The sequence below is a fragment of the Thamnophis elegans genome, chromosome 6, assembly GCF_009769535.1.
Source record: "Thamnophis elegans isolate rThaEle1 chromosome 6, rThaEle1.pri, whole genome shotgun sequence".
Classification (NCBI taxonomy): domain Eukaryota; kingdom Metazoa; phylum Chordata; class Lepidosauria; order Squamata; family Colubridae; genus Thamnophis; species Thamnophis elegans.
The window spans coordinates 63,742,602-63,886,780 of record NC_045546.1 but is presented as its reverse complement, the minus strand read 5'-3'; the positions used below and the strand labels follow the sequence as shown (position 1 = coordinate 63,886,780).

The 144,179-nt window shown below is 41.9% G+C and overlaps 1 protein-coding gene across 1 annotated transcript; it reads right to left on the bottom strand.

Moving 5' to 3' along the window:
* Positions 1-32,226: 32,226 nt before the first annotated feature.
* Positions 32,227-125,710, bottom strand: LOC116510543 (cilia- and flagella-associated protein 47-like). Its single transcript, XM_032220142.1, has 5 exons — positions 125,573-125,710; positions 78,229-78,400; positions 76,607-76,768; positions 36,102-36,270; positions 32,227-32,552 (listed from the first exon to the last, which is right to left on the bottom strand). Exons 1-5 carry the CDS (start codon positions 125,631-125,633, stop codon positions 32,343-32,345), a joined length of 774 nt encoding a protein of 257 aa, XP_032076033.1. The 5' UTR covers positions 125,634-125,710; the 3' UTR covers positions 32,227-32,342.
* Between the last annotated feature and the right edge of the window lie 18,469 nt (positions 125,711-144,179).

Here is a 144,179-nt window from a genome sequence, read left to right as displayed (position 1 = left end):
ACCTTCACAGTGCATACCAATCTTCACTCAAAAGAGGCTGAGAGAAACAAAGCCAATATAATGATTAGTTTCCTACTATAAACACAGGAAACATTTTCCCTGAAGCATACTACTACCATAAAACTTTCTCTTAGTCTGTACATTCTTTGGGGCTAATAGTACTTCTGCACTTAGTATGGCAGGGGAAATAAGCAGTTTCTGATTCTCACACATTCCCATGAAGCTTGGGAGATTATTTAGCACAGTTGTAATATATATATATTACATATACTTCTTATATACTTTTGGACTATCATATAATTTAACTTTTATTGTTAAAGATAGCCAATAAAGCAATGGAAGACTGTGTGTCTCCCACACTACCCACCCTCCTTTCAGTCTCTGTCACATTTTTGGAGGTGTAAGTTTTCATTTTTAACAGTTTTTAATAGGCAGGGCAATTTCTGTAAAGGGGGGATGAATTGATGGTAGAAATTTGTGAACCCCAGAAAAGCTTTGAAGCTTTTTGGGGGTGAATAGGGGCTGCCAATTTAAAAGCTCCCTCTTTTGACACTTGGTAGCCCAGGTAGTCTAAGCTCGATTTGTTGATTTCACATTTTGACAGCTTTTCATACAGTTTAGCTGTAAGGTGTTTCAGTGAAGATGAGAAGTACACAAGAATTCCTTTATACAGATGTTCATGTAGCACTTCATTGATTAACTGCATGAAGATCGCAGGGGCACCTTGTAATTCAAAAGACATCACTTTGAATTGGAAACTTTCTCATGGGCAGTTAAAGGCAGTTTTCCATTTGTCATCTTCCTTTATCCACACTCTATAGTAGGCCTCCCATAGGTCTAATTTGGTAAACACATTCCCCTTTGTTAGGTGGGCCAGCATGTCCTTCATGAGGGGCAGTGAGTAGGCAGTTTCCATGAACACTGCATTAATACCTCTAAAACCCACAAATAATTTCATTTTTCTTCTCTTTGAAGAGAACTAGGGCAACTACTCTTGATTTGGTGGGTTGTATGAGTCCTCTACCTATGTTAGTGTTGATGTATTCTCTCAATTCAGTCATCTCTCTTGGGGTCATGGAGTACATCTTCGTTTGGGCAGTTTAGCCCAAGGCACAAACTCTATGACACAGTCTGTAGGGTGGTGAGGTGAGAGGGCATTTCATTCTTCCTTACAACACACTTCTGCCAGGTACCAGTATTCTCTGGGACCTGGGGTCTTCCTGGCTGCATCTCTGTTGTGGCAGCTGTCTTTTTGCAGCTTGGCTATTTCTCCCCCCCCCCCAGGATCAGGAGTGGGGAGAGGGCCTAGTCCCAGCTTCATTTTTCAGTAGCTGTCTTCCCAAGAGATGGTCAGACCCCATTTGTCCAGCCAGGCCAGTCTCAGGATGATCATGTCAGTCATCTTTGGTGCCACCATGAACTAGATGAGCTCCCAATGGCAGCCCATGTTGTTGAGGTCCTTCTGGTCATTCTTCCACTTGGTGGGAGTGGGTGGCCAGGGGAGCTGCCTCTTGGATTTCTTCTCTGGCATCTCGGGTGTGGGTGCAGCTCAATGTCCATGGCCACTGTCCTCAGATGATGCAGGAATCACTTATCTCCTGATCCTGTCTTCCCTTGAAATAGTGCACAAGGAGGCTCTCAGGCCAGTGCCATAGTTTCCCAGTGAGACTTTGAAACTCTCTGATATATTCTTTAGATGGGCAGCCCTTTGCTTGACTGCTTTAATTTGCTCCTCCACTTTGTGACCCTGAGCCATGTCTTTGAATCTCATTCTTACCTCCTGTGGAAAGTAATCAATGTTGTCAAGTTCTGGGGTGCCCTCGTCATGAAGTTGGATCACCCACTCCACTGCTTCACCTTCTAGGTTGCCTATGATGGCAGAGATCATCTCTTGCTCGGTTAGATAGGCATCCCTGTAGTGATCAATGTGAGCCCAGACTCAGTTTAGGAAAAATGCCAGTTTGTCTGGATTCTCATCAAAGACAGCTCTGAACCAGGGTGGAGCAGCTGGTCATGCTGGTGGTAGAGATGTTCTGATCTAGGCTTCCTGTAAAATACACATGCTTAGTCCCAAAAACCCTCTTTTTATTTCAAAGGCTGTTGTCGCAGCTCCTTCACTTAATAACCAAGAAAGAAACCAATCAACCCCATTTTGCAGAATTAAGTGTACTTTTACTGATTATAAGCAAAGCTGGATCTGAACAAAAGAGCGCAATATCAAATAAGTCAGACCCCAACCTAGCAGCCAGAGGGCAGGAAAAAATTGAAGGGGAGGAAAAAAATCCCAAAAGAATACTAGGACCTGAAAGATGTTTTCAGTGAAAAATTTTCAGATAAGTTGCCCTCCCTCAGACCCATCGATTGCAGCATTGACATTCTACTTGGAGTAAAATTCCCCAAGCCCCAAATTTACTCAATGACTCCTAGGGAAATGGATGAATTGAGAAAATTCATTGACAAAAATTTGGAAAGGGGGTTCATTGAACCAGCTAGACCCCAAGTGGCCGCTCCGGTCTTGTTCAGAGAAAAGAAAGATGGTTCCTTTGGGCTCTGTGTGAATTTTAAAAACCTGAACAGGATTTGTGTCCAAAATGTCTACCCGTTACCACTAATGAAGGACATGCTAGCCCAACTAGGTAAAGGGAAGATTTTCACAAAATTAGATATACGAGAGGCATACTACCGGATCAGGATTAAGGAAGGGGATGAATGGAAAACTGTGTTTAATTGCCCTCTTGGTTGTTTCCAATTTTGAGTTATGCCATTTGGACTGCAGGGGGCGCCAGCTGTTTTCATGCAATTAATTAATGAGGTTTTACATGACAACCTTTACAAAGGTGTGATGGTCTATCTGGACGATATTCTTATTTACAAGGAAACACGTGAAGAACACGTGAAGCTTGTTCGCACAGTACTAAAAAAGCTCCGTGCAGCAGAACTCTATGCTAAGTTATCCAAATGCGAATTTCATCAGGAAAAGGTGGACTATCTGGGGTATCGCATCTCCAACAAGGGGATAGAAATGGACCCAGTGAAGGTGAAAGTGGTCACCAAATGGGGGCCTCCCCGTACACATAAGCAATTGCAAAGCTTCTTAGGTTTTGCCAATTTCTATTGTCAATTTATTCCTTCTTTTGTCAAGATTGCTTTGCCAATTACGAACCTCCTGAAATCTAAAGGGGGGGGGCAAAACCCAAACAGAGTAAGCCCTTGAACTGGACTATGGAATGTCAGTCTGTGTTCAAGAAATTAAACCCCTGTTTGCAGCTGAACCAGTCCTGAAACACCCAGACATGGATTCCCCTTTTGTAGTCCAGGTGGATGCTAGTGATGTTGCTGTGGGGGTGGTGCTACTTCAGGCGAATGCACATGGGAAGTTGCAACCCTGGGCTTACACCTCTCGAAAGCTAACAGAGGCTGAGAGACAATGGGCTATTTGGGAAAAAGAAGCTTTTGCTGTCCGGTGGGCCTTGATGACCTGGCATCATTTTCTGGAGGGGGCAAAACACCCTTTTGAAGTATGGACTGATCACAAAAACTTGGAGGCATTAAAAAAAAAACCAGAAACTATCCCCTAAACAAATAGATACAAAGTAACCATTATGTTTATATCTTTACAATTCATACACATGTACTTGTTTGATTGCTGTTGCTACAATAGAAATCCTCAAGAGATTTCTACTGCGTGAAACAAGGTTTCTGAGATACTGAACATTCAGCTGAATGAATAATGTGAAAGATGTATATAGTAGCTTTAAATACCTTGTTTATCCAATCCACCAATAGTTAATAGTGGGTAATCTCAGTGAAAGCCAATGGATATTGGTAGGTCGCATAATAACACATCACACCGAGAGCTAAAGGGACACTCCACTTTTTCCTACAGGAAAGATCTCTGTGAATTAATTCATTAAGGCATTATAGCACTAATGTACTGCAGCTGAGTCATTTAATCACCTGTGCAATATTAAGAACTAGGACCTGATTTTTGTTATTTCCCTTTTTTCACTCCATAGTTTTTTTGTACCATATCATTTTAAATCTGAAGACATAGATGATCTTGTTTTATTGACCTAAAAGTCACTATAGCAGGCTTATCAAATGAAGAAAGACTTATAAACAAACATGGGTGCAAATAATAAGCAATATATTGACCTGAACATGCATAATGCATAGCCAACTTTAGGCTTTTATTTTGAAGCACTTTAAGAATGCTTTCTTTGAATATTTTGAATTTTTCATTTAGCCTTGAAACTGAACAAGCAGCTTGCCTGTCAGCTCTTGACAGAGCTCTTTTATCTTCTTAGATGAGGTTCACAGGTCAGAACAAACAAGCCTGTGACAATCTGTGGTTTACATTGCATAGTTTATTCATGAATATTTCAAAAGAGATCATTAGTGAAGATTTTTTTTATTAAAAAATTTTTTTATGTTTTCATTTTCATAACAAATAATAACATGTATACTATTATATAACCAACATCATATTATATTGTTAAATGCACCGTATTTATATCCTATCCATCTCTTTCTTCTCCCTCTCTCCTCCTCCTCCCTACCTCCTTTCTTCCCTCTGTCATCCTTCTCTTCTCTACTTCCCCTTCTTCTCCTCTCTCCCCTTTCCACTCCTTCTTTCTCTCCTCCTCTTCCCCCTCCCTGCCCTCTCTCCTATCCCTCTCTTCTTCCCTTACCTATCTCCTCTACACCACACTCTTCATCTCATTTACTTCATGTATTTCAGCCTCTGAGCAAGCTCCTTTTTATGTTGATGGTATTTATATTTCTATTTCAATATACATCTTTAATTTTAACATATATCCTCCTCCTTCTTTTTGGAAAGAAAAAAGAAAAGTATACATATATAGTAATTATATTTTTAAACCACCACCCTCCAGCCTATTTTTGGATGGGATGTAGACTTGGTTATGATGCCCAGCTACTCTCATCATTATATTTATATAGTTATACATCATTACACGTCCCAAATTTGTAATTCTAGCTCTATAATCTCAATAATTTTCCATTATATTATATGTTCCACCTCCATTTTTTCATATCTTGACTTAGCTTACCCTTTATTGTCTTTAAATAACAATTCTTACTGTACAATGTTCATTACAATTCCATTAATCTACTATGTAGAATAACAAACAGTCCACACCTCACTTTGTTTATGTATGTGTCCATATTTCATATATTTTAACTTATACGTAATTGTCCTTCCTGTTCTGCCCCAGCGATCCAGATGGCTCGGGGCATGCAGTTAACTCCACGCGTAGGAATCTCTTTTCAGAACAAGTTTATTATCAGGCATCTTTAATAGCAAAAACGTACAGTTCAGTGTTAAGATTCTTCTGACTTTCCATGATCTGTTCCATCATGTAGTGTAAAAAGACATTAATATCCTCTAACCCATGCTGCTGGTGCAAAGCTGCTTTTCTGGTAGAACAAAAGGCGATTCAACGAGTGACCAGTAATAAATCACTTTTCCCGGGCAGAGTACAGGGAACATAGATGTGGTGACATGTTATGGAACTACATTTCCCACAAGGCAGTTTTGCCTACATTTTGGTCCAGATAGGGCCGCAACTGGTGCACCAGGCGAACCTGGGCAAAGGCCCCCCTGGTCACAGCTGACAGGTGATGTTCTAATGTCAGCTGTGGGTCCAGGAGGACTCCCAAGTTGCGGGCCCTCTCTGAGGGGAGTAGATTTTCACCCCCCAGGCATAAGGATGGACTAATCGAACTGTCCTTGGGAGGCAACATCCATAGCCACTCGGTCTTGTCAGGATTGAGTGCGAGTTTGTTCACCCCCATCCAGACCCTGACAGCTTCCAGGCACTGGCACATCACTTCCACCACTACACTGAGTTGGCACGGGGCGGACAGATACAACTGGGTATCATCCGCATATTGGTGGTATTTGATCCCGTGCCAGCGAATGATCTCGCCCAGTGGCTTCATGTAGATGTTAAATATGAGGGGGATAAGACCGAGCACTGTGGCACCCCATATTTAAGGGGCCTAGGGGTCAACCTTTGTCCCCCAACCAACACCGACTGCGACCTGTCGGAGAGGTAAGAGGAGAACCACCGCAAAACGGTGCCTCCCACTCCCACCTCCTTCAGCCGTCGCAGAAGGATACCATGGTCGATGGTATCAAAGGCCGCTGAGAGGTCGAGGAGCACAAGAATAGAGGAGTGTCCTCCATCCTTGGCCTGCCAGAGATCATTGATCAGCACGACCAAAGCGGTTTCGGTGGAGTATCCAGGCCTGAATCCAGATTGAAAGGGATGTAGATAATCTGCTTCATCCAAGGTCCGTCGGAGTTGCAGGGCCATCACCTTCTCAACAACCTTCCCTAAGAAAGGGAGGTTGGAGACTGGCCGATAGTTGTTAAGAATGGCTGGGTCCAGAGACGGCTTCTTACCACCGCTTCCTTCAAGGAGTGCAGGAAAGATCCCTCCTGCAGAGATGAGTTGGTAATCCTCTGGAGCCAGCCTCGTGTTGCCGCCTTGCTGGTCAAAACCAGCCAGAAGGGGCACGGATCAAGCAAATGGGTGGAGGCACTCATCGCTCCCATGGCCTTGTCCACTTCCTCAGGGGTGACAAGCTGGAACTCATTCCAAGAAATCTGAGCAAGACCTTCCCTTGGTACCTCTATCGGTACTGTCCAACTGGAGTCTAGGTCTGTCCGAATCCTAGTGATTTTGTCTGACAGAAGCTGAACAAACTCCTCAGCCTGTCCCTGTAAAGGTTCCCCCGCATCTTCCCCTTTTAGGAGGGAGCGGGTTATCCTAAACAGGGCGGCTGGGTGAGATTCTGCGGACGCAATAAGAGCAGAAAAATGTACACATTTTGCCGCCCGTATCGCCACTAAATAAGTCCTAATAAAGGCTCTTAGTAGTGTTCGGTCGGATTCAGAGTTGCTAGCCTTCCAACGTTGCTCTAGGTGTCTCTTTTGGTGCTTCATCTCCCGGAGTTCCTCGGTAAGCCAAGATGCCCTCCTGGATCCACTGCCGCGGATAGGCCGCAAAGGCACAATCCGATCCAGAGCCCTAGTTGCCGTTGCATTCCAGCTGGCAACCAAGGCGTCTGTCAGAATGTGGACAAGAGAGTCAGGTATCTCCTCAAGCTCCATCTGAAACCTCAATTGGTCCATCAGGCGCCTGGGGCAGAACCATTTAATCAGCTCCACCTCCCTGTGGAGGGGGAGTAGCTTCCGAAAATCAAGCCTTAAGAGGAAGTGATCTGACCATGACAAGGGTAAGATCTCTCTCCCCCTTAATTCAAGATCACGTCTCCACTGCCCTAAGAGAAACACAAGGTCAAGTGTGTGTCCTGCTCTATGTGTTGGACCCTGAATTACTTGGGTCAAGTCCAAGGTTGCCATGGAAGCCATGAACTCCTGTGCTCCCTCAGAGCATTCGCCCAGTGATGGCAAGTTGAAGTCCCCCAATACTATCAGTCTGGGGAACTCAACTGCCAACTCGGCTACTGACTCTAGGAGGGCAGGCAGGGCTGTTGAGATGCAGCTGGGAGGTAGGTACATCAAAAACAAGCCCATTTGAACCCCTAGGTCCAACTTCAAGAGCAGAGACTCACACCCCACAGTCTCTGGAGCAGGGATCCTGCGAGGAACTAGTGATCTTCGGATGATAACTGCCATTCCCCCACCCCTTTACTGGTGTCGAGGTTGATGGAGCACCTGCAACCCTTCTGGGCACATTTCCGAGAGGGGGACTCCTCCCTCATGTCTCAGCCAGGTTTCAGTAATACATGCCAGGTCCGTCCCCCATCATTAAGTCCTGGATGAGGGGAGCTTTATGGATCACAGACCTGGCATTTAGCAACAGCAACCTGAGGCCAGGGCCTTGGCTTCTCTTGTCACCAGGTCCTGGAGTTGAGCTTAGAGGGCCGGAACAAGGGATCGCTGTAATGTAGTGAGCCCTTCTTCCCCAGTAATGGCTAGCCCTGTAGCCCCCATCATACCTGCCATTCCCAACCATGACCAGGATGCTCTGACCCGCCCCCATCCCCGTAGATCCCCCTCTCCCTCCCATGGCCTCCGTTTTCCTCGGCAGGCCACACCTATCAGTCATTCTAGGGCCAGAGGTAGGCCTGGTCCCACTGCCACTTCTGCTTATGCACTCAGTGGAGGGCGCACCAGGCTGTGTTCCTGGCCCTCTCATATATACTACAACCATTCTCTCATTCAAACCCCACTATAATCATTTTAAAAAAATTACAGAGTTACAAAACATGGTAATATAAAATTAATTAATTTAAATTAAAAGTGGGCTCATTCATCATCATTCACACCATACATACATACTTCATCCCAGTAAAAAATTGTGCAGTTCAAAGTTTCCGCCCAAGCGGATTTGTGCAGGTCGGAGCCAGAGCTGGTGTTGGTATGGGAGGGGGGGAATTCCAGTCTCTCTTCTCCCTCGTGGGTCCGGAAAGTGTAAAATGCAAAAGGGGGGGAGGTCCAAAGTCTGAGAGTGGCCAAAGCTGTTCCGGGGGGGGGGGGGTGTAGACGCCAGTTCAGCCAGTTCAAGAAGGTGGTTAAAGACACGGCTGCGTCCCCCCTGCTTCTCATCATTTCCTCTCGTCATATGCGCACAACACAACAGGCTATAGGGTTCAGCATGCAAGACAGTCTTTATAATCATTGCAATGATGGTGTTTTTCGAGAGGCAAACCAGGAGAGGAGACGGTGAAATAAGTCGGGGCCGAAAATGGTGGCCGCTGAGGGGAAAGTTCCAACCCCCAGGTGCACCGTCCATCCAAATTTTCAATGCTGAGAGAAGGGCGGTCGAAAAGATGGGGCTGTCAAAAAGGGCACCTCTAAGGAAGCTATAGATGATACTGGGCGCGCCGATCGCCACACACCAAACAAAGAAATAGCAATAGCAATAGCAATAGCAGTAGACTTATATACCGCTTCATAGGCCTTTCAGGCCTCTCTAAGCGGTTTACAGAGAGTCAGCATATTGCCCCCAACAATCTGGGTCCTCATTTTACCCACCTCGGAAGGATGGAAGGCTGAGTCAACCCTGAGCCGGTGAGATTTGAACCGCTGACCTGCTGATCTAGCAGTAGCCTGCAGTGCTGCATTTAACCACTGCGCCACCTTGGCTCAGTGGAGAAAAGCCTTGCAGCGGCAACAGGATGGCCAAGAGAAGTCCGAGAGAAGGGAGGGGGGAATCTAAAAGATCTACGATGGCAGCAGAGAGCAAGCCGCCCAGTCCTGATACCCATTATCCGAATGCTCACCACTCCCTTCTTCGGGTGAGGTGTAAAACTTCCTCACCAGTATAGTCCAGGCATCTTCCCTCGGCAGCAAATTGATGAAACAATGGAGATATTGTTCCAGTACAGAAATAGTACTGAAACCCCTCCCAAATACCATGCCCCCATCCCCGTTTCAATGGCAGCCGAAGCAGCAGCAAAGCAGAGGCTGACATCCGGCCGTCCTCTAGAAAAAGGCGGTCAGGCCTGGAAAACGACCAAACACAAACAAACAGACGAATAACAAAAAACAGAAAAAGAAAAAGGGCGGGGAGGAAAAGAAAGTCAGGAAGGAGAGTCAATCAGGGTTTGTCAGGATAAGTAGAATAAAACTGTTGGAGCAGCTGGGGAGCACGGACATGGGACTTGTCCACCCACTTGGCATGAGATGGGGGAAAATGCTTCCAAGCCACTAGGTACTGAATCCGATTCCACCGCCGCTGAGAGTCCAATATTTCCCGGACCTCAAAATGCTGTTCACCATCAATCAATAGGGGGGCAGGCGGTTGGTCCACAGGTGGACGTAAAGATGAGAAACGAACAGGTTTAATGAGGTTAACGTGGAAAACTGGATAGACACGGCTGAGGTGCTTGGGTAGCTACAAGCGAACCGAAACAGGATTGATGACCTTGATTATGGGAAACGGGCCCACGTACTTAGGTCCCAACTTCTTAGACTTTTGCGTAGTTTGAAGGAACTTCGTGGATAAATAAACCTGGTCACCCACCTTGTACTGATAAGGTTGTGCACGTTTCTTATCAGCCTGTTTCTTATGCGCGCGATGCGCAGCATCCAAAGTACTAAGTGCCAAAGGCCAAATATGGCTCAATCGCTCACTCCACTCGGAGATGGACGAAATCTGTGGCTGCTCAAGAGGAACCTCGGGAATAGGAACAAAGTCCTGGCCAGATACAACTCGAAAAGGAGTGAATCCAGTGCTGCTATGTACGGAATTATTATAAGCCACTTCCGCGTGCGGCAACAAGTCCACCCAATCATCCTGCTGGTAATCGATGAAACAACGTAAATATTGTTCTAGAACAGAATTAGTCCTCTCGCAAGCCCCATTAGTCTGAGGGTGGTGGGCGGAGCTTAAACCCTGGGCGGAGCCAATGCGCTTAAGAAATTCCTTCCAAAAAACAGAAGTGAATTGCACACCTCTATCGGAAATGATGCGATCAGGCACACCATGCAAACGGTAAACGTGAGAAATGAAGAGTTTAGCAAGTGTCTTTGCAGAAGGAATCTTGTGGCACGGAATAAAATGAACTTGCTTGGAAAATAAGTCAATAACCACCCATATAACGGTGTGCCCCTGGCTCTCAGGAAGTTTGACAATAAAGTCCATAGAAATCTCCTTCCATGGGGCGACAGGGCGGGCTACAGTCTGGAGTAGACCCTGCGGTTTCCCTGGTGGCTGTTTAGCGGCTGCACAGACCGGACAGCTGGCAACACAAAGTTCAATGTCCTTTTTCAAAGAGGGCCACCAAAACTGCTGTTTCACCAAATGCAGCGTCTTCACAAATCCAAAGTGACCCGCTAACTTGGAATCATGAGCCCGTTGGAGGACAACGAGACGAAGAGAGGCATGGACGTAAAGTTTCGCTCCAATCCATGGCAAATCATCCCTCATCGTGCGTTCACCTTGATGCTGCTGGAACCAGTCATCCTGGGGAAGGGCCTTTTTGAGATCAGAGAGAAAATCTTGAGACACTTCCACCTTTGAGCGTGCCTGCTGCCTAGTAACAACAGGAGCAGCGAGGCTGGACGTGGGAACCACGGGCTGGATAACACTGAGTTTAGAGCAGTTGTATTGAGGAAGTCTGGACAAAGCATCAGCCATAAACTTTTTCCCTCCTGGGATGTACTTGAGTGTGAAATTGAACCGATTGAAATGCTGAGCCCAGCGCATCTGCTTAGGGGAGAGGCGTCTGGGAGTCCTCAAAGCTTCCAAGTTCTTATGGTCAGTCCACACCTCAAACGGGTGCTTAGCGCCCTCCAGAAAGTGGCGCCACGTGGCTAAAGCCCAACGTACAGCAAATGCTTTCTTCTCCCAGATTGCCCAACGCCTTTCCGTGTCTGTGAGCTTATGGGAGGTGTATGCGCACGGTTGTAAATTACCTTGGTCTTTAGTCTGAAGCAAGACAGCCCCAACTGCCACGTCGCTGGCATCAGCTTGAACGACAAAAGGCTTGTCCATCTCCGGATGCTTCAGAACCGGTTCCACCGCAAAGAGTCGTTTCAACTTCTCAAAAGCAGCTTGACACTCCATGGTCCAATTCAACAGCTTGCTAGGCTTAGGTTTAGGCCCACCTTTGGACTTCAACAAATTAGTGATGGGCGGGAAGAAGGCGGGGCTTAGCAGTGAGAAGATGGAGTTTCAGGCTACTCCTGAAATTCCTCTATACCGAAGGATTTTTGGACGGGTTCTTTGAACTCTAGCTGTCCCGTAGACGACAGTGAAGGTGAGGAGAGACCCAGGACCTCAGAGACACCCGCAAGTCTCTGGGGGGGGGTATTAACTCCTCGTGCCAATTCCTTTTTGGATTAGCTGCGTGCTAACTGAAACTGCAGGTTGCCCCTAAGAATGGTAGAAGTGATGTCATCTGGTAAGCTGATTTTATTATCCAAGAGAGACTGTTCGCGTTAAAAACTTAAGATAACTGAAACCAAAGAACAGGAAAATTTAGCGGCAAATTGGCTTTTTTTAATGGATTTATGGCTGGTGGTTACTTTACTTCTTAAATGCTTCAAGAAACTCCTCGACATCCTCCCCCCTCTGAATCTCCCTAAGTGGATCGTAAAATTTATTTTCTACTAATTAGCCCATCACGATTCGACACTTTTATTACTTTATTACTTGGCTTTGTTTATGATCAGATAAGATTGCACAGCCTGTAAGAGACTAAGAAGTCTGTGGGGGGAAAAAAAGAGCTCGCAATTTTTAACTGTGACACATCATGGCGTCCCAAAATACCTCTAAGATTTCATTTCAGATTCTTTTTTCCACATGCAGAGGACTCTTTGATTCTTATCAAAGGCTGGAAAGAAAATTGGATCATCTGATTTTAAAATATGAAGTAAAAACTGAGATCGTTGAATGTTTAAATGCTCCTGAAATACAAACGGAAAATGTGAGAAATGGTGTCTGGTCTATCTCAGAGGAAGAAAGGAGGGGGGGAGCTATAAAGAAGACTCATTTAAAAAGACAGAGTGCAGGAGGAATGGAAAATCCACCCTTGAGAATTAAAGTTAATTTGGAAAATTTTACAAGCCCAGGACAACATTATTATTTCATCACTGACATTCAGAGTCCAAAGGTGCCAAAATATCTTTGTCTGGATTTGCTTATGAAAACATTTGGTAAATTTATCCAATGCGTGGCAATTGGTTGGAGAAGATCTTGCTATTGGAGAGACACTGGCTGATAGATGGAAGAACGTAATTTAAAATCTAGCTAAATCTGATTACCTTAATTTGTAATAGATATAGCTGAATAATGACTGATATGGATAGTAATATATATAATTTGGAACTGGCTGATAGATTGAAGAATACAATTGAAAACTAATTAAACCTAATTGCTTTTTCTTGTAACAGATATAGTTGAATAATAATTGATATTGATAGTAATGTATATAATGTGGAGTTGATATGATAACTAACAATTGGAAGATTATACATAAAGAGTATTAACTACAATAATTATCACTATTAAAAAACTAAATAAAATACATACAATCAAATGTTAATCAATACTGGGAAAATGTTCTGATATATGATATAATTAAATATTATGGATGTCCAGCTAAAATAGGATATGAGGATTTGATGATAATAGAGGATTTTACAAATAAGTAAATGAATTGTCAGCATGTGTTATGGATTAATTATGTAATGCATAGCTAAGGATGAAGGATGTTTAAATAACCATAGGTAATTAAAAATGGAGGTATAATGATGTTGATATGGTAAATATTCGAGTTAAGATATTTGAATTAATATGAGTTAATGGAAGAGAAGCACCAAAGCATGTTGTAACCAGTTGATATACTTCTTTTTTTTTCTCATGATAGACATCTGTGTTTTGTTTTGTTTTCCTGCCTTGTCTCTTGTCGTTTTTGTCTTTTTTTGTATTATTTTTATTTTTTATTTTAATTTTAATTTTTTATCTGTCCTTTCTTTCTTTTCTTTTTTTTTTGATTTTTTCCTCTCCCACCGGTGTGGGCAGGGATTGTTCAAGATTATTACTTTCATCAATATTTATAAATAATAATTACAGTTAAATGAAAATGGATATATAATAATGCTTTAGTTAATATGAGCTATATTGGTTGACTGTGGAGGAGATGTACCAAAACCTATCTGTAATTGATTGATACATTTTCTACAGATGTAAAGAAAGATGTGTACCTGTTTTAAACTAAAATTAAAAAACATTTATTAAAAAAAAAAACAAATTAGTGATGGGAAGCGCAATTTTGGCAAAAGAAGGGATGAACTGACGATAGAAATTGGCAAAACCCCAAAATTTCTGTAATTGCCTACGTGTACGGGGCGCCTCCCACTCAGTGACTGCCTTTACCTTAGCTGGGTCCATCTCAATACCAGCGGGGGAGATATGATACCCAAGGTAGTCTATCTTCTCCTGGTGAAATTCACATTTGGACAACTTGGCATAAAGTTCAGCGGCTCGGAGCTTCTTCAGGACAGTGCGGACCAACTTGACGTGGTCATCATATGTTTCAGTGTAAATAAGGATATCATCTAAATATACGATAACGCCCTTGTAAAGGTGGTCATGCAAAATTTCATTAAATAATTGCATGAAAACTGCAGGTGCCCCCTGCAGGCCAAAGGGCATCACCCGGAACTGGAAACAACCGAGGGGGGAGTTGAAAGCCGTCTTCCACTCATCCCCCTCCTTTATGCGGGCCCTATAGTATGCTTCTCTGAGGTCCAATTTAGTGAAAATACGGCCCTTTCCCAGTTGGGCCAGCATGTCCTTCATCAATGGTAATGGGTATAGGTTCTGAGCTGAGATGCAGTTCAAGTTTTTGAAATTAACACATAATCTCAGGGAGCCATCTTTCTTCTCTCTGAACAACATAGGTGCTGCTACCTTGGGTCTGGCTGGCTCAATGAAACCCCTTTTCAAGTTTTTATCAATGAATTTCCTCATTTCATCCATTTCCCTAGGGGACATTGAATATATTTGGGGCTTTGGAAGCTTTACTCCAGGCAAAATATCGATGGAGCAATCAGTAGGTCTGTGGGGTGGAAGTTTATCTGAAGATTTTTCACTAAAAAAACCCTTCAGGTCCCAATACTCTTTTGGAATCTTTTCTTCCCTCTCAATTTTCTCCTGGCCCCTGGCGGCCAATGTGGGGCTGGAGCCAGCAGGCTCTGGGGCATCGGCCTCCCCGTCTGGGGCTGTGCTGGTCCGAATACGTAGCCATCCCTCCCTCCAATTAATGCGAGGGTTCCATTTACGAAGCCAGGGGAGTCCCAAAATAAGGGGTCTGTCCATTCCAGGAGCCACAATAAAAGAGATCAATTCTACATGGGTGCCCATTTTCATCTCTAGAGGTTCAGTGTAGAAATGGGCTGGGCCACCCCCTGCAATGGATCCATCGATTTGGCAAAAAACAATAGGGGTTTTCAAAGTCCTCAATTTCAAGCCCAGTTTTTCAACCATTGCAGGATTAATCATGCATCTAGAACAGCCCGAATCAAGGAGGGCGGGAAGCTGTTCTGTCTCCCCATCGGGTGGCACCCTTAACTCTATTGGGATCAACATGGGGCCTTTATTTGAACTCACCCAACGAGGCGAGGCGTCATCATCGGAGTCATCATTGGAGCTGGTGGTGACATCCGCTTCTTCTTCCGCCTCCTGCCGGAAACGCTGGGGGGTGTTTTCAGCAGCGAAAGCAGCCTCTTTCTTCCTCCCCGGGGTCTTGCTCGTCTTCCCTTCCCTCTTGGCAGGGGGTGGGGCGGTTGCAGGAAGTTTAACGCGGCAATCCCTGGCGCGATGGCCCCCTTTGTCAGCCTCTGCTTTGCTATCGCTTCAGCTGCCATGAAACGGGGAGGGAGGGCATGGTATTTGGGAGGGGTTACTCATTGTGCTGGAGGAAGGTTCTGGAGTTCACCGGCTGATCGGACTATGCATGTGTGGGTGTTCCCGCCAGGACTAACGGCACCGACATTCCATCTTCGTGATGCCTTTTGAAGTTATCTCACACCTGACACTTGGAAGAATTATGATTGGACTGGAACTGTGATGCCAAGGGGTGGGGAATGGGCTATTCTATATATCAATCGCTTTCGCGCCTAAATAATCAGACTTCGCTACGCTATGCCTTTAATCATTCTTAATTAGTAAAAGTACACTTGATTTCCACACATGGAGTCTCGTGGTCTTTCTTTCCTAATTAATTAATGGAGAGGTGCTGACACCCTTTCCCACAACGGAAGCACGTGAAAGGCTTGGCTTTGCCGGCAGAGCTTCCCTTCCCTTCACCCCTGATGCGGAATGGGGCCCTTTGAGCTGGGGTGGGGGTGATCTCTCTGCTTTCTCCTCTTTCACATGTTGAAGTCTAATCAAGTCGAGTTCAACGTCTGCTGCATTTTCATACCAAGCTGTAACTCGCTTGGGAAGGTGTCTGTTAACGCATTGTTGGTAAATGTCCTCATTTAATCCCAATGCAAACTGGTCGAGCAGGGCCTCTTCAGACCAGCCTCTCATATAAGAAGAAAGCTGTTGAAACTCCTGAATATATTCAGCCACCGGTCTATCTCCCTGTTTGAGGGCCATAAATTTCACCTTCCCCCGTTTCTCAATCAGCGGATCATCAAATCTCCTTTTTAGTGCAGTCATAAAGACATCAAAATTCCTCAGGAGGGGGGAGTTACATTGGTGTAAGCTGACCATCCAATCGGCCGGTTTTCCTTCCAAGGAAAGTAAAACCATTCACACCTTCATCTCATCTGTTTCTACACCGGGCCCATAAATTTCCATATAATTCCAAATCTGTATAACAAAGAGACCCAGATCCCTGGGATTTCCGTTATATTTTACTGGCAAGGAAGGGACTTTCGCCATTCTGCATCTTCTGGGGGGGGGGGCTACTCTGGCAGCAGCTCTGGCTGGGGGGGGGGGAAGCTGTTTCTGGGTTTGTTTGCTCCCATCCCCCCTCGGCCTCTTCACCCTCCCTAAATGCATAGAGTACCTTTGTTCAAATTCTTCCGTTTGCTCTCTTTCTCGGGACCTCCGCTTGGTCATGGCTTCTTCCCAGTCGGCTGGTTTTTTCTTTTGTTTTCTCCTGGTAACTCCAGCATCCAAATTCTCACTATCCTCCTTTTGCCCCACTCCCAAAGTCCATCGAGGGCAAACTGCAGGCTCCTCTATTCTTAGGCCAGCCAGCCTTTCAGGTAAAGATGGGTCTGCCGTTTCCCTTTCAGTCTCCTCTTCATCGCTCGCTCGCAATGACATTTTCTTCATTCCTTCTTGTGAGTACACCCCCCACGGTAGGTTGAGACCTCCTGGTGGGGTGTGAGTGAGTCTTCGCTTACTGTCAGCACCTCTTCATTGAGTAATTAGGAAAGAAGACCACGAGACTCCATTGATAGAAATCAAGTGTACTGATTAGAAGCGTAGCAAAGTGAAGACTGATTATTTAGGCGCGAAAGTGAGTGATATATAAAATAACCCATTCCCCACCCCTTGGCATCCCAGTAGCAGTCCAATCATAATTCTCCCAAGTGTCAGGTGTGAGATAACTTCGAGATGGAATGTCGGTGCCGTTTGGCCTTGGCGGGAACCTCCTCCACATGCGCAGTCCGACGGGCAGCAGAACTCCAGAATCTTCCTCCAGCACAATTAGTAACCCCTCCCAAATACCATGCCCCCCTCCCCATTTCAATGGCAGCCGAAGCAGCAGCAAAGCAGAGGCTGACAACAAGTCAGTAACAACCCAAATCACTGTATTTCCTTGACTTTCTGTCAATTCAATAATGAAGTCCATGGAGATCTCCTTCCACGGTGCCTCAGGGTGGGCTACCACCTGGAGCAACCCTTGAGGCTTCCCTGGTGGACGCTTTGCCACAGCACAAGTGGGGCAACTAGCCACATAAGATTCAATGTCTTTTTTCAATGAGGGCAACCAAAAATGCCTCTTGATGAGATGTAGGGTTTTCACAAAACTAAAGTGACCGACCATGCAAGAGCCATGAGCACGCTGAAGGACCATGGCTCTAATGGTTGCAGGAACATTCAGTTTAGCCCCACTCCAAGCAAGGCCATCCTTCATGGTGCATTCATCTGTATGTTGGCAGAACCAGTCATCATCTGCAAGAGCTCCTTTGAGCTTTGTAACGAGGTCATGTGCGACTTCCAAATCAGAATTGGCCTGGCTTCTGGTGACAACAGGAAAGGCCAGGCTTCTCGTTGGCATGACAGGTTGGACAACACTCAGCTTTGAACCGTTATATTGAGGAAGTCTGGACAAAGCATCAGCCATAAAGTTCTTCCCCCCTGGGATATATTTCAAAGTGAAATTAAATCTATTGAAGTGTTGTGCCCATCACATTTGTTTAGGAGACAAATATCCTGGGGGTTTTCAATGCCTCCAAGTTTTTGTGATCAGTCCATACCTCAAAAGGGTGTTTTGTCCCTTCCAGAGCTGGGGTTTCGTTTTCTCCTTCCTCCGGGTCGAAACTCCGAGAAGGATCCTCCCCTGTTAAGGCTGGTTCCTTCCTTCTGCTGGGAGGCTTCTCTAGCTTTTTCTATTTCCGAGGAGGTAGGGCGCTTTGGCTGATCTTGACTTGGCAGTTTACGGCACGATGCCCCTCCTTCCCACAGCGGAAGCACACAGGAGCCTTGGGTTTGCCTGTAAATCCACCCTTCCCCCCTTTCGGCATTCTTGGGGGGGGGTTGTGCAGGGGGAGGGGATTCCTCGCTCTCCCCTTCTCCTTTGTAATAAAGTCTGGCTAGGTCAATTTCCACGTCAGCGGCTGCCTCATACCAGGGCTGCAATTTTCGGGGGGTCTCCTGTTCACGCATTGCTGGTAAACCTCTTTGTTTAATCCATCAGCGAAACAGTCTAGCAAGGCTTCTTCAGACCAACCCCTCATATAAGCTGACAGCTCCTGAAATTCTTGCACATAATCAGCCACTGATCTTTTCCCCTGTCTAAGGGTTGTAAATTTAATTCTTGCTCTGAGCTCAGTGAGGGGGTCATCAAAACGCTTCCTCAAAGCTGCCATAAATCTGTTAAAGTCTCTTAAAAGAGGGGAGTCATGATTATGTAGCCCCACCATCCAGTCCGCTGCTTTTTTCTCCAAAGCCATTAATACAATTCTCACTTTAGCTTCATCAGACCCCAGATCTTGGCCATACATCTGCATATAATTCCACACCTGAATTAGAAATAACCTGAGTTCTTTAGGGTCTCCCCCCTATTTCACACTTAAAGGGGGGACTTTAGCCATTCAGCATCTGCGAGCCCCCCCGCTCTTGGAATGTCTCTAGCCGCAGGGATTGGGATCAGCGCTGGGTCATCTTGTGCAATTCCCCCTTCGCCCCCCCCCCAAGCCTCTCTCAAACTAGGCAAAGTATACCTTCTCTCTGTTTCCTCCTCAAGTCCTCTCTCCATACCACTCTCTCGAGTTCGGTGTTTTTCCCACGCTCCTTTGAGAAGTTTCATGGCTTGGGACATCATGAGATTTTCTTCTTCAGGGCCTCGCCAGTCAGCTGCTTGTTTTCTGGGTCTCCTCACCATAATACCATTTAACGGTTCTTCAGATTCCTCTTTCTGTCCCACTCCCCAAGTCCACCTGGGTCGAACAGATTGTTCCTCTACTTGCAGGTCATCCAACATTTCCATCACCGAAGGAACTGCAGCTGCTCCCATGTCTTCCTCTTGATCATTGCCATGGAGGGACATTTTTCAGTGTTGGGTGCACCCCCCTTGGAAGGTGTTCGCTCCGGGATGGGTGCAAAGTGAGATACAGCTTAATGTCACAGCTCCTTCACTTAATAACCAAGAAAGAAACCACTCAACTCCATGTTTCAGAATTAAGTGTATCAGAATTACTGATTATAAACGATGAGAAGCAAAGCAAAGCTGGATCTGAGTAAAAGAGCGCGAAAGCAATAAATATCAATACATGCTTCATTCCCCTCCCCTTGATACCCCAGTCCACAGTCCAATCATATATTACCACAACTATCAGGTGGGAAACATCTTCAAACATCATCATCAGGTTGGAATGCTGGACAGTTGGCCTTGGAGGGAAACTCCTCTCCTTCCACATGCGCAAACGAATGGTGAGAATAACTCCCAATTAACAATCCTCCTGCACAGATCATTTCACCCACCCAAATATCATGCCCTCCCTCCCCGTTTCAATGGCAGCCAAAAAGCAAGCAGCAAAACAGAGGCTGACAGCATCAGCCATAAAATTTTTCCCTCCTGGGATATATTTGATTTGATTTGATTGCACTTATATGCCGCCCTATTCCTGGAGGGACTCAGGGTGGCTAACAAACCAAGGGGAGGGAATACAGACAAGAGGAAAAATAAACAAACAAGCAAACTACAGAAAGAATTTAAAAACAGTCAACAGCCACGCAATTCGAGCGGGGAAGGGAACTCGTCAGCCCCAGGCCTGTTGGAACAACCAGGTTTTAACGGCTTTGCGGAAAGCCTGAAGGGTGGTGACAGCCTGACACATCTCTGGGCACATCTCAGTGAGGGGGACTCCTCCCACCGGGCCCAGCCAGGTTTCAGTAATACATGCCAGGTCTGCCCTCTCGTCTAAAATTAGGTCCCGGACGAGGGGAGCCTTGTGAACCACAGACCTGGCATTTAGCGACAACAGCCTGAGACCAGGGTCCTGACTACTCACGCCATCTGGCCTTGGAGTGGGACTAATAGGGCCAGAAGGAGGGATCTCTGTGACGTAGCGAACCCTCCTTCCTGGTAATGGCTTGCCCTAAAGTCCCCGCCATATCTGCCCCTCCCTGTTATGACCATAATGTTCCGGCCCACTCCCATGTCCATGGTCCCTCCACCCACCCTCATAGCCCCCGTGTTCCACGGCAGGCCCTTCGAATCAGACATCCTGAGGCTGGGAATAGGCCCAGGCCCCCCTAACACTTCTGCGGAGCACTCAGTGTGGGGGGTACCCGGTTACACTCCCAGTCCTCTCATACAAACCCAAACACTCACTCACACAGCCCCCACAGAAGGTTAAAATACAACAATATAATAAAAAAGGGATTACACTAATTTAAAAGAGGTGGGATCATTCGCTCACAAACATCCACATACATACTACATACGAAAGAGAGGGGTTGCACAGATATTAAAGGAGATGTTGGTATTGGGCAAGTAAGTCCGTACGTAAGATTGTAAGTTCATAGATCGAAAACACAATAGTCCAGTCAAAGCCGACGAAGTACAAAGGGGGTAGGGTGTCCTCTTTCTCCAATAGTGTGATGGAATGAAAATAATGGTCCAGGTGGCTAAGATAGGGTTCCTGAGATAGTAGTGGGCGGTGATGGTCATGGTCCGGGAACAAAGGTGTAAAACTGGGAGTCCAATGGACCTGGTCCATAAGCATGAACTGGGGAGTTCATGCTTATGGGAGCCAGCTAGCGTAGATGGTAAAGATGGTAAAGAGGGAAGCCCCCCCCTCAGCCACAGAAAAGGGCAGAATGGGGAGGGGCTTGCCACAGCGGAAAGTCCGGTCAAATGGGGTGGGGGCGCCCGAAGGGGCAGCAGTAATAACAAGCAAAAACAGCTGCCCACCTCTGTCCGGCGCCACACAAACCAATAACCCCCCTCCTTGAAGGCAGAGGACCAGCTGGTCTAGCTCCGCAGGTTCCAAAAGCTCTCACAAACGCAAAAATATATTTCAAAGTGAAATTAAATCTATTGAAATGTTGTGCCCATCGCATTTGTTTAGGGGAAAGTTTCCTGGGGGATTTTAACGCCTCTAGGTTTTTGTGATCAGTCCATACCTCAAAAGGGTGTTTCGCCCCCTCCAGAAAATGATGCCAAGTCATCAAAGCCCACTGGACAGCAAAAGCCTCCTTTTCCCAAATAGCCCATCGCCTCTCCGTCTCCATTAGCTTTCGAGAGGTGTAAGTGCAGGGCTGCAACTTCCTTTGTGCATTTGTCTGAAGTAGCACCGCCCCCACTGTAACATCACTAGTATTCGCCTGGACCACAAAAGGTGAATCCATGTCCGGGTGTTTCAGGACTGGTTCAGCTGCAAACAGACAGTTTAATTTCTCGAACGCAGCTTGACATTCCATAGTCCAGTTCAAGGGCTTACTTGGTTTGGGCTTCGTCCCCCCCCCCCTTAGATTTCAGGTGGTTTGTAATTGGCAAAGCAATCTTGACAAAAGAAGAAATAAATTGACGATAGAAATTAGCAAAACCTAAGAACCTTTGCAGTTGCTTACGCGTGTGGGGGGCCACCCATTCGGTGACTGCTTTGACTTTTGCTGGGTCCACTTCTATCCCCTTGTGGGAGATGCAATACCCCAGATAGTCCACCCTCTCCTGATGAAACTCGCATTTGGATAATTTAGCATACAATTCTGCTGCGTGAAGCTTTTTGAATACTGTGTAAACAAGCTTCATGTGTTCTTCACATGTTTCCATGTAAATAAGGATATCATCCAGATAGACCATCACGCCTTTGTAAAGGTGATCATGTAAAACTTTATTAATTAATTGCATGAAAACAGCTGGCGCCCCCTGCAGTCCAAATGGCATAACTCGAAATTGGAAACAGCCAAGAGGGCAATTAAATGCAGTTTTCCACTCAGCCCCCTCCTTAATCCTGACTCGATAGTATGCCTCTCGTAGATCTAACTTTGTGAAAATTTTTCATTTACCCAGGTGGGCCAACATGTCCTTCATCAGTGGTAAATGGTAGACATTTTGGACACAAACTCCGTTAAGGTTTTTAAAATTAACACAGAGATGGAAGGAGCCATCTTTCTTTTCCCTGAATAAGACTGGAGCAGCCACTCAGGGCCTAGCAGGTTCAATGAAACCCCTTTCCAAATTTTTGTCAATGAAATTTCTTAATTTGTCCATTTCCCTAGGAGTCATTGAATAAATTTGGGGTTTAGGGAGTTTTACTTCAGGTAGAATATCAATGCTGCAATCGGTGGGTCTGTGTGAGGGCAACTTATCTGAAGATTTCTCACTGAAAACATATTTCAGGTATTCTTTTGGGATTTTCTCCTGCCCTTCAATTTTTTCCTGCCCTCTGGCTGCTAGGTTGGGGTCTGACGTATTCGGTTCTGGAACTCCTTCTTCCACTCCAGGGGGCGCAGCAGACCAAATGCGTAACCAACCTTTCCTCTAATTTATGTGTGGGTTCCATTTATGAAGCCAGGGTATTCCCAATATAAGGGGTCGATCCATCCCTGGAGCCACAATAAAACTTATCATTTCTTGGTGGGTTCCCATCCACATCTCAATAGGTTCAGTAACAAAATGAGCAGGGCTTCCTCCCACAATAGAACCATCTAATTGGCAAAATGCAATTGGGATTGTCAAAGTTTTTAGTCTCAATCCCAATTTCTCTTCTATTTCTGGGCTCATAATGCACCGTGAACACCCAGAATCTAAAAGAGCTAGAATTTCCTCTCGTGCGCCAGAAGAGGGCACTCTAAGCTCAACTGGGATAGTCATGGGCCCTGAACGGGAACTTACCCAGCGTTCCACATCATCAGAGTCACTGTCATCCGAAGAGCTGGAGGTTTTGTTTTCTTCTTCCACAGGGTTGAAACGCTGAAAAGGATCCTCCCCTTTCAAGACCGTTTCCTTCCTTTTGCTGGGAGGCTTCTCCAGCTTCTTCTCTTTCTGTGGGGGTGGGGTGCTTTGACTCATCTTGACTCGGCAATTTACGGCACGGTGCCCCTCCTTCCAACAGCGGAAACACACGGAAGGCTTGGGTTTGCTTGTAAATCCACCCTTCCCCCCTTTCGGCATTCTTGGGAGGGGGGTTTTGGCCAGGGGAATTCTTTGCCTTCATCTTCTCCTTTGTAACACAGCCTGGCTAGGTCAATTTCGACATCAGCGGCTGCTTCATACCAGGGTTTCAATCTCGGGGGGGGGGGTCTTCTGTTCACACACTGCTGGTAAATCTCTTTGTTTAATCCATCAGCAAAACGGTCTAGCAAGGCTTCTTCAGACCACCCCCTCATATAAACTGACAGCTACTGATCTTTTTCCCTGGCTAAGAGTTGTAAATTTAATCCTGGCTCTACGCTCTGTGAGGGGGTCATCAAAACACTTCCTCAAAGCAGCCATAAATCCATTAAAGTCTCTTAAAAGTGGGGAGTCCGCATTGTGTAGCCCGACCATCCAGTCTGCTGCTTTTTTCTCCAAAGCCATTAATACAATTCTCACTTTAGCTTCATCAGAAACCAGATCATGGCCATACATCTGCATATAATTCCACACCTGAATAAGGAATAGGCTGAATTCTTTTGGCTCACCCCCGTATTTTACACTTAAAGGAGGAACTTCTGCCATTCGGCGTCTCTAGGAATGTCTCTAGCCGCAGGGATTGGGGTCGGCGCTGGGTCATCTTGTACAATTCCCCCTTCCCCCCCCCAGCCTCTTTCAAGTTAGGCAAGGTATACCTTCTCTCTGTCTCTTCCTCAATTCCTCTCTCCATACCACTCTCCCAAGTCCGGCGTCTTTCCCAGGCTCCTTCGAGAAGTTTCATGGCTTGGGACATCATGAGATTTTCTTCTTCAGGGCCTCGCCAGTCAGTTGCTGGTTTCCTGGGTCTCCTCACAGTAATCCCAGTTAAATGTTTTTCAGGTTCCTCTTTCTGTCCCACTCCCCAAGTCCACCTGGGTCGAACAGATTGTTCCTCTACTTGCAGATCAGCCAACAGCTCCATCCCCGAAGGGACTGCGGCCGCTCCCATGTCTTCCTCTTGATCACTGCCATGGAGGGACATTCTTCAGCATTGGGTGCACCCCCCTCGGAAGGTGTTCGCTCCGGGATGGGTGTGAAGTGAGACCCAGCTTAATGTCACGGCTCCTTCACTTAATAACCAAGAAAGAAACCACTCAACTCCATGTTTCAGAATTAAGTGTACTTTTATTGATTATAAACGATGAGAAGCAAAGCAAAGCTGGATCTGAGCAAAAGAGCGCGAAAGCAATAGATATCAATACATGATTCATTCCCCACCCCTTGGTACCCCAGTCCATAGTCCAATCATAAATCGCCACAATTGTCAGGTGGGAGACATCTTCAAAAATCATCATCAGGTTGGAATGCTAGACAGTTGGCCTTGTCAGGAAACTCCCCTCCTTCCACATGCGCAAACAAATAGTGAAAACAACCCCCAATTAAGAGTCCTCCTGCAAATTATTTCCCTCACCCAAATACCATGCCCTCCCTCCCCATTTCAATGGCAGCCGAAAAGCAAGCAGCAAAACAGAGGCTGACACTTAGCATCCATTCTCCCTTAAATCAATTCTTTGTTAACTCCTCAGATATCTTAATAATCCACTGAATTCAACTTACTTTGTTTTTTTCTGACATATCTAACTCTGATTTCCAAATACATAACAATTGTATAGATTGTTATTATAACATTGTTATAGACAATTGTCACTTCTTTTGACAAACATTCACATGAAACAGACCACATTCTATGTATAATAGCTCTGCCAGCTTCGCACATCTTATAATTTATCTATATATTTTCCAATATTTAGTACTTTCTATCAAAATATATAAATTCATCTGCTTCCTATCATTTTTGACCATTTTAAGTTACAATTGTTCATTTTGTTTTCTGTCAAATATTGTTGATTTGGTTTTTGAAACCATGAATTTTTTAGATCCATGCTTCCTGTTAGCTGTATAATCTATCTAATATGCAAGAAAATCATTCAGATTCTCAGTCAACAAAAACAACATCATCAGCACACTAAAGTGTACACACTCAACATATCAGTCAGCTTATATTCATTCTTTATACATCTCAATCAGTTCACAATGCGAACATTCTTTATACATTAATCCATCAATATATTAAGCAAACAAGAAGATATTACACTTTCTAAACATTCATTCTTCTCATACATTTTTACTTCATTTTTACATTTTACTATACTGCTACTGGTGGTACTTTGCTCCAATACTATGTTTACTAGTTTTTCCATGGCCAACAATTAACCTGTGGTACTGAAATCAAGTCCAAATCCTACACTCTATAACCACCTGTGACTCTCTCTTCCCTGTTGTCTTGCATTTTATCCATTTCTTCAGAATGATCAAAGGGTATCAACCTATACCAGAGGTCTGCAACACTCAAAGAACCATTTGAACCCATTTCCCATAAAAAAGAAAACACCAGAAGCCACAAAACACCTTTTGACACTGCATATATAGTTTTGTTTTTTTTACTTTTATACTTATAGTCTATTTAACTCAATAGTATCTCTTCTGGGCCTTAGGTGGAAAAAGAGCTTTCCTATCACTTGCTGGAGATGTCATGGGTTAGTCTGGGAATTTCTGTGAACAAATCTAATTTACTGGAATTGTGTCTTTGTCTTAATTGTAATGATATATTCAATTAAATTTGAAATCTTTTATATAATTGTTTCTTCCACTTCAGGGATAATTATAAAAATGATGATTTCTCACTCATTTTTTTACTAATAGTAGAAACAAAATAAGCAGTCATAAATGTCACCTAAAGTTGAAACCCTATATTTGGATTCTGATGAATATTTATTGTTTTTGCGAATGTCAGATCCCTAAAAGTGATACTGCCATTCAACTGGGAGGAGGGGAGCCTCAGAGTTAAATTATTAGCTACATCTATAACAACTGAGTTTTACAACTTTACAAGTCTGTCACCGGAAGACTGAAGGTCCCAACATCTCTGGAGGGATGTTTATGATAGCCATGTGGGATATCTTACTTTAATGTCTAACTAGAGATAGCCATGGGAACGTGTGTTTTATTGACTCCCAGGCCAGAAGAGTTAAGGAAGAATCTTCACACTTGTGTATTGGTCAGAATCTGCATTCGGACAAAGGGAAGGCCTCATTATCATCTTAATCCCATTTGCATGGCCTAAAGGTTTTCAGATGCTGCTTTGCCTCTAATGGTTTCCATCCTGCCTGATTATCCGTTTCAAGAGTCTTTATTTTCTCAAGTTAGGAGAGGAGTCATTACATAAAGCAGCATCTCTCTGCAAAGTGTTCAACCAGGAGAGACAACATTTTACTCTACCAAGGGGACCCAGCAAACCATGTCTGAGCATAACAGTGAACAAGGGGGAACTGACTGCTGGAAGGAGATGGAAACTCCCCCACAACCAGAGACCTACTCCTACCCTGGTGGAGAGAATGAGCTGAGTTTTGGGGACCCCAAAAAGCCCCGTTGGTCAGTCGGAATTGGGAAGGGAGAACCAGGGGAGTCACTCTTACCCGAGGTAGCTGAAAACCAGGGTGGAAAATGTAGTTAGAAGCCCCCTCTGACCAGGAGGAGCTAAATGAATCCTCACTGAGAGATGATTCTCTGAAGAGGCATGTAACCCAATTGGTGATGGAAATTTTGGAAAATCTCAACATCCGGGGGGAGCCAGACCAGAGAAGCGGTGAAAGGGGGGCAAACGGGGATGACACCAGGGGAACTAACCCCCCCCCCCCGGTCCCTGCTGATCAAGCTGACAGCACAGCAGCAACAGCTAGGAACCCAGAAAACCCTCCTCCCCAGTTGACGCGTGGGTTGGGGGCCACTCTTAATCAACCCCGAAACCTGCAGTTAAAAAGGAAAATTTCTTCCCTGGGGGTAAAATTTGAAGGGAACCCCAAAAAATTGGGATTCTTTATGGCACATGTGCTCACCTACATGCAAGAATATGGGTGTGATTTTCAAACCCAAAGAGCCCGAGTGCGAGTGGTCACCCTAGCCCTGGAAGGAGCCGCTGCCAGATGGATGGTGACTTTACATGATGCCAGTGCACCAGAACTTTGACACTTTGATCGTTTCATGATGGCCCTGTGACAACAGTTCGAGGACCCTCTCGAAGACCGCAAAGCACATGACCGCATTAAAGTTGTGAAGCTGGGACGCCGGCCAGGGACAGAGTATACCGAAGAATTCTGAGAACTGGCATGTCATGTGAACTGGCCAAATGATATCCTGGTAAACTGGTTGAAGGATGGGCTGAGTGATGACCTCTACAATGCTTGTGTGGCCCGAGATGCCCCAATCCATCTACATGAGTGGTATCTTATTGCTGAAGAGGCAGAGATTGACATGGCCAGAAATCAGTACCGGGCAGGAAAAATGTGGAAGAAATCCCCACCCCAATGGAAACAAGAACCTTTTAAACCGCAAACGACACCTTCTCCGAAATCTTTAGTCTGTTTCAAGTGTGTAAAAGAGGGGCACCGAGCTGCAGAATGCCATTCTCAGGCACTGGCTAAGAAACCAGATCGCCCATTGCGGGAAAACCTACGAAACCTGGCCAGCGCGGAAACGAAATGGCCCTGAGGAGCAGGGAGATGGTAGAATTTCCATCCAATCCCTTCTTTGAGGAGGAAACCCCGGTTTCACAGCAGGAGGAACCATATTCATCCAAAAGCAAACCAGAGGATGAACCACTGGTAAGCAAACCAATTAAACTGCTTACTTGGCTCCTGAGACTGTTTATCCCCAACTGGGAGAGGGGGATGAAAATCTCAGCTTTAGTGGACTCGGGGTGCACCCACTGTTTGATCAGCCCAACCCTGGTAAGGAAGTTGAGGATTAATGTAAGGAAACTGAAAAGCCCCATGGCTTTTTGCCAACTAGATGGGTCAATAGCAGGTGGGAAGCCAGCTTTATTTGCTACTGAGCCTCTACAGATAGGCATCGGAAGCCATGAGGAAATGCTTACATTTATAGTGGCACCTGGCATGGAATGGCCACTAGTTCTGGGTCTTGCATGGCTGAAAAAATGGAACCCCAAAATTAATTGGAAGCAAGGCACCATAAGAGTGCAGATGCACGTCACTTTTGCTGAGAATCCAGACAACGAAACTGAGGGGGCAGAGCACCTAGAAACAGAAATGCCTGCTTACACTATGCCAACCCAGGGCATACCCAAAGAATATAAGGACTTGGCTGAGGTTTTAAGCAAAAAAGCATCCGATGAGCTTCCACCCCACTGCTCCACTGACGGTGTGATAGAAATCCTACCCAGAGCCAAACTCCCTAAACCCAAGATGTATAGCATGTCTCCAAGGGAGCTGGAAGAACTGAGGGCATTCATTGAAAAAAAAAACCTTGCAAGGGGTTTCATTGAACCAGCCCGACCAAAAGTTGCAGCCCCAGTGTTGTTTAGAGAGAGAAAAGATGGCTCCAAATGCTTATGTGTCAATTTTTGAAATTTAAATTCGATCAGTATGGCAAATGTATATCTCCTCCCACTCATGAAGGATATGCTAGCACACCTAGCCAAAGCTGGATTTTTCAAAGCTGGATTTAAGGGAAGCTTACTACTGTATCAGAATTAAGGAGGGAGATGAATGGAAAACAGCATTTAACCTCTTGGATGCTATCAATTCAAAGTGCTACCATTTCAGCTACAAGGCCCCCCTGCAGTATTTATGCAATTAATAAATGAAGTGTTGTAGGAGGATCTACATAAGAGCTGCATAGTCTATATTGTTGACATTTTATTATATTCTGAGACCAAGACAGAACATGTAAAACTTGTCCAGGCAGTTCTGAACAAACTTCGTTCTGCAAAACTTTATGCTAAACTCTCCAAATGCAAATTCCACCAAGAAAAAATTGATTACTTGGGATACCACATTTCACACCAGGGCATAGAATTACAATTAAACAGGAGCACCCAAGTCTGTGTGCTTTCTCCACTTCTCTTCTCTCTATATACAAATGACTGCATCACAAATGATCCATCTGTTAAACTACTGAAGTCTGCAGATGATACAAGAGTGATTGGTCTTGTAAAGATTGCTTCTCCTTCTAACTTAAGAAAGTAAAAACTCTTGAAACAAAATATTTCAACCGGGCTGAACTGGTAGCAACCCACCACTGGTTTACAGACTGCACCATCGAGCTTTTACCATGGGCCAAACTATCTAAGCTGAAATTTTATGCTATGACTCCCCGGGAACTGGATGAACTGCAGCAATTTATAGACAAAAACCTCGAGCATGGGTTCATTGAATCGGCAAGATCCAAAGTAACCGTCCCATTCCTGTTCCAGGAAAAGAAGGATGGCTTATTGTGCTCATGTGTTTTATAATTAAAAATTTGCAAGGAAAATATCTATCCCTCATAAAGGACATGCTGGCCCATTTGGAAAAGAGGAGTATTTTTTTCCAAACTAAACTTAAGGGAAGCTTATTACCTGATCCAGATCTGGGAGGAGGATGAATGGAAAACAGCATTTAATTGTCCATTGGGATGTTTTCAGTTCAAGGTTTTGCCATTCAGGCTCCAAGGAGCTCCTGCCATTTTCATGCTGCTAATTAATGAGGTGCTGCATGAGTACTTGTATAAGGGAGTTTTGGTTTATTTTGATGATATATTAATTTATATTAAAACTAAGACTCAACATGTTAAATTGGTGCAGGAGGTCTTGAATAAACTAAGGGCAGCTAAGATCCAGAGAAACCATTTGTAATTCAGGCCAATGCCAGTGAAGTCGCAGTCTGTGCAGTTTTACTCCAAGAGAATGAAGAAGGCAAATTACAACCATGAATACAACTTGGAAACACTCAAAACTCCATGGAAAATGTCCCCCAAAGAGGTTCGGTGGGCACAGTACTTCCAACACTTTAATTTAACTTTGAGGTATTTACCAGGAGGAAAAAACCTTTTGGCAGTTGTCTTGTCCAGACTACTACAATACAACAGCGTTAAGGTGGAAATAATTAAGCCCATGCTCCCAGCCTCCCAATTAGTGGCTAAAGTTGTCACATGCTCTCAGACAAAAAATGAACCCTCCACCTTAGACAATGCTGCCACCGCAGAATTCAAAAAGGCGTTGGAAACAGATGAGTGGTTTAGTGCCAATTGTTAGGAATATAATCTAAAGGTTGGGTTGGCAATATATAAACCATGTAACAATGCTATACCTGTTTGTTTAAATCATACTGTAAAATGTGATTGGTTGCTGTTTTCCTCAATTGGCCATAAGAGGGAGCCAGAACGATTATTAGTTCTCCGTTCGTTAGATGCTGGGCTGATCTGATCTGAGTGTTTTTGGAAGCTGGCTGTTAGAAAATGCCGTGAGCTATTGTAAGTTTTGCAACTGTTAGCAAACTTCGAGTACCGAACTGATTATATGATACTGGACTATGTTATTTGGATTATCCCTTAACTGAAAGACATTGATGACTGACTGTCTTATCCGTGTATGACTTGGACTGTTTGATGGACTCTGATACCTCTATTTCCATGAAAGTAAAAACCTATTTAAACTGCAGTGTCTCTGTATGCTGGTTTGTGTGTTCTCCAACACAACTCTCACAACGCTTCGTTGAACGTACTCGCTCTCCCAACAGGGAGCTTACCTAACACCCATGGACATACTTGCATATTAAAAAATGGATTAGTTTGGGTGGGAAACAAGCTGAATGTCTCAGCTAGGGTAAGGCTGAAAGCTATGCAAGCTTGTCATGATTCCAAATTAACTGGTCTCTTTGGGTTTGTAAAAATGTTTCATTTACTGAAATAGCAATTCTGGTAGCCCTCATTTAAAAATGACATAGAAAGCTATGTAGCAATCTGCTCGATTTGTTGCTAAATGCAAGCAGGGGAAAACTCCCAGTCTACTGCAGCCAGTAGCCAATCCTTCAGCACCATGGAGAGAGATCTCCATGGATTTCATTCTAGAATTGCCCAAGAGTTCTGGAAATATGGTGACCTGGGTTGTTACAGACCTTTTTTCAAAGCAGGTTCACTTCGTCCCATGCCAAAAAGTACCTATGGCCAAAGCCTTGGGTAAGTTGTTTTTTGGTCCACATATACCTCTTGCATGGGGGCCCACGATGTATTCAAGTCCAATGACAGACTGGTCCAATTCACATCCAAGTTCTGGAAAGCCTTTTTGGGTCTACTTGGAACTGATCAGGGACTTAGTTCTATCCCTCATCCACATCTGCTTCTTTTGTCCTTTGAAAGGAACTGTTTGCCTTCACAAGTTCTACAAAATGTGATAAAGATCTCTGAGAAACTTATGAAAAAAACTCTCTTTAATTTACAAGTTTTATTCAAAAATTTCAATAAAAAACTTGATGGGCCAGCAACAGTTTTGAATCAGTCCCATTTTTACTGGAATGGGCCATAATCTATGTAATTCTAGTTAGTGTAGCCCATATTCATTCCAATAATGCTTACAAATCTTATTATAAATGCCATTTATTCAGCGTTCCTGTACATGTTAGCAGGTGACTGAGATCTCAATTATGTTCATGACTGTGTTTAAAGCACTTTAAACTTAGAGCATCTTTCTTTTTTATTTGTCCAGGCAGAACTCAGCCAAAATCCCAGTTTTGAAGCTATTGATAAAATTTCACTCTATTCCTGCCAACGAAGCTGATGCAGTAGCTACAGTAAATGTGTGATTCTGCCAGTTCATATATTCATTATTACAAATAATTCTAAAATGTGCTGCTAAACATGCTAGTTACTTGAAACTTTTTATAATCTGTATTTTATGGGTATGAAAAAATAAAGGATGCCATAGTAACTTTGATGCTCCTATTGTGTGCATGAATAGCCCAAATCATGCTTTGCAATGCCTTATACTTAGCTAACATTGAATTTTGTTTCTACCCTGAAAATAGATGAAGTACTATATAATTCCAGGCATTGTGAAAATTGCAAGACTCTCCTCTTCATCACAGCCACTAGATCCCAAGAACATAAAAAGAGTTACAATTTTTTTTCAAATTAATGAAACAAAAGTCTGTATATCAATATTTTTCATAAGATAAAACATTATCTTGTATAAAAGTTTATTTTGTTCTTAAAATGAGAGGTGCCCCTTTAATTGGGGAGGACACACTGGTGGACAAGATTTTCATATTTTCCCGTACAAAATTGTGCTGTCGCACTGTTGCTGATCTCATGAACGTATTCTTGCAAATTACTTTTGCTGAAGCAGTGGGTGGGATAGTCTTTGGGAGTAGACCATTAATTTCATACATCCATTGCATTGCTGCAGTCTGAAAACATAGAAGAAAAGATACAATAAAAGTTTTATTTTGTTACTGCGAAGCATATAGAGGTATCTGGCACAATGCCTGTAATTATGTCTTTCATTGTTTTCCATGTGGGGGTGCATGGAGCATGGTACACTGTTGAAACTGCACCATAGTGGAAAGAAAGCATTACTACCCATAATAAGAAAGAGCATTTTGTTTTATGTACTAAGAGCAGCATGTTCAAATATGCACACTGTCTAGCACCCCAGGTAATCTGTGCACTTGTTAAAGTGCCACAGTTTGGATTTATGTTTCAAGGAGATTATTGCACAGTAGGAAGTACACAAAACTAACAAATAAAGTGGTGGCTTTATTTGTATCCCAGTGACTATTGGGGGTAAGCACAAAAAATAGCATAAACTTTTAGCATCTTAGTTTGAGTTAATGGGTTATCTCATAATATGGCATTGAAAAAGCAAACAGCGAGTACCCCCCTTTCCCTGAAAATAAGCCCTACCCCCCAAAATAAGCCCTACTTAAGAGCTTGCACAACTTTATGCAAACAGTTTAGAACAGTGGTGGGTTTCAAAATTTTTTACTACTAAGTCTGTGGGTGTGGCTTATTCTTTGGGCATGGCTTGACAGTCATGTGACTGGGTGGGTGTGGCCAATTTAGCCATCCATTTTGTCAATTTAGCAGTCCATTAAACAATACACAGCAGTCCCCTTTTCTATTCTTTTTAATACTGCATGAAGTTTTTGCTCTAGGTTGTATTTTAACTAAGGTTGGCAATGCCTGGGGATTTCTCCTCTGTGTTAGAGGCATCAAAATAACCAAGATGATATAAGGTCTTCTGCTGGATCACGGGGTTGGACTAGATGACCTCTGAGGTCATTTCCAGCCTTGTATTGCTGTGCTGTTTCAAAGCATCCTCTGAAATTGCATCTAGTGGCAGGTTTGTGGTCTTTCTTTCCTATCCTTTTTCTCCCTTTCTCCCTTCCTGTGAAGAACCCCAGAAGGTCTTTGGTAGGAGGAAAAAAAGCCAGATGTTTTGAAACTGAGAACATGTCCATTGATCATCTGGCATTCTTAGACCTCCACTATTGATTAGCTTAGCCTGAGACTAAGGATAGCAGCTAGCAGAGGTCTTCAAACGTGGCAACTTTAAGATTTGTGGACTTCAACTCCCAGAATTCTCCAGCCAGCAGAGGTGAATTTTGGGAGTTGAAGTCCACAAGTCTTAAATTTGCCAAGTTTGCAGACCTATGCTCCATGCACTTGGGGGTCCCCAAATGGTGACAATTTCTTTCTTTCTCCCCTTTTTTCTCCCAGGGGGCTGCAGGGAGGCTTGCTTGACACCCCCTATGCCCTATTTTGGGCCTAGCAGGCCTGCCTGAGGCCTGCTGGCAGCCAAAATGGGTGTGTCCTCCACCATGCCAGCCACACCCTATTTTGGACCTAGTAGGCCTGCCTGAAACCTGCTGGGAGCCAAAATGGGGCTTGTGGGGATCCTGGAAGAGGTGGGGGAAGGGAAGGTTGCAAGCCTGGTGGGGACGGTAGGGGGTGCACAGCAAACTCCAGGGCAGGGGGGGGGCTAGCGAGACTTACCTGTAGGCAGGAGGAGGCAGTTCAGCTGAGGCACAGGGCAGGGACCACGTGGCAGCTTAGGCAGGGAAGCTGCCTGGGAGGAAAGGAGTGACTGGGTGGGGCTGGTGGGCGGGGCGAGCAACAAGGCAACTGGTTCCAGGGAGTGGCAGGCCTAGGTTGCTGCCGGTTTCAGCGACCCAGGCCGCCAAGTTACACCTATTCGGCTGAACCAGTCTAAACTGGTAGGAACCCACCTCTGGTTTACAACAAATGAATGCAATTTCTTCAATAGTGCTCTCAGAAAAAGAGAGCAGGTCATAATATTAACTATTACTGAAATTTGTATTTTATGTGAACTCTACATAGTGTACAGAGAAAATGGATCATTCTCATCGCTTACTTTTTAAAAGCCAGTAGAAGACTATAGGAAGAAATATCAGCCAGTTGAATTTAATTCTATGATCAACATTACCAAAATTTTACTCAAGTCATATTTGAAAAACAGCTTATGTTGTACTAGTGTAAAGGGTACAGCATGAATAAGCATCTTTAAAATGAGACATATTCAGTTCTAACCATACTTCAGACTTAAAATAAATGATTTACTAAAACAATTTATAGTTTCAGGACTCTCTTCCTCCCAGAATTTATGTACAGTTTTAAAATGTCACTTTAATTATAAGGAAACATTGGTATCCTTTCAGCAGTGGCTCTATTTTAACCTCTTTAGGGGGAAAAAATTTAAATCACCCTTCTGTTCTCCTAATTCAAGGATGATTTGTTTATAGTGTGTGTGTGTGTGTGTGTGTGTGTGTGTGTGTGTGTGTGTGTGTGTAATAACTTCTAAGCAGTTTATGATATTGGTTTCTTCCTAAGGCATGAGTAGAACTGAGTTTCACACAACTGAGGGAATCCTGAGGGAATAAAATCTCACAGCTGGCAAAAGAAGAATCACCTTTTTTTTTAAAAAAAGGCTAAACTAACATTCTCCATGTTTAAGACATATGGAAGAAAAACCGTCACAGAATTTAAAAAAAATAAAAAACCACCATGCATGGAAGCTCTGATTTCAAATATTCCCTTATGAACATACCTACGGTAATTGTTAAAATAAAGTAAAACTCACTTTAATATACCCCATTTAATATAGGGTTTTGGATGAAATGGGCAAATTTCCATATTGACATCTCTTTAAATGTCCATTACATCTCAAATTGTCTGGACAAGGTATTTACATTTACATTAGTCTGCATTGTAATTTGCAATGAGCAATATTATTACAACTAGTTCTTGACTTATAACCACAAAAATTGTCATTAAGTGGTGCTGTCATAAATGAGGTATCATATGACCATGATTTGCAACATGCTTCCTTCTTTACTTTGCTTGTTGGAAACCAGCTGGGAAAGATGCAAATACTGATCACATGGCTGTGGGATGTTAAAATTACTATAAATGTGCAACAGTTGACGAGCATGGAAATCATGATCACATGACTGCTTGGATGCTGCAACAGTTGTAAATGTGAGGACAGGTTATAAGTCATATTTTTCAGTAAAGTTGTAACTTCAAGTGGTTGCTAAACAAATAGTTATAAGTTGACAACTATCTCTACACAAATTATTGAATTTGACCCAAATGTTATTTGTATATTAAAGCCTTAATGCAAATTACATAAGTCACTAAGAATGAATTTAACAAACATGTAGGAGTAACAGTAGCTCATTAAATCAAGGTTTTCTTGTAATACAATGAAAACAATATGTTTATATTTCATAAGCTGATTTATTTTCTTATCAATTTATAATTCTGCAAATACAGCACAAAAATTGAATATAATTACGATATTTTCCTAATTTATTAGGAAATAAAACTTTTCTCAGTTGCTTTTGTATAGAAAAGCATGAAAATTTAGCTATAGAAATATTGTCTTGTGGTAATCAAGAAGTGTGGTAATCAAGAATCTCATTCTTAGGGCTCACCTGTATTACCAGAGTGGCTTTGTGGTTTTTGCTGTACATACTGGGCTTGAATCCAACAGTAATGCAGGTTCCTGCTGTGTCAAGTGGAAGAAGCTCCCCAGCTTGAGGAGATACAGTGAATTCAGAATCACTGCCTGGTAGAAAGTATGCTGTGTAAGGCTCTGGGTATCTAACACAGAAAAATAAATTGGCCAACAGTTAGCATATGCAACAATAATTCAAAGTAATTTGTGTTCTGCTATAGGATATCAGCAATTAAACATTAATACTATCACCTAGCATCCTGTTATTCACCTTTATCATCTCTGATTTTCCTGAAATATTTGCAGAATAGTAAGATAAATGACTGCTTTGGAAAAGGGAGTACAGTATTATGGCAGTATATCATTTGCATGATGAAATCTTTATTTATATATTTATTTAAGAAAATTTATATGGCCATAGTGTCAGCATTCCAAGTATCATGCAGAATTAAATCAGAGTCCAAGGCAAAACGATCCTTAAAGTTCCAATTTAATAAGTCAGACATCTTAGTACATCTGTGGAATCCCAATTCTGGAAGTTACCTAGAATTCCCACCCAGTTGAAAGTTCATGATCTTGTCCCCACACCCACAAATCCATCACATGGTCCAATCTTCTTCTTCCACGCTGGCATCTCCACCCAGATTTCCTGCTTTCTAGCAAATATAAATTGTATGGCACAGCTGATTGTTGCACAGCTGATTGTCAGATTGACAGTAAAAAATGCTTTAAAAAAGTTAAAAAAAAATCCGGTGATCAGCTGTGTGACAATCAGCTGTTGTGTGCGATCATTGGAACTTTTTAAAAACTTTTAAAAAGCATTTTTACTACCTATTCACCCAAACTGGTAGTAATTTTTTTTTAAAGTTCTGACAATCAGTTGTGTGACAATCAGCTGTGCCGTGCGATCATTGGAACTTTTTTAAAAAGCATTTTAACTACCTATTCACCCGAACCAGCAGTAAAAAATGCTTTAAAAAATAAAAAAAAACTTCAGATGATCGTGTGGCACAGCTGATTGTCACACAACTGTTCGTCTGAACCGATAGTGGTATGGCAGCCTGGATCCCTGAAACCAGCAGCAACCCAGGCCTGCCACTCCCCTGATCCGGTTTTCCAGTTCCATCTTCTTTTTTGCTTCTTTGCAGGCACAGAACTATTTTTATTGCACTGTGCATGCACGCATAGCACACATCAAGCATGCACACAAGTGATGCCTGCCGGAACCCACCCATCTTAGACCTGTAGGGGTGGACCTTGAGGATGTTAGGGGCATGCATACCTAGTTTTGGTTGTTGGGAGGGAAGTTAATGGGATGCAAGATGCTGGTCTTGCATTTGATACAGTCAGCATGGTAGTCAATATACAGGTATGTCTCATCTTGGTCCTGGCATCTTTTAAGCTCCGAGCAGAGCTCACAGGCACAGGCACATTGTAATATGGAGAGGTTGGGCCATGAACGAAGTTTCTTATGGTTTGTGCAGCTTTTGGCAAGTGAGTTTATTGTGGAGATGAATTTGTGTTTGCTAGTTTCACTCTTGCAAATGACTCTGCAGAAGTGTGGGGCCACCGAGATGTCACTATTCTTGAACTCAGGGCTGTCGTAGGAAACATTGATTATTTCATTTGGGAATAATGCTTGATTCCTGGAAGCTGTGGATGATGTTGCAAATCTTTGTGATATAGTCAGATTCATTGATGTCATCCAGATTCGTTGGTGTCATCAGATTCATTGTTGTCAATTAAGATTGCATTGGGACACTTCAATTTACATTCAATCTTTGACAAGGATGGAGATGTTATTCACAGGATTAGTGGTTTCCTGCAACTGGGGTAGTTGGGTTGCGATAGGATTTCAGGATATTGGTCCTTTGCTTTTCTGCATTTTTTCTTTTTCTTCAAGGTATGCACTTCTATGGTGTCCACCTATTCAAGTAGGACAATAAATTTGTCCAGACTAGGCTTGCATGATGGGCAAACTGGGATGTTTGTTAACCCAAATACTTGTGGTGAGCATACGTGTCACATAGGGAGCACTCCATGGAACTCTCATCCTCCTCGAATGCTTCTGTACAGATGAAGCATATTCAGGAGTCGTATGGCTCATCAGTAGGATTTTCTTCTTTTTTGGGGGGGGGGGTTGGCAGTAGAGTGTTTGCCTGGCATGGTAGGTTTGTTGTGGAGGAATTGGTGTGGTTGGTGAGGAAGGATTATTTATTTATTTGTTTATTTTATTTTTATTCCTCCTCTTGGTACACTCACAACGGCATTTCTTGCAGGTATAACTTTGTAGAGGAGCACCTCTTGTTTGCTGGATTTCATTGGGTGGTCAGATGGTCAATTTCCCTTCCTCCCAGTTTGTCCTGCATGCTCATGTGCATGTGCAGTGGAGGGAGCTTCGCCCTCCACTAACTCGCCTTGTTTATTTTCAGGAGATTGACCTCCCTTCATGGTAGCTAGCCCAGCTCACACCCTGATCTCCCCGGCTTTGCTGCCTGTCTACGGCCGTTGGTTAGCCTTGCTGCTTACTGCTTATTTTTGTCTGGTGGGAACTCCTGGATCATTCCCTACTCGCCCTGGCTTCACTGCTTGCCCATGGCTGAGGCCTCTCAGCTCTCTTTCTCTACTTTCCTCTCAGGCCCCTTTCTCTACCTCTCCTCTCAGGCCTCTTGGCTTGTAAGAGGCCTCTTGGCCTGTAAAAGCCAAGCCTGTAAAATATAGTTAAAAACAAATTGGTAGCCTCACTATGTGCTATTGTAAAAAGTCAGATATGGATTAAAAAATGGGTCAAAAGTGAATTAAAAATGTAAAAGGAAAAAGGAAAAACTTGTTTACTTTTGGAAGAGCTCTTTTACCGTTGTTGCTGCTGGTCCACCAACTTTGGGGGGTGGGGGGGAGAAGAAGAGAAAGGGGAAAAATTAGCTTTGGGATATACAGATTCATGAATATTGAACTTTTTGAGAAGTAACTTTAGGTTTGAATATATGGTTTTGGGATTATTGGACAAAAGAGGGACAAAATAAAACTAAATGAGTTTCTCCACCAGCAAGAAATGAATGAAATTTGGTTTAAACATAAAATGGGGTTAGTGGAAAAGGAGGAATTTGCACAAAACATTAGCGGTGCTAAACAGAATTACTTTGAAAATGCAAACAAACAAGGCAGATGGTTAGCATACAAATTGAAAAAAAAGAGAGGATCAAGAAAAATAATGCAATTAATAGATGATCAAAGGCAAATTTGTTATGGAAATGAAAAGAAGAAAAAAAATTATACAACATTAATATGGAAAATTATATGAACAAGAGAATATAGAAGAGGAGTCAAACAGTATTTGCAAAAAGTGAATCTACCCCAGATACCTTAAGATACTGAAATGATACTTGAAGGCAACATAACGATAATGGAGTTAACTGAAGCACTTAAAAAACAAAACAATGGAAAGGCTCCAGGCCTGGATGGATTGCCAGTGGAATTTTATAAAACATTGAAGGAATTGTTGTGTCTTCCATTACTAGAAGTTATAAATAAGATTATGTCAAAGTTGAGGATACCAAAATCGTGGTCAGAAGTATATATTACACTTGTACCAAAAGAGGAGGCCGACCCACTTCAAATTAAGAACTATAGACCTATTTCTCTGCTAAATTCAGACTATAAGATATTTGCTTCAATACTGGCCAAATGACTCAAAAAATGCTTAAACAATTTTATTCACCCTGATCAAAATGGGTTTATATCAAAGAAACAAATTAAAGATAATATGAGAATAATTCTGGACACTTTGGAATAATATGAGGCACATCCTGAAAAACAAATGGCTTTGATGTTTTTAGATGCACAGAAAGCTTTTGACAATGTGAACTAGCAATTTATGTTGTTACAGCTGGAACAGATCAGCTTTGGTAAGAAATTTACCCAAGCCATACAAAATATATACCATAAACAAACAGCAAAGATAATGATAAATGGAGAATTGACAGGTTCTATTGAAATAAAGAAAGGGATGAGACAAGGTTGTCCACTATCGCCTCTGTTGTTTGTCTTAACATTAGAAGTCCTAAACAGAAACATCAGAGAAGAAAAAGACATAAAAGGAATGAAAATTAAAAAGGAAGAATATAAATTGCAGGCATTTTCAGTTGACCTGGTCTTCATCTTAAGAGGCCCCATTAGAAACTGCACCTAAATTGATAGAAAAAATAGAGGAATATGGGAAAGTAGCAGGTTTGAAAATATATAAAGACAAAATGAAGATTTTGACAAAGAACATCTTATTAAGACAAAAGGGAGAATTGGCGGGAACTTTGAAGATCCAAGTCATGAATAAGGTCAAGTATTTGGGGATATATTTGACAGCAAGATGTAGTACACTTAAAGAGAACAATTATCATAAACTTAAACAACATATTGTGACAGATTTGGCAAAATGGGGAAATTTACTATCAATAATAGGGAGAATATCAACAATCAAGATGAACATACTACCCAGGATTTTATATTTGTTCCAGATAATTCCAATTAGATTAGGGAAATATTATTTTGATGATTTAAACAAAATAGTGTTGAAGTATATTGGGCAGGGAAAGAAAGTGAGAATAAAACTAAAATTGTTACAAGATGCTAGACTAAGAGGAGGATTTAGTCTACCTAACTGGGAATTATATTATCAGGCAACAAGTTTGATATGAGTTAATGAATGGATAACATGAAGAAATTCTAGATTATTGACTGTAGAAGGACATGATTTGTTGTTGGGACGGCACACTTTCCTATGGTACAAGGGAACTAAAGCATAGGGGTATTTTAGAAGACATTATATATGCGAGGCTTTGCTATTAAATTGGGAAAAGATTAAAAGGCAACAATACTTAAAAATTCCAGTCTGGTTAATATAGCTCCCAGTCAGGTAAGCCCAACCCTCCTCTTGTTTTAGCGTCTTGCAACACTTTAAGTTTTATTCTTGCTTTTTTCCCCTGCCATATAAATTTCAACACTATTTTATTTAGATCTTCAAAATAGTCTTTCCCCAACCTAATTGGGATTGTCTGGAACAAATATAGGATTCTAGGTAGAATGTTCATTTTAATTGTAGAGATTCTTCCAATCATTGATAATTGTAAATTTTCCCATTTCATCAAATCCATTGCAATTTGTTGCTTCAATCTAAAATAGTTATCCTCTTTGAGAGAACTACATCTAGCTGTTAGAGAAATCCCCAAATATTTGACCTTGTTCGTAACTTGCATCTCCAAGATTTCCGCCAATTCTTCTTTTTGTTTTGATGATATGTTCTTTGTCAAGATCTTTGTTTTATATTTATTTATTTTCAAGCCTGCTACTTTTCCATACTCCTCAATTCTTTCTATCAATTTAGGTGCAGATTCAAGTGGCTTCTCGAGAATGAAAACTAAATCATCTGCAAACTCTTGCAACTTATATTCTTCTTTTTTAATAGTCATTCCCTTTATTTCTTCCTCTTCTCTGATCCTTCTATTTAACACTTCTAGTGTTAAGACAAAAAGTAACACTGATAATGGGCAGCCTTGTCTCGTACCTTTCTTTATTTCAATAGGGTCTGTCAATTCTCCATTTATCATTATCTTAGCTGTTTGCTTGTGATATACCATTTCTGTAGCTTGAATAAAATTCTTACCAAAGTTCATTTGTTCCATTTGTTGTATCGTAAATCGCCATTTCGTATTATCAAAAGCCTTCTGCGCATCAAGAAACATCAAGGCCATTTGCTTTTCAGAATGAGCCTCATAGTATTCCAAAGTGTCCAAAATTATTCTTATATTATCCTTGTCTCTTTAGTAAAAAAAAAAATGTTTTGATCTGGGTGGATAAACCCATTTAAATATTTTTTAAGTCTCTCTGCCAGTATAGATGCAAATAACTTATAGTCTGAGTTTAGTAAGGAGATTGGTCTGGAGTAATTAATTTACCTGACTGGGAGCTATATTACCAGGCAACAAATCTGAAATGGATTAAGGAATTGATAATGTTAAGAAATGTTAGGCTTTTGAACTTAGAGGGTCACGACTTGCTACTGGGATGGCATGCATTCTTATGGTATAAGGGAACCAAAGCACATGGTTATTTTAGGAGGCACTATATAAGAGAGGCTTTGTTATTAAACTTGGAGAAGATTAAGAAATTACATTATTTAAAAATTCCAGTCTGGATATCAACCATTGAAGCCTTTTCATGTTCAATAATATATAAAAAGGAACAAACAGTTAAATATGCTGAACTATTAAATACAGAGGGTGAAAAATACATTCTTGAAACAGGAAGGAATCGAAATTAATTGGTATTCATATGTGCAAATACATTCTAGATACAATGATGATCGAAAAATTGAGGGTTTTTATGATAAAATGACTGAATTAGATAAAATCTTAACAGGTACTGATGAAAAAGTAATTTAAAAACTTTATGGCTACCTATTAGAGGTGAAACTACAGGAAGAACAAGTTAAAGAAACTATGTTAGCTTGGGGGGGAAATTTGGGGCATGGGATCGACCTAGAGGAATGGCAAAAACTGTGGTCTCAAAACTATAAAATGACAATGTCAACTGCATATAAAGAGAATTTGTATAAGAAGTTTTACAGGTGGCACTTATCCCCAACGAGAATAGCAAGAATGTCTAAGAACAAATCCGAAAAATGCTAGAAATGTCATCAGACGCCTGGTTCATACTACCACATGTGGTGGACTTGTACTGAAGCTAAAAGATATTGGACTAAAATTCACATGTGGTTGGAAAAAATGATACATAAACACATAGACCTAAAACCAGAACTTTTTTTATTGGGAATCATAACAGAAACATACAATAAAGACTTGAAATATTTGATTGTAAATGTTTTAACAGCTGCTAGAATTGTATTTGCAAAAAAATGGAAAAAGGAGAAAATACCAACACAGGAGGAAACTATTTGGAAAGTAATAGAATGTGCTGAAATGAGTAAACTTACATTTGTAATTAGAGAACAGGAGGATGAGCAATTTTATAAGGTTTGGGATTTGTTTTACCAATGGTTAGATAAAAAAAACCTGGAAATGAAATTGTATATTTATGTACTACCAGAAAGTTATAGTCATTGTTATGAAAGATTTTTGCTATGAAATAAAGTGTTCAATCATATGATATAAAAAGGACAATAATGTATTTAATGTATAAGAGTGGGATGATTTGAACCCTATGCATAATTGTAAGTATTGACCATGTTATACAGGAAAGATTTTGATATGTTAAATGGACTAATGATGATGTAATGAATAATTGATACATATATGAATTGAAATGTTCAATAACTACTTGGATTAACAATGGAGAACTATTTTTGGAGTTGAATATGCCGCACTATAAGTATTGTATACTCTATGGATGATTAATATTAGCAGTAACCTGAACACATAATGCTCAATGATAATGATGTATTTAGTTATGTTTGATGGATAACCAGTGATCTTATTTTTAATTGTAAAAACTGATGCACAAAAGTTTGCAACCAAACGACATGCTTGATGAAATTGAGGAAAGTTTTTTGTATGTGTTGTTTTGTTTTTGTTTGTTTTAAAAATAAATTTTTTTTTAAAAAAAAAATCCAGTCTGGTTATCAACTATTGAAGCTTTTTCATATCCAATAACATACAAAAAGGAACAAACAGTTAGATATGGTGAAATATTGAATGCAAAGGGTGAACTTAAATTTATGCAAGAACTGGAACAGCAGGGTATAAAGATGAACTGGTTTTCATATGTGCAAATACATTCCAGATACGATAGATCTTAAAATGGAAGGTTTCCATGATAAAATGACTGTTAGATAAAATTTTGATAGGTACTGATGAAAAGGTCATTAAAAAACTATATGGATATTTATTAGAAGTTAAGTTAGAAGAAGAACAAGTGAAAGAATCTATGATTTCTTGGGGGAAAAACTTTGGACATGGGATTGACTTAGAGAATTGGCAGAAATTGTGGTCTCAAAATTATAAAATGACAATGTCAACAACATATAAAGAAAATTTGTATAGGATGTTTTATAGGTGGCACCTATCCCCGACGAGAATAGCAAGAATGTTCAAGAATAAATTGGAAAAGTGTTGGAAATGTCATCAGATACCGGATTCACATTACCATATGTGGGGGACTTGCATAGAAGCTAAAAGATATTGGACTAAAATCCACACCTGGTTGGAAAAAATAATACAAACACATATAGACTTTAAACCAGAAATCTTTTTATTGGGAATTATACCGGAAACATACAATAGAGAATTGAAATATTGTAAATGTGTTAACGGCAGCTAGAATTGTATTTGTTAAAAATTGGAAAAGTGAGAAAATACCAACGCAGGAGGAAGTTATTTACAAAATAATGGAACGTGCAGAAATGAGTAAATTGACTTTTGAAATTAGAGAATAAGAAGATAAACAATTTTATAAGACATGGGATTTATTTTATCAATGGTTAGATAAAAAAACATGGAAATGAAAGATACTAGAGAATGTTACCAATACAAAAATAATGGAATGATATGAATATAATATAAAGATATATTATTATTATTGAATAGATTGAAGATGATGAAATGAATTGTTATAATATAAATGATCCCAATATTTAGTATAGTTTGTTGAAAGTGAAGGAATAAATAGTGATAGTCAAACAAATAAGGTACAATGATAATAATGTATATAAATATATTGGATTTGATAATATGTGAATTCATATAAATTGCAAATGATGACTATGGAATGGATGTACAGAAATCTTGTAACCTTTCTTAGGAGGAGCCATGTCGCAATGATACATTGTTTGGATTCGGCTGTCCGAATCCATCGATGACACTTTTGCCCCTGGATGGTCTGGTAGGACCTAAACTGTCCCGAAGAGACGGTGACTGGGAAGACAAGACCTTGCTGGTCGCAGGGATATTGCAAAGTCCCTGATCGACCCAAGGGAAGAGCTTCCAACTGGTGACAAACAGCCAGCCCCTTCCCTGGCTGACATAGTTGGAGACCGCTCCACGGAAGAGAGAATGAAATGAAAGTGTTTCTACTGGTGAGGGTTTTTTTTCTTTTCTTTTAGAAGATTGCCCTAAGGAACTCTTTTCTTAAGCTTAATTAGTCCATTAAGCAAGAACAAAGCGGCGTACTTAATCCCCACTGGACTGCCTTAGAAAGTTTTTTCGCTCTTGCTTGTAATCTTTTGTTGATTGAGTGATCGTAATGCTCCTGTTTTTTCTGCCTGAAGTGAAGGAATCTCTTTTTTCCTTATTTTCCTTTACCACTTTAACTTTTTTGGCTTAAATTAAAACTCTTTTTACTTCAATAAATTTCTTCTTCTACTTGTTGCAATATTATATTGGAGATACCTAAGGGAAGAGATTTTAAAAAAGATCGAATCTGCCACTTGAAAGCCCAAATCTGAAGCTTTTTTTTGCTGTTGTAACAACTGTTTTCTTTGTTCACTCTTATCTGACTATACTGACTGTAACTGCGCAACAAAAGGACTTGGAACGTCTCTTTAAAACCTGATAAAGACCCAAGATTACAAATAGTGGTGTATGGAAAATACTTTGACAAGAATTGGAAAAGGAAAGAACCCTCTTTCTTTGAAAACCATAAAAGAACATTTGTCTAAAATAAAAATAGATATATTCTTCAAAATCTGTGATAGGCTAGGGTGGCAGATTGTACCTAAACCCTCTTCTTCTTGCTCTTTCCCTGTATTATTCCTTATTCTAAAAAATGGAGCAATACTCAGATGAAGAAAACTTGTTAATCCAAAACATTTTGGCTGGACTTCAAAACATCTCAGAAGGATTTGAGGGATTCCACAAGAAATGGGACAGACTATGGGATATCACAGAGAAAGATGATGGGGTTATAGCCCCAGAAATTAAGGAAGTGAATGGAAATACAGAAAACAAAGATTGAACTTATAAATGGAGTAAACATGAGTGAAAGTGGAAAAAAGAGAAGCTGGAAAAGTGACTTTGATAATTTGGTGTTCCACCCCAATCTTCAAGGTGTAGGAGAAAAAGAAAGAGCGAAAAAGATGGAGGTAATAAGACAAATCTATTCAGAAACAAACCTGATAACTAAAGTTAAGCTTACATTAATAACAACTCAAGGGCAACAAAACTACATGAGAGATCATTTAAGCTTCAATGTGCGGAGAGAAGTTTTAAACCCTGGAAAGGTTTTGGACATACAATTGGCACAACAACTGGCAAGAGATGAAAGGCTATTTTGTTACTGGAAAGATACTGGTTAATAATCCCAATTGATGGAAAAAAGCTAGTTATTATTTGACTGATTATTAAGTAGAGATGATAGTATTTTTTAGAATGCTTTAAATTACCACTGAATGTTTATCCATTAACATAAATTTACTATGATACTAATAGAGAAATAATAACTCTAGTTAGGATAAATAACCAGACCATAGAAATACTAACCTACATTCTGGGTGATTGTCAAGTAGAAATGTTAATATTTCTTAGATTGTCTTAGATGTCTAATGTTTTTTTTTCTTAGCCTGTAATTAACTAATGTGGGATTGAGGGAAAAGTCCTATAAATCTTGTTAATAAATCATTGTTTAAAGACGGTTATAAAGTCATAATATTGTGTGGGCTTGGAGAGGAGAGGTGAGATAATTAGTAAATAACTTTTAGTTAACTACAATAATAACAATGAAATGTTAATGGACAATATTTAATGATACATACAGGTGTGTTAGGGGGGGAATGCTCAGATATCCTACTTAACCGAATTAATTTTAGAATATGTCATAAAGGTGTAATGATATTGGAGATATATTGAAATTGCAAATGAACGCCAGTAGATGGTTGTGTCTTCTAATATAAATGATTCTAGATAAAAACATGTTTAAACAACGGTAACCAAATGAGAATTAAGGTACAAGGATAGTAAAATGTATAACTTTTCTTGCTTGATTTAAAATGTACAACATGATTTAAATGAAGTACATATAAGGACTGTGGAAGAAAAGCACGGAATATATTTGTAACCAATCGATACGCTTTCAACAAGATGTAATGAAAGATGATTTTTTTTCTTTTTGTTTAATTAAAACAATAAAAAATTCTAAAAAAAAAGAAATCTTGTAACCAATCGACACACTGTATGTGATGAAAGATTTTTCTATGTTTTATGTCTTGTTTGTTTATGTTTGTCTAAAAATAAAAAAATTCTACAAAAAAAAAAGAAATGAATGGAATTTGGGAAGAAACTGCGTCGATAGCTCAGAGTATTAAGGATACTTTGGCAAGAAGCTACAAGGAGATTATGAATAAAATGCAGAGCATAGATGAAGAGCTGAAAAACATGATATAAAGGATTAGGAGTGACCAAGACGCCCAGGAAGAGGAGGAGCCAATTGAAAGAGTAGATGAAAAAAAGATAAACCAACAAATAAAAGGAGATGAAAAGGAGAAAACAACAATAATAATGACTGATTAAACAAGCCGAAGGGAGAGTATTTTAAGGAAATTAAAAAAGGAACTGGAGTTGGAGGAAGACTTTTTTGGGAGAGAGATAGGGGCAAGAGTAGATATTTTGAAAATTAGGCAATGGAATAGGGCAAGGGAGAAATGTTTAAAATAATTGGTCAATTTGTGGAAGCAGATAGAAATAAAGATCCAAGAGAGGAATATAGGCGGTAAGCTAAGAAATGAACAATTAAAGCTTTAAAAAGGGTGTGAGATGATGGATAGAAAGGGAATATTTTTAAATATAATAGTGGCATAATTAAAAGTTAGAATAGGGAGGAAACTAGAGAGAGGGGGATTAAAGAAATACACATTTTTATAAAATAAGGTGAAATAATAATAAGAGGGGAAATAAGAACTTGAAGGATGGTAGTATTAAGCATGTTTGAATAATATGGTGATTAGCATAAAGATAACATTGAAATATTGAACAACTAATAACTAATCACGAAACTATGTGATTGGGCTTGATAAATCAAGACTTACAGCTTGAAAATTAATGAGTAGTTATGATCGGCTTCTCCTCTCCCTTTCTCTTCCTCAGGCTTGCCCCATAGAAAACTTCCCTATCCTATTCCCCTTCTCTCCCTCAGGGTTGCCCCACATAATCCTTCCCTGTCCTATCCCTGTTCTCTTCCTCAGGCTTGCCCCATAGAAAACTTCCCTATCCTATTCCCCTTCTCTCCCTCAGGCTTGCCACACAGAATTCACCCTATCCTATCCCCTTCTCTCCATCAAGCTTGCCCCAGAAAAGCCTTCTGTATCCTATCCCCCTTCTCTCCCTCAGGCTTGCCCCAAAAGAATCCTCCTCTATCCTATCCCCTTCTCTTCCTCAGGCTGGTCCCACATAATCCTTCCCTATCCTATTCCCTTTCTCTCTCTCAGACTTGCCACACAGAAACCTTTTGTATCCTACCCCCTTCTCTCACTTGAAGGATGGTAGTATTAAGGATGTTTGAATAATATGGTGATTGGCATAAAAATAACATTGAAATATTGAATAACTAGCTGAATACCCATGATCTTTTACAAAACTATGTAATAGGGCTTGATGAATCAACACTTACAGCTTGGAAATTAATTAGTAGTTACGATTGGCTTCTCCTCTCCCTTTCTCTCCCTCAGGCTTGCCACACTGAAACCTCCCCTATCCTATTCCCTTTCTCTCCCTCAGGCTTTCCCCACAGAATCCTTCCCTACCCTATCCCTGTCCTCTCCATCAGGCTTGCCTCACAGAAACCTCCCCAATCTGATCCCATTCTTTTTCTCAGGCTTGCCCCATAGAAACCTCCCCTATCCTATTCTCCTTCTCTCCCTCAGGCTTTCCACACATAATGCCCCCTATCCTATCCCATTCTCTCCTTCAGGCCTGCCCCACAGAAACCTCCTGTATCCTATACCCCTTCTCTCCCTCAGGCTTGCCCCACAGAAACCTTCTGTATCCTATACCCCTTCTCTCCCTCAGGCTTGCCCCACAGAAACCTCCCCAATCCTTGGAAAATGTGGCCAAGATTTTTATTGTTTTTTTTCCCATTCCTCTTTTATTTTCTACTACACTTTCTATATCCTTTTTATCTTAATCTTGACCTATCTGCTTGCTTCTGTACCTAATATTTATTTCTCTCCTCTCTCTTTCCTTTTTCTTCCTTTCCCCCTTCCTCTTTTATAGTTAACTATAATTAGATTGAGTCACAAAAAGAAAAGGAGAGAATAAATCAGGACGATGAGTAGAAAAAATAATGCCAGTGGGCTCCACAACAACAACCCCAGCCTCTTTCTTCAGCAGGAGGGCAAAGATCAATGCAAACAATGATCCAGCAGGAAAAAGAGAAGGTTACATCACTAGAGACAATTATGCAAGCAATACAAAAATTACAAACAAGCACCGATGAAAAACTAGATACGCTAGTGAAAAAGTCTGAAAATATGGAAAAGAGGATGGAGACAATGGATCAGTGAATTGGAAATCTAAATCAAAAAATAGATCAAACAGAGGGAAAGATTGCAACTTTACAAAATTGGATTGTGAAACAAGTAGATAGAAAGCAAAAAATTGCCGAAAGAGAGGAACAAAGAGAGAAGAGGGATGAAGAATTTGACAGTAGATTGAGCGAAATGGAAACAGAAAGCAGTGCAATAATAGGATGGGAGATGAAGCGCTCTGAGTATTTTTTAAGATTTCAAAATATAATAGAGGAAAAGGGAGAGAATCTGCCACAAATAATTTCTGAAATCCTGATAGACGTGTTAGAGATATCTCAAGAGAAGATGTTGGATTGTATGGATGAAATGTTTCGAGTAAATACAAGATATGCAACGAGAAACTCTCTTCCAAGAGAAGTCCATGTAAGATTTATTTTAAAAAGCACTAAAACTACAAATATTGCAAAAAACAAGAGATAGAAAATTGGAATATAAAGGCAAGGAGATTGTAATTTTAAAGCAAATTCCAAAAAGAGTGAGAGAAAAAAGAAGAAAATGCCAATTTTTGACCACAATTTTACTCAAAATAGGAGTTAACTATAGATGGCTGATACCAGAAGGTTTAATATTTTATGGAAAGGACAAAGGTACAGAATTGATACAATTGAGAAAGCAGAAGCTTTTTATACAGAACATCTGAGAGGAAAGGCTGAGAAGTCTGGAAAAGAAGATAGACATACCTATAACTGAAACTGAGAAGGTGGAGGGTGCTGTAGGTGGGATTGACATTGCAGAAGGTGTTGTAGAGGGTGTAGAGATTAGAGAACAACAGGAACCAAGAACAACTAGAGCTATAAACCCTAATTATAAAACATAATGATGGAAGGAACAAAACTGCTTTCAATTAATGTAAATGGACTTAATTCGGTAATCAAAAGAAGGAAAATATTTCATAAATTGGAAAAGTTAAAAATAGACATAATTTGCTTACAAGAAGTACATATTCAACAAAGATATGATTATTTATTAGTACAACCAAAACTTGAAAAACTTTTTACTTCCTTGGCGGACTGTAAGAAAAGAGGTGTGACTTTTTATATTAAAGATAAAATCCCAGCAAAACAAATCTATACAGATGAAGATGGAAGAATCTTGATGGTGGATATTATGGACAATGCAAGGAAAATACTCTTAATTGTAATTCACGCACCTAACGAAAAACAGGGTGAATTTTATAAAAAACTCCACAAGAAAATATTTGACTTAGATTATGCTGATATTTGTATGATGGAAGATTTTAATGGCATTATAAATCAGAACATGGATCATAAAACCCATAAAACAATAAAATCAAATAGAAAAACACTCATGAAATCTTTCTTCAAGATGATGGATGAAATCAATCTAAAAGATATCTGGAGAGAAAGAAATCCTACCAAAAAACAATATACCTTCTATTCAAATAGAGACCTATCATTCTCTAGAATTGATATGATTTGGGTCTCAACGGATCTATTTGGCAGTATACAAGAAGTGGAAATTGAACCAAGTATTTGGGCAGACCACAACCCAATGACAATAAAATGGAGAGTGCAAAGAACAAGATCTAGATGGACTTTAAACAACATGATACTGAAAGAGACTTTAAAGAAAATGGAAAAAGTATTGACTTTCTTTTTCAAAGAAAATAAAAAAGAAGACACATCCTTGCAGAACCTATAGACTATAAAAGAATGAGAAACTCAAAGAAAAGACAAACATCCAAAAATCTAGAAAAAGACTATAGAATTTTGGAAAAAGAACTACAGAAATCTCCACAAAAGAAAGAGAGTAAAATAAAAATGGATATAATTAAACATAAAATGGACTTACTGGAAAAGAAGCAACTGGAACAAAAAAATAGAGGCGCTAAAACAGAATTATTTTGAAAATGCAAATAAACCAGGCAGATGGCTGGCATGTAAACTGAGAAAGGAGAGAGAGGCTAAGAAAATACAACAACTAAAAGACGAACAAGGACAAACCCACTATGGAAATGTGGAAAAGAAGAAAATCATACAAGATTACTACGCCAAGTTGTATGAACAAGAGAATATAAAAGAGGAAGAAGTTAAACAATATTTACAAAATGTTAATCTTCCACTAATACCCAACGATATTAGAACTATGTTAGAAGGTAAAATAACAATGATGGAATTAGCTGAAGCTCTTAAAAGACAAAAGAATGGGAAGGCCCCAGGTCCGGATGCTTACCTGTGGAATTTTACAAAACACTAGAGGAATCCTTGTCTCTTCCCCTGTTAGAAGTTATGAATGAAGTAATGATTGAAAGTAAAATACCTAACTCTTGGCTAGAAGCATACATTACATTGATACCCAAAGAGGAGGCAGACCATACACAAATTAAGAACTATAGACGAATTTCCTTGTTAAACTCAGATTACAAGTTATTTGCTTCTATACTGGCAGAGAGACTGAAAAATATTTAAATGGGTTTATCCATTCGGATCAAAATAGGTTTTTTTACCAAAGAGACAAATTAGAGATAATATAAGAATAATCTTGGACACCTTGGAATACTATGAAGCTCACCCCAAAAAGCAAATGGCCTTGATGTTTCCTGACGCACAGAAGGCTTTTGATAATGTGAACTGGCTATTCATGATACAACAAATGGAACAAATGAACTTTGGTAAGAATTTTATTCAAGCTATACAAACAGTATATCACAAACAAATTGCTAAGATAATGATAAATGGAGAATTGACAGATCCTATTGAAATAAAGAGAGGTACGAGACAAGGCTGCCCATTATCACCGCTACTTTTTGTCTTAACGTTAGAAGTTTTAAACAGAAGAATCAGAGAAGAGGAAGAAATAAAGGGAATGACTATTAAAAAGAATATAAGTTGCAAGCGTTTGCAGATGATTTAGTTTTCATTCTTGAGAAGCCACTTGAATCTGCACCTAAATTGATAGAAAGAATTGAGGAGAATGGAAAAGTAGCAGGCTTGAAAATAAATAAATATAAAACAAAGATCTTGACAAAGAACATATCATCAAAACAAAAAGAAGAATTGGCGGAAATCTTGGAGATGCAAGTTATGAATAAGGTCAAATATTTGGGGATCTTTTTAACAGCTAGATGGAGTACCCTCAAAAAGGATGACTATTTTAGATTGAAGCAACAAATTGTAACGGACTTGGTGAAATGGGAAAATCTTCAACTATCAATGATTGGGAGATTCTCTACAATTAAAATGAACATTCTACCTAGAATCCTATATTTGTTAAAGACAATCCCAATTAGGTCGTGAAAAGATTATTTTGAAGACTTAAATAAATTGGTGTTGAAATTCATATAGCAGGGGGGAAAAGCAAGAATAAAACGCAAAGTGCTGCAAGATGCTAAATCAAGAGGAGGGTTCGGATTACCTGACTGGGAGCTATATCATCAGGCAGCTAGTCTGATGTGGATCAAGGAATGGATAATATTAAGAAATGGTAGGCTCTTGAACCTAGAGGGTCACGACTTGCTGTTGGGATGGCATGCTTTTTTATGGTATAAGGGAACTAAAGCACATGGTTATTTTAGGAGGCACTATATAAGAGAGGCTTTGTTATTAAACTGGGAGAAGAGGTTACACTATTTAAAAATTCCAGTCTGGATATCAACCATTGAAGCTTTTTCATATTCAATAATATACAAAAAGGAACAAACAGTTAGATATGCTGAATTATTAAATACAGAGAGTGAGCTCAAATCCATACAAGATTTGAAACAGGAAGGTATTGAAGTTAATTGGTATTCATATGTGCAAATACATTCTAGATACAATGAAGATCGAAAAAAGGAGGGTTTTTATGATAAAATGACTGAATTAGATAAAATCTTAGCAGGTACCGATGAAAAAGTAATTTAAAAACTCTATGGCTACTTATTAGAGGTGAAACTTCAGGAAGAACAAGTCAAGAAACTATGTTAGCTTGGGGGGAAAACTTTGGGCATGGGACTGAATTAGAGAAATGGCAAAAAGTGTGGACTCAAAACTATAAAATGACAATGTCAACTGCATATAAAGAGAATTTGTATAAGATGTTTTACAGGTGGCACCTATCCCCAACGAGAATTGCAAGAATGTCCAAGAATAAATCCAAAAAATGTTGGAAATGTCATCAGATGCCGGGCACATACTACCACATGTGGTGGACTTGTACTGAAGCTAAAAGATATTGGACTGAAATCCTCATGTGGTAGGAGAAAATGATACATAAACACATAGACTTAAAACCGGAACTCTTTTTATTGGGAATAATACCAGAAACATACAATAAGGACGTGAAATACCTGATCATAAATGTTTTAACAGCTGCTAGAATTGTATTTGCCAAAAATTGGAAAAATGAGAAAGTACCATCACAGCAGAGGTGGGTTCCTACCGGTTCGCACCAGTTTGGTAGAACCGGTTCTTCAAATGTACCGAACCAGTTAGAAGAGGCTCCACCAGTGGACCCAGAAAGCAGGCCACACCTACAGAAGAGGTTCCAAAAAATTTTGAAACCCACAACTGCATCACAGGAGGAAACTATTCGTAAAATAATGGAATGTGCCGAAATAAGTAAGCTTTCATTTGAAATTAGAGAACGAGAGGACGAGCAATTTTATAAAGTATGGGACTTGTTTTACCAATGGTTAGATAAAAAAACCTGGGAATGAAACTGTTTACTTATGTAGTAATAGAAAGTTATAGTTATTGTTATGATTTTTTTTCTTGTTATGATATAGAGCACTATTCACATGATATATAAAGGAAAATAATGATCTCAATATATAAGAGTGGGATGATTTGAACACTTTGGTATAATTGTATGTAATGACCATTTTATATTAGAAAGATATTTGTATATTAAACGGATCAATGATGATGTAATGAACAATTGATATATATATATGAATTGAAATATTTAACCACTATATGGATTAATAATTAATAATGGAAAACTATTCTTGGAACTCTGGATGATTGGTGACATTATGGTCAATTGAAAATATGAATGTATATTATATATTAATGGGAATTCTTTGTTCTAGTCTCCGCTTTTTCTCCTTAGAGATAGGTGATATTATAATACTTTAAAGACTTATTGTTATTTGATAGATAATTATGAATTCAAGGAAATAACGATTGTTACAAATGAAAGAATATTAATGGTAATTTGAACACATAATGCTCAATGACAGTGAAATATTTAGTTATGTTTAATGGAAAACCAGTGATGTTATTCTTAATCTTAAGAATTGATGCACAAAAACTTCTAACCAAACGACATGCTTGATGAAATGGAGGAAAGATTTTTTTCCCCTTGCTATTGTCTTGTATGTGTTGTTTTGATTTTTCTTTAAGAAAAAGAATAAAAATATATATTAAAAAAAAAGAAACCTCCTCAATCCTATCCCCTTCTCTCCCTCAGACTTGCCCCGCAGAAACCTCCGCATCCTATCCATTCTCTTCCTTAGGCTTGCCCCACAGAATCCTCCTCTATCCTATCCCCTTCTCTTCCTCAGGCTGGCCCCACAGAAACCTCCCCAATCCTATCCCCTTCTCTTCCTCAGACTTGCCCCACAGAAACCTCCCCAATCCTATCCCCTTCTCTCAGTCAGGCTTGCCCCACAGAAACCTCCCCAATACTATTCCCTTCTCTTCCTCAGGTTTGCCCCACAGAAACCTCCTGTATCCTATCCCCCTTCTCTCCCTCAGGCTTACCCCACAGAAACCTCCACATCCTATCCTTTCTCTCCCACAGCTTGCCCACAGAATCCCCCTCTATCCTATCCCCTTCTCTCCCTCAGGCTGACCCCACAGAATGTGCCCTATACTATTCCCTTCTCTCCCTCAGGCTAGCCCCACAGACACCTCCTCTATCATATCCCTCTTCTCTCCCTCAGGCTTTCCCCACAGAAAACTCCCCATCCTATTCCCTTCTCCCTTTCAGGCTTGCCCCACAGAATTGTTCCCTATCCTAACCCCTTCTCTTCCTCAGGCTTGTCCCACAGAATCCTCCTCTATCCTAACCCCTTCTCTCCCCCAGGCTTGCCCCACAGAATCCTCCTCTATCCTAACCCCTGCTCTTCCTCAGGCTTGCCCCACAGAAACCTGTATCCTATCCCCCTTCTCACCCTCAGGCTTGTGCCACAGAATCTTGCCCTATCCTATCCCCTTCTCTCCCTCAGCTGTGCCCCACAGAATCATTCCCTATCCTATCCCCTTCTCTCCCTCAGGTTTGCCCCACAGAAACCTCCTCTAGCCTATTGCCTTCTCTCCTCAGGCTTCCCACACAGAAACCTCCTCTAGCCTATCCCCTTCTCTCCTCAGGCTTGCCCCACAGAAACCTACCCTATCCTATTCCCTTCTCTCCCTCAGGCTTGCCCCACAGAATTATTCCCTATCCTATTCCCTTCTCTTCCTCAGGCTTGCGCCACAAAATCCTCCCCTATCATATACCCTTCTCTCCCTCAGGCTTGCCCCACAGAAACCCACCCTATCCTACCCACTTCTCTCCCTCAGACTTGCCCCACAGAAACCTCCACTAGCCTATCCCCTTCTCTCCTCAGGTTTGCCCCACAGAAACCTCTCTTATCTTATCTCCTCTTATTAGGGTCCTCTCCAAATGCCTAGCCATCCGGCCGAATGAGTCACGCGCTGGCCATGCCCAAGTGACAGTTTGAACCGAAAACTTTTCAAGTGGGGAGGGGGAGGAGTAACATCAAAGTGTGTTAATTATAATATAACAAATACTAATGATATGATGGTCATTTCTAAAAATCCTTTCCAAGCGAGCAACTAGAAGCCAAGAGGATCATACTTGCCACATTTCAGGTTTATAGGCTTTACGGTTCTGGAGGTTTCATAATCTGGCATGAGTGGTTTTTGCTTATATATGTTTGTGTCTCTCTCTGTGTGTGTATGTGTGTACGTGCATACATACATACATACATACATACATATATACATACATACATATATACATACATATATATACATATGTATGTATGTATATGTGTGTGTGTGTGTGTGTGTGTGTGTGTGTGTGTGTGTGTATATATATATATATATATATATATATATATATATATATATATATATATATATATATATATATATATATATAAATAAAAATCATGGGTCGTCAACCTGGTCCCTATCGCCCACTAGTGGGCGTTTCAGGATTCCAGGTGAGCGGTAGGGACTTCGGAGGTTAAAACCTCCTTTTGAGCAAGTGCAGTTGCAAAATAGGAGAAGCAATCACATGGGAAGGGGAAGGGGTGAGGGGATAGCAGAGACAGCCAGAATCCGAAAACAGCAGTTGCAAAATGGGAGAAGCAAACACGTGGGAAGGGGAAAGGGGGGAGGGGACAGCCAGAAGCCAAACAGAGCAGTTGCAAAATAGGAGAAGCAAACACGTGGGAAGGGGAGGAGGAGATAGCAGAGACAGGCAGAAGCCCAACAGAGCAGTTGCAAAATAGGAGAAAGAAAAGTTATAGGTAGGAGAGAATTGTTGGCTAATAATAATAATTGGGCTAACTAGCTCAGCCTTACTTTTGTACATTGCCCTAAGGAAAGTTAAAAAAAAAAGGAGATAAAAAAGGAAAAGATTAAAAAAAATAACAAAAAAAGGAAGAAAAATGGAGAAAAGGGGATAAAATAAAGGAGGAGAGAAGCAGTGTTTAGTCTGGTTCATAAATTAAGTTTGTTATCTTATAAAATAAAAGAAAGAAATAAGTAAAGGAAGGAGGAGGAGAAAATAAAAAAGGGAAAAAGAGATCCTTGATATAGTGAAATACTATAAGAAAGGTAAAGAAGAAGAAGACAGGAAAAGAATTTTTTTTTATGGTGACACTTAATAAAAATCTGCACCTAATACAGCATTGTTTCTGGTGTTTGTAACAAAAGGGAAAAGAGGAGAGAAAAAAACACTGTGTGAAGTGCAGATCAAAACGTAAGAGTAAAAGTAGTTGTTAAATTGTGAAACAAATTTAGAACCCATGTCTGAAAATAAGAAATATGCTCATGGCTATTTACCAGAGTATCTGAAGATGGGTTTCATTAAATCTGTTACAAATAAACAGCTTCCAATGTGTTTACTGTGCCAGAAGACATTATCTAATGAAGCAATGAAGCCAAGTCAATTGAGAGAACATCTTGTTACAAAACATTCGCAAGATAAAGATAAGCCCATTGATTATTTTCAAGAAATCTATAAAAGATTTCAAAATGTTTCAACAATAGCTGTATCATTTCAAAAACAACATGCAAAAAATGAGGATGGATTAACTGCAGCTTATCGCATATCACACTTAATTGCAAAAAGTGGTAAAAGTCATAATATTGGAGAAACTTTGATAATACCCTCTATCAAAGAATTTATCTCAACAGTAATGCATCAGGATATACCTGAAGTTTTAAAAACATTGCCCCTTAGTGATAACACAGTAAAGAGACGCATTGACGAAATGGCAGCTAATGTTGAAAAAAATCTTCATTTTCCATACAATTGGATGAGTCTGTCATTGCAGATAATAATGCTCTACTGATGACATATGTACGTTATCTTGATGAAAGCAATACATTGCAAGAAGAAATGCTATTTACTGTCAATCTGATTACAGAAACAAAAGGATTATCAATATTTAATGCTGTGAAATCATACTTTGCAAAAAATAATATACCCTTGAACAATATTGTTGCATGTACTACTGATGGAGCACCATCAATGGTAGGCCGCTATCGTGGGTTTGTTGCTTACTTGAAGGAAGAAGTGCCAAACATTTTGTGTATTCATTGTGTTGTGCACAGACAACATATTGTAGGAAAACATTTAAGTACAAGTCTCCATTCATCATTAAGTATAATAATTAAAGCTGTAAATAAGATCAAATCTAACGCCAAGTGTGATAGAATGCTTCGACAGCTGTGCCAGGACAATAATGAGCAGTTTATTAGGTTACTTTTACACAGAGAAGTTCGGTGGCTCTCAAAGGGTACATGCTTGTCTCGTTTTGTTGCATTATTTGATAGTGTTGTACAGTTTTTTGAAAGTGATAATGAGGCTGGTCCTCTATGAACAGTTAAAAACCATAAAGAATGATGCCTTTTATTTGGCAGACATTTTCAAGAGATTTAATGAAATTAATTTGCAGCTTCAAGGAGCCAATATAACTCTTATAAGTTGCAAAAATATTGTGTCATTATTTATCGAAAAGCTTGATCATCTCCGTCATAATATTTTAAAGAGAGAATTTCATCAGTTTCCTGAATTGTCCTCTATAAACAATGATGTCACTCCGGGGGATATTGAAAGGTTCAGTAGCCACCTCAACGAACTCAAATTGGATATGGAAAAACGATTTCAAGATATTTTAAACTTAAAGGTGCATGACTGGATGATAAATCCTTTTACAGCAAATGTTGCTGAGGTTGATATAACTTGCCAAGAAGAACTATTAGAACTTAAATACGATGAAGAGAGTAAATGTAATTTTGGCAGTGGTGGATACCAAAAACTCTGGCAAAGTTAAAAAATGCCTGTGTTATATCCAAATATGTGGAAAATTATGTTCAATTTATTGATACCTTTCCCTACCACATATCTTGTAGAATCAGGCTTTAGTGCTGTTAATCATATTATGAGCAAACAGAGAAACTGTCTGAATATCACCGAAAGAGGAGACCTTCGTTTGTTCCTTAGGAAAATTGAACCAGATATCAAATATTTAGTCTCGCAGCATCAGCCTCAAAAATCTCATTAATCACTAGTAAAGCTAATTTCAATTTACTTTATTGTTTTCTAATTAAACTTTATAAAGTTAAAAACATTATAAACATGCATAAAGTAGAAATAAAAATATAAATGTATATACATTTCTTTTTTAAAAAAAAAATACCTTCCTTTCTAAAAAATATTCCGCACTTGTGCAAAAACTGGTGGGCGGTAAGGAAATTTTTCCATCAAGAAAGATCCATTAGTGGGCGGCAGGTAGAAAAAGGTTGACTACCACTGGATTAAATAATGGAAGATTATAACTTTACATAAATATGTGTATTATTATTAGAAACATATAAGCCTGCTAAATGTAACAAATATTATTAATAATATTTTATTTGTAGTAAAAGGAATGATACCAGTGGTGGATTCAAATAATTTAACAACTGGTTCCTCTGGTTCCCTTATGACTGGCTGGGGGAGCCTGGACATGATGGCCATGGCCAGGGGTGTGGCCTCCTGCACCCTCCGGGAGCAAAAATGTATTGTGGTGAGATGTGCCACCCCCTGCACCCCATTTTGAGCCCAGGCCTTTCTGCAGCCTCCTGGGAGCAAAAACAGGCCATGGGTGTGCCGTACTGCACCCTCCAACACCCCATTTTGGTCCTAGTAGTCCACCCTGCAGCCTCCTTGGAGGAAAAATGGGCCACATGGGGGGGGAGGGAAGCTGCACCCCCCACATCCCATTTTGGGCCTGGTAGGCCTCCCTGCAGCCTCCTGGGAGCAAAAGCAAGCAGTGGGGGGTACTATACTCCCACACCCCATTTTGGGCCTAATAGGCCTCCCTGCACTTAGCTGGGAGCCAAAGTGAGGTGTGTGGGGAGTCCAGAAAGGGGCAGGGCAGGAATGGGCAGGGCCAGCCAACAATTTAACAACAGGTTTGCCTGAACCAGCTGAATCCCACCACTGAATGATACTTACAATATAGTGATTGGCATAAAAATAACATATTGAAATACTGAATAACTAAATAATGAAAGATTATAAATGAACAAAATTATGTGTACTATTACCAGAACTATATAAGCTTGTCAAATGTAGTAAATATGATAAATATTTTTTTATTTGTACTAAAATTAAGACACCCAGGTGCCACACATTGATATGTTTGTAAAAAAAAAAACCTGGAAAAATTATATATTCTCTAATTCAGAAAGTATCTTTAGCAATGTTTATGAATGTAGAACAAGGCTCCAGGAGAGACAGGCGGCCTTTTAATTTCATTAGTTGCTGTGAAGATTTCAAATCAGTTTTGTGAAACAAAATCAGAAACCATTATTCTATGTAATCCCTGGAATTGACACACTCTACTCATTTTGCAACTTTATACCCTGGTTTTTTTAATTCAGCCCTGCACAGTGTAATTGGGCAGTATAATACTGTATTTCATAGACTGAATTTTTTGAGAAATGTGAAGGCACAGGCAGCTAAAGCCTTACTAGTAATTCTTGAGCCTAAATTCATTTCATTTCAAGTCAGAAAAAAGCCCTTTCTCTGAGACAGTATTTTTGGTCTTTCTTTCCCCCCAGAAAATATCTGGGGGAAAAGAATTATGATAAGGAAGCTGATATTAGGAAAATATCAGTTTCCTTATCATAATTTGATTAAATTGTCAACATCATGATTTTCTGTTTCATATACTTATTTATTATACTGAAGTTCTCACTGCCTTTTGAAAGTTCAAAACATTCTTTAAAACAGTCTTTCTCAAACTTAGCAGCTTTAAGATGTGCTGGGTGGGGAATTCTGGGATAGTCAAATTTGAGGGAAAACTGCTGTAACTGACACTGGACCCCTGTAGTCTTATTATATTGTGAAGTTTTTGGTGGACCTTACCTAATGTGCTAATTTACTTTGAATCTTACTATCGAGCTTCAAAAGGCGTGTTTTGCTGTTGCAACTGTTATTGCTTCTCAGCTTGCAACAAACTATGGGGGGGGAGGGAGGGAAAGGGGAGATAGAACTTAGGTTCCAGACATCAAGATGCCAGCCATGAGGGAAGAGGAGCTTCACATTGCAGTGATAAGACAAACTTTCCGGCTTCTCCAGAATAGCCATCTAATTCGGATCATCTGGACAGTCCTATCTGGATCTAAGCCATCCCGAAGAGACGGTGAAAGGTAGGGGGAGATCCAGTGGTCCCAGAGACACTCGCAAAGTCTCTCGTGACCCAGAAAAAGTCCCCTTTGCCAGCAATCACGAGTCAGCCACCAAGCTGTGAAGCTGCTGACAGCTCCTACACGCAAGCGCAGGAGAGAAGCATGTCATGTTGGTGAGAGTTTTTAAACCCCTTTTTCTATTAGAAAGAGAACACCCTAAATTTGAAAACTTAATTTAAAATAAGGCTGACTAGAGAGAAAAGCGGCAGATATAAGTTGGCCAATTGAAGTCTCTTTTTTTTCCCCTTTTTATTTTCGGAAGCCAGGCTGGACTTTCATTGTAATTCAATGTGGATTGGCTTATTGCACTTTTTTATACTTTTAATTTTGGACCTTGTGGGGACACTGAATATATTTAAATCTTAATTGCCCTGAGATTCTTTTTCTCTTTTGTTTCTTTTTTGGCTACTCTTGTTATATTTCTGATTTTTTTAAAAGAAAAGTTAAAATAAAGATGGAAGAAACAAGCATTGAGAATTGATACAATTAACACTGCCATCTAGTGGACTTGAAACATTGTTACTAGAGAGAAGCAATTCCCTTGAAAGTTATTTGGTTAAGGACTTCTGGTGGGGGGGGGCTGCCTGCAGGAGCTGACTCTTAACAGCTCCTGATTTTTGGTTGCGTTAAACTGTCTGAACAGCAATTCATCAGCCGTTTGACAGCTTGTTTGCCTTTTTCTTCGGGCTTAGAAGATAAGGTGAGATAATTGTGCTGGGGCAGCGTGCCAACTAACTTCCCCAGACCATAAATCTGGGGGGGGGGGAGGACACCTGACAGCAGAATTCTCTCCGTGCCAAAAATCCTGCTGCCTTTATTCGCAGCACAAAGGCATCCACCCACCCTCTGCACAAAATCTGATTTATTGGATCCAGGACGAGCGGAGCCTATACATGTGAACTTTTAATTGCATGTATTAATCCTTAGCTTCATTTTTACAAGAATTCCTTCTGATAATTTACTTGTTAAAGATGTATACAAAATGGCGCCGAGCGGCTTTGTAGCTGTACCGGTCGGACTTTGAATTTCTACGGAACTTAAAACTTCAAAGAAAAGGAAGTGATTTATTACTAAACTAAACAGTAATTGCTGTACAATCGGCCAGCATAGTTTTATTAATTGGATAAAGAAGATTAAACTTGGAATGGCTTCTAGGCAAAAGGTGCCCCCCCTCCTTCTAATGCCTCAAAAAGTGCGGGCAACTCCCCCGCTCCCGGTATGAAATTACAGTCATTACTTCCCCCCACCCCATTGTTGCAGGGAAGCAGTTGACTAAAGAAATTTTTCAGAAAGAACTGGCTGAAGCTTTTAAAAACCACGCAGTTGTGATGGAAACAAAAATTAAGGAGGAGATATCTGTTGCTCATAAAGAACTGTCACAAACTTGAGACTCGGGTTCAGAAGATCAGGGACGACATGTTGGGGGTTGTTAATTTGTTAACAGAATATGTCTCAGGAATTGAAGACAGATTAGAAGATCTTAATAATGCCAATATTAATTTGGTATCGAAAATGGATGTGGTGCAACAAAAAGCTGGAGATGCTGAAAAAGAAATTATTATGTTACAGTATAGACAAATGGAATTTGCATTAAGAATAAGAGGTTTATGGGAAAATAACCAGGAAAATTTGAAACAGATTCTCTCAAAAGCCTTTGATAACCTGATGGGAAGTCCAGGGTGGGAATTTTGAATGGCAAATTGATAAGGCTTATCGTGTTAACTCCTGGCTTGCCAGACAGAAGCAATTACCAAGAGACATTGTGGTTTACTTTGCTACAAGAGACATGAGAAATATGATATTGCAAGAGTCTTATAAAACCAAGCTTCAAATTGGGTGGTCAGGAGGTGATTGTTTTGAAGGTGATACCACCTCAAATGCTAAGATCTAGGAAAGACTATGCTTTTTTAGTTGAAGAGCTTAAAAATCATCAGCTACAGTTCAGATGGGATGCGCCAGTTGGTCTAGTACTCATTTACCAGGGGCAAAGATACCGTCTTAATTCAGTATGGAAGGCTCGTGACTTTTATAATAATATATTGAAGGCTGGACACTCTGCCCCACCTGGACCTAGAGAAAGAGAACAAGAAGGACAAGATAGACAGCAAACTACACAAGTATCAACAAGGTCTGATCAACCTTCTCTCTCAGAAGTACAAGGAGCCAAGAAACAAAGACAAACCCGTGTGATTACCAGATGAATGGACCAAGAACTAAAGAAGCAACAATCACAACTAACATCTGTTACCGGTCAAGATGCTACAGCTACCAGCTCAGAAGCAGTGGGAAGAGCCAGACCAAAGGTTAAATTCCAGGAAGTCCAGATGGCTCTAAAAAAGCTTCAGGGAGCCAAAGATGACAACTAAGTTCCTAACGTGGAACGTTAATGGATTAAATTCCCCACAGAAAAGGAAGAAAATAAATCACCATCTTAAACAGTTCAAGAATGATATAATTTGTTTGCAAGAAACTCATATTAGATCAATTGATCAAAAATACTTGATTAATACAAGACTTGGACAACACTTTATATCTTCTGCTTCAGAGAAGAAAAATGGTATAGTTATCTACTTAAGGAAGGATATGAAAGCTGAATTAATTGAAGCAGACTCGCAAGGAAGATATATTGTAATAGATTTGGTACTAGAAGGGAAAAGGACATTGTTACTGGGAATATATGTTCCCAATCAACAACAAGATGGATTTTATAGAAAACTTCATGCTAAATTAGTACAGTGGGATTATAGGTCCTGCATACTATTGGGTGACTGGAACGGTGTTTTGGATACCAAGAAAGATAAGAAGGCTTCTCGGCCAAATACTCAAATGTGAGTGAAACTACCTAAGTCCTTTTTTGATATGATGGATGATTTTGAACTGAGAGATATTTGGCGAGAAAGAAATGTAGAAGAATACGACTTTACCTTCTTTTCTGATAGACACCAATCTTTTTCAAGAATTGATTTCATACTAACTACCAATGATTTGCTTTCTAGGGTAAAGAGGACAAAGATATGTGCCAGAGTTTTATCAGATCATAACCCTGTTTGGATGAAGTTGGAAGGTGTGATGCATGCAAGAAGGTCTTGGAGACTGAATGAAAATTTATTTAGATATCAGAAATATATTAATGAATCTAAAAAATTGCTAACAGAATACTTTGTTTTTAATATGAATAAGGGTACATCTATGGAAATTGTATGGGATTCAAGTAAAGCGTATATGAGAGGAGCTTTGATAAATCTAAATAGATTACATAGACGCAAACAGGGGGAAAAGCGAACAGAACTGGAAGATGAAATTAGGAAGAAAGAGCAAGAGTTAACTTCAAAACCAGGAGATAAAAAGATTAAAGAAGCAATTACCTTATTAAAAGACCAATTTAATATGCTGATCTCAGACCAGGTAACTACCAGTCTGTTATATGCAAAACATAACACTTTCTGCAATGCAAATAAATCTGGTAGATGGTTAGCATATCTGATTAGGAAAAAACAAAAATCTCGTAACATAACCAAATTACACTACAGAGGGAAAGAAGTATATCAACAGGATGAGATTCAAAAGGTCTTTCGTGAATTCTTTATAGCATTATACCAGGGTGATAAATTAAAGGTCTAGATATAGAAAGATACTTGGATAAAAAAAAATACCCATAGTTAAAGAAGAGCATATTAAAGATTGAATCAACCAATAACTTCAGGGGAAATCCTACAGGTAATCAAGCAGTTAAAGGCAGGGAAGGCACCGGGTACAGATGGCTTGACAGTGGCTTATTATAAAAATCTACAATTAGAAATGGTAGAACCTCTTAAGGAATTATTTAATAAGATTCAAATGGAAGGCAAGGTACCCCCATCTTGGAAGACAGCTTTTATATCCCTGATACCCAAAGAAGACCAAGATATTACTCAACCAAAAAATTATAGACCTATATCACTACTTAATGTAGATTATAAAATCTTTACCAAAATATTAGCAAACAGGTTAATGTTGGTTATTCAACAATTGAGCCATAATGATCAAGCAGGTTTTATTCAAGGGAGACAAATGAGAAGTAATGTAAGATTAATTGTTAATGCACTAGAATATTTGGGAAAGAATAACCAAATTCCTGCCGCGCTTATATTTCTAGATGCTGAGAAAGCCTTTGATCGAGTTAACTGGCAATTCCTGTTGAAAACACTGCAAAAAATGCAAATAGGAGAACATTTTTTACAATCAATCAAAGCAATATATCAACAACAAACAGCTCAAATTATAGTTAATGGAAGTTTAACAGATTCTTTTCAAATTGAAAAAGGTACAAGGCAGGGTTGTCCCTTGTCCCCATTATTGTTTATCATAACTTTGGAAATATTGCTGAATAAAATACGGGGCTTGGAGGGCTTACAGGGAATCAAGATTAGGCAGCAAGAATATAGAGTACGTGCTTTTGCGGGTGATTTGGTTATAATATTAACCCAACTGCAGGAATCTAGTAAGGTCTTAATGAATATGATTAATCAATATGGTCAAGTGTCAGGATTTAAAATAAATTTAGGGAAAACAAAGATATTAGCTACAAATATGAATACTAAACAAAAGGAAGAACTAGAAGGAATGATAGGATGTGAAATAGTTAAAAAGGTCAAATATTTAGGAGTTCATATTTCAAGCTCAAATGGGAAGCTATATAAGTATAATTATGAACCACTTTGGCGTAGTATACAGACAGAGATGAAAAAAATGGGAGAAGTTACAGTTATCCTTGCTGGGGAGAATAGCAGCAGTGAAAATGAACATTTTACCTAAATTTTTATTTCTTTTCCAAATGCTACCAAATACTTAAAAAAGATGTGAACCTGTTAGAATGGCAGAAGGGTATTAATAAATTTGTATGGGGAGGGAAGAAGCCGAGAGTAAAACTAAAAATAATGCAAGATGTGCATGAGAGGGGAGGTTTGAAATTACCCAATTTAAAATTATATTATGACGCAGTAGTTTTATCTGTAATTAGTGATTGGATTAATTTAACAAATGATAGAATACTTAATATCGAGGGGCATGATCTGGTATATGGTTGGCATGCTTAACTGCTATATAACAAAAAAGTGGATAAGAATTTTAAAAGTCATATTTTAAGGAATGCTCTACTGCGGGTCTGGAAAAAATATCAATACAAATTAAATGATAAGATACTCATGTGGGCAATTCCTAGACATGCAATAGAAAATATGAACATAGTACAAAAACAGGATATAATTACTTGCAGACAGCTTCTTACCCAAGAAAGGGGTGTATTACAACTAAAATCCTTGGATGAATTAAAAGAGGAAAAGGTAATCCAAACATGGTTCCAGTATGGGCAGCTACAGGCCAGGTGGAAAACAGATCAAAAAATTGGTTTTATGCAAGTCGAGGATAATTTACTTAAACAAATAAGAGATCAAAGTTTAATGCATATAAAGAGATTATATAATGTATTAATACAGATGGACTCCGAAACAGAATTAGTTAAAGACTGTATGATAAAGTGGGCTCAAAATATTGAAGAACCAATAATGCTGGATACATGGGAAAGGATTTGGGTAAGAAATGTAAAATTTACACAAGCCCAAAACTTGAGAGAAAACTTTTACAAGATGTTTTATAGATGGCATTTAGATCCTAAAAAGTTGTCTTTTATGTATCCGAACTTACAACCCAAATGCTGGAGATTTGATTCTCTGGATGCTACATGTTTTCATAAATGGTGGACTTGCAAAAAAGTTAAGGCATTCTGGATAAAAATATGGTGGATTATGCAAAATGTTCTTAAAAAAAGGATAAAGTTTACCCCTCAGTTATTTCTGTTAGGTATAATTACTGATTGTACAGCGATAGAGATTAATTTTGCACTTAATAACTGCAGCTAGATTGTTAGTGGCGCAATACTGGAAGAAGGAAGACTTGCTTACTATTTAAGAATGGACATTGAAAGTCACAAATTTAACCGAGGGCTAAAATATCTGCATATCTTAAGGACTACTCAAATGAGAGATATAAACGAGACTGGAAAAAATGGATTGATTATACGTAAAATAAATATGGCACTACGAAATTCCAGATAGCTTATGATTAATATCAGGAATGATATAAATTGTTTAAAGTTAGCCTAGCAAGGAGGAGCTAAGTTCAATTTAAAGATGTTATCAATTTCCTACTCTTTTTTCAAATATATTTTAGACTGTTTTTGTTAAAGATTTATACCGTGTATGGGTTCTGGGAAGTCAGGGGAGGGAAGGTTGGGGGGGTTGGGGGGGAGGGGGGAAGGGGGAAGTATATTAGGCTTGACGAGGGGTGTTAGATTTTAAAGTAATATGATTGCACATGTATACTGTCTTCTTTTATTTTTTCTTTAAAACTAAAATATGTTAAGTATATGGATATGGAAGTATAAATACCATCAACACAGAATGGAGTTTGCTCAGAAGCTGAAATACACCAAGTGAATGAGAGGAAGAGTGGGAAGCAGAGGAGAGAAGAAAGATAGGAAGAGAGGGATAGGAGAGAGCGTAAGGGGGGAAGATGAGGAGAATAAGGAGGAGTGGAATGAGGAGAGATGAGAAGGGGAAAGGAAGGGGAAGTAGAGTAGAAAAGGATGATGGAGGGAAGTAAGGAGGTAAGGAGGTAAGGAGGGGGAGGAGAGAGGCAGGAGAAAGTGGTGTATGGAGAGCAGAAGAGCTAATAATTGGTTTTTATCTTTTTTAGTTTTTTTTTCCCCGGGAGTTGATGGCAAGATGAACTGATGTAATTATTAATTAATCCAATATGATATTGGCTATGTAATAGTATACATGTGTTTATATGATATGAAAATGGAAAATAAAAAGTATTTTATATATAAAAAAAGAAAGTTATTTGGTTAAGGACTGAAAGGGGCAGGAATACAATTGTTTTCACAGCTGTTTCCTGTGGAAGTTTCAGTATCTGGAAACTTACTTTGGACTAAACAGAAGTGCTAAGGGAAATCTCAGAGTGACCTTGGAAAGACTTTTATCTTTAAAAAAAAGATAAAAAAGATAAAATTTAATTTTTCTAGCTTTGTGGCAGTTCCTATACTATTCTTATATTATCTTGCTGGGGAGGTGGTGATTTTTTTTCTTGGCTTTTGACTCCCTTTTTTTTTTTTGAGGCTTTGAAGTATTGATTCCTGATTTTTTTTGCTCTCTTTTTCTTTTGAAGATACTGGACACAAATGGATGGCTTGCCTTAAAATTTAGTAAATTGGATTGAAGACTTTTTTTTCTCCTCTCTCTTTCCTTTCTCTTTTTTATTCCTTTACTTTTCTTTTTAAGTGAGAGATTTTCACTTTTTCCTCTTTCCTCCTTTTTTCTCTCCTCTCACTTTATTTATAATCTCTTATCTTCATAAGTTGATGTTTAAATTTTTGTGATATTAATTGGACTAGAATATAAAAGAAAAAAATTAGAAAATGAGTAGAAAAACCACACCTCTGCCTCTTCACCTGCAGGAGGACAAAGATTAATACAGTGGATGCTTCAACAAGAAAAGGAGAAGTGAGTAACTTTAGAGGTAATCATGCAAGTGATACAGAAATTACAAGCAGGAGCTGATAGCAAGGATGAAAAGTTAGACACCATTGTAAAGAAGACTGAGAATATAGAAAAAAGAATTGAAACCATAGAGCAATAAAAACAAAGCATGGAACAAAAAGTTGCTAAAATGGAAGGGAAAATGGAAGATATGCAAAACTGGATGATGAAATACGGAGACAGAGTCCAAAAAATTGAAGAAAAGGTTCAACAAGAAGAGAAGAAGGTTGAGGAGTTTAGGTTTAGGTTTATTGGATTTATATGCCATCCTTCTCCCAAGGACTCAGGGTGGCATACAACATAAAAGAAAACACATATTACAAAAATTAAAAGGGACATTAAATAAAGTATCCAAAAAAACCTCAATTGATATTTACAATAAAATTTTAAAAATTAAATTAAAATTAACAACCAAATTAATCCTATATTTTATTCTATTCAGGCCAGGCCAGCTTGCTGGAAAATCCAACTTTTTAGGGCATGTCGAAAGGACCGGAGGTCGGGGATTATGCAAAGCTCTGGGGGCAGCTCATTCCAGAGGGAAGGCGCTCCACAGAGAAGGCTCTCCCCACCTGGGGGTTGCTAGCTGACATTGTCAGGACAACAGCACCCTGAGGAGGCCAACTCTGTGGGATCGCACTGGATGGTGGGATGCTACACCCATAATTGAGATTGAAAAAGTAGAAGGAGCCGTAGGCAGAATTGATAAAAAAGGTGTGGTTGGTGGTGTAAATCTCAGAGAACAACGAGAACCCAGATCAACTAGAGCTATAAATCCTGTATATAAAGTATAAATATGGAGGGAAAAATGGTCACAATCAATATTTTAAGGACTTAACTCAGCAATTAAAAGAAAGAAAATATTTCACAAATTAGAAAAGCTAAAACTTTACATAATCTGCCTATAAGAAGTACATATTCAAAAGAGACATGAACACCTACTAACACAACCAAAGCTTGGGAAAATGTTTACTACACCGGCGAATTGTAAGAAAAGAGGAGTGATCTTCTATATTAAAGATAATATTCCAGCGAAGAATTTTGATGGTGGAAATTATGGATAATATCAAAAAAATACTCCTAATTGGAATCTATGCTCCTAATGAAAAGCAAGATGAATTTTATAAAAAACTGCACAAAAAAATCTTGGATTTGGACTATGTTGATATGTGTATGATGGGAGATTTTAATGGCATTGTAAATCAGAACATGGACTACAAAACATACAAAACAACAAAGTTAAATAGAAAACTGCTTCCGAAATCCTTCTTCAGGATGATAGATGAAATAAATTTAAAAGATATATGGAGAGAAAGAAATACTACAAAAGAACAATATACTTTTTATTCAAATAGACATTCATCATTTTCATTTTCCAGAATTGATTTGCAATGTACAAGAAATTGAGATTGAAACAAGCACTTGGGCAGACCATAACCCAATTACAATTAAATGGAAAGGCCAAAGGACAAGATCTAGATGGACACTAAATAATATCATATTGAAAGAAAAAGACTTTGTACAGAAAATGGAAAAAGAATTGGCCTTTTTCTTTAAAGAAAACAGAAAAGAAGATACATCAATGCCGAATCTTTGGGATACAATGATGGCTGTTATTAGAGGTCTGATAATAGACTACACAAGGAAGAGATATTCAAAGAAAAGACAAACGTATAAAGCCATAGACAACGATTATAAAATACTTGAAAAAGAGTTACAGAGATTGCCACAAAAAAGATGTTAAAATAAAAATGGATACAATCAAACATAAAATGGATCTACTGGAAAAGGAAGAACTGGCATAAAAAATTAGAGGCACTAAACAGAATTATTTTGAAAATGCAAATAAACCAGGCATATGGTTGGCATATAAACTGCATAAAGAGAGAGAAGCAAAGAAAATATTCCAATTAAGAAATGAGCAAGGATAAATTCAGTATGGAAACGCTAAGAAAAAGATAATTATACAAGACTACTATGTTAAGCTGTACGAACAAGAGAAAATGGAAGAGGGAGGAATTAAAAAGTATCTATAGGATGCTAATCTTCCCCAGATATCAGACAAAACTAGAACAATATTGGAAAGTAAAATAACAATGATGGAGCTAATGGAAGCACTTAAAAAACAAAATAATGGAAAAACCCCAGGTCCGGATGGACTACCAGTGGAATTCTATAAAACATTTGAAGAAATCTTGTCTCTCCCACTCTTAGAATTTATGAATGAAGTGATATCTGAGAGCGGAATAACTAAATCATGGTCAGAAGCATACATTGCATTGCTACCTAAAGAGAAGATTGATTTAACACAAACCAAGAACTATAGACCAATCTCTTTATTAAATTCAGATTACAAGCTATTTGCATCTATATTAGCAGAGAGACTCAAAAAGTACTTAAATAGCTTTATCCACTCTGATCAAAATGTTATTTTTTACCAAAGAGACAAATTAAAGACAATATGAGAATGATTTTGAATACTTTGGAATACTATGAGGCCCATCCCGAAAAACAAATGGCCTTGATGTTTCTTGATGCACAGAAGGCTTTTGACAACGTGAATTGGCAATTTATGTTTTTTACAATTGGAACAGATGGATTTTGGTAAGAAATGTATTCAAACCATACAAATGGTGTATCATAAACAAACAGCAAAGATAATGGTAAATGGAGAATTGACAGATTCTATTGAAATAAAGAGAGGTACAAGACAAGGTTGCCCATTATCACTGCTACTTTTTGTCTCAACATTAGAAGTTTTAAATAGAAAGATTAGAGAAGAAGAAATAAAAGGAATGAAAATTAAAAAAGAAGAATACAAACTACAAGCGTTTGCAGATGATTTGGTTTTTATTCTTGAAGAGCCACTAGAGACAGCACCCAAATTGTTAGAAAGGATAGAGGAGTACGGAAAAGTAGCAGGTTTGAAAATAAATAAAGACAAAACAAAGATTTTGACAAAGAACATACCATTAAGACAAAAGGAAGAGTTGGCAGAAGCTTTGCAGATTCAAATCACAAGCAAGGTTAAATATTTGGGGATATACTTATCAGCTAGATGTAGCACTCTCAAGGAGGACAATTATACTAGACTAAAACAACAAATTGCGACTGACTTGATGAAATGGAAAAACCTACAACTATCAATGATAGGAAGAATTTCTTAACATTTTACCCAGAATCTTATACCTGTTCCAGACAATCCCAATCAGATTGGGCAAGAACTTTTTTGAAGATCTAAATAAAATAGTTTTGAAGTTTACTTGGCAAGGGAAAAAAGCAAGAATAAAACTCAAATTGTTACAAGATGCTAGAACAAGAGGAGGATTGGGCTTACCTGACTGGGAGTTATATTATCAAGCAACAAACCTGATGTGGATTAAGGAGTGGATAACACTAAAAAACTCTAGATTATTGGTCATGATTTACTGTTGGGATGGCATGCTTTTTTATGGAATAAGGGAACTAAAGCACATGGTTATTTTAGAAGAAATTATATAAGGAAGGCTTTGCTATTAAATTGGAAAAAGGTTAAAAGATTACACTACTTAAAAACTCCAGTCTGGATATCAACGATTAAAGCATTTTCATACCCAATAATATATAAAAAGGAACAAACAGTTTGATATGTTGAAATACTGAATGCAGAGGGTGAACTCAAATCTATTCAAGAGTTGAAACAAGAAGGAATAGAAATGAATTGGTACTCATATGTACAGATACAAACTAGATATAATGAAGATAGAAAATCAAAAGGTCTTTACAACAAAATGACTGAGTTAGCTAAAATTTTAAAGGGTACTGATGAAAAAGTAATTAAAAATTATATGGATATTTATTAGAGGTTAAATTACAAGAGGAACAAGTTAAAGAAACCATGATAGCTTGGGGAAAAACGTTGGGCATGGGATTGTTTTAGAGAAATGGCAGAAATTGTGGTCTCAAAATTATAAAATGACAATGTCAACTGCATATAGAGAAAATTTGTATAAGATGTTTTACAGGTGGCATCTACCCCCAACAAGAATTGCAAGAATGTCCTAGAATAAATCAGAAAAGTGCTGGAAATGTCATCAGACACTGGGCTCATATTACCACATGTGGTGGACTTGTTCTGAAGCCAAACGATACTGGACTAAAATTCACACGTGGTTGGAGAAAATGATACATAAACACATAGATCTTAAACCAGAGATTTTTTTTACTGGGAATCATACCAGAAATCTATAACAAAGACTTAAAATATTTGATTGTAAACGTTTTAAGAGCAACTAGAATCATGTTTGCAAAAAACTGGAAAAATGAAACAATACCAAAACAGGAAGAAGTTATTTGAAAAATAATGGAGTGTGCTGAAATGAGCAAATTGACATTTGAAATTAGAGAACAAGAAGACGAGCAATTTTATAGGGATATGGGATTTGTTTTATCGGTGGCTAGAAAAAAAACCTGGAAATGAAAAATGTTTTACTTATGTTTTAATTGAAGGAGATAAGTGATAATACAATTATGTTGTTAAATAGATTAATAACAAACAATGAAAGACTGAATATGTGTGTGTGTGTGTGTGTGTGTGTGTGTATTCATGTATTGAATAATTTAGAATTTTTTGTTTTAAAATGAAGGATAAGGATAATAATGAATCTATGTACATTTGATACAGGATTGGTGATATAATGTATAACTCTAAGTGTATATTATAAAGATATCCTGTTGTTGATAAATAATTTTAATAAGGAAGTAATCAAAATATGGTATATATATAAGGTGACCAGACGTCCCGATTTCAGCAGGACAGTCATGATTTCTAACAATTTGTGCCATGTCCCGGGGCGTTTTTAAAAAGTCCCGATTTTCTGGCTTCATGTTGAAAGCCCAGTGGATTTGCTTAAGAAATCCTAACCGGGGCAAGACAGAAGATACACAGTCTAAACCCTCTCTCTGTCTCAGTACTTTCATTGAAGATATTAAAACATTAAAGCAAGAAAACGGACCCCCCGCCACCCCTTTTACCTCATTTTATAAGAAAAAATGACCAAGTACCATAGAGCTCCAGGAAATACTTGGCTAGAGAGGTAGCGAGTGTTCCTTCCTGGATTCTCCACAGGGGAGGGACACGGAGGTTGGAGGTCGGCTCGTGTGGGAAAAATGGTGACTAATTTCACCATTTTAATTTGCTCAGTTCTTTGTATTAACATCTACATAATTCTGGATTGACTTGGAGTGCTCACTTGTGCCTGCTGGTAAGTAAGCTGGGTTTTTTCTTTTATTTTTTTAATGTATTTTAAAATGATATTTTATTTATTTTGCATAGGACTTTTTAAAATAGTTTTATTCTGTGTGGATTCTTTTTTAAAATTGTCTTAGACTATTTAAAAAAAGATTCTATCCAAAATAAATTGAAGTGAAACCATTTTTAAAAATTCTATGCACAATACTTTGAAATATATTGTGCATAGAAAGAATAGTTTGAAATGTTTTACTTCAATTTATTCTGTGTGGATTCTTTTTTAAAATTGTCTTAGGCTATTTAAAAAAAGATTCTATCCAAAATACAAAATACCAGCTACAGTTATTCACTTAGGAACTGTGGCAAGAAAGGTGGTATAATGGGCTTAGTGACCAAAATTACAATGGCATTGAAAAAAGTGACTGATTACCATTTTTCACACTTAGCGACCATTTTCACACTTAGTGACTGTTGCAGAATCCTCATGGTCATGCGATCAAAATTTTGGCAACAGATTCATATTTATGATGGTTTTAGTGTCCTGGGGTCATATAATCACCTTTCTACAAAGTCAAATGGGGAAACCAGATTCATTTATGTTACTAACTTATCAGCTGCAGTTATTCACTTAAGAACTGTCACAAGAAAGGTGGTATAATGGGCTTAGTGGCAAAAGTTACAATGGCATTGAAAAAAGTGACTGATTACCATTTTTCACACTTAGCGACCATTTTCACACTTAGCGACTGTTGCAGCATCCTCATGGTCACGTGATCAAAATTTTGATGTTTGGCAACAGTTACAATTTATATTTGTAAATTGTAGTTATGTTGAAATAAAAAAATATTACAATACTATTTTTGCGTTATATGAACATTTTTGTTGCTCCGTATAAAATTTTTAATCAGCCCCCCCCCCCCGGTCAAAGGTGTCCCTCTTTACCAATCTGAAAATTTGGTGTGTGTATATTTTTACAACCCCTGGTAAGCCCCAATTATGGGAGGAAGCTAACTGCTTCCATCAATCCCAGTAAGGGTATGGCTAGCTGATGAGAGCGAAATAGCTTGAAATAGATCTATACTAGTCTCCCTTTATTTATTTATCAGCACAAATAAAAAAACATACATATATATATATATATATATATATATATATATATATATATATATATATATATATATATATATATATTTATTTATTTATTTATTTAAAGTCACAACCCCTGGTATGCCCAAATATGGGAGGAAGGTCACACTTCCACTCTCTGTCTTCGGCTCGTCACAAGAGACCATTCAGACAGAAACCCAATATTTTTTACTGTTGCCTTTTTGTTAAATTTTTATGTTGTTTTTTATGTTTTTTTAAAAATAGATACCAGCCATGAAAGCGAAAGACGTTTCAGCAGGAGTTTACCAGAGACAAAAGACTTTCTCACAACAATACCAGGAGACTCCATTGAACAATGTGACCTAGTCTGATTGGGAGAAGGAGATTCTGAACTTTGACTATGTGGATTTGTGCGGAAAATGTTTAAATCTGGTTTTGCTCTCATCTGTGCTGAAATGAAGTACTCAATAAAGTTTTGCATTAAGAGATTGGATCATCTTGACCATGCTTGCTTTGGTTGGGTTCGTCAGTTGGAACATTAACACTTACTGCTCATAACACAATTATAACAGAAATACAATTTTGTCCTATTTTATCTGGAACAGTAGGGCAAGCATTTGCTGTTGGTTCAAACCCCTACTGGGATCTTGGCATTTTCCTTCCCCTCTGGAGTGAAAGAATTATAGCAATTTCCCAATCCCCCTCCCATTCTTGTATAATAATTGGAGAGGAACATTTGCTCATTGAACAATCACCAGGTTTTCCAGGTGGTTGTTTTGAAGATAACACTCTCTTGTGTCCTGGCTTGACCTTCTTAAGGAAAGTAAAACCCAAATCTAATAGTAAGTTAAAAATTAAAAACTACCATGGATTAGATTTTGGAGAGATTCAATAATTTCACAGTTACAGCAATTGTTAATCTGCTTTAGAATTTTATTCTGATACCATATTTTTTTCACCTGTATGCTGATTTGTATATGAACAGTTGAAGAAAATGTTCAGTGAAGCATTGTATTGATTAATTTTGTGGCTTCTACTACTTATATCATGATGAAATGGTAACTAGAGTCTACATATTACCTTAATAAACAAATAGATGAAACATTTTGTCTTGAATACTCATACCTTGTCTGGCTTGTAAGCTTAAAGCTGACTACAGATTCCTTATTTAAACCAATTGCTTCAATATCAATAACATCATCTACTTCTGGATCTGTGGCAACAAACAATATTGGAAATTTCCAAATGCCTCCTGCGCTATGCTGTACCACCAAAGTTGCTGGATTCCTAAAAAAATAAGCATACAATATTAATTATCATTAAAAGTTTCATGAAACACAATTCAAGTCATTATGATGAAGGTGTAATAGAAGCTTATATTCTTTAACACATAATGCATTACACAGCTGTTTCTAAATTGGATTATAGATATTATGTTTAAGCAGGATAATATATTTTTTCTTACTTTGGAACAGCTGACAGCTACATATTGTATTATTTTATGTGCTTCTTTATTCAATGAAAAAACCCAAACTAATTGGTGCAATTTAATTCACCATAAACCACAGTACATTTGGATAGTAGTCTGGTGAAGAGAAAACTATAATATGACAACAGTATAATATCCAATAACTGAGATGTATTTTAAGTTCCAAAAATAATATAACATTCTGTCATGTTCCACATTCCATCAGAATAGAATGGAATGGAATGGAATGGAATAGAATAGAATAGAATAGAATAGAATTCTTTATTGGCCAAGTGTAATTGGACACACAAGGAATTTGGTGCATATGCTCTCAGTGTACATAAAAAGACAAGATACATTCATCACGAATCATAAGGTACAACACTTAATAATAGTCATAGGGTGAGATTTCACTCTTAAGGAAACTATAGTTAGAAAAGATAACTTTTCCCTCCTACTCCCCTTCTGCACAACCAGAGACTGAACTGCCAAAAGTGTTTTTCAGATATAATTTAGCTTGATGACAATTGGAGATACAGTGGAAGGGAGAATGAGAAACAAAGCTTTCTGAGGTCTTTTTTGTCAAAACTTGCTGAAGATGGGTTTGAATTCACCTATTCAAATTCAAGAGCAACCTGAAATATAAATAGTAACTTCTTCTGATCATTGATCAATATATTTCTTGGATATTTAAGTTCTTTGATATCAATGTTCACAGCAAACCCATGTTATTCAGTGGAAATTCCAAGACTTGAAATGACTAAAATTTGTCATTTAAAAAGCAGATAAATTTAAATAAATTCCTAAATTTATAAAGTCCAACATTCAGGACTTTATTGAGGACACAAAGCTTTGATTTAGGTGAATTCCATGACTAGAGACACAGGTGTCTGTTTCTAAACATGACAGTACCAAAATGACATATGTTTTGACCTCATGATACATGCTGTGAAAGTTTATATTTGGATCCTGCATCATGTAAAGAGCAGAATTTGTATCAAAACACTACAACACATGTTGCTTGGGATACCTGCCAATAAAGGGGATAGTTCAGTGCATGAACAAGAATTTTTGTTTTTTAACATAAACATGTGAATTATGTGAAATTTTCCAGAGCTTATTAAATCAGAGTTTACACGACAGTAGTATTTTGCATGTGTCAGACGCCAAATTGTTAATACATTAGAATCAACTCTTTAGTTTTAGCCAAGATAGGAAATAAAGGAAAACTCGTGTTGCAATTCTAGTAAGTAAATTGTGGATACTATCATAACTATACCTTGTTGGTTTGTAGGGTGTAAATATTATGTTAAAGATCAAAGTCACAATTCCAGTTTTCAGATCTCGCTCTTTCTTTATCAAGTTTATTGCTACTGCAGATTTCAGCTGAGAATTCATTCTTTCAGATTCAAATTGAATTTCATACATAACGTCATCTGTTGTGGAGAATCCTGTAAAATCAATATAATTATCCAGGTAATATAAATGCATTTGGCTCTTTAAACAGTTTGAAATGTTAGAGATTTTAATGACCAAAGTAATTAAACAAGAAATACAAGTCAATTCCCCCAAGAATAGCTAAGCACAAACAAATTTTGCATTGCAAACCAATGTAAAGGTTGGTTACAATCATTTATGGATTTCTTCACATAATTTTTGTAGAAAAATGTCAAAACTGAAAAACCCAATACTCATCTATAAAAGTATTATATTTATCAAAAAGAAGAAAGAGGAAAAGATATTTTTCAAACATAATTAATTATTTCTGAATTGGAAAAATATATTTTCAGACAGAGATAATATTTTGTATGCGTATCTTCACATTGCGGTAAATGAATTTTACAAATACATCTTTTGCAGGATATTATAGCTTAGTTTAATGCCTGTGTAAAGCTTCCCAACAATGCCATAACGAACACATAATAAGAGCTAATTTTTCAATACAGAAACTAATGATTTATTAACAGCTTCATTAGTCAAGATTTATTCGCAGTGATTTCTTTTGCTTTGTCTATCTGCTTCTGAACTTTGCCCCTGTTCCTTTCCTCTCCTCACTCTATGTTATAAATCATGTTGCCCAATAAATACGCCCAACTCAACCCAGCTACTGTAATGTGAGATCCAGCTTCACCGACGGTATGCGTGGAACAGTGACATGTGGTGAGGTTTATGGCTGGTGAGACAAGCGGGCAAAAGCCGCCTCTATGTCGGAGACAGCGGCAGGGCATCTGACCGCCCTGCTGCTGTGTCTGAGATAGAGGTGCCCTGCCCCTATGTCGGACACAGCGCCGGGGCATCCGGACACCCTGCCGCTGTGTCTGACATAGAGGCATCCCGCTATGTCCAAAAGCTCTGCTGCTATGCCCAAAAGCCCTGCCGCTATGTCCAAAAGCTCTGACGCTATGTCCGACATAAAAAAGTGCCAGCCCACGAGCCAGCAAAGGCGGGTAAAACACACACACACACACACAAATTACTTACAATAATACAATTACTTACAAATTACATTAAATTTGAATTCCTCCCCCTCCCTCCGACCCACATACCTTTTCCAGCTGTTTCACAGAGGATTTCAACTCTGCTCTTGTCTGCCATGATGAAAATGTAAAAATGTAAAAGGAAAAAGGCAAGAGCTGCTAAGGTCAGGTTGGGTTAGCTGCTGCCAGAGTCTCCAATGGATGACTCTGCTTAACTGTTTAAAAAAGCCTCTAAAAAAAGTGCCCTCTACAGGAGGAGGCGAGAGAACCACATGCCTCATCTACATAAGGAATTTTTCAGCTTTTAACCCTTGCTTAACTCTGCTTGAGTGATCATAAAGATAGTCTAAATGAGGCACGTGGTTCTCCTGCCTCCTCCTGTAGAGGGCACTTTTTAAGAGGCTTTTTTAAACAGTTAAGCACTAAGTAGAGTCATCCACTGTGACTCTGGCAGCAACTACCTCAGCCTTTTTCCTTTTACATTTTTTTTTCTTTTCATGATGACAGTGGTGAGGCCCTGCCTCCCCTGCCTCCCCTGACTGCACGTCCCTGGCATGGAATGTCAACACAGAGAGTTGATATCTGGCTCACCTCACTTTTCAAAAGCAATCTGTGCAAGCAAAAATAATTTGAGTACAAGTATAGGATTCAAGGCTACATCCTCCCCCCCCAGGCTTGTTTGGATTTTTTTCATGGAATATTTCTATAAGGCGATCAGCCTGGATATTTGTACTCTTTACCTAAGATGCCTCTGACAAGCCCTTCCACTTGATTAAGTACTGGAGTGGTCTCCTGTGCCACCTCGAATCAAGGATGAGTTGCACATCATAATGGGTTTGGTCCCCTATGACCAACATGCCTGGGGTCTCCCATGGTAGTGGTCTCAGAGTGGATCTGACCATGGGTTTTAAGAGGCTACTATGGAATACTGGATGTATCCTCCCTAGCAGTCAGGGAAGCTTCAGTTGCACTGAGACTGGGTTGATGATCTTTACTATGGGGAATCATCCCACAAACTTTGGTTTCTTGCTAGGGAGTCTTAATCTCAAATATTTTGTGGCGAGGTAAACCTTCTCTCCCACTAAGAATGGTCATTGTAGAGCTCGGTGCTTGTCTGCTTGTTTCTTATAGGTTTTTGCTGCTTTAGCTAGTGCTCTTTTGACTTTCTCCCAGGTTGCTTTTAGCATTGACATCCAGTCAGTCAAGCTGACTGAGGAAAGAGGATCCCTTGGATACTCAGGCATTAGAACAAAGTCCATGCCTCTCATTACTTCGAATGTTGTTAGTCCTGTGTTGCTGTCAACATTGTACGCGACCTCAGCGAAAGACAGAAGGTCTGCCCAATTGGAATGCTGATAGTTCACGTAGCACCTCAGGTACTGCTCCACCATAGCGTTCAGTCTCTCTGTCCTCCCCACTGGTGCTCGGGTGAAAAGCCGAGCTAAAGCCATGGGATGACCCAATAGACCGCAGGAACTCTCTCTGGAACTTAACCATGAACTGGACCCCTTTGTCTGAGATAATTCTTCGAGGTACTCCATGCAGGCGGTAGATGTCCTTCAGGAACAGTTTGGCCAGCTTGTGAGCTGAGGGTAGTCTGCTGCAGGGAATGAAGTGTGTCTGTTTGGAGAACAAGTCTATTAGACTACAAATTACTGTGTTTCTCCCACTTTTTAGCAACTCTACTATAAAGTCCATTGCAATCTCCTCTCACAGCCTCATTGGCTCTGCTACTATTTGCAGCAGTCCGGGGAGTTTTCCCGGATGCCTCTTCATTGTGATGCAGATGGTACAACTTTTCTAACTGTCCACATCTTTCCTTATTTCAGTCCAGAACTGCCTCCAGGCTAAATGTAATGTCTTTAGGAACCCAAAGTGGCCTGCTGGTTTGGCGCCGTGGCTCCTCTAGAGAATTAGGGTGCGTAGGGATTCCGGGATGTAGAGTTTCATCCCCTTTCATGCAAGGTCATCTCTTTTTGTCACAATGTGTTGGTTATTTCAGAACCAGGGGTCTGCTAGCAGTTCAGTTTTGTGTCTTGTGGTTAGGTCGCTTGCTAGTTGGTCTTGCTGGTCATGGTATTGTCATTTGGTGGTTATTTGGGCAGCTATTTGAATAAGGGGAATGATGACATCCACCATCTGCTCTCATTCGCATTTGTACTGGTGTCAGCACTTCTTCATTGGATAATCAGGAAAGAAAACCACAAGACTCCATTGATAGAAATCAAGTGTTAGGGGAAAGTCTCCTGGGAGTTCTCAAAGCTTCCAAACTTTGATGGTCAGTCCACACCTCGAACGGGTGCTTAGCGCCCTCTAGGAAATGGCACCATGTGGCTAAAGCCCAACGAACAGCAAATGCCTCCTTCTCCCAGATTGCCCAACGCCTTTCAGTGTCAGTGAGTTTGCGAGAGGTGTATGCACAAGGTTGCAATTTACCTTGATCGTTTGTCTGAAGCAATACAGCCCCGACTGCCACGTCGCTGGCATCAGCTTGAACCACAAATGGTTTGTCCATGTCCGGGTGCTTCAGAACGGGTTACTCGGCAAAAAGTCGTTTTAACTTCTCAAAAGCAGCTTGACACTCCATGGTCCAATCCAGCAGCTTGCTAGGTCTGGGTTTCAGGCCACCTTTGGACTTTAACAAGTTAGTGATGGGAAGAGCTATCTTAGCAAAAGAAGAGATGAATTGGCGATAGAAATTGGCAAAACCTAAAATTTTCTGCAACTGCCTGCGGGTACGAGGCGCCTCCCACTCAGTGACCGCTTTGACCTTAGCGGGGTTCATCTCCACACCCATGTGGGAGATACGATAGCCAAGGTAGTCTACCTTTTCCTGATGAAATTCATATTTGGACAATTTGGCATAAAGCTTTGCGGCTCGGAGCTTCTTCAGCACTGTACGAACCAACTTGATATATTCGTCACGTGTTTGCGTGTAAATAAGGATATCGTCCAAATATACAATAACACCTTTGTAAAGGTGGTCATGCAAAACCTCATTAATTAATTGCATGAAGACCGCAGGTGCCCCCTGCAGGCCAAAAGGCATCACACGGAATTGGAAACAACCCAGGGGACAGTTGAAAGCTGTCTTCCACTTGTCTCCCTCCTTAATACGGACTCTATAGTATGCTTCCCATAAGTCCAGTTTAGTAAAAATGTGCCCCTTCCCCAGCTGGGCCAACATATCCTTCATCAGTGGCAATGGATTGAGGTTCTGGGCCAAGACAGAACTCAAATTTTTGAAATTTACACATAATCTGAGAGAGCCATCTTTCTTCTCCCTGATCAGCACAGGAGCAGCCACCTTGGGTCTAGCTGGTTCAATGAATCCTCTTTCCAAGTTCTTGTCAATAAATTTCCTCATCTCCTCCATCTCCCTGGGCGACATAGAATATATCTGGGGTTTTGGAAGCGCCACTCCAGGCAAAATCTTGATGGTGCAATCAGTGGGTCTGTGGGGGGAAAGCTTATTGGAAGATTTCTCACTAAAAACTCCTCTGAGGGCTTCCTGGGAGGAGCCTGCTGGTGGTGGCAGCAAAAAAATCAGCTGCCTCCGAATTCCTGGCTACGTACCTGTTTAGAGGATCTTCCATCTGACGTCTTATCAGGTTTTCTTATCCTTCAGGCAAGAAGGAAAGAAGAAATTGTTTTGCTGGCAAATGCTCTTCGATTTTTGCAGCTTTTGTGCTTGCAGGGAAAGGGGGGCTAGCCCAAGGCAGAACGGCTGTCCGTGCTGGGAATTTCAAACTGCCTTGTGCAGGACAAAGTAGGTCTCCCCCACTCAGTTCAAAGTTTTGTTTGATTTAATCTTATCACGAGCTGAATCCGTTTCCGTGGACAATAATTGTTTATCAACATTTTAGCTTCTTTTCTTTTTCTCTTCCGAAAAATTATTTACTTAGAGGCTTTTAAAATGGCGCCGAGCAGGCTGGTTTCTCCGGTAATAATGAACACTTTTTGTTAATTCTCACAAGAATTCACAAGAATTCAAAACAAAAGAGATTGCTTATCATATGTTTTGGTTTCACAATAGGCCAGCAGAAGCTTTTTAATTAGTTTCATTTCTACAAGAATTTTACTCCTTCATTAACTTTGCTTATCTGGAAGTTAAATGGTGATGAATCTGCTGAACGGTCTTGTTACAATGTTTACTCACTGAAAGTTTTGCCAAGCCTTAAACTTCAAAATAAAAGGGGAACTCAGCCTCTTTACTTAAAGCTGCATATTCAGGCAATAGAGTTTTATTAACTGCAGGCAGATAAATTTTGAAATGGCTTCAAAACCAAATATTAACTTGAAGTTGTAAATTTTTTTCTTATTACTATTCAAAATACCAGCTTCAATTTTGTAAAAGGCTTTCTTATCCAGCTGCGTTACAAGATGGCGATTTTATAGCTTCTGCGTTTGATATATGACACACTCAATCAGCTCTATTCTCCTGAAGACTTCTCCTTATTAACTGTTAAAAGTCTATAAATAGTATCCCATTTAAAACCGAGGGGAGCAGAGACTTTGTTTGTTTGCTTGTTTGTTTGTGCGGTTTTTATAATGGCTCCCAAATCGAAGCAGTCTAAGCGTTTCCTTAATAATACATCTCAAGAAATTGTTACAAAATCGCTGCCCTTGCCTCCCACGCCCTCTACTGGAGATCTCTTAACGCAAGAATTTCTTTTTGAAACCCTTAAAGAGTTCAGACAGGAAATTAAACAACTCTTATCGGACTTATATGATAAACTGGACGCCAAGATTGCTCAAACAAGGGAAGATATGATCAGAGTTATGACTGTTATGACAGACTATGTTTCTGAAATGGAGGACAAATTGGAACTTTTGGAAAAAGCTAATTCTAATTTGACATCTAAAATTCAAACGTTACAACAGGAAGTTGAAAATGCTCAAAAACAACTCGTTATGATAAATTACAATAAGACTGCGTTTGCAATAAGAGTCAGAGGATTGCGTGAAAAGGAACAGGAGAATTTGAAACAGACCTTTTTTGAGGCTTTCAGACGTTCGGTGGGAAGTCCTGGATTTAACTTTGATTGGCAGATTCAAAAAATTTATCGCCAGAACTCGTGTGTAGCAAAACGACGACAGCTTCCGAGGGACATAATTATATATTTCACCACAAGAGAATCCAGAAATGCGATAATACAGAAGTTCTACAATAACAGGCTGCGAATCGATGGACAGGACTTGATTGTTTTTAAAGAAATACCATCTCAAATATTAAGAGCAAGGAGAGACTACACTTTCTTAACTGAAAAACTCAGAGATTCTCAGATACAATATAAATGGGAAGTGCCATCTGGTATCACAGTCACATTTGAGAACCAAAAATATCGTCTCAATTCTGTTTGCGAAGCCCGAGATTTTTACTACAAAACTCTGAAGGCGGGACTTCCTGATTCACCCGGACTTGGAGAAAGACAAGGAGAAGGAGAAGATAAGCAGCGGGACACGTGGCTACAAGGCGGAGGGTGTTGCTTTCCCCTTCCGGAAGGGCAGAAGAGTAAAGAATAAAGATCCAGCTATGCCTTTAAAATACTTCTTAAATTTTTAATTTGAATAAAATTTCAGGACTCCTGTCTGGTATAAAATGACAAAGCTGTATACCGATGAAGAGATATTGAGACTGAAAGAAGCGGTGCTGAATTTGGACATATATTGTATGGGACTTATATAAGACTTGTTTGAATCTTAATTTAAACTGCGCATGATCTATTCTTTGGGGCGAGGAGAGCGGAGATCGTAGTTTTCTTGGATTGTGGTTTGGGATGAATGGAGTCGGGTGGCGTGGGGTAGATGGAAGGGTAGTGAAAGTTCAATTAGATTACCTTGATCCAGAATGTAAGCTGATTTTTGTATAAATTGTTATTTGAATACAAGGTTAAGAAAGATTATCTGGAGAGTCTACACGAGGGTGGAGTAAATATGAGAGGAGCAATGGATGAGGATAAAATATATATGCGGACACGGGTAAAGGCAGGATGGGAGGTATAGAATTTATATGCGGAAGCAGGTAAAGACATTGTTTAAGATTTTAAAAATAATGAGAAGTTGAGTTTAATGTTAGAGAGTATATTGACTTCTCTTTCTTGGGGGGGGGGTTCCCCCTTTTTTTCTTTTTATTATTCTTTTCTTTTTTGTTCTTTATTTTTTTTTTATATTTTTTTATTTTGTAACTTCTAATCTATTTGGTTTCAATATACTCCAGACTTTGCTTGATAAAGAACGATGCCGGGAATAGGACCTGGGAAGTCGGAAGGGGGTCAGGGAGGGGGGTTCAGGGGGTGGGTGGGTGGGAGGGTGGAAATATAGACTCAATTTTCAGAACAATGAATGCACTTGGATACTGTTGCTTTTTTTTTCTTTTTTTTTCTTTTCTTCTTTCTTTTCCTTTTATTTTTCTTTTGTTTTAGTACAAAACAAATAGACCAATGAATACTAGAAATACACCGAAGCGAGGTGTAGAGGGAAAGAAGAGGGGGGAATTAAGAGGGAGTGAGAAGGGAATGTAAGGAGGGTGAGATGGTGGGAAGGGGAGAAAGGAATGGCTGAGGGGGAGGGGAAGTAGAAGAGGGGATTGTTGGAAGGGAGAAATGAAAGTTGGAGGGGTAGAAGGAAGGGTGTATGTAGGATAGAAGTGTTACGAGTTGTTTATTGCTTCTTCTTTTTTTAACTGCACAGTATTTAAGTGATTGTATAAAGGAAAATGAAAATGTAATAAAAGAATCTTTGATATAAAAACTCCTCTGAGGTCCCAATATTCCTTCGGAATTTTCTCTTCCCCTTTGATTCTCTCCTGCCCACTGGCTGCCAAAGTGGGGTTGGAGCCAGCAGGGTCTGGAGTCTCAACCTCCATGTCTGGGGCTGCGCTAGTGCGAATGCGTAGCCACCCCTCCCTCCAGTTAATGCGAGGGTTCCATTTACGAAGCCAGGGGAGTCCTAAAATAAGGGGCCGGTCCATCCCAGGTGCCACAATAAAAGAGATCAATTCTTGATGGGTTCCCATCTTCATTTCTAGTGGCTCAGTATAAAAATGGGCTGGGCCCCCACCCGCAATGGAACCATCAATTTGGCAAAAAACAATAGGGGTTTTCAAAGTTCTCAACTTCAATCCCAGTTTTTCCACCATCGCTGGACTAATCATACATCTGGAACAGCCAGAGTCCAGCAGAGCTGAAAGTTTCTCCATCTCACCAGCAGGTGGCACCCTTAACTCAATAGGGATTAACATGGGGCCTTTATTTGAACTCACCCAACGATGTGAGGTGTCGTCATCAGATTCGTCAGAGGAACTGGTGGTAACGTCCCCTTCCTCCTCCTCGGGCTGGAAACGCTGGGGAACATTCTCAGCAGTGCACACAGCCTCTCTCTTCTTCCCCAGGGCCTTGCCTGCTCTCCCCTCCCTCCTGGTAGGGGGTGGAGCGGTTTGAGCCAGTTTAACGCGGCAATTCATGGCGCGATGGCCTTCCTTCCCGCAACGGAAGTAGGTGAAAGGCTTAGTCTTGCCGGTGAAGCTTCCCTTCCCTTCACTCCTGATGCAAACCAGGGCTTTTTGGGCTGAGGGGGGGAGGCGACCTCTCTGCTTCTCTCTCTTTCATGCGTTGAAGTCTGGCCAAATCTAACTCAACATCTGCTGCATTTTCGTACCAAGCAGCAACTCGTCGGGGAAGGTGTCTGTTAACGCACTGTTGGTAAATGTCCTCATTCAATCCCAAGGCAAACTGATCCAACAAAGCCTCTTCTGACCAACCTCTCATATAGGCTGACAGCTGTTGAAAATCCTGAACATATTCAGCCACTGGTCTATTTTCCTGCTTTAGGGCCATAAATTTCACCTTCCCGCGTTTCTCAATGAGCGGGTCATCAAACCTCCTCTTTAGTGCAGCCATAAAGTTAAAATTCCTCAGGAGAGGGGAATTGCATTGGTGTAAGCTGACCATCCAGTCGCTCGCTTTGTCCGGGCCATAAATTTCCATATAATTCCAAATCTGAATGACAAATAACCCCAACTTCTTGGGATCACCGTTATATTTCACTGTTAAGGGAGGGACTTTTGCCATTCGGCGTCACCTGCCCCCCCTACTCTGGCAGCAGCCCTGGCTGGGGGGGGGGGGAGGCTGGTTCTGGGTTTCCTTGCTCCCAACCTCCCATGGCCTCTTCACCCTCCCTTAATCTATGCATGGAGTACCTTTGTTCAAATTCTTCCGCTTGCTCCCTTTCCATCGCTCTCCACGGGTCTTGCGCTCGGACATAGCTTCCTCAAGGAGCCGTTTTGCCTGGGACAATCTGTAATCTCCGACCCCAGCCTCCTCCCATTCAGCTGGTTTCTTTTTTGGTCTCCTTCTGGTGACTCCTGCATCCAACTCTTCAGATTCCTCTTTTTGCCCAACACCCAAAGTCCATCGGGGGCGAACTGTAGGCTCTTCCACTCGTAGGCCAGCCAGCCTTTCATTTAAAGATGGTTCTGCAGTTGCCCTTTCAGTCTCCTCTTCATCGCTCACATGCAAAGACATTCTTTTTCTTCTTGTGAGTACACCCCCCTCGGTAGGTTTGTAGCTCCTGGTGGGGTGTGTGAGACTTTGCTTAATTGTCAGCACTTCTTCATTGGATAATCAGGAAAGAAAACCACAAGACTCCATTGATAGAAATCAAGTGTACTTTTACTAATTATAAATGAACAGAAGCGTAGCAAAGCGAGGTCTGATTATTCAGGCGCGAAACGAATAATATATTGTATAATTCATTTCCCTCCCCTTGGCATCCCATGTACAGTCCAGTCATAATTCTCCCAAGTGTCAGGTGTGAGATAACTTTGAAAGGCATCACCAGGATGGAATGCTGGTGCCGTTGGCCTTGGCGGGAACCCTCCTCCGCATGCGCAGTAAGGTGGACAGTTCAAACTCCAGAATCTTCCTCCAGCACAACAGTTAGTCCCCTCCCAAATACCATGCCCCCCCTCCCCGTTTCAATGGCAGCTGAAGCAGCAGCAAAGCAGAGGCTGACAACTGGGGCATGCGAAGGAGGGCATCAGCTAGAAAGTTCCTCTCCCCTGGAATCAAACTGGTTGAGTATTGTTTGGGTAATAGTTTCCGCAGGGTCCTGAGAGCCTCCAGATTGTTGTGCTCAGTCCAGACTTTGAACGGTTTCTGGCCCCCTTCCAACAGGTGTCTCCAGGTTAGCAGTGCCCATCTCACTGTGAAAGCCTCCTTTTCTCATGCGGCCCATCATCTCTTTGTGTCTGTGAGTTTGTAGGAGGTGTAGGTGCAGGGTTGTAAGTTTCCTTGGTTGTTTCTTTGGAGTAGCACTGCCCCCACTGTCATGTCGCTGGCATCTGCTTGGATCACAAAGGTTTGCTCGAGGTCAGGATGCTTCAGCACTGATTGCTTTGCAAACATTTCTTTTAGCATCACAAATGCCTCTTGGAAGGTTAGGTCCCACTGTAGAGGTTGTCCCGGATGAGATTTTGTTCCTGGGATCCCTGTCTTTAAGAGGTCTGTCATGGGTTTAACAATCTTCGCAAAGGAGGGGATGAATTGCCTATAGAAGTTTGTGAACCCTAGGAAGCTTTGTACTTGTCTGCGGATGGAAGGAGATTGCCAGCCTAGGACAGCTTGTACTTTGCTGGGTCCATATCTATTCCCTCATTTGACACTCGGTAGCCCAGGTAGTCTAGACATGCATGGTGGAATTCACATTTTGATAGCTTGACGTACTGGTTAGCTGCCAGAAGTTTTTCCAGTACTTGGCGGACCAGGGGTACGTGGTTGTTCATGGTCTCAGTGTAGATGAGGATATCACCAGGTAGATGAGGACCCCCTTGTAAGGTGCTTGTGCAGCACCTTCTTTATTAACTGCATGAATACCGCTGGAGCTCCCTGTAATCCGAATGGCATGACTTTGAATTGAAAGCTCCCTCGGGGGCAGTTGAACGCTGTTATCCACTCATCTCCTTCCCTGATCTGTATTCAGTAGTATGCTTCTCTGAGGTCTAGTTTGGTGAAGACTTTTTCCTTGGCCAGGTGAGGTAGCAGGTCCTTCATGGGGGGGAGGGGTATAGGTTGTGTACACACACCACATTGATTCCTCTAAAGTCCACACACAGCCTCATAGTTCCATCTTTTTTCTCTTTGAAGAGAACTGGCGCCGCGACCCATGGCTTTGCTGGCTCGATGAACCCCCTTGCTAGGTTTTTGTCTATGTATTTGTGCATTTTTTGAATTTCCTGGGGCTTCGTGGCATACAGTTTGGGTTTGGGTAGTTTTGCCCCAGGGATGATTTCGATGGTACAATCTGTCTCATGGTGGGGGGCAGAAAGTTGCACTCAGTCTCGCTGAATACTTCTGTGAAGTTCTGATATTCCCCTAGGATCTGTTCGGTCTCTGGGCTGTCTTTGGATGTGGCTCCCAAATGTTCTGATGTGCTCTTTTGGGAGGTTCCCTGCTTGGGTGGTGTTTCTGCTTGCTGACAGAAAAGGGGTTGGGGCCCCTTTTCTATCCTAAGTCTGTGGTACCCTCTTGCCACCAGATGGTTGGTCCCCACTTGTCTAGCCAGGAAAGTCTCAGTATGACTGCATCTGTCATTTTGGGGGTTATTATGAATCGAATTACTGCCCAGTGATCCACTAGCTCTAGTCTCACTGGTTTGGTCAGTTGGGTGGCATAGGCTCCCCGCATTAGGGACCCGTCAACCTGTTCAAACCAGATTGGGTGGGCCAGTCTTTTTGCTCTGATCCCTAGTTTCAGGACTGTGGTCAAGTTGATTAAGCATCTAGTGCAGCCTGAGTCTATTAGGACTTGAAAATCCCCCTGGCTTCCTGTCCTTGGGGCTGTGAGGCATATTGGAAAAAGGAAAGGGCGAATTGGTCCTCTCACAATTGGGTCGTTTCCCCCCTCGTCGTCACTGTCATAGGATTCTGGTGACTGGTTGTTGTTGCCTGGGGTCCCCCCTTTATCTGGGTGGGGAGGAACTTCTGCAGCCTGGAGGGCCTTCCAGGATGCGTTTGTGGCCTGTTTGTGGCCCCATTCCAGTCATGCCCTGGGTAGTGGCTCTGTCCTTGGCATCAGAGTAAAGGTCATGCACGCAGATGCCATATAGCCCACCCCTGCATCTGTAGCATTTCAGCGGACTTTGAAGGGGGGCTGGTTTCAGGGCCCACTGTGTTGTTGTGGGTCCCCATTGGCCGGGCATTTTCAGGTCGAGTTGACCTCTTTCTTTTGTGTCCAGTGGCGTTCTTATGTTGTTAGAGTGCAATCCGCCATCAACCTTTATTGCTACTCAGAACCACTCAGAAAGTAGGTTCGGGGTGTCGCAGTAGGCAGTTACTTCGGCAATCTGCTGGTCCAGACTTGTTCTGAAAAAATACACTAAAAGATGCTCTGGTAAAGGTGGTAGCCTTCCAATGACTCTCCTAAATTCACGGATATGCTCTTTGATGAGATGGCAGCTCTTCTTTAGGTCACTGAGCTCATCTTCTGCATATGGGTCCTCCTCCATCTGCCCAAATCTGGCCTCTAGCAGTCATAGGAAGTCATCTATGTCTTACAGTTGGGGAACTCTCCTCTTGTGGAGGGCTGCTAGCCATTCCCTAGCTTCTCCCTCTAATCCCTCTGCAACAGTATTCACTATGGCTCTGGGACAGTGGTAGGTTTCAAAAATTTTTAGAACCTCTTCTGCAGGTATGGCCTGTTTTGTGGGACTGGTTGGTGGTCATGTGAACGGGTGGGAGTGACTTGGAGGTCATGTGACTGGGTGGGAGTGACTTGGCAGTCATGTGACTGGGTGGACATGGCCAACTTGCAAAAAGTAGTGAAACTCACTTAACAACACTCTTGCTTAGCAACCAAACTGTTGGCTCAGGAAATCTGGCATGGAAGTGTGCAAGTCTTAAAGCTGTCAAGTTACAAACCCCTAACCCTTTAGAAAAAAAACCAGGGGTATTCAAACTTGACAGCTTTAACACTTGTGGACTTCAACTCCCAGAATTCCTCAACTAGCATGACTGGTTGGGGAATTCTGGGAGTTGAAGTCTGTACATCTTAAAGTTGCCAAGGTTGAGAAACACTGCTCTAGAGGTAGCCACTTTAACTGCGAATGTTTGGAGATGGGATAGATTAGGAGGAATACCTACTCTGCTATCCCCTCTATCTACTCTTACAAAAACCTCCAGGTTAAGATAACCTTTGTTGTCATGTCTTTACAGTGAGCACACTGCCTAGCATCTATTAAAAATGAAATGGTGTTGTTTGCTCTCTAGAGAAAGTATACATCTACTTTGAAAGAGCCAAAGCCAAGGTCATTTCCACGTTGCTTAAGAGTGAATACACTAATTGTGGAGCCTGATGAAAGAAGCCACACACACAGGTAAGCAAGAAGGAGCAGAGTTAATGATGGCAGCGAGAAGGCGCAGCCACCAGAACTGAGAAACGGGGAAGGTGGGGACGGATATAAACAAAAGAAAAGGCTTCTTAGTTGCCGTTCATCTTTTCTTCTCAGCCCTCAAGGGGCTTCCATCAAGCAACGCCAAGGGAGTGTCCTAAGGAAAGGAAATCGACTCTTTCAGCTTGACCCTCGTCATTCACACATCCACGCAGCCCGCAATCACTTCCAGGAGGCTGTGCCAAAGCGAGCCAGAATGAAAAGGCGCACCTATCCACAGGCACCCTCGACTCCCACCCACCCCCATTCCCCCTGAGGTTTTCGTACCTGCCGCCCCAAGGAAAACCTTTCAGCTCTGGCAAAGTGGTGGCGAGACCCTCTCCTGGCCGGGCTCTTCCCTTTCGCTCTTCATCTTGATGATATCGCCGCAGCTGCCAGGCACGGACGGTTGGAGGTAGCCAGAGTGGTGGTGAGGTAGTCTGGGCACGTGAAAAGTGAGCAAGTGATGGAGGATCGGGCAGCCTGATCCTCCCTCGCTCCCTTGCTCAACAGGAACTGCTGAGAAGAGCGTAAAGTCCAATGGAGGCAGGAATTGTCTCGGTGCTCTAGGAACCCTGGGGAGCCCTGAGAACCTTCCTGCCTCGGCTGGACTTTGCACTCTTCTCCATGTGCTCCTCACAACTGCAATAGACATCAAGGAGTGGCTTTGGGGGCTAATGGGGCTTGGCTTCCAGCCTGACAGCCCCCGCCACTTCTGGATGTCTATTGCAGTTGCAAGGAGCATGAGAAAAGTGCAAAGTCCAGGGGAGGCAGGAAGGTTCTCGGCGCTCCTCAGGCTTCCCAGAATGCCGAGAACCTTCCTGCCTCCGCTGGACTTAGCACTCTTCTCCACGTGCTCCTCGTGACTGCAATAGATGTCCAGAAGCGGTGGGAGCTGTCAGGCTTTGACGTCAGAGATGAGGCTACATGCCAGTGGCAATCAGGCTCTGTTCGGACAGCTGGCCTTTTGCCATGGTCTTCTGAGTTCCCTCTCGGCACCCCCGATATTTAAAAGCAAGAAATGTCTGTCTGTAAAGTTTTCCAACAATGCCATAACGAACACATAATAAGAGCTAATGTTTCAATACAGAAACTAGTGTTTTATTAACAGCTTCATTAGGCAAGATTTATTCACAGACATTTCTTTTGCTTTGTCTATCTGCTTCTGAACTTTTCCCTGTTTCTTTCCTCCACTCACTCTGTGTCATTAATCACATTGCCCAATAAATACACCCATCTCAAATCAGCTACTGTAATCTGAGATCCAATACCGCCGACGGTATGCGTGGAATGTCAACACAGGGATTTGACATCCTGTCTATAGTACTCTCTATAAGTGCCAAATTCAGCTACAGACTCTCCATATCCTGGTTGGTGCTTCAGCATAGGGATTAGAAGAAGTGAAGAAGTCCTCAATATATACATATACATGCAAAAGAGGTAATCATGCAAAAGAGACAATTGACAGTAAACAGCCCAACCAAAGAACCTTAAGACCACCACTCCAACACTGAAAGGCAAGCCACTAGAATATAATCTGAGAGCAAACCGCAATTCTTACTAGCATTGATGGTGTTACTGTACCTAGTTTGGGTAATAAAATCTCTGCAAGAAATCAGCCAAGATCAGAGAGCATCAAAGGCCCCTGAGTTACAAATATTCTCCTTTCTTATCTTCTATCTTACGGAATAAAGAAAACAGGGCAAGATGAGGCAGGAAACAATTTCTTTCCATCTCCTGAATGAACTTTCACTGTGCATAGATTAGAAGTAGGTGCCAACCAGTATGAACCAGAGATTGCTCACTAATCACTTAATATATTGTATATATAATATGTATACAACATTTATTTCAGTAGCTGAAAGTTGGACCAGGACTGCAGTAAGGAGTAATGCCAAAGATGGAAGTTCATAAACAAAGATTAAGTTTTGTATGAGAGCTCTTGGTTAAAATATTAGAATGTATTTATTTATGTCATATATAAAATCAGGATCTCCTCTATGCATACATGCACACTCTATCAAGTTATGAATACTATTTCCAGCCTTTGTCAAATTGATCAGTTACTAATTGTGTACTAAAGTAGTGCATTCAGAGTAGGATACTCTGAATGCACTAAAGACTTAATAATTATTCCACCGCATAAAATGTAATCATGCAGATTCTAACATAAAAATAAATTTCATAGGAGAGAGAAAGAATGACATCATTTGAAATCTACCACACAGACAAAATTGATATTCCTTCAACAATCAAATCACTGTATTTTACAAAGACAATGGTTATTGAAGATCATGGTGTTCAAATATGTAGGTCTGAACTATAACTTATAATTGTGTTGTATATTCCATTTCTTTAAAAAATGGTTAGTTTTGTTTCTCCCATATACACTCACTATCTCCTGTCATTTACTATTTATTTTTGTTGAAATCTCTATTTTATAAACTATATTTGCCAAATACATTATTGAATATATTAATCATGAAAAAGCATTTTAAATAATGTACAACATATTAGTATATTAATGTCAGTGGATTAGCATTAGCATCAAACCACATATTATATAATGTCATGGTAGAAAAATAATGCAATTCTCAAGGTTTTGATGAAACAATAAAAAACAAAATACCAATCCCGGTTTAAATGTTTCTTTATCACATGGGTACTAACTGACCACCAAATTCTTGCAAAAGTGGAATAATTGTTGGAGCTGCTGCTCTGTGCTCCCCTCCACCTTATAAGCCAACCCCGTGAGCCCCACCCACCATCCAGTAGCCAATCCCTCCCCCATTTCCACTTTCTCTCCCCCTGAGCCCATCACCAGTGTCTTATTGGCATGCATATAGTCAAAGACTTCCCAAGCAATCCCCTCCCTGCTGGCCTGTTCCTCCATCCATTAAAGATAAGCTTTATTTTGGCAGTTTAACATGCCCCCAAGGAACGTCACTGATAATCACCGCCTCTGTAAGCCTTGAGTCATGTTTCCTGGCTTGCTCATAATAGCAGCCATAGCCTCAGCTGTTTGGCTGAGCTCCAATGCCAAGCCAAACAGAGAGACAGGCAAGGCTCCAGTGAGGCTCAAGCAGTCCAAGGGCTCCAGCAGGGACAATGAAGATTAGCTAAACAATGGTAGGAACCCAGCGTATCTATGTGGCAGCCTCAGACATCACAGATGACAAGTCTGACAGCAGTTTTATGCCATATATTAGAATGAATATGAAAGATGTTGAATGTGTGTCAGATCTGTGCATCTGCCATTCTTCAGGGAAAGGGGGGGTGATATTTGTACTTTATTATACTTTGTATACTTTTATAATTTATTGCTTTCTCTCCTATGTATCCTGTAGTCTCTAGCCTATTGTTTTATAACTTTAACCTGGCACCTATGCAGGCTGGCATTTTCTCACCTTTTGGGGAATGTAAGGGGAGGGAGGGCTGTGTGGGTTGTATCACTCTAAAGCTAGCAGAGGATGACCTTGAGAAAGTTCCCTTTTCACTTTCTCAGAAGGACATGTACAATAACATTATCAGCCTCTGCTTTACTGCTGCTTCGGCTGCCATTTAAACAGGGAGGGGGGGGCATGGTATTTGGGAAGGGAATCATTATGTGCTGGAGAAAGATTCTAGACACTGGTCTGACCATCTCATTGCGCATGCGGGGGAAGGGAGTTTCCCGCCAAGGTTAAATGTCCAGCATTCCATCCTGGTGATGTTTTTTTGCAGATATCTCCCACCTGACAGTTGGGTGAATTATAATTGGACTATGGACTGGGGTGCCAAGGGGAGGGGATTGAATTATACATGATATTCTTTGCTTTTGCGCCTAATTAACCAGATTCAGCTTAGCTTTGCTACTGTTCATTTGTAATTAGTAAAAGTTCATTTAATTTCAATCAAATGGAGTTGAGTGGTTTCTTTCCTGATTATTAAATGAAGTCGCACCTGACAATAAGCTGAATCTCACCTCGTACCCAACCCAGAGCGAACAACTACCAAGGGTGGGGGGTGCCCTCATCGAAAGAAAAGAACATTTCTTTGCATGAAAGCGACCAGGAGGAAGACATGGGTGCAACGGCAGCACCATCTCTAACAGAAATGCTAGCCGACCTGAGAGTGGAAGAACCTGCCGTTCGTCCCAGATGGACTTGGGGTGTGGGACAGAAAGAGGAACCTGAGGAATTACAAACTGGAGTCACGAGAAGGAGGCAAAAGAAAAAGCCAGCTGCTGACTGGAGTGGCTCTGGAGAGGAAGACTACAAAATCTCCCACGCCATGAGGCTCCTCAAAGATGCATGGAGTGAATGCCGAATTCGAGAGAGAGATGTGGAAAGGGAACCAGCAGAAGAACTGGAGAAAAGGTACTCGCTGCATAACTTAAGGGAGAATGGAGGGGCCGAAGGGGGTGTGCACAAGAAAACCCAGCACCAAACCCCCACTGCGACCCTACGACTAGAGACATTCTGAGAGCAGGGGGGCGCAGGCAATGCTGGATGGCTAAGGTCCCACCCTTAAGTGTAAAATATGATGGAGAACCCATCAAGTCTCGGGTTGTTTATTATTCAGGTCTGGAATTATATGGAAATATATGGGCCTGATTTAGTCACGGATGAATCTAAAGTGAGAATGGTGTTAATGGCCTTGGAGAAGAAAGCAGCCGACTGGATGGTCGGATTACATAATAGTAACTCCCCTCTCCTGAGGAACTTTGATGACTTTATGGCAGCCATGAGGAGAAGGTTTGACGACCCTTTGACCGAGTGTCACGCTAGGCTGAAATTTACGGCCCTTAGACAGGGGAAGAAAACTGTGCCTGAATATGTGCAGGAATTACAGGAGTTGTTGGCCTATATGAGGGGGTGGTCAGAAGAGGCCTTGCTGGATCGATTCGCTGATGACTTGGATAAAGATGTTTACCAGCAATGCATAAACAGACACCTTCCCCGTCATTTGGAACCTTGGTATGAGAACGCTGCAGACATTGAGTTAGACTTAATCAGGCTTCATTGCAAGAAAGAGGGAGAAGTTGAGAAATCCCCCACCACCAACTCCTACAGCCCCCCGCCCAAGAAGTGAGGGCAGGGGAGGTTTTGCAGGCAAACCCAAGCCCTCCGCTTGTTTCTGCTGTGGAAAGGAGGGGCATCATGCTGTGAATTGCCAAGTCAAGCTGACCCAGCCCGCCCCCCCCCCGGAGAGAGAGGAAACCTGAGAAGGCCCCAGGCAAGAGGAAGGAGGCTGCCTTCGCTGCAGAAAATGTTTCTCGACGCAGCAAGCCCCAGCTCGTCTGACGACACTGATGATGAGGATTCTCATCGCTGGGTAAGTTCCCGCTCTGGCCCTATGCTTATCCCGATCGAGCTTAGAGTGCCCTCTTCTGGCGCAAAAGAAAAACTTATGGCTCTATTAGATTCTGGGTGCTGCCATTGCATGATAAGCCCTGAAATGGTTGAGAAGCTAGGTTTGAAACTAAAGACTTTAAAAATCCCTATTGCTTTTTGCCAAATAGATGGCTCTATTGCGGGGGGCGGTCCTGCTAATTTTTCCACTGAACCCATCGAGATATGGATGGGTACCCACCAAGAAATAATAACTTTTATTGTGGCGCCTGGCATGGACTGGCCCCTTATTTTGGGACTCCCCTGGCTCCGTAGATGGAACCCACGCATAAACTGGAGGGAGGGGTGGTTGCAGATTCGGACATCCACACCCCCGGAGGGAAGAGTTGAAGCTCCAGCCTCTGATACTACTACCCCCTCACTGGCAGCCAGGGGGCAGGAGAAGATTGAGGGGGAGGAAAGAATACCAAGGGAATATTGGGACCTCAAGGATGTTTTCAGTGAAAAATCTTCTGATAAATTACCCCCTCACAGTCCCACAGATTGCACCATTGATATTTTACCTGGAGTAAAGCTTCCAAAGTCCCAAATGTATTCAATGACCCCTAGAGAGAGGGAGGAAATGAGGAAATTCATTGATAAAAACTTGGAAAGGGGCTTCATTGAACCAACAAGGCCCAAGGAAGCAGCTCCAGTATTGTTCAGGGAAAAGAAAGATGGCTCCTTCAGATTATGTGTGAACTTCAAAAACTTAAACTGCATCTCTGCTCAGAACCTGTACCCCTTACCACTGATGAATGACATGCTGGCCCAACTAGGGAAGGGTCGAATTTTAACTAAATTGGACCTAAGAGAAGTGTACTATAGGGTCAGAATTAAAGAGGGGGACAAATGGAAAACTGCTTTCAACTGCCCCCTTGGTTGTTTCCAATTTTGAGTAATGCCATTTGGCCTCCAGGGGGCGCCAGCAGTTTTCATGCAGTTGATTAATGAGGTTTTACATGACCATCTTTACAAAGGCATAATGATCTATTTAGACGATATCCTTATTTACACGGAAACACGTGAAGAACACGTGAAGCTTTTTCGCACAGTTCTGAAAAAACTCCGGGCAGCGGAACTGTACGCCAAATTGTCCAAGTGCGAATTTTATCAGGAGAAGGTTGATTACCTGGGCTATCAAATCTCCCACAAGGGAATTGAAATGGACCCCACTAAGGTCAGAGCTGTCACCGAGTGGGAGGCCCCCACGTACATGTAGGCAATTACAGAGATTTTTTGGTTTTGCTAACTTCTATCGTCAATTTATTCCCTCCTTTGCTAAGATAGCTCTCCCTATAACTAACCTCCTTAAGTCAAAGGGAGGGGCCAAGCCTAAACCTAGCAAACTGTTGGACTGGACTATGGACTGTCAAGCTGCTTTCGAGAAGTTGAAATGCCTCTTTGCAGAGGAACCAGTCCTCAAACACCCAGACATGGATGCACATTTTGTGGTCCAGGCTGACGCCAGTGATGTAGCAGTAGGAGCTGTACTACTTCAAGCTAATAACCAAGGTAAATTATAACCCTGTGCTTATACCTCTCGCAAATTGACTGACACGGAGAGACATTGGGCCATTTGGGAGAAAGAGGCTTTTGCTGTTCGCTGGGCTTTATCAACATGGCGCCATTTTCTGGAGGGCGCCAAGCACCCTTTCGAGGTGTGGACTGACCATAAAAATTTGGAGGCTTTGAGAACCCCCAGAAAACTTTCTCCTAAGCAGATGCGCTGGGCTCAGCATTTCAATAGATTCAATTTTACCTTGAAATACATTCCAGGAGGGAAAAACTTTATGGCTGATGCTTTGTCCAGACTCCCTCAGTACAGCTGTTCAAAGCTCAGTGTTGTCCAGCCTGTCATTCCCACAAAGAGCCTGGCTGCTCCTATTGTTACAAAAAGTCAAACAACTTCTAAATTAGAAGTCACTGAGGACTTTCTTTCTAACCTAAAAAAGGACCTTACTGAGGATGACTGATTCCAGCAACACATGGATGAATGCACTATGAAAGATGGATTGGCTTGGCTTGGGGCAAAATTATACATCCCTGTGTCCATTAGAACTATTGTACTTCAACGGGCTCATGACTCCCGGATGGCTGGGCACTTTGGATTCGTGAAGACCCTACACCTCGTCAAGAGGCAATTTTGGTGGCCCTCACTGAAAAAGGACATTGAGGCTTATGTTGCTAGTTGTCCCATTTGTGCCGCTGCTAAACGCCCTCTGGGTAAGCCCCAGGGGTTGCTCCAGGCGGTGGCTCGCCCAGTAGCCCCGTGGAAGGAGATCTCCATGGATTTCATTGTTGAACTTCTCGAGAGTCAAGGAAACACAGTAATCTGGGTTGTTACTGACTTATTCTCCAAGCAAGTTCATTTCATCCCTTGCTCCAAGATCCCTTCAGCTAAATCTCTCGCTAAGATGTTCATCTCGCATACATATCGCTTACATGGGGTGCCCGATCGCATCATTTCGGATAGGGGTGTTCAGTTCACCTCCCTGTTCTGGAAAGAGTTTCTGAAGCGGATTGGCTCCGCCCAGGGGTTAAGCTTCTCCCACCACCCTCAAACTAATGGGGCTTGTGAGAGGACTAATTCTGTGCTGGAGCAATATTTACGTTGTTTCATCAACTACCAACAAGATGATTGGGTGGAATTGTTGCCTCACACTGAGGTGGCTTACAACAATTCCATGCACAGCAGTACTGGTTTTACCCCTTTTCGTGTGGTGTACGGCCAAGATTTTGTGCCCATTCCTGAGATTCCTCGCGAGCAGCCGCAAGTGTCTTCGCTGTCCGAGTGGAGTGATCACCTTCGGAACATTTGGCCTTTGGCTCTCCAGACTCTAGATGCTGCGCACCACGCTCATAAGAAACAAGCTGATAGGAAACGGACTAAACCCCATGAATACAAAGTTGGTGATCAAGTTTATTTATCCACTAGATTTCTTCAAACGAAACAGAAGTCGAAAAAGTTGGGCCCCAAGTATGTTGGCCCGTTTCCAATTGTCAAGATCATCAACCCTGTCTCCATCCGTCTCCAGTTACCTAAGCATCTCAACCGAGTTTACCCTGTTTTTCATGTTAATCTCCTGAAGCCTCACCTCACTTCTTCCTTGAGAGCACCTCTTCCTCCTCCACCTGCTCCACCTTTGATAGAGGGAGAGCAGCATTTCGAGATCCGTGAGATTTTGGACTCTCGTAAGCGGCGGAACCGTCTCCAGTACCTGGTGGCTTGGAAGCATTTTCCCCCATCTCACACTGAATGGGTTGATGAGTCCCATGTTCGAGCTCCTCGTCTGCTCTGCAAGTTCTACTCTGCCTATCCTGACAAGCCCTGATTCTTGGACAGTCTGCTAATTTGTGTGTGTGTGTGTGTGTGTGTGTGTGTGTGTGTGTGTTTGTGTGTTTCTCCCTTCCCCTTTCTCTCTTTCCTGTCTTGTTGTCTGTCTGTTTGTTTGTGTTCTTTTTGTTTCTGCAGGTCTGACCGCCCTTTTCTGGAGGAGGGCCAGATGTCAGCCTCTGCTTTGCTGCTGCCATTGAAACGGGTGGGGGGGGCACATGGTATTTGGGAAGGGAATCATTATGTGCTGGAGGAAGATTCTAGACGCTGGTCTGACCATCTCATTGTGCATGCGGAGGAAGGGAGTTTCCCGCCAAGGTTAAGTGTCCAGCATTCCATCCTGGTGATGTTTTTTGAAGCTATCTCCCACTTGGGTGAATTATAATTGGACTATGGACTGGGATGCCAAGAGGAGGGGATTGGATTATACATGATATTCTTTGCTTTCGCGAAGAATCCAATCAAATGGAGTTGAGTGGTTTCTTTCCTGATTATTAAATGAAGTCGCACCTGACAAACATCTTCACACCTGTGGATTGGCTGAATACACACTGGATTGTTGGGAGGGGTTTCTAATTCCTTTTATTCTACTTTTATGGCCTGAGGGAGCTCAGAGCCTGCTTTGATTTCGCCTTGTTTTCACTCCTGTTCAATAAAAAGTTCCTTTCGAGAGTCTTTACTTTCTTGAATAAGGAGGAAAAGCCAGGCCTTACAATGTGAGTCTTTCTTAAAGCAGGCCAAAAACCTCAAGAAGATTTCAGTTCCAGCACCATGCAGAAAAGTATCAGACTAGAAAGTGTGAAGATGTAAAGATGTTTACATAAAATTTTGTGAAATGAAAGGAGCGATGCATTCTAGTGAAACATTATCAGGAGGGTTGCAAAAAAAAACCATCAAGGTGGGTCATGGATTTGTAAGTCTTGAGAACCAACCCTACTATTTGAATTCTACAAATGTAGAAACTAGCCAGATTTTAAGTTGGATATGTATCAGTAGGAATGACTGAGTGAAATTTGTAAGTCTGTATTTATATTTATACATATCTGGATAAAAAAATAAGCAGCACCAAATGAGATTTGTAGTCTTCAGTGGTCTAGTTGGCATAATCCAGGATGGAATACTAAAAGTAATGAAGAAAACTTTTTGTTTGAAAAAGTTTAAAAATTAAGAAATGAGAACATTCAAGGTAACAGCTGAAAAAACTCCACCACAATTGGGTACTATTCTGAAGATGCCAGGCATGTTTGTGGAATAGTACAAATAAATATTTCATCAATAAAGGATACAACATGGATCCCTTATAATGGGAGAAAGTGATACATGTATTGGAAGTCTCTACCTGGGAAAATAATGAGAAATAGTAATAGATAGCATCACCATCACACAAGAATTATATTGAGAACACTGCAAATATAAATTTGCTTTGAAGGAAAAACCAAGTTTGCCAGTTGCGCAGGATGGCTGAAAGTTTTCTGCGGGCCAAGAAGCTAACATGGGCATTTGATGGATAATTTGAAAACTAGTTGGTAATGTGTATGAGTAGTCTGAGGTAGCACTGCAGAGGATGAAAGTTTTGGGAGATGGTTTAATTGCAGACAACAGAATGGTTTGCTGCAAGAATTCTTGATTGAATAAGGGTTCTAGAGATATTATTTCCTTTTAAATCTATCTTAATGGGAACAAAAATATCTGTTACAAGCAATGTAAAATTGGCTCAGTGCTGCCAATTTATTAAAATTAGCTTGTAATTCTGAATTGAAATAATATAGGGAAGCATAAGGGAGAAATAATGGGTTTTTTTACTGATGGGGAATCAGTTACAGAATAAACCACACTGGATACAGAGCATTCCCCTAGGTAGGGAGGTTTTGTAGTCAACAGTATAGAAACATGAGTTACAGTACCTTAAGACAAAGTATTTTATAAGATGCTAATGTATTGCCAGTTACTAAAAACAAACAAAACCAATCCAAAAAGGCATGTTTCACCATCACAATATGTTTCATCCCTAGCTCATAGATACATTTGAAGTAAATCAAAGGACTGTCAGACTTGTAGAAACTTTTGAATAATCTGAATCTGCTGTAAGAGATTTTATGCGTTAGGAAATACAGTACAATGTATCAAAATATTGATATATTTTACATCTGTTTTACAGACATTCACAGAGGGAATGGTAAAAATATTTATAGCTTGTACCATTTAAAAATCCAACAGAAGATCACCATGAAGCAAAATTTCAGCTTAAAAAATGATAGCAAATAGAAATCAAGACGTTTATACTATGGTAAGGTGACCAGATTTTCAGATTGGTAAAGAGGGACACCATTGACAGGGGGGAGGGGGGCTTGATTAAAAATTTTATATTTTGTCAAAAGGTCACAAAAGGCGATTACATGACCCCAGGACACTGAAACCATCATAAATACGAATCTGTTGCCAAACATCAAAATTTTGATCACATGACCATGAGGATACTGCAACGGTCGCTAAGTGTGAAAATGGTCGCTAGGTGTGAAAAATGTTCATCAGTCACTTTTTTCATTGCCATTGTAACTTTGGTCACTAAATGAACTGTTTGAAAGTTAAGGCTAGCTTGAATTATAATAGCAATAGCAATAGCAGTAGACTTATATACCGCTTCATAGGGCTTTCAGCCCTCTCTAAGCGGTTTACAGAGAGTCAGCATATTGCCCCCAACAATCTGGGTCCTCATTTTACCCACCTCGGAAGGATGGAAGTTTACATTTTCAAGAGAGAGAAGCTAAACTCCTTGTTAGAATTGAAATAGAAATGAGTAGAGTAGAGTAGAGTAGAGTAGAGTAGAGTAGAGTAGAGTAGAGTAGAGTAGAGTAGAGTAGAGTACAGTAGAGTAGAGTAGAGTAGAGTAGAGTAGAATAGAATAGTTTATTAGCCAAGTGTGATTGGACACACAAGGAATTTGTCTTTGGTAAATATGCTCTCAGTGTACATAAAGAAAAATAAAATAGGGCTTCCTGGGCGAAGCTTACTGATGGTAGCAGCTTAACACAGCTGCTCCCGAATTCCTGGTCACGTATCTGTTTAGATGATCATCTACCTGACGTCTAACAGGTTTCTTATCCTTCAGGCAAGAAGGGAAGAAGATATAGTTTTGCTGGCAAATGCCCTTCGATTTTTGCAGCTTCTGTGTCTGCAGAGAGAGAGGGGGGCCAGCCCAAGGCAGAACGGCGTCCATGCTGGGAACTTCAAACTGCCTCACGCAGTGCAAAGTAAGATTTCACCCACTCAGTTCACAGTTTGATTTATTTGATTTTAATGCGAGCTGAGCCCGTTACGAGGTCATTAATTGTTTATCCAAATCCTAGCTTCATTTTTTTTACAAGATCTTCTTCTGAAAATCTATTTACTTAGAGGCTTTTAAAATGGCGCCGAGCCGGCTGGATTCTGCTGTAACAATGATTATCTTCCTAATCTCCTTGTTAAACTCTATATAACTTTAAAACTTCAAAGGAGAGAGGAGTGATTTACTACCCTGCCTCACAATTGGCCAGCAGAAACTTATTAATTAGTTTCATTTTTACAAGACTTCCTTTCTCTCATTAATTTTGCTTATCTGGAACTTAAATGGTGATGAATCTGCTGAACTGTCTTTTCACAATGCTTATTTTCTGAAATCCTTGGTAAAGCCTTGCCAAGCCTCAAACTTCAAAACAAAGGGAGAAATTCAGCATCTCTTCCTATAGCTGCACAGTCGGCCAGTAGAGTTTTATTAATTGCTTGAAGATAAAACTTGGAATGGCCTCAAAACCAACTCCTAACTTGAAACCGCCCTCCTCTACCCCCAGAAGCAAATCCCCAATACCTAGTACAAAGTCCGCTCCCTACGCCCCCTGCTGGAGACTTGCTAACGAAAGAATTCTTCTTGAGGGAATTAAGTGAGGCTCTCAACGTTCAGACAAATAAAATGGAAGATAAACTTAGAGACTTTAAAGAGGAGATAAAACAGGAGATAAAGCAGGAGGGAAAAGAAGAAATAAAAGAAATAAAAGAGGAAATAAAAGAACTTAAACAGGAGTTGTATGATAAAATCGATGCCAGGGTTGTTAAAATTAAAGATGAAATGCTGGGACTTGTAACTGTATTGACAGAACATGTTTCCAGAATTGAAGATAGTCTAGAGGATCTTAATGAAGCTAATACCAACTTGACATCGAAAACAGAGGTGGTGCAACAAAAAGTTGAAAATGCTGAAAAAGAAATTATTATGATACAGTATAGACAAATGGAACTCACATTAAGAGTAAGGGGGCTGCGTGAAGAGAAACAGGAGAACCTGAAACAGATTCTATCAGAAGCCTTTGACCGTCTGGTGGGAAGACCGGGGACTAAGCTCGACTGACAAATCGACAAAGTTTATCGCGTTAACTCCTGGGTGGCAAAGCAGAAACAGCTTCCTCGAGACATCGTTATATACTTCACTACAAGAGAGCTCAGAAACATGATACTACAAGAGTCTTATAACACTAAGCTCCAAATTGGCGGTCAAGACCTGACTGTTTTGAAAGAGATACCACCTCAAATGTTAAGAGCCAGGAAAGACTACGCTTTTTTAGTCAAAGAACTCAGAAACCGTCAGATACAGTACAGATGGGACGCACCATTTGGTATTACACTTACATTTGATAGGCAAAGATATCGTTTCAACTCTGTATGGAAAGCCCGAGATTTTTACCATAATATTTTGAAGGTTGGACATCCTGCATCATCTGGACCTGGAGAAAGACCACAAGAAGGACAGGACAGACAGCAAACTACACAACTATCGGATAAGATGAAGCATCTCTCTCTCCTAGAAGCGCAAGGTGTTATGGAACAAAGACCTAGCCGTATGATTACTAGACGAATGGAGAAACAAGCTAAAAGGCAACAACCTCAACAATCACCGGCCATCGATCAAGGAGCTACAGCAACAAGCCCAGAAGCAGTGGGAGGAGCTAGGCCAAAGGTTAAACAGGCCATGCAGGAAGCTCTAAAAAGCTTCAGCTAACCAAAGATGACAACTAAGATCTTAACATGGAATGTCAATGGATTGAATTCTCCACAGAAGAGAAAGAAAATATTTCACTATCTTAAACAGTTTAAGAATGACATAATTTGTTTGCAAGAAACTCATATCAAATCAACTGATCAAAAATATCTGATTAACTCAAAACTTGGTCAACATTTTGTAGCTTCTGCTATGGAAAAGAAAAATGGTATAGTTGTATACTTAAGAAAAGACATGAAAGCTGAATTAATTGAAGCAGATCCCTTTGGAAAATATATTGTGTTAGATCTAATTCTAGAAGGGACAAAGACATTACTTTTGGGAATTTATGCTCCTAATCAACAGCAAGATGGATTCTATAGAAATCTTCATGCCAAATTAGTACAGTGGGACTATAGGTCTTTGATACCCAAAGAAGATCAAGATACTACTCAACCTAAAAATTATAGACCTATTTCATTACTTAATGTAGATTATAAAATTTTTACTAAAATACTAGCAAATAGGTTAATGCTGGTTATTCAACAATTGATACACACCGACCAAACAGGTTTTATACAGGGGAGACAGATGAAAAGTAATGTCAGATTAATTATCAATGCATTAGAATATTTGGGAAAGAACAACCAAATTCCTGCTGCGTTCATATTTTTGGCCACTGAGAAGGCCTTTGATCGAGTTAACTGGCAATTTCTGTTGAAGATATTGCAAAAAATGCAGATAGGAGATAGCTTTTTACAGTCAATTAAAGCAATATACCAACAGCAAACAGCACAAATCATAGTCAATGGAAGTTTAACAGACTCTTTTCAAATTGGAAAAGGTACAAGACAGGGCTGTCCTTTGTCCCCACTATTGTTTATTATAACTTTGGAAGTATTGTTGAATAAAATACAGGGCTTGGATGGTCTAAAAGGGATCAAGATTAGGCAGCAAGAATACAGAGTGCGTGCTTTTGCGGATGATTTGGTCATAATATTGGAACAACCGCAGGAATCCAGTATGGTTTTAATGAATACGATTAATCAATATGGTCAAGTGTCTGGTTTTAAAATAAATTTAGGGAAAACAAAAATATTAGCTGTAAATATGAATACTAAACAAAAGGAAGAACTAGGAGGGATGCTAGGATGTGAGGTAGTCAAAAAAGTCAAATATCTTGGAGTTAATATTTTAACCTCAAACGGGAAATTATATAAGCATAATTATGAATCACTTTGGCATAGTATACAGATAGAGATGAAAAAATGGGAGAAATTGCACTTATCTTTGCTGGGTAGGATAGCGGCAATGAAAATGAACATCTTACCAAATTTTTATTTCTCTTCCAAATGTTACCTATACTTAAAAAAGATGCGAATCTTTTAGAATGGCAGAAGGGTATCAACAAATTTGTATGGGCAGGAAAGAAGCCGAGGGTAAAGATGAAAATAATGCAAGATGTACGCGAGAGAGGAGGCTTGAAATTACCTAACCTAAAACTATACTATGATGCAGTGGCGCTATCTGTAATTAGTGATTGGACTCATTTAACTAATGATAGAATACTGAATATCGAGGGACACGATCTGGTATATGGTTGGCATGCTTACCTGTTATTTAACAAAAAATTGGATAAGAATTTTAAAAGTCATATTTTAAGAAATGCTTTACTGCGGCTCTGGAAAAAATACCAATATAAATTAAATGACAATGTGGGCAATTCCTAGACATGCAATTGAAAATATGAATATAGCACAAAAACAGGATAGAACTACCTACAGACAGCTTCTCGTTTTGGAAAGGGGGGTACTACAACTAAAATCTTTAGAGGTATTAAAAGAGGAGAAGGTAGTTCAAACATGGTTCCAGTGTGGGCAATTACAGGCCAGGTGGAAAATAGATCAAAAAATTGGTTTTATCCAAGTTGAGGATAATTTGTTTAAACAAATAAGAGATCAAAGTTTAATGCATATAAAGAGGATATATAATGTATTAATACAGATGGATTCGGAAACAGAATTAGTTAAAGATTGTATGATAAAGTGGGCTCAAAATATTGAAGAACCAATAATGTTGGATACATGGGAAAGAATATGGGTAAGAAATGTGAAATTTACACAAGCTCAAAACCTGAGAGAAAATTTTTATAAGATGTTCTATAGATGGCATTTAGATCATAAAATGTTGGCTTCTATGTATCCGAATGTACAGCCTAAATGTTGGAGGTGTGGTTCTCTCGATGCTACATATTTTCATATATGATGGACCTGCCAAAAGGTTAAGGCATTTTGGATAAAAATATGGTGGATTATGCAAAATATCTTTAAAAGAAGGATAAAGTTTATTCCTCAGTTATTTTTACTAGGTATATGTACTGACTTTACAGTGGTGGAGACTAACTTGATTTTGCACCTAATAATGGCAGCAAGATTGTTGGTGGCGCAATACTGGAAGAAGGAAGACTTGCCTACAACTCAAGAATGGACATTGAAAGTTACAAATTTAGCCGAGATGGCTAAAATATCGGCATATCTTAAAGATCATTCAAATGAGAGATATAAACGAGACTGGAAAAAATGGATTGACTATATACAAAACAAATACGGGACTAAGAAATTCCAGATAGCCTATGCTTAAGATTAGGAATGATTTAAACTGTGTTTAAATCAGTTAGTGTAGCAGGAAGAAGCTAAGATCAATGTAGAGATGTTATTAACCTCTTTTTTTATTTCTTTTTTCTCAATATATTTTAGACTGTGTTTGTTAAAAATCTATACCGTGTACGGGCTCTAGGAAGTCGGGGGGGAGGGAGGTTGGATGTTGGGAGGGAGGGTGAGGGGAGGGGGAATATATACTATGTATTAGATTTCAATGTAATGCGACTTCACATCTCACCGGCTCAGGGTTGACTCAGCCTTCCATCCTTCCGAGGTGGGTAAAATGAGGACCCGGATTGTTGTTGGGGGCAATATGCTGACTCTGTAAACTGCTTAGAGAGACCTGAAAGGCCTATGAAGCAGTATATAAGTCTACTGTTATTGCTATTGCTATTGCTATACTGTTTCTCTTTAATTTCTCTGTAAAAATAGGATAAGTTGAGTACATTGACATATAGTAGAAATACACCAAGGGGAGGAGGAGTGGGATAGAAGAAAGATGGGTAGAGAGGGCGGGAGAGAGGATGGGAGGGAGGGTGAGAAGGAAGGGAGGGAGTGGATCGGGAGAGAGGAGTGGTAGGGGGGGAGGGGAAGTAGGGTAGAGGGGAATGATGAAGGGAAGATAGAAAGTTGGAGGCGGGTGGAAGAAAGAGGTGTATGGCGAGTGGAAGAGGTATATTGGGTTTCTATTTTGGGGGGTATTGTTGACAAGAGGAATTGCTGTGATTATTGTTTAATGTTGTATGGCCCCGGCTATGCACAGTATATATGTGAGTGTATGAAAATGAAAAATGGAAAATAAAAACATTTTAACAAAAAAATAAAATAAAATAAAATAGTAGGATAGTGGGATCCTTGCTGCACCAAGCTCAGAAAGCAGGAGATCCCACCATCTCCCAAGCTGGGAGGAGGTGTGTGAGGTGTGGGATCCTAGGTGCACCAAGCTCTTTCTGAAAGAGGAGGTATGTGAGGTGGGATCCTAGGTGCACCATGCTCTTTCTGAAAGAGGAGGTGTGTGAGGTGGGATCCTAGGTGCACCAAGCTCTTTCTGAAAGAGGAGGTGTGTGGACTTCCGGGGGAGGGGCCTGCCATTGCCGGTGGCTCAACGGAGCTGCCCTCAGAATTCTGGTCTGTATATCTAAAAGATCTATAGATATCTCTCCTTTCAGGCAAGAAAGGAGCAGGGAGGAACTCAGTCGTTAGAATCCTCTTTGTAGTTCACAGCTTTTTGTTTTTCGCTGTGAACGGAGAAGAGGTTCAACAAAAGCTGAGGTTTTTTTACTCCAGCCAGATCTTCTCAGCTGTTTTTTTTCAGCTCAAGGCAGTTCGCCCCCCCCCCCTCAGGACAAAACTAAGCTATTTAAAATCAATCCGAGCAGCGACCATTCCTGAGAACGCTTTTTTTATTATTATTCAAAATACCAGCTTCAATTTTATAAAAAAAAAACTCCTTTGTCTAACTGCTTTTCAAAATGGCGATTTTATAGCTTCCGCATTTGATATATGATATATTTAATTAGCCCTGTTTTCCTGAAGACTTCTCTTTACTAATTGTCAAAAGTTTATTGAAAGTATTTTATCTTAAATCAAGGTGAGCAGAGACTTTGTTTGTTTCCTTTTTATAATGGCTCCCAAATCAAAGCAGTCTAAATGTTTCTTTAACAATACATCCCAAGCAATTGCTATAAAGCCGCAGCTCTTGACTTCTACGCCCTCTACTGGAGATTTGTTAACGAAAGAATTTCTTTTTGAAACCCTTAAAGAATTTAGAGAGGAAATGAAGCAACTTATTTCGGACTTATGTGACAAACTTGATGCCAAGATTGCTTAAACAAAGGAGGATATGATCGGGGTTATAAATGTAATGACAGATTATATTGCTGGAATGGAGGATAAACTGGAACTTTTGGAAGAAGCTAATTCTAACCTGACATCTAAAATTGAAATGTTACAACAGGAAGTTGAAAACGCACAAAAACAACTTGTCATGACAAATTATAAGAAGACTGCGTTTGCAATAAGAGTTAGGGGATTGCGTGAAAACGAACAGGAGAATTTGAAACAGACCCTTTTTGAGGCTTTTAGTCGTTCGGTGGGAGGTCTGGGACTCAACTTTGATTGGCAGATCCAAAAAATTTACCGCCATAATTTGTGCGTAGCAAAACAGAGACAGCTTCCGAGAGATATAATTATATATTTTGCTACAAGAGAATCCAGAAATGCGATAATACAAGAGTTTTATAATAACAGGCTGCGAATTGATGGACAGGACTTGATTGTTTTCAAAGAAATACCACCCAAATGATAAGAGCCAGGAGAGACTATGCTTTTCTAACTAAAGAACTCAGAAATAGATGGGAAGTGCCATTTGGTATTACAGTTACACTTGATGACCAAAAACATCGCCTCAACTCTGTTTGGGAAGCCCGAGATTTTTATTATGAGATCCTGAAGGCGGGACTTCCTGAATCACCCGGACTTGGAGAAAGACAAGGAGAAGTAGAAGAGAAACAACAAAACACACAACTACAAGGTGGGAGGTATTGCTTTGGAAATGGATTTTTTTCTTTTTTTCTCTTTTCCTTTTATTTTTCTTTTTTTTTCATTTTTTTTTTCATTTTAGTGTAAAATATAAATTGAATAGATTAATGAATAGTAGAAATACACCAAAGTGAGGAGTAGAGGGAAAGAAGAGGGAGAAGTAAAGAGGGAGTGAGAGGGGAATGTAAGGAGGGTGAGATGGAGGGAAGGGGAGAAAGGAATGTCTGAGGGGGAAGGGAAGTAGAAGAGGGGAATGCTGGAGGGGAGAAATGAAAGTTGGAGGGGGAGAAGAAAGGGTGTATGGAGGATTGAAGTGCTATGTTGGTTTTCCATGGTGAAGATGAGTTGTGTTTATTGCTTTTTTTTAAATGCACAGTATATAAGTGCTTGTATAAAATGAAAATGAAAATGAAATAAAACAGTTTTCAACCCTGAAAGAGGAGGTGTGTGAGGTGGGGGATCCTAGGTGCACCAAGCTCTTTCTGAAAGAGGAGGTGTGTGAGGTGGGATCCTAGGTGTACCAAGCTCTTTCTGAAAGAGGAGGTGTGTGAGGTGGGGGATCCTAGGTGCACCAAGCTCTTTCTGAAAGAGGAGGTGTGTGAGGTGGGATCCTAGGTGCACCAAGCTCTTTCTGAAAGAGGAGGTGTGTGAGCTGGGATCCTAGGTGCACCAAGCTCTTTCTGAAAGAGGAGGTGTGTGAGGTGGGATCCTAGGTGCACCAAGCTCTTTCTGAAAGAGGAGGTGTGTGAGGTGGGATCCTAGGTGCACCAAGCTCTTTCTGAAAGAGGTGTGTGAGATGGGATCCTAGACAGATGTCAAACAAGGGCCCTTCAAAGACTAAACGTTTTTTTTTACTGGTGGGGAAATAAAACTCCTCTTTTCCTCAATGGGAAATCATATTCAGACAAAGAAAATTATTAAAAATATCCTTTCCTTTCTGAAGCCTGGCTCTTTCTCTGCACCTATATTGGGAGGGGGGAATAGGGGAAATGCAAGCAGCGAGGCCAGCCTGCCCCTTCTTGTCTCCCACCCACCCCCTTCCCAATGGGACAAGAAGGTGGAGGGCTGGTCTTGCAAACGGGGATCAGCGCACTCGCCGCCTCCCCCTCCCCCAGGAGGAGCTCTGCAGCGGGACAGATGAATGGAGGGGGAAATCGCCCCTTCCTCCTCCGAGCCCCCAAACCCCGTCTTCCCTGGCCTGCACCCCTGCGCCCAGGCTCCTTTGGGTTTGGGGGTAATCCAAATGGGTGGAGCGGGGGATCCCTGGGGCGGAGGCCTCCCGGTGCAGCAACGGTCTTCCGCAGCTCCGGAGCAAACCTTCGCCTTCCCTGCCCAGGATTGCAAGGCTGGAGGCCTCGGCAGCAGCCACCCTCACTCCCAGCCGGCCAACCCTCACCCGTACCATGAGCGGCAGGACCCACGCAGTTCCTCTCCTCCCCGGCGCCATCCTGTGGGCATGCGAGTGCTGGGTGCGAGCGCTGAATGGCAGGCCGGCCCGGAAGGCTGCTGGCAGGGCTCGGCCGCCATTCAGCGACACATGTTTCGCTGAATGGTGGCCGAGGGGCACACTAAACTACCAGCATGACTTTGAAGGGCTGGCTTGCCTTCCGCGTGGGCTGACGTGGAAGGCAAGCCAGCCCTTCAAAGTCATGCCGGCACTTTAGCCTGCCCCTTGGCCGCCATTCAGTGAAACATGTGTCGCTGTTTCGCTGAATGGCGGCTGAGTTCTAAACTGCCGGCATGACTTTGAAGGGCTGGCTTGCCTTCCGCGCGGGCCGACATGGAAAGCAGTCATGCCGGCACTTTAGCGTGCCCCTCGGCCGCCATTCAGCGAAACATGTTTAGCTGAATGGTGGCCAAGTTCTAAACTGCCAGCATGACTTTTAAGGGCTGGCTTGCCTTCCGCGCAGGCTGACGTGGAAGACAAGCCAGCCCTTCAAAGTCATACCGGCACTTTAGCGTGCTGGCAGGCAGGGCTGGAGCGAGCGAGCGAGCGTGCTCCGTCCCGGTGGGTGCATGAGCAGAGCACTTTTCCAGCGCTCCTGTGCCTGGAGAGCTCCGTCTGCATATGAGCCCGGGATCCGCCGCTTGCGCTCCCTTGCTCCGCCCCGCCACCCGCCTTCCCTATCTAGGGGCTCCTCCAGCAGAAGCAGCAGAGTCGTATCGAGCACCGCTCTGCCTTCTTCCGCGCTCTTCCTGCCCGGACGCCCAAAGCCTCCCAGCCCGCCCGGCCCGGGGCGAGTCAGCTGCAGTGCAGCGGGCGGCAATCCCACCACCATCCGCCCACTCACTCGCCCCGCCCATCACTTACTCTGAGTTTGGAGAAGAAGCGGCGGCCCCAGGTGGCTCTTTTCACGGAGGCTGTCCCACGGCTTCTCCGGAAGTGGGGCTGGAAAGGCGAGCTCGCTCCCCCGCCCATCCGCCCGCTCACTCGCTATGCTACCTCGCTCATGCGAGCGGCAGCGGATGGGCGGGGGAGCGAGTCGAAGAAGGTGCCAAAATTAAGCAGGATCTTTTGGGAATGGCCCGGGACGCGGGAAAAGTTATGAGAAGGCGTGCCTGTCCCGCCAAATGCGGGACATCTGGTCACCCTATACTATGGGTGGGTTTCAAATGTTTTTACTACTTGTTCTGTGTGTGTGGCTAGGTGGGGGGCATGTGACTGATTGGGTGTGTCACTCAGGCACATACACTCACATGCCCCCCACCTAGCCACGCCCACAGAACTGCAAAAAAAATTGCGAGCTGGGAGGCTGGCAAAGAAGCCTTGGTTTCCCCTCTGCCACGGCTCTTGGAAGAAGGAGGCAGGGATTTTACCACTTCCCTTACACTTACCGCCACTCGCCCCCTCTCCGCTTTCCCTGCCAGCCACCCAGCTAAGCAGGGCAGGTGGGGCCCAGGCTGCAGCCGGTGGGGAGGGGGCAGGTAATGCTCTGTCCTGCAGGGACAACAGTGGATAGCGGTAAGTGAGTGCCAAGCAGCATCCCTGCCTCCTTCCTCCAAGAGTCGTGGCAGTGGGGAAACTGAGGCCTTGCAAGCCTGCCAGCTGATCTGTCCCATCCTGCCCCCTTACACACACACACCGCACTTGCTGTAACACAAGATGAGTGTGGCCAGGGAGAAATCAAGGGGAGAGGGAGGAGAAGGCCATCCCTAGCAGAAGCTCGGCTTTCTCCTCCCCCTCCCTCTGATTTCTCCCCACAGCAAGCAAGGCAGCTTTCAAAGAGAATGAAAGCATGGGTGCTTCTTCCAACATTCGAGGCCTCCGCTCCTCTTCCTTCTTTGGCTCTTGAAAGAAGCGCCCGCAGCCACTTCATTCTCTTTGAGAGCCGCCTTGCAAAATGTCAGAAAATTCCCCATTTTGCAAGATGATTTTTAAAGAGAATGAATCAGCCGCTTCTTCCAACAGCCAAGGCCTCTGCTCCTCTTCCTTCTTTGTCTGTTGGGAAAAGTCCCTGTGCCTGATTCATTCTCTTTGACAGCCACCTTGCTTGCTGTGGCATGAGGCAAGGGCAGCCAGGGAGAAATCAGGGGGAGAGAGAGGAGAAGGATGAATCTAGCAGAAGCTCAGCTTTCTACTCCCCCTCCCATTGATTTCTCGCCATGGCCAGGAAGGCAGCTCTTAAAAAGAATGAAGCGGCCATGGGCACTTCTTCCAACAGTCGAGGCCTCAGCCCCTCTTCTTTCCTTGGCTGTTGGAAGAAGCTCTGTGCCTGCTTCATTCTCTTTGAGAGAGGTGCCAGGCGGATGTCCTGGGAATGCTGCACATTTGCACTGCCTGTCCTCCTGGAGCATTTTCTTCCTTCTCCCGCTGCCGAAAAGAATATCCCGCCATCTGTTGGTGCTGCCGTAGTTGATTTGGCTGGGGGAATGACCCCCCCTGAAGACAGGGTGTGTTCTGCCAGTGCTGTTGCCACTGCTGCCACCAGGCACATGCAGGAGAACTCTCCAGTGCGGCACAATTCTAGGACAGCAGGATATTCTTTCTTTTGACAGCGGGAGAAGGAAGGAAGAGCTCCAGGAGGGCAAGCGGACATCCAGGGGCTGAAGCATGTGTGCCTGCTCCATTTCTGCAAAGGTAGAGCCCCCCCACTGCAGGGCACCCTTTTCTGCAGCAGCATCCCCCCCTCTTTGGATTGCCCTGCAGCAAGGGGGGGGCTTTGCCTTTGCAAAAACTGAGTGGGTGAATGTGCAGCAGGCCCAGGATGTCCGCTTGCCTTCCCGCAGCATTGCCACTGCCACGGCCACCACCACCTCTCTCAGCTGCAGCACAGCATCTGTCTTTCCACCAAGGGCCACCCGCCCACCCACTGGCCAGACCAGGCTGGACACCACCTCAGAAGGCAAGTGGGCATGGGGGACCACCAGTAAGGCCACGTGGAAGGCAGGGAAGCTTGGCAAGGCCACGGCAGAGTAGGCTGCTTGCTCCCTTTCACCCGGCCCTGCCATGCTTCCCTGCTTTCCATGCGGCCTTCCATTTGCCTGCCTTCACAAGCTGACCATGGGGACATTGGGAAGGTCGCATGGAAGGCAGAGAAGAATGGCAAGGCCACAGGGAAGTGGGCAGGGCAGCTAGCTAAGCCATGACTCGCCGGCTTACCTGGAAGACAGATCAGGGGTGCAGCACTTCAGGCAGGCAAACTGCAGAGCAGAGACTGGGTGGGATGGGGCAAGTGAGCTGTGACCAGGGAACTGGTTTGGGGGGTATGGCCAGGCTGCCATTACTACCAGTTCAGAAAGATCTGCCAGATTTTCACAAACTGGACCGAATAGATAGGAACCTGTTCTGATCCCCATCTTTCCTGTTCAAAAACTACAGCCAGACAGAATGTTCAAAGGAATATTTTTATCAGTCCCGGCTCTTGCTGGCTGCGAGCCCAAAATAAACAGAGATAAATTCTCTGGCGAAAGTAAACTACAGCAAAACAGGATTATATAAATCAAATCACTTATCCAAGTGCTTTTTCTCGATGGTTGCAAACAAACTTGACTAGAACAGAAACAGAACGGAATGTTGACTTCTGCGACCAGGGCGTGGCACCATCAGTCTTTTTATCCGCAAGAGGAGATCCTAACGAGCCACAGCTGCTCGTTATCATCTCCTGTGAGTCCTCAATTGTTCTTTACGTTGGTCAGCCCTTCTCCTGTGTGCATCCTGAAACCACTCACAGGAGGTTTCTGTGTCAGAGTCTGATAGCAGTTCCAAAGGCTCCTACCGAGCAACAACACTATCCCTCACCGCAGGGCCCTTCCCCCGGGTCTGACGGTCTGGATGCGGTCGGGATGGGTTGTCCGTATGATAGGCTCGCAATCATCTTCTGTGTTTCCTCCTTTGCTCTTTCCGCTGAGTAGCCCTCAACCTGTTTGCCTCCTGATATAACTCCCAAATACTTTCAGGAACATTCCCCTTGATCCAATGCTCCCCCTTCATCTGGTGGCCACCACGTCTCTTCCTGCCCTGCGTGGCGTTGACACCCTGTCCAGGGTCCTCCACCTCCTCCAAGGCCGACCCACCAGCCCCTGTACTGTCGGATTCTGGCGGCAGCTCTAACAGCTCCTGCCGGGCCCTAACACCCTGTCCAGAGTTCTCCACCTCCTCCAAGGCCAACCCACCAGCCCGCATACTGTCGGAGTCTGGCGGCAGCTCCAACGACTCCTGCCGGGCCACAACACTATCCCCCATCGCAGGGTCCACCCCCCACCCCCAGTTCCGATGCTTGGGATGCGGCCCGGAAGGGTTGGTGACGGCCTCCACAGAACACAGTCAAAGACACTGGTGCCCAGCCGGGATCGTAGAAACGAAGTCCTGTGCTGCGGGGACCAGGGTCGGCAAGGGCTGGAATCTCAGAGAAGCCCTCCTCGCAGACCTGGCCCATTGACACTGGACACACGACTCCACGCACTTCCGCACGTCATTTCTTAAGTGGGGCCACCAAAGCGTACGGGATACCATGCCCAATGTGCGGAAAAAACCCCAATGTCTCACTGCGGAAGCGCCATGAACCTGAGAGAGCACCTGTCTACGGATGGGCCCTGCGGGAACATAGAACCAGTCCCGATATTTCAAAAGATCCCTTTCCAAAGTCCACGGGGAAGCCGGCCCTACTTCCGCCTTTTGTCGCTCCACACATTCATCACCCCACTGCGGATCCCGTATCAGAGACTGTATGCTCACGGGATAATAAACTGCAGCGCAGGATGCGATGGGTAGAACTGTCCGGGGAGGAAGCGAGTATACAGGGTCAGAGTTCTCCGATTTCCTAGGCAGGGCATCCGCCCTTGGATTCCACACACCATGAATGCACGCTACATTGTGCGAGCAGGGTATCAGAGCTGCACAAACGTGCCGGTTGTCCGACACGATAGTTCGTTGCTGAGGGACGGCCGCAGGCCGCACAACCCTCCTACTCTTTTTGGAGCAACTCCCTGCCAGGTGTCCAGGATCCCCACAGTAAAAACACAACCCCTCAGCACGTCGTCTGTCCATCTCTGTATGTGACACTCGGGGTCTGACAGCACCCAACTCCATGGGCTCCTCCCATTCCACTGCAGTCTCTTGATGAACCGGCACACTAGTGGTCTTCTGGAATGCACGGTGAGGCCTACGCCTCTGCAGCCGGGCGTCTATCCGGAGGCACAAGTGGACCAACACGTCGAACGTCAGTGGCCTGTCCACCCTTGCCAGTTCATCTTTTAAGGCATCAGACAACCCGTCTTGGAAAGTGTCCATCAGAGCTGGTTCATTCCACGCTGAATCCTGGTTACGCAGCCTGAATTCACTCACCTAGTCTTGCAATGAACCACTCCCCTGCTGCAGTGACTTAAGACGTCTGGTTGTTGTTTCCCCCTCAATAGGATCCTCAAACATACGCTTAAAGTATTGACAAAAACCCTGGAAGTCATCCAACAACGGGCTAGGCTGAGTTAACAAGGGTGTTGCCCAACGGGCAGCTGTGCCTGAGGGCAAACTAATAATAAATCCCACCTTCGTCCGGTCGGTGGGGAAGTCCTCCGCTCTCAAACTCTGGAACAGTTGGCATTGTCCCAGAAACGCTGCAAACATGGCTTGATTTCCATCAAATTTATCCAGCATAGCCACTGGGCACTTCCTGGGGGAGGGGGTTTGCAGACCTCTGCAGTTGTGAAATTTGACCAGACAACACTGTAATTTGCTGGGCCAGGACATTCTCAGCGTGAAATTGCTCCATAATTGTATGAATGGAGGTTTGTCTGGGCAGAAGTCAAACTGTTCTGACCCCCACCTTGCCCGTTCAAAAACTACAGCCAGACAGAATGTTCAAAGGAATATTTTTATCAGTCCCAGCTCTTGCTGGCTGCGAGCCCAAAATAAACACAGATAAATTCTCTGGCAAAAGTAAACTACAGCAAAACAGGATTATATAAATCAAATCACTTATCCAAGTGCTTTTTCTCGATGGTTGCAAACAAACATAACTAGAACAGGAACGGAATGGAATGGAACGTTGACTTCTGCGACCAGGGCGTGGCACCATCAGTCTTTTTATCCACAGGAGGAGATCCTAATGAGCCACAGCTGCTCATTATCATCTCCCGTGAGTCCTCAATTGTTCCTTATGTCAGTCATCCCCTCTCCTGTGTGCATCCTGAAACCACTCACAGGAGTCTGATAGCAGTTCCAAAGGCTCCTACCGAGCCACAACAGGAACCCACCTCTGGTTTATATTAAGTCTTTTTGTAGATATGTCAAAGGGAGTGTGTGCAGCATGTTTGTTTCTATTGTGCAAGTGTTATGTGCAATCCCTGAAAGCTAAACTAGATAGTGTATTTTGTTGTTCTATTCCAAATTTATTTTATACTACTCTAAATGGATGGCACATTATGAATGCATGGTGGGTGACAGTTAGACCACAAGCAGCAGAATATGTCATTTACATATTTTATAACGCGGCTCAGAGGCAGGTTTCCTATTTTCAGATACTATTTATAAGAAGGTATCATGGCTTGCTGGCTGCTATTGTGAAACTATAATTGCATTTGTTCATTATATAATTGCTATTGAGGAAGTTTTACTTATTTTAACTATTAATGATTTTAAAATATTCAATTGTTTATTCAAAGGCTAGTATGAAGCTGATGCTACAGGACACTATAAAATCTGTAGTTTTGCTCAAGAACAGAATGCTTTCAACTGTGAAATATAATAATTTTTATAAACACTAAGTAAATGAAATATCAGTGGTAAAATTCAATTTTTTTACTACTGGTTTTGTCGGCGTGGCTTGGTGGGCATGGCAGGGGAAGGATATTGCAAAATCTGCATTCCCACCCCACTCTGGGGCCAGCCAGAGATGGCATTTGCTGGTTCTCCAAACTACTCAAAATTTCCACTACCAATTCTCCAGAACCTGTCAGAACCTGCTGAATTTCACTCCTGAAATACAAAATGTCAGACTAATGTCCATCAGTGCACTTAACTAAATAATGGAAATTTAGACTTCTTAATAATGATGCATATTTTAATCAGAAATTTCTCTATGGCAAAAATGACAGAAATTATGATTAATACTGTCCTATCTAACATGAACTTCTCCACCTCTCCTTTACAACTACATAAATTAATGACCACCAAGACATTTGGTGGCACTAAATTATACAGTATAAGTACTTCCTTCTTTAGTGAATGACTCGAGATTTTAATATTCTGGACTTCCGGTGGGCGGGGCCTGACAGGGGGATGTTGTTTTTAACAGCTCCCAAATCTTGGCTGCGTTAAACTATCTAAACAGCAATCCATCAAACTGTTTAGCAGTTTGTTTACCTCTCCTTCGGGCTTAGAAGGGGGAGGCGAGAAGCTATGCTTGGGAAGCCCTCTAACTAATCCTCCCAGTCTAAAAATCTGGGAGGAAGGGGGGCACCCGGCAGCATAGCACCTCCGCGCTAAGATTTATTCTGCCTTTTGCTGCAGAACGAAGATCTTCGCTCATCCTCAGTACAAAGACTGATTTACTGCTGACTTCAATACGAGCTGAACCAATACTCGTGAACTTCTAATTGTATGTATAAATCCTTAGCTCCATCTGTAAAGAATTCCTTCTGACAATTACTTGCTGAAAGACACACAAAATGGCTCCGAGCTGTGTAGGAGGGGTTAGACTTTGATAGCACTCTTACGGAGCCTAGACGTGATTTATTATCAAACTAAATAGCAACTGCTGTATAATTGGTTTGCCTGGACTTATTAATTGAATAAAGAAGATTAAACCTGAGATGGTTTCTAAGCAAAAATCCCCCCCCCCCACGTCCAAAAGTGCCGGGAGCTCACCAGCGCCCACTACTAAATTACAGTCATTACTTCCCCCTACTTCTGCAGGGGAGCCTCTGACCAGAGAAATCTTGTAGAAAGAATTAATTGATGCTTTAAAAAATCATGCAGATGCGATGGAAGTAAAAATTAAGGAAGAGATATCTGCTGCTAACAAACAACTGTCTGAAGAGTTTATAACACGCAATCGAGCGATTAGAGAGGATTTCCTGATGGCTTTTAATTCCCTATCAGGCTACGCATTGGGAATTGAAGAAAGGCTAGAAGACCTTATTGACTCTGATATTAACTTGGCAACGAAGATGGATGTGGTTCAACAAAAGGTTAGCGATGCAAAAATGAAATTATAATGTTACAGTATAGACAAATGGAATTTGCTTTAAGGATAAGGGGCCTCCTAGAGAAAACTCAAGAAAACCTGAAACAGATTCTCTCTGAAGCCTTTGACCTAAAGATGGGAAGGCCAATTTTCCAGATAATTAAACAACTAAAAGCAGGAAAAGCACCGGGTACAGATGGCTTGACAGCGGCTTACTACAAAAATTTGCAATTAGAAATGGTAGAACCGCTTAAGGAATTATTTAATAAGATCCAAGTGGAAGAGAAGGTACCCCCATCTTGGAAGACAGCCTTTATATCTTTGATACCCAAAGAAGATCAAGATCTTACTCAACCAAAAAATTATAGAGCCATATCATTACTTAATATAGATTATATAATTTTCACTAAAATACTAGTGAATAGGTTAATGTTGGCTATTCAGCCATTGATTCATAATGATCAAACAGGTTTTATTCAAGGGAGACAAATGTAAACTAACATAAGATTAATTCTCGATACATTAGAATACCTGGGAAAGAACAACCAAATCCCTGCTGCGCTTATATTTTTAGATGCTGAAAAAGCCTTTGATCGAGTGAATTGGCAATTCCTGCTGAAAATATTGCAATAAATGCAAATAGGACAGCACTTTCTAAAATCAATTAAAGCAATATATCAGGAACAAACAGCTCAAATCATAATTAATGGGAGTCTAACAGATTCATTTAAAATTGAGAGAGATACAAGGCAGGGTTGTCCCTTATCTCCACTATTGTTTATTATAACTTTGGAACTATTGTTGAATAAAATACGGAGTTCAGGGGACTTACAGGGAATCAGGATTAGGCAGCAAGAATATAGAGTACATGCTTTTGCGGATGACTTGGTTATAACATTAACCCAACCACAGGAATCTAGTAAGGTTTTAATGAATATGATTAATCAATATGGCCGAGTGTCAGGATTTAAAATAAACTTAGGGAAAACAAAGATACTAGCTATAAATATGAATACTAAACAAAGGGAAGAACTAGAAGGAATGACAGAATGTGAAATAGTTAAAAAGGTCAAATATTTAGGAGTTTATATCTCAACCTCAAATGGGAAGTTATATAAGTATAATTATAAACTACTATGGCATAGTATACAGACAGAGATGAAAAAATGGGAGAAATTACAGTTATCTTTGCTGGGAAGAATAGCAGCAGTGAAAATGAATATTCTACCTAAATTTTTATTTCTTTTTCAAATGTTACCAATACTTTAAAAAGATGCAAGCCTGCTAGAATGGCAGAAGGGTATTAATAAATTTGTATGGGTAGGGAAGAAGCCGAGAGTAAAACTAAAAATAATGCAAGATGTGCATGAAAGAGGAGGCTTGAAATTACCCAATTTAAAACTATATTATGATGCAGTAGTTCTATCTATAATTAGTGACTGGATTAACTTAACAGATGATAGAATACTTAATATTGAAAGGTATGATTTGGTATATGGTTGGCATGCTTATCTGCTATACAACAAAAAGGTGGATAAGAATTTTAAAAGTCATATTTTAAGGAATGCTCTACTGCGGGTTTGGAAAAAATATCAATACAAATTAAACGATAAGATACCTATGTGGGCTATTCCCAGACATGCAATAGAAAATATGAACATAGTACAAAAACAGGATGTAACTACTTACAGACAGCTTCTTACTGCAGAAAGAGGTGTACTACAACTGAAACCCTTGGATCTACTAAAAAAGGAAAAGGTAATTCAAACATGATTTCAGTACGGGCAGTTACAGGCTAGAGGGAAAATAGATCAAAAAATTGGCTTTATGCAAGTCGAGGATAATTTACTTAAACAAATTAGAGATCAAAGTCCAATGCATATAAAGAGATTATATAATGTATTAATAGAAATTGACTCAGAAACAGAACTAGTTAAAGACTGTATGATTAAATGGGCTCAAAATATTGAAGAACCAATAATGTTGGATACATGGGAAAAGATTTGGGTGAGAAATGTAAAATTTACACAGGCCCAAAACTTGAGAGAAAATTTTTATAAGATGTTTTATAGATGGCATTTAGATCCTAAAAAATGGCTTCTATGTATGTGAACTTACAACCTAAATGCTGGAGATGTGATTGTATGGACACTACATATTTTCATATATGATGGACTTGCAAAATGGTTAAAGCATTTTGGATAAAAATATGGTGGATTATGCAAAATGTTCTTTAAAAAAGGATAAAGTTTACCCCTCAGTTATTTTTGTTAGGCATAATTACTGATTGTACAGTTGTAGAGACTAATCTGATATTGCATTTACTGCAGCTAGATTGTAAAAAAAAAAAAAAACCAGAGAAGAGACAATTACTCTACAGGGAAAAGAGTTGAGCACGCTCAAACAGATTCCACAAAGAATCCGGGAACAACATAGGCAGTACCAATTCTTAACAAACCAGTTAAATAAAAACAGAATAATGTACAGATGGTTGGTACCAGAAGGGGTTCTAGTATCTTGGCAAGGAAAAAGATATAAGATAGAAAATACAGAAGATGCACAGAAATTCTATGATGAATTCCGCAAGAGAGAAATAGAAAAAGGAAACAAGGAGGAACTGGAAAGTGGAGGTCAAGAGGAAGAAACATCAGAACATAACGAAAGAAACAGGAGAGAAGAACAGAGGCATGAAAGAGAGAGAGCAGAGAAGGAACACGCGAAAGGGAAAAGTCAGATACAAACCAGAAGCAAAAAAAAAAACAACCCCAGTTAAATATGATCAAGAAATAATAATTATCTCGATAAATTTGAATGAACTGAATGTATAAGAATGTATTATTAAGAGCCAAGGTGGCGCAGTGGTTAAATGCAGCACTGCAGGCTACTGCTAGATCAGCAGGTCAGCGGTTCAAATCTCACCGGCTCAGGGTTGACTCAGCCTTCCATCCTTCCGAGGTGGGTAAAATGAGGACCCAGATTGTTGGGGGCAATATGCTGACTCTCTGTAAACCGCTTAGAGAGGCCTGAAAGGCCTATGAAGCGGTATATAAGTCTACTGCTATTGCTATATAGACTATAGAACGAAAAAGAAAAAAAGAAAAAGAAATGATATGACATTATATGCGTTTGTGGAAATACAATCTCCAAGAAATCATAAACTGAGATTTGAAAGAGACACCAGTAACAATAGAAAAAGAAAGGGAGGGAAGAAAGAAGGAGAGGAGGAAGGAAGTAGTGAAAGGAGGGAAGAAGGAAGGGAAAGGAGAGGAGGATGGAAAGGAGAGAAAGAGAAGGAGAGACAGTAGGGAAGGAAGAGGAAGAGTGGAGGAGAGGTAGGAAGAAGAAAGAGATAACAAAAGGTGGGTAGAAGGGAGAGTAAGAGAAGGAGGGAAAGTAGGAGAGGGGAAGAGAGAGGGTAAGAGTAGGAGAGAGGTAAGGGAAGAAAGAAGGGGAAGGAGAAGAGGTAGGAAGGAAGTAGAGAAGGAAGGGAGAGAGAAAAGAAGAAAAAGAAAATAAGGTGGTGTCATAATAGAGGCTTGGGATGGTAATCAATACAATCAAAACTGTACTCTATAATTTCTTAAATGGAATAACAATAGTATAAGATGGGCAAAGAAAAAGAATAACCATGTTTACCTGGAATTGTATGTATGTATATATAGCACATTAGAGATAAACAATATTTGGTTATAAATAGCTAATTATAGAAAGGGAAAATACTAACTGCAAAGAAACCGATACGGAACTGCCCTATGATTTTTGATGGAACTTTTGATTCCTATGTTGTCCTAAGTCATGTGTTTGTTACTGAGGTGTTTATATGTGTAAAATAAAAACTTTAAAAAAAAGAAAGTAACAAACCTAGCTGAGATGGCCAAAATATCTGCATATCTTAAGGACCATTCAAACGAGAGATATAAACTGGAGTGGAAAAGATGGATTGACTATACTCAAAACAAATATGGGACTAAGAAATTCCAGATAGCTTATGATTAGAGATCAGGAATTATAAATTATCTAGAGTTAGTTCAGCAGGGAGGAGCTAGAGTTCAATGGAAATACGTTAACTATCTTTTTTTAAAATTGTACCTTAGATTCTCTTTGTTAAAGATTAATAACCTGTATTGGTTCTGGGAAGTCGGGGGGAGGGGGGACGCTGGGGGGGTTGGGGGAGGGTGGGGGGGTGGAACTAAACATTTGTAAAAGTTTGTGGGGTTTTTTTCAAAAATGTTCAATTAAAAAAAAAGATTTTAATATTCTGAGAGAACAAGATAATTTTTCTCCAGATATTTTTTCAACATTATCCATGATTATATACTTTCAACATGCCTGTCCTTACACAAAATTACTAATATTTTCATGATGTTTTTCAAGGGAAGGCTGACATCAGCCTTGCAAGTCTCATATTCTGTTCCAAAGAAAAGAATTTCAAAAATGCCCTTCAATCCTCAGGGAACCACATTAATCATTAATAACCGGTAGCCACATTGTTACAATCCCAACAAAAAAAAATGTACAGAAGACCAATTTACAGATTGCCATAATATAACTAATGCAGCAACCGGGACAGAATTTTCCAAAAGGCAAGCATACTTTTTTTTTACTGTTGTCATTGTTAATTTGGATGGTGGAACTTTATGTTCTTGTAGATTCTGGGGCAACTGCTAACTTCATAGACATATAAATGTTATAGAAGCTAAAGTTGCTGACCTAATCCCTATAAAGCTCAATGATTCTTATAATTAAGTATGGTAGTCAATGGTATTTAGCCTACCATCTGGTTGTTTCTAGTCCATGGCAACTAGAAGCTTAGCTTTGAGTAAGGTATTGGTGACCTGTAACAACTGTACAACAACTGTAGTCAACAAACAGTTGCCAGAATCAAAGTCTAAGCATTCAAAGCAAGGTTGTATTGTACACGGAGTAAAGACTGTTGGAATTAATATCAGATTTTGTTGTTTACAATTAAAACAGAGTTAATCCAAGTAACAAGAATCAAGAAGCTCAGATTAATAATATTAGAAAAAAGGAATGAATGGAATGAATCAACTGTAATGGGAATCTCTGAATTTTGTTGCAACCCAATAAACATTAAAAACATGTTCTTAAATATACACTGTCTAGTTTTAAGACAGCTATAGCATTATCTGTACTGTATTTTTTTAAAAACTTTCCTTACCATCAATAACTTGAATTTCATCATGAATTGGAGATGACATGCTCTGAGAAAGAGTTAACATTGCAGTATCTTGGAGTATTTGTGAAGCAGTTGTCCCAGGAACCACACCAGTTAATAGCACTTCTAACTTTTCCTCCAATCTACTGCAGGCACGGCAGCATATAACAGCTAGGAAAAATGTGTGAGATATTTTTTAGTTTTCGTAACTTCATCTGAGGGTATATTATACATGAAGAACCATTGTAATATGTAGAAGACACTTGTTAAAAAAGCAGTCAGCATCTTAATTTGAAGTATATGTTTCTCATACTTGACAATCAGAATATTATAACAATATTTATTACAACATTGACACATCTCTGAAAAAGAACTTTTTATTTATTCATGTAAAAAAAATAAATCTTGGCCTTCTTTCATCTTAGTCTGGAGCTACAAACTGCTTTTCAGTTCCTGTCTATTAGTATGTAGAGATATTGTCTATATAAGATACATATTTATCCATCCACATTAGGCTATTTAGTGCAGATTTTATTCCAAGCAGAGTCTGTGACTCTCAGATGTAGTTCAGGGGGCATCTGAATCTCCTATTATCCAGTAAAGTTTTAGAGCTCCAATAAGCTGTGATTAAAAAAGAAGATACAGAGGAAAGGCCTGATCCCAATGTAATCAAACTGCATATAGCCTTTCAAACACTATAATAATCAGGTAAGAGTGAATATAGAAGATAAAAAGGCTTCAGCTTTGCACATAATTACAATAGCTACTTCTGCAAATCCCAGTCCTTAAGAGACTATGAATCAGATGCATTTAAAATAAGTACAACTTAACACATTTTATGCCAAAACAATAGAGGGAACAAGAAAAAAATGAAGAAGACCAAAAAAACCAAATAATACTATGCAGACTCTAGATGGGCAGAGAGTGCTTTGAAGAGTAAAAGAGTATTAAGAATAGTAATTAATGCCTCTATATAAGAGGTAGTGTTAAGCCAGTTCACACTGGTTCACGCGAACCAGTAGTGGAAATTTGGCCTGGGTCACTGAACTGGTAGCGACCGCTGGCTTGCCATGCCCCCAAACCGGTCACCCAGTCACTGCTCACTCGCCCCAACCGCCTGCTTAACATTCGCTCAACGCTTGCTCGCCTCACCTTCCTGATGCTCACTCAATGCTCACTCACTCACCCCACCCACCTGCCTGAAGCTTGCCCTGCCCATCCCAGCCCTATATATGTTGCCTTCACTTCGCCACACAGCCCAGCTACATGCATCACCAGTTGCCTCCGCACCTCAGCTCACCAAAGGTAAGTAAGCATACTGCCCACTTGCCCTTTACCTTGGGTTGGGGGCTGGAGCCTCAGGGATGCACCATTCCCTGAGGGCTGGGAGCTGCTGCCCAACTCAGCTGGGTCAGGGAACGCACCAGCGATGTGTGGTGAGGTTTATGGCTGGTGAGGCACTGACACAGTAGTGGGTTTCAAATTTTTTTAGACTTGTGGACTTCAACTCCCAGAATTCCACAGCCAGGCATGCTCAGTTCCAATTTAAAGCGACAGCATTTGTTTTTCTCCTTTGCAAAATAAGTTTCCCTCTTTCTTTTTCTTCTCCCTTCCCCTCCTCCCTCCCTCTCTCCCTCTCCCAAACACACACACACACACACACACGTTGGATTGGACCATCTCTCCTACCCTCTTCCCTTTCTCACTCACTCTCTCTCAAACAAACACACACACACACACACACAAAATTTGGATTGGACATCTTTTCCAATGGCTTGAAAGCAGCTCCTCTGCCATCCCCCCCATTCCCCTGCTATCTTCCCCAAACACCTCCACCATTGCAAATGCAGCCTGCTGTCTGGGTAGGAAATGCCTGGAACACAATAAAGCCCACCCACTTACCTCCTGCTGGCAGGCTGGGGTGAGAGGAGAGGCAGAGAAGCCAGAGGGGAGCCAATCCAAGCCTTCCAAAAGAAAGAGGCTGGGGGAAAGTGTGTGTGCTACAGCATGGCTCTTTGCCTGGCTTCCTGCCTCCTCCTGTGGTCTCCTCAGTGTTCACTTGTGCTCTCCCTCCCCAAGTGTAGTTTGATTGCAGGTGGAGCCACGTTGCCTTTTCAAACTTGTAATCAGTGAAGCTGGGCTGGATTTTTATATAGTTTTATCCAGCTGTGTGTGTGAGAGAGAGAAATGGATTGGGGCCTGGGGTCATTACACTTGGGGAGGGAGAGCACCAGCGAGGAGACCACAGGAGGAGGCAGGAAGCCAGGCAAAGAGCCATGCTGTAGCACACACACCTTCCCCCAGCCCCAGAAGGATCCACTATGTAAAAATCCAACCCAGCTTCACTGATTACAGGTTTGAAAAGACAATGTGGCTCTAACTGCAATCAAACTACACTTGGGGAGGGAGAGCACAAGCGAGCCAGGGTCGTTCCCTCCTGCCTTTGCCCAAAGCCCCGCACAGCAACAGGAGGATAAAGTTTGAATTCCTCCCCCTCCCTCCGACCCAAATGTACCTTTTCCAACTGCTTTAGAGAGGACTTCAACTCTGCTCTTGCCTCAGGTCCCTGCCCAAACGAGCACCCTCTACTATGAGGCAGGAGAACTGCGTGCCTCACCTAGTCTGAATTTTTAGGTGTTTTATGATCGCTCAGCACAAGAAACACATTCCACACATAGCGATCATAAAACACCTAAAAAGTCAGACAAGGTGAGGCACACAGTTCTCCTGCTTCATAGTAGAGGGTGCTTTTTTAGAGGCTTTTTTAACAGTTAAACAGAGTCATCCATGGTGAGGCAGCAACTAGCTCAGCTTTTTCCTTTTACATTTTTCTTTTCTTTTCATGATGAGAGCAGTGAGGCTCTGCCTCACCTGACTGCACGTCACTGGAATGCACCATTCCCTGGTTCTGGACTTGCCCCCGTGCAGCGGCCACTTGCCATCGCCTCGGCCGGGTTGGGAAATGCACCATTCCGATTGAGGCTGCAAAAGCAGCAGGAGGCCCCACGTGCCTGCTTCAAGAACAGTCTTACCTCAATTGGTTAGCAAGAGCTTGGTCTCGATTGAGGCTCCCTGGTGAGGAGCCCACAGCCAGGTATTTGAGAAGGACCTGGGGGGGAAAGCCCCTTTACACAACCCAACCTCTCTTTCAGGTGGGCAGGAAGCCCCCTCCTACGATGCAGCTGTCTGGTTGAGAATCGTCTGCTTCGTCTCCCTCTGGGTGAAAAGTGTGTGGCAGTTCAAGAGATCAAATATCTCTCTGTGTGTGAGAGAGACACACACACAGAGAAAGAGAAATGGTGGAAGGGAACTGGATAAGAGGACCAAGCCTCCCCTGCTTGGAAGCAACGTGCAGCCTCTCATAGTAATGAGAATTGCCTGCAATTGTTACTGTGAGAGACTGCAAAGCAAAAAGTAAAGGAAAAGGATACTCAGAGGATATAACAGTAGAAGTCCAAATTAACCATCCAGTAGAACAATTGGATAATGTGAAGGAGGGTCAGAGTCTTTGTTCATCAGTAAAAAAGTGAATCTCAGATCAAAATCAGGAGAATACTAACAATCAAGATACAGAAGAGCAACAACAACAACTATAAGTTATGAGAAATATTGAATTCTACAATAATTGGATTTATACAGGAAGCATAGTTAATATCGACCCAGCTCCAAAAACAAGCTGACATTCAGTACGCTCATTCCCTAGTCAACCAACCCAGTCAGAATACTCTGCTTACAGAAGTCTTATATAAATTGTGACTTGGAACATAGTTGGCTGGAAAGAAGTGATTGACAGTGAACTAGTGAGTTTCCTATCTAAATTTGATGTAATAGCCATCCAGGAAACCTAGTTAACTGAAGAGGATATAGTACAGCTTTCGGGCTTTCCGGGATGCGCTCCTCCCACCCAAAAAACAAAGAATAAGAGGGAACCTTCTGTTGGACTATGTATCTTTATTAAGCAAGAATTGCAATAGCAGGGGGAGAAACTATATACAGTGGGACCTCGGGTCCCGAACAGCTGAGATGATGAACAATTCGGGTGCCGACCGAAAAATCTGCTAAATGCTTCACTCACGTCACAAGCACATCCTCGGGTACTGAATAAACACAGCCATGGCAATTTCACCTGCCACGGTGATTTCCCCTTCCGCACTATTTTTTGTGTGTGCGCACATGCATAGTTTATTTTGCTTCTGCTCATGACGAAATCGGGTGCTGACCAAAGTCCTAAAACGGATTACAGTCAGCACTTGAGGTCTCACTGTAATGAAGAGAAGTTTTCATATTTTCTATTTGTGAAATTTAGATATGAGGAGTTTGAATTAATATTGGTAAATGTATACATTCCTCCAAACTCATCCCTGTACTATAACCCTGGCCATTGGATATGTTTAGAAGCAGTGGTGGGATTCAAATAATTTAGCAACTGGTTCTCTGCCCTAATGACCAGCTGGGTAGGCATGGCTGGGTGTTCTTGTGACTGGGTAGATGTGGCCAACTCAACATCAATCACATCGAGGGGCGCTTCACCTCGCCTGGCCTCACATGACTGTGGGGATGCTGCAACGGTCATGTGAAAAATGGTTATGTCACTTTTTTCAGTGCCATTGTAACTTTGAATAGTCACTAAATGAACTGTTGTAAATCAAGGATTACCTATACAAAAATACAAAAAGGTTCTTTGCTTGCAAAAAGTTTCCCTAAATACCAATCATTAGATTAGAAATACCTGCAAGCCAGAGTTACAAATCGGATAGGGTGCCAGAGCACCTTCAAGAATTAAAATAATTAAAATGCAATGATAACTATCAGCAGCCATCTCTTGCTCATAAAGTGAAACCCTTTAGCAGAGAGGTCATTTAAGTTCTCCAGAAAGTGGGTGGGCATATTTGGGTACAAAATGCCAAGCTAAGGAGACAAATTAATAAATAATATAAGGGACCCAGGTTCAAGCCTTCCAAGCTTGTCAGGATCACAATAAAATTAGTACATGCCACAGATATCTAAATAAACTTCAAGCCTTACTAAGTCTTATTATCATGTGTATGGTCTTGCCTCTCCTTTCCATTCAAGAAAATACAGGCTCTTGAGACAGCAGCATTCAAAAGGAACCTTTTATTGAAAAAATGTCAGCCTCTGTTTTGCTGCTTGCTTTTTGGCTGCCATTGAAACGGGGAGGGAGGGCATGGTATTTGGGTGAGGGAAATAATCTGTGCAGGAGGACTGTTAATTGGGGGTTGTTCTCACCATTCGTTTGCACATGTGGAAGGAGGGGAGTTTCCCGCCAAGGCCAACTGTCCGGCATACCACCCTGATGATGATTTTTGAAGATGTCTCCCGCCTGACCGCTGTGGAGATATAGGATTGAACTATGGACTGGGGTACCAAGGGGAGGGGAATAAATCATGTATTGATATGTAATGCTTTCGCGCCTTTTGCTCAGATCCAGCTTTGCTTAGCTTCTAATTACTTATAATCAGTAAAAGTACTCTTAATTCTGCCAAATGGAATTGAGTGGTTTCTTTCTTGGTTATTAAGTGAAGGAGCCATGACATTAAGCTGGATCTCACCTTGCACCCATCCCGGAGCTGACACCTTCCGAGGGGGGTGAACCCAAAACCTGAAGAATGTCCCAACAAGACGGTGATCAAGAAGAAGATATGGGAGCAGCTGCAGGCCCTTTGGAGACGAAGCGGATGGCTGGCCTGCAGTTGGAAGAACGATCTGTTCGACCCACGTGGACTTGGGGAGTGGGACGGAAAGAGGATCCTGAAGAATCTTTGACTGGGATTACTATGAGGAGACCCAGAAAACCAGTGGCTGACTTGGCGGGATCCTGAGGAAGAAAATCTTATGATGTCCCAGGCCATGAAACTTTTCGAAGGGGTGTGGGAGAGACACTGGGCTCGTGAGTGAAATGGAGAGAGAAATTGAGATAGAGACAGAGAAAAGATATATTTTGCCTGACCTGACAGAGACTGGAGGGGCCGAAATGGGAGTTGAATAAGATGACCCAGCACCGACCCCAATCACTGCGGCTAGAAACATTCCAAGAGGGTCCCCCCCCCCGACGCCGGATGGCTAAGGTTCCTTCTTTAAGTGTAAAATACAGAGGAGAACCAAAAGAGCTAGGTCTCTTCCTTGTTCAAGTATGGAACTACATGCAAATGTATGGCGACGAACTGGTTTCTGATGAAGCCAAGATAAGAGTTATTATGATGGCTTTGGAAAAAAAAGCAGCAGATTGGATGGTGGGGTTGCACAACGCTGATTCCCCGTTTTTGAGAGACTTTAATAATAGGTTTATGACCGTTTTGAGGAAACGCTTTGATGATCCCCTCACAGAGCGAAGAGCCAGAATTAAATTAACAACTCTTACCCAGGGAAAACGGCCAGTAGCTGAATTTCGGGAGCTGTTAGCTTTTATGAGGGGGTGGTCTGAAGACGCATTCTTAGACCATTTTGCTGATGGGTTAAACAAAGAGATTTATCAGCATTGTGTGAACAGGAGACCCCCCCCCTCCCCCGTAGATTGCAGCCCTGGTATGAAGCGGCCGCTGATGTAGAAATTGACCTGGCCAGGCTGAATTACCAAGGGGAAAGTGAGGGTGAAAAATCCCCCCCCTGCCAATCCCTCCAAGAGTCCCGAAAGGAGGGAAAGGTGGATTTGCAAGCAAGCCCAAACCCTTCATGTCTTTCCGCTGTGGGAAGGAGGGGCATCGTGCCGTGAATTGCCGGGTCAAGATGAACCAAAAAATCCCACCCCCTCGGAAGACGCTGGAAAAACCTCCCAGCAAGAGGAAAGAACCTGCCTTGCAAGGGGAGGAACCTTCTCAGTGTTTCAACCCTGTGGATGGAGGGGAGGAAACCCCTAGCTCTTCGGAAGGAAGTGACTCTGATGATGAACGCTGGGTAAGTTCCCGCTCGGGACCCATGACTATTCCAATTGAGCTTAGAGTGCCCTCTTCTGGCGCACAAGAGAAAATTCTAGCTCTTTTAGATTCTGGTTGTACATGATGCATTATGAGCCCAGACATAGTAGAGAAATTGGGATTGAAGCTAAAAACTTTGAAAATCCCAATTGCATTTTGCCAGTTGGATGGCTCTATTGCGGGAGGGAGCCCTGCTCACTTTGTTACTGAGCCTATTGAGATGTGGATGGGAACCCACCAAGAGACAATAAGTTTAATTGTAGCTCCAGGAATGGACCGACCCCTTATATTGGGATTGCCCTGGCGGTGTAAGTGGAATCCACACATAAATTGGAGAAAAGGTTGGTTACGCATCCGGTCTCCTACGGCCCCTGAAAGGGAAGAAGGGGTTCCAGAAACAGTTGACTTGTTTCATCAACAAGTCAGACCCCAACCTAGCAGCCAGAGGGCAGGAAAAAATTGAAGGGGAGGAGAAAATCCCAAAGGAATACTGGGACCTGAAAGATGTTTTCAGTGAAAAATGTTCAGATAAGTTACCCTCACACAGACCCACCGATTGCAGCATTGACATTCTCCCTGGAGTAAAACTCCCTCAGCCTCAGATTTACTCAATTACCCCTAGAGAAATGGATGAATTGAGAACATTCATTGACAAAAATTTAGAAAGGGGTTTCATTGAACCAGCTAGACCCTGATTGGCTGCTCCAGTCTTATTCAGAGAAAAGAAAGATGGTTCATTTCGTCTATATGTTAATTTTAAAAACCTGAACAGGGCATGTGTCCAAAATCTCTACCCTTTGCCATTAATGAAAGACATGCTGGCCCAGCTGGGTAAAGGAAGGATTTTCACAAAGTTAGATCTACGAGAGGCCTACTACCGGGTCAGAATTAAGGAGGGGGATGAGTGGAAAACTGCATTTAATTGCCCTCTTGGTTGTTTTCAATTTTGAGTTATACCATTTGGACTACAGGGGGCGCCAGTTTTCATGCAATTAATTAATGACATTTTATATTACCACCTTTACAAAGGCGTGATGGTCTATCTGGATGATATCCTTATTTACACAGAAACACGTGAAGAACACATGAAGCTTGTTCGCACAGTACTCAAAAAGCTTCATGCAGCGGAACTGTATGCTAAATTGTCCAAATGCGAATTCCATCAGGAGAAGGTAGATTAACCTGGGATATCGCATTTCCCATGAAGGAATAGAGATGGACCCAGCGAAGGTCCAAGCAGTCACCGAATGTGCGGCTTCCCCGAACACGCAAACAATTGCAAAGTTTCTTGGGTTTTGCTCATTTCTATTGTCAATTTATTCCTTCTTTTGCCAAGATTGCCCTACCAATTACAAACCTCCTAAAGTCAAAGGGGGAGGCAAAACCCAGGCTGGGTAAACCCTTGAACTGGACTATGGAATGCCAGGCTGCGTTCGAGAAATTAAAATGGCTTTTTGCGGCTGAACCAGTTCTGAAACACCCGGACATGGATTCCCCTTTTGTGGTCCAGGCGGATGCTAGTAATGTTGGAGTAGGGACGGTGCTACTTCAAATGAATGCACATGGGAAGTTGCAGCCCTGCGCTTATACCTCTCGAAAGCTAACAGAGACTGAAAGATGATGGGCTATTTGGGAAAAGGAGGCTTTTGCTGTCAGATGGGCCTTGATGACCTGGCGTCATTTTTTGGAAGGAAGGGGCAAAACACCCTTTTGAGGTATGGACTGATCACAAAACCTAGAGGCATTAATAAAACCCTGAAACTATCCCCCAAACAAATGAGATGAGCACAATATTTCAATAGATTCAATTTCACTTTGAAATATATCCTGGGAGGAAAAAAAATTATGGCTGATGCTTTGTCCAGACTTCCTCAGTATAACAGTTCAAAGCTTAGTATTGTCCAACCTGTCATGCCAATGAGAAGCCTCGACGCTCCGGTTGTCATCAGGAGCCAGACCACTTCCAATTTGGAAGTCACGCAAGACCTCATTGCTAAACTCAAGGAAGCCCTTGAGGTTGATGAGTGGTTTCGTCAACATACAAATGAGTGCACCATGAAGGATGGCCTGGCTTGGATTGGAACTAAATTGTATGTTCCCACGACTATTAGAGCCATGGTTCTTCAGTGCGCTCACGATTCTCGCATGGCTGGACATTTTGGGTTTGTGAAAACCCTGCATCTCCTCAAAAGACAATTTTGGTGGCCCTCATTGAAAAAAGACATTGAATCTTATGTAGCTAGTTGCCCCACTAGTGCTGCTGCAAAACAACTGCCGGGAAAACCTCAAGAGTTGCTCCAAGCAGTAGCCCGGCCAGAGGCACTGTGGAAGGAGATCTCTATGGATTTCATTGTTGAATTACCAGAAAGTCAAGGGAATACAGTGATTTGGGTTGTAACCGACTTGTTCTCCAAACAAGTTCATTTTGTTCCTTACTCTAAAATCCCTTCCGCTAAATCCCTAGGTAAATTATTCATTACACATGTCTATCGTCTACATGGGGTACCCAATCGCATCATCTCGGATGTTGTTTTGGAAAGAGTTTTTGAAGTTAATAGGCTCCGCCCAGGGCTTAAGCTCCACCCACCACCCTTAAACTCATGGGACCTGTGAGAGGACTAATTCTGTACTAGAACAGTATCTCCAGTGTTTCATCAATTACCAACAGGATAATTGGGTGAAATTGTTACCTCATGCTGAGGTGGCGTATAACAACTCGGTACACAGTAGCATGGGATTTACGCCCTTCAGAGTGGTGTATGGACAGGATTTTGTGCCTATCCCCAAAATACCTAGAGAGAAACCGCAAGTGCTGTCCTTTCCGAGTGGAGCGACCAACTCCGAGAGATGTGGCCTTTAGCTTACCAGGTGCTGGATGCAGCACATCAGGCACATAAGAAACAAGCAGACAAAAAGAGGGCGAAAGCGAGGGAGTATAAATTTCGTGATTATGTATATTTAGCCACCAAATTTCTCCAGACCTCTCAGAAGTCTAAGAAATTGGGCCCGAAATATGTTGGCCCGTTCCCAATTGTCAAGGTTATCAACCCTGGGTCTGTACATCTGGAACTGCCTAGATACCTCAACCGTGTCTACCCGGTATTTCATGTCAATCTCCTGAAGCCGGAACGCACTTTTCCATTGCAGGGTCCTTTGGCAGCTCCACCTGCCCTGCTCCTGATTGAGGGTGAACAGCATTTTGAAGTCAAAGAGATTTTGGACTCTAGGAAACTTAGAAACCATGTTCAATATCTTGTGGCATGGAAGCATTTCCCTCCATCTCATGCTGAATGGGTCTATAAGTCCCTTGTGCGGTCTCCTCGACTTCTCCGTAAATTCTACTCTGCCTACCCAGACAAGCCTTGAACTCGACTGATTTCTCTTTTCTTTCCCCGTCCCTTTTTCTTCTATGTTATGTTGTTTGTCTGTTTGTCTGTGTTCTTTCATTTCTGCAGGAGTGATCGTCCTTTTTTCTGGAGGAGGGCCAGATGTCAGGCTGTTTTGGTGCTTGCTTTTCGGCTGCCATTGAAACGGGGAGGGAGGGCATGGTATTTGGGTGAGGGAAATAATCTGCGCAGGAGGACTGTTAATTGGGGGTTGTTCTCACCATTCGTTTGCACATGTGGAAGGAGGGGAGTTTCCCGCCAGGGCCAACTGTCCAGCATAACACCCTGATGATGATTTTTGAAGATGTCTCCCACCTGACAGCTGGGGAGATATATGATTGGACTATGAACTGGAGTACCAAGGGGAGTGGAATAAATCATGTATTGATATCTGTTTTGACCCCCCTCCTTGCTTGTTCACAAACGACAGCCAGACAGAACTTCAAAGGAAATATCTTTATCAGTCCCGGCTCAAGCTGGCTGCGAGCCCAAAATAAACATACATAAAGTCTCTGGCAAAAAGTTACACAGCAAATGCAAAAACAAAAGTCTTACTGTAACCCAGGTTTACAGAAAACAAATCACTTATCCAAGTGCCTCTTTGAATCATGAACACTAACTCGAACAGGAACGGAACTGAACTCACGAACAAACAAACGACGAATGACGTTGACTTCTGCAACTAAGGCATGGCACCATCAGTCTTTTATCCATAGGAGGAGAGCCTTAACGAGCCCCAGCTGCTTGTTATCTTCTCCCGGGAGCATCCTGAAACCACTCACTCATAGCAGCTCCAAAGGCTCCTACCGAGCCACAACACTATCCCCCACCGCAGGGCCCTTCCCCCAGGTCTGACGGTCCAGATCCGGTTGGAATGGATTGTCCATAAGATGGCCCGCACTCATTTCCTGAGTTTCCTCCTTCGTAATTCCCAAATACCTGCAGGAATATTCCCCTTGATCCAATGCTCCCCAGGTATCCGGTGGCCACCATGTCTCTTCCCGCCCTGCACGGTGGCGACACCCTGTCCAGGGTCCTCCACCCTCTCCAAGGCCAACGCACCAGCCCCCGTGCTGGCGGAATCTGGCGGCAGCTCTAACAGCTCCGGCTGAGCCCTAACACCCTGTCCAGGGTCCTCCACCTCCTCCAAGGCCAACTCATAAGACCCCTCGCTGTCGGAGTCTGGCGGCAGCTCCACCGACTCCTGCCGGGCCTCCACACTATCCCCCATCGCAGGGCCCATCCCCCAGTTCCGATGCTCGGAATGCGGCCTGGAAGGGTTCGTAACGGCCTCCATGGAACACAGTCCCAGACACTGGTACCCCACTGGGATCCTAGAAACGAAGTTCTGTGGTGCGGGGACCGGGGTCGGCAAGGGCTGGAATCTTGGCGAAGCCCTCCTCGCAGACCTGGCCCATTGGCACTGGACACACGACTCCATGCACTTCCGCATGTCATTTCTTAAACGGGGCCACCAAAACTGACGGGATGCCAGGTGCAATGTCTGGAAAAAACCCCAATGTCTCGTAGCAGAAGCGTCATGAACCTGAGAGAGCACCCGTCTACGGATGTACCATGCGGGAACATAGAGCCGGCCCCGATACTTCAAAAGATCCCCTTCCAAAGTCCACGGGGAAGCCGGCCCTACTTCCGCCTTTCATCGCTCCACCCATTTGTCACCCCGCTGCGCATCTCGTATCAGAGACTTTATGCTCACAGGATGATAAACTGTAGCACAGGATGCAACGGGTAGAACAGTCTGAGGTGGAAGCGAGTCCGCAGGGTCAGAGTTCTCTGATTTCCTAGGCAGGGCATCCGCCCTTGGATTCCACACACCATGAATGCATGCTACATTGTGCGAGCAGGGTATCAGAGCCGCACAAACATGCCGGTTCTCCGACACGATAGTTCGTTGCTGAGGGATGGCTGCAGGCCGCACAACCCTCCTACTCTTCTTGGAGCAACTCCCCGCCAAGTGTCCAAGATCCCCACAGTAGAAACACAATCCCTCAGCACATCGTCTGTCCATCTCTGTACGTGACACGCGAGGTCTGACAGCACCCAACTCCATGGGCTCCTCCCAGTCCACTGCAGTCTTTTGATAAACTGGCACACTAGTGGTCTCCTGGGATGCACGGCGAGGCCTTCGCCTCTGCAGCTGGGCTATCCGGAGGCACAAGTGGTCCAATGCATCGAACGTCGGTGTCCTGTCCACCCTTGCCAGTTCATCTTGCAAGGCATCTGACAATCCATCTTGGAAAGTGTCCATCAGAGCTGGTTCATTCCACGTTGAATCCTGGCTACGCAGCCTGAATTCACTTACATAGTCTTGCAATGAACCACTCCCCTGCTGCAGTGACTTCAGACGTCTAGTTGATGTTTCCCCCTTAATAGGATCCTCAAACATACATTTAAAGTATTGACAAAAACCCTGGAAGTCATCCAACAAAGGGCTTGGCTGAGTTAACAAGGGGGTAGCCCAACGGGTAGCTGTGCCTAAGAGCAAACTGATAATAAATCCCACATTCGTCCAGTCAGTGGGAAAGTCCACCACTCTCAAACTCAGGAACAGCTGGCATTGTCCCAGAAAGGCAGCAAACATGGCCTGACTCCCATCAAATTTATCTGTCATGGCTACTGGGCACTTCCTCCTTGGCTGGGAGGGTTTTGCAGCTCTCTGCAGCTGAGCAATTTGGTCAGCCAATACTGCTATTTGCTGGGTCAGTCTGGCATTTTCAGCGTGCAATTGCTCCATAATTAAATAAATGGTGGTTTGTCAGGGCAGAAGTCAAACTGTTCTGACCCCCCTCCTTGCTTGTTCACAAACGACAGCCAGACAGAACTTCAAAGGAAATATCTTTATCAGTCCTGGCTCAAGCTGGCTGCGAACCCAAAATAAACATAGATAAAGTATCTGGCAAAAAGTTACACAGCAAATGCAAAAACAAAACTCTTACAGCAACCCAGGTTTACAGAAAGCAAATCACTTATCCAAGTGCCTCTTTGAATCATGAACACTAACTCGAACAGGAACGGAACTGAACTCACGAACAAACGAACAACGAACGATGTTGACTTCTGCAACTAAGGCATGGCACCAGCAGTCTTTTATCCACAGGAGGAGAGCCTTAACGAGCCCCAGCTGCTTGTTATCTTCTCCCAGGAGCATCCTGAAACCACTCACTGATAGCAGCTCCAAAGGCTCCTACCGAGCCACAACAGATATCTAATGCTTTCGTGCCTTTTGCTCAGATCCAGCTTTGCTTAGCTTCTAATTACTTATAATCAGTAAAAGTATTCTTAATTCTGCAAAATGAAATTGAGTTGTTTCTTTCTTGGTTATTAAGTGAAGGAGCTGTGACATTGAGAGTGATTGCAAGACAAAAGCAAAGCAGGCTCTAAGGTCCCTTAGGCAATTCGGTTAGGATAAAGGAGTTAGAAACCCCTCCCCTCAGTCCGATATTGAATGAGCCAATCCACAGGTGTGAATATGTTGTGAAAATAGTCATCCTGGGAAGGAGATAACCGACTGTTCCCAGGCACTTCTCTCTAGAGGCTTCAGAACTGAGACAAAACAGATGTCCCTCCTCCTTACACATTACCCAAAGGTAAATCAAAACACAGGGCAGATGGGTGTCAGAGCTAGGGTTATAAACTAAGGGGTTATAAGATATGCAGGAAACAGGAAAAGGGTAATAAGGGACTAAATGATCCAGGGACCATCTCCCCACAGAAATGCCAGTGTCACGACAGGGATCTGACTTCATGAGAGAAAACTAAAATGACTTGGAGTAACAACACCCCTACCTCCTTTTTAAAAAAAACTTACTGTCATTGAGCAATTATGTGCCTTGGCAAACAAAAGAAGATTTCTTCCAACAACCGATTCTCTGAACTGCTCAGAAAGTTAACAAATTGTTCTCCTGAATAGGTGAAAACTGGCTGAATCCCACCACTGCTTAGAAGTCTGTTGTGTCCAACAGGAGCTGTTGGAGCTGCCACCAGACCCTGACAGCGAGGGGCCTTATGAGTCGGCCTTGGAGGATGTGGAGGACCCTGCACAGGGTTCCGACTCCGAGCAGGGCACAGAGAGGCCACCAGGTGGTGCCTGAGCCTTGGATCAGTGGGGAGGAGACAAGAGAGAGTGATCCAGAAACCACCTGTGAGTTGTTCCAGGATGCACGCCGTCAAAGGGCTACTCGGCATCAAGAACAACTACGTAATTACAGGAGGTAATTACGCTCAGCTGATGCTCATTAAGATCCTCTCCCGATTATAAAAGGGACTTGTGCCACGCCCTTCTTGCAGAAGTCAATGTTAGGGACTAACGGGAAACAAACTTGGCAGGCTGGATTGCTGCTAGAGTTTGTTTGCATTGCTGCCAAGGTTTGTAGGACTTGCTGCCAAAGTGCTTATCTCTTTGTTTATTTGGCTTTCAGCCAACGAGAGTCTGGACTTATTAAAAAACATTCTCATTTACGTTTGTCTTGGCTTTCGTTCCTGGACAGAGGAGGGGGTCAGAACAGATTGACTTCTGCCCAAGACAAACCTCCATTCAGCTACAATGGAGCAACTCCGTGCTGAGAATGCCCAGTTGGCTCAACAGCTTGCTTTGCTGACTGGTCAAGTCTCTCAGCTTCTGGGACTTGCTAACCCCCCCGCCCCAAGCCATGGAGAAAGTGCCCAGTGGCTATATCAGACAGGTTTGATGGCAATCAAGCTATGTTTGCAGCGTTCCTGGGACAATGCCAGCTGTTTATCAGCTTGAGAGCGGAGGACTTTCCCACTGACTGGACGAAGGTGGGATTTATCATCAGCTTGCTCTCAGGCACAGCTGCCCGTTCGGCTATGCCGTTGCTATCTCTGCCAAGCCCTCTGCTGGATGATTTCCAGGGCTTTTTAAATCATCTCCGGCTGATGTTTGAGGATCCCATTAAGGAAGAAACAGCCACCAGACTACTCAGGGCACTGCAGCAGGGCAATGGCTCCTTGCAGGATTATGTCAGCGAATTCCGGCTGCTTAGTCAGGACTCAGCTTGGAATGAGCCAGCCCTCATGGACACTTTTCAGGATGGGCTGTCCGATGACTTGCAGGATGAGCTGATGAGGGTGGACAGGCCACTGACATACGACACGTTGGTCCACTTGTGCCTCCGGATAGATGCCCAGCTGCAGAGGCAGAGGTCTCGCTGTGCATCCCAGGAGACCACTAGGGTGCCGGTTCCTCAGGAGACTGCAGTTGCCAGGGGGAAGCCCATGGAGTTGGGTGCCACCACACCCCAAGTGGCACGCACGGTGATGGCCAGAGGGCGCGCAGGGGGATTGTGTTTTTCTTGTGCGGCTCTTGGACACTTAGCCACAGCTTGCCCTAAGAAGAGTAGGGAGGCTGCGAGGTTTGAGACCAACCCCTCAGCTCCAGAGCCACATGTCAGGACTCAGGTGGGGACCAATCCAAAGGAATCTGTGGGTCGGGCGCAGTCCAAAACAGAGGTGGACGGGCCACCACAGCACATGGTTTTAGCAGCACACATCCTCTTCTCAGGTAGCCCACAGGGAATTCCGGTCCATGCCTTGGTCGATTCTGGGGCCACCCTGAACTTTATGGATGCGGCGTTTGCTACAGCGTACGATGTCCCTCTGTGTCCGGTGGACCCACCGATGCTGGTCGAGACTATTGATGGCCGGTTGCTTCTGTCTGGGCCTATCAAGGCCGCCACGCAACCTTTGTGTTTGATCCTCGGGGAGCATGAGGAGGCCATCCAATTTTATGTGGCTTTGGGCCGGCATTTCCCCGTGGTCTTGGGCTTCACGTTCCCATCCCTGCAATGTGTCAACCACATCCAGCAGGTCTGTGCAGCCCAGGTACCCAGCTCGTCCAAGGTTGAAGTGCCACCCGGTTTAGCGGACTTCGCGGATGTCTTCAGCAAGCAGGAGGTGGATCAACTGCCACCGCATCGGCCTTATGACTGTCTCATCGACCTGGTACCTGATGCAAAGCTTCCCACGGGTTGTCTGTACTCCATGTCTAAGCCGGAGTTGGCCGTGTTGTGGGACTTTCTGCCTGGGGGTTTATCAGGCCTTTGTCCTTGCCCTTGTCTGCCCTGGTTTTGTTCGTGAAAAAGAAGACTTGGGATCTGAGACTTTGTTGCGATTACCAGCGCCTGAATGCCATCACGATACATAACCTATACCTGCTGCCCCTGATTCCGGAGTTGTTGGAGCGGCTCCAGGAGGCAACGGTATTCACGAAGTTGGACTTGCGTGGAGCCTACAACCTGGTTCAAGTCAGGGTGGGGGACAAATGGAAGACGGCCTTTGGCACCTGGTATGGATATTTTGAGTACACGGTCATGCCGTTTGGGTTGACCAATGCGCCGGCGGTCTTCCAACATTTTATGAACGACATCTTCCGTGATCTGTTGGATCAGTTTGTTGTCATTTACCTGGACGACATCTTGATCTACTCGACGAAGGATCATCAACGTCATTTGCGTCTGGTCTTGCAGCGACTCCGAGAACATTGTTTGTTCGCAAAGCTGGAGAAGTGTCAGTTTTGGCAGACTACCATCGAGTTCCTGGGGCACCATATCTCCCCTGAAGGAATTGCGATGGAGCTGGGAAAGGTGGAGGCGTTGCGTAGTTGGCAACCTCCTCGACATATGAAGGATGTGCAGAGACTTCTCGAGTTTGCCAACTACTATCAGACCTTCATTTCTAGTTTTGCTTTCTTGACCATCTCCCTCACTCGTCTCCTGCAAAAGAAAGTTCTGTTTCACTGGGGTCCCATGGAGCAGTGAGCGTTCATGGTCCTGAAGCAGGCTTTTACGAAGGAGCCGATCTTGAAGCACCCTGATCCCCATTGTCTATTTGTCGTGGAGGTGGACGCATCTGACGTCACAGTGGGTGCAGTGTTACTGCAGGCTCACGCCCCTGGTGGTACCCTTTCCCCTTGCACTTATTACTCTCGGAAACTCAATCCTTCTGAGTGCAATTACACCATATGGGAGAAGGAGTTGTTGGCTATCAAGGTGGCGTTCGAGGCCTGGAGGCATCACCTGGAGGGGGCCAGGCATCAGGTCGAGGTCCGGATGGACCATCAGAATTTGGAATTTTTGACCACGGCATGTAACCTGAACCAACGCCAGATCCAGTGGTCTCTGTTCTTTGCCCAGTTCAATTTTAAAGTGACGTACATCCCTAGTGCGCTGAATCAAAGGGTGGATGCCCTGTCTAGGAAACCGGAGTACTCTGACCCTGCGGACTCACTTCCACCCTGGACTGTTATACCTGTCGAATCCTTCACTGCAGTTTATGAACCCGTGGACGTACGGTCTCTGATACGGGATGCGCAGCGGGGCGACGAGTGAGTGGAGTAACGAAAGGCGGAAGTAGGGCCGGCTTTCCCATGGACCTTTGATGAGGACCTTTTGAGGTATTGGGATCGGCTCTATGTGCCCACTGGGCCCCTCTGTGGACTGGTTCTCTCCCAGTGTCATGACACTCCAACAGCGGGATATTTTGGTCTTTTCAAGACATTGCACCTGGTCTCCCATATGTTCTGGTGGCCCCACTTATGAGACGATGTGCAGAAGTACGTGACGTCGTGCATCCAGTGTCGACAGGCCAAGTCAGCGATGGGAGCTCCTCCAGGTTTATTGCAGCCCTTGCTGACCCCGGACAGACTCTGAGGAGCCATGTCCATGGACTTCTTGACTGAGCTGCCTCCATTGTCAGGGTTTACCATGGTCCCCATTGTGGTGAACATGCTCACCAAGATGGCGCATTTCATCCCCTGTCGGAGATTGCTGACAGCCCACGCCACAGCCCGCATGTTCATCCTACACTTGTTCCGCTTGCACAGCCTACCTGACAGGGTCGTCTTGGACTGTGGGACACAATTCATGGCCCAGTTTTGGAAAGGGATGATGGCAGCTCTAGATGTCCAAATATGTTTGTCCTTGGCGCACCATCCTGAAACCGATGGGGGTATGGAGGAGGTGATTGGGATTCTAGAACAGTACCTGCGCTGTTTTGTGAATCAGCAGTAAAAAAACTGGGCGGAGTACCTGGCCGTGGCGGAGTTTGTAACAACTCCCAGCACACCTCCACACGGACTATGCACTTCATGGCTAATGCCGGGTACCACCCTCATTTTTTCTCTCTCACCCCGGTGGATTCCCCGGTCCCTGCATCACAGGACTTCCTCTCTGAGCTGCAGGCGGTCCACCAAGTGGTGCGCCACTATCTGAACCAGGTGAAGGAGGATTACAAAAGGGTGGCAGATAAGTCTCG

Coding starts and splice junctions, on each gene's coding strand:
- LOC116510543 (XM_032220142.1), bottom strand. CDS start 125,633: ATGTTAACTCTTTCTCAGAGCATGTCATCTCCAATTCATGATGAAATT. Junction 76,769..78,228: donor ACACCCTACAAACCAACAAG/GTATAGTTATGA, acceptor TTATTTTTTTAG/GAATCCAGCAACTTTGGTGG. Junction 36,271..76,606: donor AAGCTTACAAGCCAGACAAG/GTATGAGTATTC, acceptor TTTCTGTGTTAG/ATACCCAGAGCCTTACACAG.